The sequence below is a fragment of the Larus michahellis genome, chromosome Z (assembly GCF_964199755.1).
Source record: "Larus michahellis chromosome Z, bLarMic1.1, whole genome shotgun sequence".
Taxonomy (NCBI): domain Eukaryota; kingdom Metazoa; phylum Chordata; class Aves; order Charadriiformes; family Laridae; genus Larus; species Larus michahellis.
In genome coordinates, this window is record NC_133930.1 from 20,089,310 (window position 1) to 20,233,488 (window position 144,179).

At 42.3% G+C, this 144,179-nt stretch overlaps 1 protein-coding gene across 1 annotated transcript; it reads right to left on the reverse strand.

Annotated features, from left to right (window-relative positions):
• Positions 1-28,125: 28,125 nt before the first annotated feature.
• ANKRD55 (ankyrin repeat domain 55) lies at positions 28,126-80,093 on the reverse strand. The gene is made up of 11 exons (XM_074569478.1): positions 79,658-80,093; positions 73,320-73,442; positions 71,355-71,485; positions 69,196-69,305; positions 65,710-65,770; positions 61,953-62,081; positions 49,916-50,100; positions 47,479-47,646; positions 45,371-46,035; positions 40,092-40,193; positions 28,126-28,888 (listed from the first exon to the last, which is right to left on the reverse strand). The coding sequence occupies exons 1-11, from the start codon at positions 79,695-79,697 to the stop codon at positions 28,620-28,622; spliced, it is 1,983 nt and encodes a 660-aa protein (XP_074425579.1). The 5' UTR covers positions 79,698-80,093; the 3' UTR covers positions 28,126-28,619.
• Positions 80,094-144,179: the final 64,086 nt, after the last annotated feature.

A 144,179-nucleotide genomic window follows, 5' to 3' on the forward strand; every position in this document is an offset into this window, starting at 1 on the left:
ATCTTTTCTTACAGGGTTTTTGGTGTTCAGACCCATCTTAATGTGTCAGGATAAATGACATCTGGGGAAATAAGTTTCACTTTTTTTTTTCATTACAAAAAAAGTACTTCAGCATTACAATTGTTCACTTTTGCTTTCTCACGATTGTGGTTGGTGCGTTTCTGCTTATGTTGATGTAGGATTATAGTTTGAGAATCATGTATAATTGGTAGATTTTCAGTCTGTATGGATATCCCTGCTTTGGTACATTTGGCAACAGAAGGTTAAGTGGAAGTAGGCTCCAACTAGAGGGACTGAAAAAATGTGGTGTTTTTTTTCTCTCTCGTTTTAGCATATCTTCTGTGTCCTGTAAGATCGTTAGAGTTCTGCTGCTAAATAGACATTCCAGGAGTAGATGCTTAACTCTCGCCCCTTCCCCCAGCCAACAGAAAGCCTCTTGTGACATTCGCATTCCCAAATCCAATAGCCTGAAGCGATTCCTGGTTTACTGCCAGAACTTGTAGAACGACACCTCCCCCCCCCCCAATCAAAACCAATCCCATCTCAGGCCGCACTTACATATGACATGTATTGTAACTCTTCAAATAAGCAAGAGCTCTTGTAATTCACAGGCTATTTATATGTAAAACTATTTCCACATAGCTGAAGTTGCGCAGAAGAACAATGCAATTTGCAATTGTACTTAATTCCTCTGTATTGGCACAAAATATCATTAATATAGTAACAATTTAGTTGCTGTATTGAGTAGTGTGTGAGCTCTTTTAAGATGAGTTGCTTTCCCAAATATTTTTTGTATGTTTGGAAAGATGGTAGCATGCTTGCCTATATACCTTATCTCCCCTGGAGAACCTTTTGCAAACTCTAGATGCGTGGAAAGCTACCTCAAAAGTATAAAGAAACAGACTTAGGGACAGATTAAGTCCCATTTGTCTGGGGTATCAGTTAGAGGGCACAAGTCAGTCCTGTATTTTCCACCAGCCCTAACTGCAACATGAATGTTGGGGTAGCCACTGTCCTTGTAGGTGACCTGAAGACAGTTGTGATAGCCCCTGTTGATCACTTAGTTGTTGATTTTATTAGTCCAGTAATTCTGTCAGGGCTGCTGTTTGGCTTGTGCTACTTGTAGGAAATAATTTGACACCTGTGTTGTAAATGGAAGTAAGTGGAATTAAATGTGGTAAGATATACTTTTCGTAAATAATCAGTATCTACCCCAAATGTGGCCTTTATTAATTTCCTTCTTTCACAGGCAGGACTGAATGTTTTGGGCAATTATGCTACATCACTCACTGGGCTGAGTTTTGTTTTTATTCTTATGAAACCCAAGGTTTTAATCTAACAGGAGGATTGTTCGTGTTGCAGTGATTTCTAATTTTGTGTGTCAGCATGTTCTCTAGTAATAAATGCTTTGTTTTGAATCTTGATGGTGAAGGTGAAACTCAACCGTGGTCATAAACACTGGGCCAAACCCTCTGCTGGCATAAACAGCATGGTCCATGGGAGCTTTAAATACTTACTTTCTGGCATGGGGTCTTGCAGCCTGGAGTATAAAATACATTGGACTGTGGCCTTTTAAAAACAGACTGAACTTTCAATAACACACCAAAAATCTGACTGTTCTTATAACATCATTAGACATTCTCTGGTGCAAGCAGGTAAAAACAAGTTAATAGCATTATGACTCCCATTTGACAGAATCGGGACATTTGGGATCCCAGGTGAAGAAAACAATTAAGCCCTTCAAGCCTGTTGTGAAGTGCCTTTTCTGCACATAGACGATTTCCTGAAAGACTTTAGTTTGATTTACTGCATTATATTCTTCCCTACTGATACATATGATACTGCTGTATACTGTACTGTACATGCAATATAGTACTGATATGTAGGTATTGTAAGCACCAGTGATTTAATAATAAGTTTCAAATACCTAGAGAAATTCAAAATTCTGGCCATATTTTTAGAGTGTTCCTGCAAATGAGCATTTTAATCTGCATATTGAATTAAGCATTATATGAAATAAGTTAATGTATTGAATTCACTAAATATATGAGGCAAGAATAAAAGGAAGTTAATTGCCAGGAACTGGAAGGTCTTTGAGATGAATTGTCTATCTGCTCATTTACACTGCAGTTTTTGTTCCAGCACAGTCCTCAGATCAGGGCTGCTTAGGATATTTCCAAGCTTCCGTGATCCACAGTTAGGATATAAGTAGGTGGAGCATGCCTTCACTTCACACCCTCTGTTCTTTTCAACCCCAAGAAGAAGGGGATAGCCTGGGAATACGGAGATGGACAGTAACGCTTGAACAACATTCAGTGATTGGCAAATGTTTCAGGGTAGCTGCTTGACTGTGGGAGCAGAGATGTTTTTAGAGATGCTGTTAGAGGCTCCCTAGCATCAGACTTTATGGATCATTTCAGCAGTTTTGTAACAGGGTTTGTGACAAAGTCTGCAGTCAGTACAGAATCTACTGAATCCTACAATACATGTGCCACAGAGATGAAAAGATCTTTCTACAATGCATTGTTATCTTGGTATAAGGATATGAAACATCCCATAGATACATCAGGGGTGTGAAAAGATCCCTCAGTCCTGCATACATGTGATTTTGTTGGAGATGGGTCGCTGTCAGAACAGGGGTTTTGGGCAAGATTTTCAAAGTCATGGAGGAGCTGAACAAGACAACCCTTTAATGGAGATGTTCTGACTCATGACAAGTCAAAGACATTTTCTGTGGGATGGCTGAATCACTATGTGGAACTATTCATCTGGGAGGTTCAGTGACACATGCAGTCTTTTGCTAAAGTGATGATGTTATCTCAGCTTGTATCACTATCCTGAACTTGAACTTATGAGTATGGGCGTTCAGTGTCCTTACACTCAAGGTGGATCTCTGTCTTCTGACATTCTTTAACAGTACAAAGAGTCTTTTTTTTCCCCCATGAGTTGAGAGGACTAGTCCTTTGGCCTGGGTGGCCAGAACAGTATCAGATTTTGTGTTGAAGCCATAGTCTTGTAGGTCATGAAGTGTTGGTAAAGTCCTCTGAAGAAGAAGGGAGGAGGCAGGCTGGGAGACAGCAGTGAGATTAAAAATGAATGATTGTTGTGGTTTAACCCAGCAGGCAGCTAAACACCACACAGCTGTTTGCTCTCTCCCACCCGCAGTGTAATGGGGAAGAGAATTGCAAAAAAGATAAAACTCATGGGTTGAGATAAGACAGTTTAATAGGACAGAAAAGGAAGGGGAAAGAATAATAATAATGATAAAAGAATATACAAAACAAGTGATGCACAATGCAGTTGCTGACCACCTGCTGGCTGATGCCCAGCCAGTCCTCAAGCAGTGGCTGCTCCCCCTGCTGTCCCCACAACTCCCCCCAGTTTTATTGTTCAGCATGATGTCGCATGACATGGAATATCCCATGACCAGATACTGATCCTTTGGCCAGTTTGGATCAGCTATCCTGGCTGTGTCCCCTCCCAGCTTCTTGTGCACCCCCAGCCTCCTCACTGGCAGGGCAGTATGAGAAGCTGAAAAGTTCTTGACTTTGTGTAAGCTCTGCTCAGCAACAACTAAAACGTCAGTGTGTTTTCAACTTTATTCTCATCCTAAATCCAAAGCACGGCACTATACCAGCTACCAGGAAGAAAACTTCATCCCAGCTGAAACCAGATCAATGTAACTGTTGGAAAGGATTTAGTTAGGGTTACAGCATTTCCCAGCTTTATAACTTAGCAAACATGATCTGCTCAGTGGCAGCAAAAAACAGGCTTGTTAATTCATTGCTTCCTTTTGAGGGAGATTGGAGGGTAGTGCTTTTTCCCTAGAGGAAGTAGGTGTTTGCAGTCCTGGTGACAAAGGGTTAAAAGTTCACTGAGCCAAGCAGCCACTATTGCAACCAGCTAAATAGAATCATAGAATCATAGAACGGTTAGAGTTGAACTTCTTGTCAATCCCAAGCACAGATACAGGGTGGGTGGAGAATGGATTAAGAGCAGCTCTGAGGAGAAGAGCTTGGGAGTGTTGGTGGATGAGAAGCTCAACAGGAGCCAGCAATGTGTGCTCACAGCCCAAAAAGCCAACTGGGTCCTGGGCTGCATCAAAAGAAGCAGGTCAAGGGAGGTGATTCTGCCCCACTACTCCGTTCTGGTGAGACCTCACTGTCAGTACTGTGTCCAGCTTTGGAGTCCTCAGCACAAGAAGGACATGGACCGGGTCCAGAGCAGCGCCAGAGGAGGGCCACAAAAATGATCAGAGGGCTGGAGCACCTCTCCTGCAGAGACAGGCTGAGAGAGTTGGGGTTGTTCAGCCTGGAGAAGAGAAGGCTCTGGGGAGACCTTGTAGCAGCCTTCCAGTATCTGAAGGGGGCCTACAAGAAAACTGTAAAGGGACTTTTTACAAGGGCATGTAGTGATAGGACGAGGGGTAATGGCTTCAAACTGAAAGAGGGGAGATTTAGATTAGATATTAGGAAGAAAATTTTCACTCTGAGGGTGGTGAGGAAGTGGAACAGGTTGCCCAGGGAAGTTGTGGATGCCCCATCCCTGGAGGTGTTCAAGGCCAGGCTGGATGGGGCTTTGAGCACCTGGAGGTGTCCCTGCCCATGGCAGGAGGGTTGGAACTAGATGATCTTTTAGGTCCCTTCCAACCTAAACCATTCTATGATTCTCATTAACCAACACCTCCAACGCCTTGTCATCAGGGCTGCTCTGAATCCATTCTCTGCGCAGCCTTTATTTGTGCATGGGATTGCTCCAACTCACGTGCAGGACCTTGTACTTGGCCTTGTTGAACTTCATGATGTTTGCATGGGCCCTATATGTACAACCTAGGCAAAAGCAAGTCCGCTTGATACTCGATGGCACTTGTTGCACCAAGCAATGAATGATGCATATAGCAACAGGGCTATCCTCATTCTCTAGCATTGCTGTGCCCAGTAGGTTGCTAAAATCTGAGACTCAGGTCAAGGTCTTGCAAAATTCAGTCAGGGTCTGTACAGCTGTAACTAGGGTTCATCAGTTCAGGAAAATCGTGTGACCATTGGAAGAAGTTAGAAATGCAGACAGTTGACTCCTCCATGTGTGGTAAGCTTGACAGGAAGGCTTTGGGTTGTTGAAGAGGACTTGACCCAGTTCCTTTGTTGTGATTCTTGGGAATATGAGTGGTGACACCATGAAGCTGCAGCAGGGCATGCGGAATAGAAAGAAGATTGGTTGTAGCCGACAAAAATAATGGCACATCTGACACAATGGTGCAAAACCTAGCAATCTGCTTGTATTTCTGAAGTGGAAGTTATACAGCTAGTGTCATTTTAGACCTAGGCTGGAAGCTTTGACTGATGGAACATGTTGCTAGGTGTTTTTTTTTTTCCCAAAAGATAGTGGGTAGGGCAATTAGAAAAAAAGGGGGCTGACCTTTATTGGAGGGAGAAGGCCAAAAGTGAGACCAGAAAAATGAAAAGGCTTCTAAATCAAGAAAGCAAATACGAAATATCAGTGACGATAAAATAAAAATACTGAAAAGGATGAAATCAATCAAACATAGAATATGCTTAAGTTAGAATGAGTAATACAGTGAGATTGCAGTTCACTGCAAGGAAGTGCTGATTCAGACTGGTAGCTAAGATGAGCTCAAGGTGTTATGCTGCAGTCACTTATGCCACAACTGTGATCTGCCCATGAGTTTAGTACGCTTTTGGCAGCTCCTAGAGCTAAAAAGCCTTTGGAGTGATTCTGCATACGCAGCCCAAAGTGTAGACATGTCCTTGGACAAGTGCTTAGGGCAGGACTCTCGGACAGTGAACAAGACGACCCAACCAGAAGTAGCAGAAGACAATTAAAAAGGAAAGGAAGATGTCCTCAGAATGAGTGGAATTGTCTTTCCTACTTGGCCACAAAGACTTTCATGAGCAGTATGTTCAGTAATAAATATGCCAGAAAATGTAATTCATTCCTTCATTGCCAAGATAATGTAGTATTTGGACAAAATAAGGTCATGTGTGAAAAACAGGTGAGCTGAGCCTGAACATAGGCTGACAGAAGTGATACTAGCAATAGAAAAAGGCATTCTGAAAACTCAAGGGTCCTTTGTTACAGGGTGTATATTCACAGTCTGTGTTATATAGATATAATTGCGGATTCCTTTTAAAAAACACATGTAAGTGTCACTTTCTGTCCTTTACAGTGAGCAAGGGAACAGTCCTAGTCAGCCAAATTGTTACTAGCCATGGTTTTTCAGCCTTTCCCTGTGTTTTGGACAGGCTGTAACAATATTCCAGTTATTAACGAACAAAATCACACGACATGCTTCTCCAGGTTGTATGATAATTGGCTTACAAGGCACAGAATTTCAAATGGAGCTCATGTTCTTGGTCCTCAACTGCAAGAGCATAGCAGGGACAGCACAAGGGGTGCCTGGCACTAGGCCCCTCGCTGTGGTTGCTCCGTCACACAATGGAGCTCTCCATACTAAGGCTAAAACTTGTTCTTGTCGGGGCTGGTCTTAGGTAGTGGAATGACTCTGAACACGAAGAGCTATTGCTGACCTTATATTCCTTCCTCTAAGTGCAAAGTCTGCTTCTTAATTTATATGGGGAAAGCAGGATCACAGAACAACACAGCATTAAAAAATTTGCCATAACTTAAAAAGTGAGATACCAGCTAGCATATCCTGTGCACAAAGAGAAGCTGTAATAACAAACGACAACTTTGTGCTGTAAGTTGCTGTGTTCCATAACTGCTAGTCATGCTGTCTAATACTGGAAAGTGTTCAGCAGGGTGGTTGTGGTATAAGAACCTGTATGCAGTAGAAAATAGTTCAGCTTGACTTTAACAACCATAAATTTGCTTTCTGTGAATTCACACATCAGAGTGACACCTAACTTCTGAAGGTCTATTCTGTTGTAGCATGCTGTGTATGAATTAAGCTGTTGTTATGGCTGGAAGCACTGGCTTTCTGATACTACAGCTTGTGACTTCTCAGTATAGGATGGTAGACACAGAAGAAAGAGTGTATATGTAGCTTAGAGAGAAGAAATCTGCTGCAGGCAAACTACTGACAAATCCTTCTTGTATTTTTCCACGCTATACCTACTGTTAGACAGAAATCAATACAGTGAGATACCACTTGATTTCCAGGAAGAGAGCTATCAGCAATGATATATAGTTAATTGCCTTAAAGTGACACATGTTAAAAAAGGGATCTTGACAGCTTTGTGTTTGAAGTTTTCTACTTGAGCAAGAAACAAAACACAAAAGGCTGTAGCCTGTTGCTACAAGTAAAGGCTGGGGAATTACATTCACATCAGTAAAACTGAAGCCAAGTTCTGTATTACAGAACCCCTTATTCACTGCTGCCTTCTGGTTAAATTGACTGATGCTATTCAGAGAGTTAAGGCTACGTGTAGAAAAATATATTCAGTTCTGAGTATTTTGCTGATAGGGTAATGTCACCAAAAGTGAGTGCATTTATGAGAAAGAGTAACAACTTCATATGATGCAGGAATGAAGACTTGAGAATAGGAATAATTGAAAAACAGTAACAAAATTCAGCATGCCAGGTATATTTGTGTGTGGATGTGTGACTAAGAGATCCAAGAAGGAATATAGGAGTTTGTACATGAAAGCGTAGCACAAAAGGAATGTATATAGAATGAAGTAAGCAATAGAGTGAAAGAGAACAAAGGAAGATATAGGCTTTTGGTAATAATTTCCTGTTGCTAAAACATACTAGACTGTGGTATGGCTTCCATCAGCTACAGGTCTTAAATAATTTATATCTAGAGTGAACAATATACTTAGGTACCTAATAAACTTATGCATTCATTGGAAAATAAACAATAATGATTTGTATTAGCCAATTCATACTGCAACTTTATATATGGTACAAAGATAGAGATAAAGATCTTTGCCCCATATGCTTCATTACCTTTGAGGATTTACTTTGCATTTTACGTTTCTGGTCTTGCTGATCTGTATTCTCTTTTTCTTCCTTTACTTTTCCATTATTCTTTACCATTTTTTAAGAGTTTTTCCCCTTTCTTTTATCTCCTTGTGCTCTTTTCCTCCTCTTCCATTGCCAACCTTACTTTCCTATCTTTTCCTCTTTTTTCTGCTCCCTTTAGCATTACCTTAAATACAGCTGTTGTATTTACAACTTCTACAGAATCAGTCCGTCAAAATAATTCCTTCTCAGGGTCATCTTAGGGAGAAGGTTAATTGGATAAGAGTATTTGTGTCTCACATTTATACTACTACTCAGCTATATACCAAAGCAAATTCTCTGAAAAATCTGAATACACGGAGTTCCTTTTCCTGTTGTGACACCACCTGCAGTAACAGTGCTTTGCAGTCAGAATTTAGCAAACAAAAATGATGGTGGTCATGCATAAGGCATAGCAAAATAAAGCCCAGTTTCTCAGCACCAAAACTCCTCTGTAGTGCCAAGAGCAGTGAAAGCTTGCTTTAAGAGAGAAGCCAGAGAGATATGAATCATCCCGTGAAAACATATCCTATGCTCAGCTGTGAAGCATTCTTTCTAGAGCCCCAGTTTAGAAATTGTCATTGTTACTTGAAATTCTGGTATGAATATTTGTAATCAAGCTTTAACTTCCAAGAACCGGATTTTGTAGTTTTTGTGATTTCTTTTTGGTTTTGTTGCAGCAGTCACATTTCCCAGACGGGATTAGGAGCTTATTGTCTTGCTGGTGTATAAATATGTGGAAAAATACAGACCTTCTCCCAGAATCAGGGATCCTGAATGAGTAAAGAAAATGGCAGACAAACATTAGTGGTAAGAGATGTAACCTACAAAGCAAATTGTTAACAAAACCATAGACTTTCTTTGTCACTTCACTGCCTCTTTTCTTTTGCCCTTCCTTTCTTGGGGCCACTTGTCATTCAGCCCGTAAAGGTTGACTTAAACATATTCTGTCTATAGTTAATTAAGCAGTGGGAGAACCTTCTTGGAGATATGTGTATACCCAAGACTGGGTTCAAGTCATGTCAATATCAATATATATTGAAACACATGGGCTGCTCCTGTTTGTATTTTAGCGCCTTTTCTGAACAGATCCTTTGTGAAACTGCTTGCTAGTATTTGCTCCAAAGCAATAGTTCATAAAGTATTACTTGAATTTTATTATATGACTGTGATAATCAGTATCAACTAAAAGAAAAATTCATTCACCAGTGATACTTTGTTGAACAAGAGGCATTAACATTTTCACTAACCTGATCTTTCATATGCAGTCCTTATCAATGTGAATACATGTATTTCAGAAATGCTTATAAATTCTTACATCACTCATTAATTGCCTAATAAGCTTGAATCAAAAGGAGCCATTAACAAATTACTTTTAATACATTGGATTTGATGAAAATTTCTCAGGTTATATTGATATTTTCCTTGTAGTTTCCTGTTGGCAGCTTCATACTCTATATTACATGCATGTTAACATGTAACAGCAGTAGTATATGCAGGGTCTTTTAAATTAAATGTTTGAGAAACACTAGTGTGAAGTTGAGTAATCTCATCTTTGGGTGTGTTGAGTGCACTGTTCTCCCAGGAGTTGATGCTGGATAATATGAGCTTTGAGAGGACCACAGTGCCTTCAGAGCTTTCTTTCTAAATTCTTTCCTAAATTATTTTACCATTCTATGGTAATCATTAGCTTATCACTGAAGATTGGGCTATTAGTCCATGTACTGTCCAATGCACTCTATTTATAGGATTACAAGAATATATTCAACATGTCTTTGTAAAGGAATATGGAATATTAGTGGTTCAGTTTAAATAAAATTAATCACTTAATGATTTAATGCTAGGCCACATTGGCATACTACTTATATATAGCTCACTTAGCATAAATAGCTAAAGGTGATGAGGACTCAGGCAGCAAGCTGCAAACTTTCGCCTAGATAAGTTGAACTGGTTTTGGATTTCTACTTAGTTACATAAAAGAAGGCACTGAGACCAGTACAAACCAGGAGATAAGGAAACTACTACCGTCAGCAGAGATGTACCTCGTCTAGATACGAACAGTTAACAGGCTGGCCTGGAGACAAAGAAAGAATCCAATAATGAACAAGAAGACCCCAGACTACAAATTCCCATTGGACCAGGTGGCGCGTGCAGGGTGTGTGAAGAGCGTGTGAGGGGCAAATGCACAGAGTGTCAGGGTGTAATTGCCCAGGAATTTCTTGTTGCTGGGTCCCTCTCTGGAGGCTGCCAGCCGGGGCTGTACTTGCTGCTGTGCCACTAGAATAAATTATTTTTTTCCTTGAATTATTGCCAGAGACTCTGCTATGGGAAACCAAGGGCAAAGAAGCTTCTTTAACATCTTTTTAGTTTTTTTTTTTAATGTTACATTTATGCATATCGTATTACAAGTTCAGTTGTGTATCACTGAGAATATGCATTCTTTATAGAAACTCAGATGACCATTAATCATAGAATCACAGAATGCCTGGAAATACAGCAATACATTCACAATGAGCACCCATCTGCTTTGGAGTGATTACATGTTTAGTGTAAAGATGTATTCCATATCTCATTTTGAAAAAAGCTGGCCTATAGTCCCTCTGTGTACCATTCCCACCCCTGGGAAAGCTCCTCAAATGTTGTGTAAGTTACGGTCTAAAGTTGCTTTGCAAGTTGTTTGTAGCCCAAGGTTTCTTAGAACATTTGGTGTTCTCAGGAATGACCTGGTAGTTGCTGTCTCTCTACTCTCCTGCCATGTTTTAAGTGTCAGGCTCTCCTTTTCCTGCCTTGTTTTCCTTTAGAGCTTTTTTTTTAAAATTATTTTTTCCTTGCTTGCTTCACTACGTTTCCTTCTCCTGACTTTTGCATCTAGCTTTGTTTAGTGTTGTCCAGGGCATGTGTCAGTGTCAGGAGGCAAATTTGGTTTAAGGTGGGCTGGTATGACAGCCTGTGATCTATGGGAACCCTCGCCACAGGCCAAAGTACTAAGAGCAGATACAGACAGGGAAGAAAAGGAACATGTGATTAACAGGCCACTGCCTGAGTTAGGGCTTGGTGGCGGTCAGAAACTAGTACCTCACATTCAGATGAGCTATCGACTGTATGGTGATGGGATCATGCCCCTTGGGAAGCTGCAGTTCCTGGCTCCTGCTGAGCTCCTTCCAGCAAGTTCAACCACTGACTTAGAAAAGAAAAATGCAATCTGACATGTAATCCTTCACAAGTTGCTGACCCTTGTATCTGAGGGATGAGAGGAAACTATTCTCAGTGTTCACACAGTTCTTTTCTCTATAAGCAGTAATTCTTTGTCCACAGCCTTAAAAAAAAAAAAAAGGGAAAAAAAAAAAAGCCTGGGTTGAAGACAGAAAGTTCAGTCTCATTTCTGTGTGTAAGAAGTCCCTTTTACAGATGATTGAATTCAGCCACGTCTGGGGTGAATGTAACAATTGTTTAATAATGTGAAGCCTTAAATTGTATCCAGCTGATTCTGTAGGGGGATTTTGCAGCCAGGAAGAAGTTAATTATCCAAAACTGGATCCAGATCAAGATTAGGTTTATTGGCTTACACACTGTAAGCCTGATAGCTCTAAAGTGGTAACTGACATACTTTTTTAAATATCATTGTGAGTATGTACTATGCTGTAGGAAGGTACTTTTCCAGCCAGCTCAAGAAACAGCTTTTTGCCTGCTTATTAATTAATTACACTTTTCTTGAGAAAAGGAATGTAACCTAACATAATACTCCAACAGTCACTGTAAAAACAATAATAAAAAAATCTAAGTAGAAGCTTGTCAGGTCACGATGTAGGATTTTTAGATGCCTTTTTGTATCGTTGATGCTGTCTCTTACATTAAAAAGTTCTGTTGGTAATAGCCTTACCAATGATTTGTTTTTTTTTTTTTCTTTCCTTAAAACTTGGAATCGACATGGCCAGTATGTTTTCAGTGTTCTCATTGGTAGTAACGTGAAGTCATCTTGATGGTATAAGTATATTGCAGAATCATAGCTAGATTTTCATCATATTAAGGGCTAGCTGATTTGGTTCCTGAACTGTGAAGTAAACCTGGCTGATAAAATTCTAGATCAGCAAAGCTAACAAGTGTTTTATTATTGGCCCTGTAAAGGGTAAAGATGTGATCTGAGGAATTTAATATTCAGCCACTATTAGAAAGTTAAGCATGAGTGTATATTAATCGTAATTCTGATTTCATTTAAATCAGTAGGAATTTGCAGTTGAGTTCAGTAACAGTTGGACTGGACACCGATTGCCAAATTCTGCAGGGTTCTGCTGACCTCTGCTAACCACTCTTGCTTATATGGATCCAACAGTGTGAATTTGTAATGATTTACAGGAAAATACTCAAGAATGTGGATTGTCATAAGAAGTATCTTACTTCATCTTTAACCTACAGCTTGACTTTCACATCAGTTAAAAGATTTTAGAGGTTATAGCCAATGCTTAAAGTGAAGTTGGTATCCCTTTCTAAAGTAATGTTAGGGAGGATGGAACTCAGACTTAGGAATGAGTGGAAATAAACCCGTCACTGCGCTCTTAAGACAGGTTGCTGCTCAGAAATTAATAAGAAGAAAATACTTATTTGCAATTACAATAGGCAAGACATTTTGAATTACAGACATATGGGATCATTGTGAAAGTATCTTGAACTACCAGAAACTTTATAAAATACTGCTATACAAAAGTGAATACAAAAGTGAATTTATTCCAAGATCCAGTAGTATCTTTTTTTTTTTTTTTAACATGTTGTTAAAGTTACCTGAGGAGAAAAAGTGTTTTAAGTTATATAAAGCCTATGTCTGGTAAGAGAAATCTTCAGAGCAACCTTCTTACTCTAGATGAGACTTCATACTGTTAATGCAGTGTATCTGTGTTAAATTAGGTTGATCTATATGTGCTTTTGCAGATGAGTCCAAAATGCAGACAAAACCCGACATTCCTCTATCAGACAGAATTAATTTTCTGCAAGGGATTTTCATCTGTTGTGTGCACAAAAAATGTAATGCCCAAATAATGTTTTGTGTAAGTTGCGCATGGAGACTGAAATGGAGACTGTATGGAGACTGAAACGGAAACTGAAAAAGAACCTTGGAAAACTTAATGTATAAAAGAAGAAGTAGAGGGAAATTCTGATCTCACTGGAGCTAATTTTTTTCCATTGTCTTTTACAAGGTCAGTTTTCATCTTCAGTTTTCCAAAAATAGGTGAAAAAGTGAGATATAACTAAAAATGTAAAGAAAAGTCATGGTAACAGAGGTATTCTGCGTTTTGAGCCTTTAGCAGTACATTGTTCACAGTGTATATCTTTCAGTTGCTGTTGATTTTTCCAACATTGTTGACCGCACTAGTGTCAATTCCTTTATGAAATGAAGCTCCAGTATATTCATGAAGTGAAATGGAAAAACAAGAAAACAAGGACAGGATGCTTACTGCATGACTGACTGACATACACACAGCTTGAAAGGAAAGGAAACACGGCAAATCCACTTCCTAACCTTAGTGCTAAAAAAAGTACTAGGGATAATAACAGCAAAGTTAGTTGTCTGAAAAAAGGCAAAAATTGTTAAGGTAGAAAGGAGGAAAGGCAAGTAACAAGATTATTGAAGACATACAGAGCACATTCTGGCTCTGTCAACCATGTTTTGGGTAGTGTATATATTTTAGCTTCTGCAAGAAAATAACTTTTGTTACATATCTTACACAAAGAATGTTATAAATTGCTTAAAATAAGTTGCTTTAAGCAACAAATTCCTTTAAAACCCCACAAAATTTCCACATATCAGTCTTCTCTATTTCTTGCACTAAAACCTCTGGGGTTTCTGTCAGTTTTTGATCATGTTTTTAAAACTTGCTCTCCTGTGAAAAACAAACATATTTCTCCAATTATTATGAATATGTTATATTTCCTAGGTCACTTCTTTGAATTCTTGCCCATGATAGTACTAGCCTACTTTTGTGAAGTATCTAAAGACCTGAGGTGACTATAGTAGGTACAGGAAACATGTTGTCTGATGTTGGTATGGGAAATGCTTCCTTGCCCAGCAACTAATAACACAAGAATGAGATCTGATAGTTTTATCATCTTAGTCTAATGTATGTTGTGGTATACTAGTAGTGGAGTCAAACCCTGCACCGTTCCCCTCAGAAGTTTGTTAAGGCTTTTCCTAGCAGACTACATTTCCTAGCCAACAATCAACTTTTAGGTGGGGTCTGACATGCATTTAAATGAAGGGTTTGAATTTGTGAGCCAGACTGTATAAATTTACCAACTCCAGACCTTTCAGAATCTGTAACATTTTCAGGTTTTTGGGACCACTGTTTTTTTGCTAAGCCCGATTGTCAAGCAAAGCCCTGTGTGTTCTCCACTAACCATGATTAACCATCTGGCAGCTATCTGTAGATTTAGTTTCCCAAAACATAATTTCTTTCCAGTGCTAAGCCTAGGAGGATGACTAGGGGCCTCCATTGGCGTCTGCTTTTTTGTTATTTTAAAAAATTACTTCCAGTATTTCTGCCCAGTACTTAGCATCCTTATTTACTTTAGAGTATTTCCAGCAGATGGGGAGGAGTGTTCCATTTTCCTCACATTCAGCACATTTCCAAAGAATGCTGATTTCTTTTTTTTGGGCTATAATGGAACAAGATACCACTGAAACAATATGTTTCATAAAGGGTTTCTTTGATGGTTGCACTTCTTGATGATCCCAGAGATCTCTTAGGTGCCACTGTTTATCATCTTACCTCGTATTGCTTTGACTATGCCATAAAAGCAGAAGCATAGTCTGGAGAGGCAGTCTGCTCTGAAGAAGCACTCCGAGTGTCTACTGCCTCTTACAGCTCTGCATTCATGAAAACCATGATAACCATGTCCATAATTACAATTTAGAAAACAAACAAATGCTCCAGCTTACAGGAAAAGCAAAATAGTGCTCAATTCCAAGATAATAAGAATTGTTAAAAAAGCAAAACAAAACAATGCTATGTGCGGTTTTTCTCCTGGTTTGGAAGAGTGCCAAATTTGCGTGCTATGGGGGCTTGTAGAAGGTTTAAATTGGAAAGACAACTCTGCGTTTTTGGTAGTGCTCTGTGTCAGCGACCTGGCTTCCACACCTTCTGCTAAAACATGCAGGATTTATATTCTAAATATTTGAATCAATACAATTGCAAGGCTGGGAAGCACAAACTTTCCATGCACTCATCAGAGTTGTGAAACCAATGAAGGTTGAAGTTACATTGACATTGAAGTGGTTTTACTGTTAAGGGTGATGAAAATGGTGCTATACTTCACCTTTGTAATATAATGTCAGAAATAAGAAAAACTGCTGCTTTCGAGTGTACATTTTGTGGCCCACTCTCGAGTTGTACCTAGGTAAGATTGTTTTAAGGAGTGTTCTCAGCAGCCAGATTACTACATTTGCAGTGAAGCAATTCTGTTCCAAGCCTAGGAAGTACAGATAAGAACTAAAATAGAAACATTAAACTTTGTGGTTAAATAACGTTTAGGTGTTATTTACGTTTAGAACATTTGCCTTCCCAGTTTTTTTCATCAGCTGATTCATCCAGATCAGGTCTTATATCAGTTTAGAAAGATGCCATGGGAGTTTCTGAACATTTTAAATCTATGGTAAGAGAGGCTGTGGATATTGTAGCTACATGATAGGACTCTCTGTATGTGCATAGAGAATTATTATGCAGGACACAGGATAGGCTCAAATAACATTAGTGGGGAAAGTCCAGGGAAGGATCATGGGAATAGGTCACGGTTTCTAATCTTTCCAGGCTGCAACACAGGCAGAAGCTGTTTCAGAGTGTATTCTGGAAAAGAGGGTGTGGAAGGTCGTGCAGTCCTCCAGGAGTTCATGATTTGGCAGGTGAATTCCCCCTTCACAAACATACTCCTAGCCTGTAGCCCCTGGCATCTTGCCTGTTTTTCTGGTTTGAAAAGGGAGGGGTGGATTTCCATGTATAAAAGTACCTCTGTCTACAGTTCACCTCAAATATTTCTTGAGCAGCTGCCGCACTTTCTAGCTGGCCTTAAGCCTCAAACTCTGTGACAGAGAAACTTTTTTTCTAAAAGCACCAGTGAGCGTAAAATATATATTTTTTGTGATTTATTTGTATGAACATTTGAACTACATTGGAAGTATTGTTCAGATATAAATTGGAGTTTGTCCTAAAGAAGACAGACTTATTTTGGGAAAAAGATGTTTGTCTTTCCATTTTCACTTTCTACATTAAATCATTCAGAGCTTGTGGGTGTTGATTATAGTATTTCCTCTTTACTTCTTGTAATGCTTTTCTCTAATACAAACAGTCATGTAAGCATTTCTGCAAATGGGTCTATTGTATTTCTTTTTTCTTTTTACTTCAGGAGTGTAAATGAGCCTAAAAAAAGAGGTTTAAAATTCTGAAGTTTTAAAATATCGAGAAAAATGCTTAACATGCTTCATAATACTAACAAAACGTCAAGAATTTATACTAAATATATCTTGAGGCACTTGTGACATGAGACAAAAAGGGTTCTGAGAGCCCTGCTGCCCTTATCCGCTGGTATGTTTTGCAGTCCAGCAGCATCCCAGAGCTCTACAAATGTTATTTTAAAGTTGACTGGAACATTTGAAGCTACATCACTTACTTGATTCTGACTGGCCCAATGTGTCTCTACAATGATTTCACACTAGTGTATACTAGAATCCGAGCAGCTGTATTTTTCAACTGGCCTTGTTGTATCTGTCCTACACCAAATGCAGTCTTCCGTTTTAGAGAATACATTTGAATCTGGCTTCTAAAAGTAGTAACGGGAATGAGGTAAGGGGTAAGAGATGCTCTGCAGAAGGATTAAAGAGTACTCTCTGTAAAAGATCCATTGAAAGAGTGAAGCTATGCAACTGTTGAAAGAACATGGATTTCTTAGTTTATATACATTAGTTTATATAAATTATATACATTGCTTGGAGGAGCACAGGCTATTATCATTAATTTAAAAATAGCTAATACTTAGAGAAAACCTAAGGAATTTTGCATATGTGATGATTATATTTTATCCACTGCTAATGCAGCCTCCTCTTGGGGTGGAAAAGGGCTTATCGGCACTACAGGTGTAGTATGTATCTGTGTTAATAGATCCATCCTGTCATTTCACAGCAAGAGTGGTAAAGTTGTATGTATAGTACATGACTAGGAAAGACAGGCAGTGCATATCTAATGTCTGTTAGACGTTGATAAAATCCCACATTCAGATAAAACGAGAATATGACAATATAAGCTTATGAAAATCAAATAGCAAGGATGTTAGTCTTATTTGGAAGACTGTGTTGGGTTGCAAGGACAATATGAAGGGTTTCAGTCTATTTGAGAATTTAAAGGCCCCGAGAGAATAGTGCTACAGGGAAAACAACCACCAGAGGTGTAAGAAAGAGAAAGCAGACCTTTCACACTTGAATGATTTCATCAACATGTCATTTATAGCACCTTTTATTTAATTCATAAATGTTGTTTCACAGAGCTCACGTAAAGAAAAACACAATGGGGAATGAAGTTCATGACGTTCATGATTTTCTTACCATAGTTCTATGGAGAAATGGGTGAATTTTACAACATGCTATCAGCAAATGTTCTTTCTGATTCATGGATGTTAGAAATATATAGCTTAGCCTTCCTTTCTCCAAATAACATATCTTTCTCTTACAGCTGGAGGATCTGAAGCAAGGAGTTAAAAGGAAAAACCACTCCATGCCTCCATGCTACTCTGTAAGCTTCATTTCCTGCTGCGACATTTTGATAACCAAACAGAGTGACTAGTATTAATGGATAATGACATGAGAATACCACCATTTTCGGTCATTAACTGCAAATGGACATCATATTTTCAGTTTCAGAAACCTACTAACGATACGTATAGCTGAATCAAGAAACCAACCAAGACATCTGCTATATCACCTTGACCAAATTGTTTCATTTCACCGCTGCTATTATTCTTGCTGCGCTATGTGCAGCCTTCTTATTTCAGTTCTACATTTTGGGATTACAGGGTGGATTTCTTGTAATGTATTTGCATGGTAAGAAGCACAATAAGATTTAAATCTTCACTGGAATGTCCAGGTGCTACTTTGATATAAATAAATAAATTACAAACAGTTAAAAAAGTAGTCATGTCCTATGTATAACAGATGGGTGCAATTAGAGTCTAATGAAACAAGAATGAATAGCGAAAGATTGGCCTGCAGCTTGGGAGAGGATGGATACAGTCTGATGCAATGCAGGCTTCTGCCACAAGCTGTATTTCCACTTGTGCTGACTGCAAAGTGAAAGAATATTTTGCATAATGGAATTTGCATTTTTTTTTCCTCTTTAAGCCAACCACACAAATCACACCCTAAATGGTTTCTCTTTTATAGATCCCGGTACTACTGACTGTCACGTGCCCCGCTGCTCAGTGGCATTCCACTCTCTCATAAACGTATTTATTGGTTACTTTCTTAAACTCTTGCTAGAGGCTATTAAGAATACTTGCCAGTAAGATCTTAATTTAAATTGGATAAGTATTCCCAGAAAGTCAGAACCGTTAGCACAGTCTTGGCACTGTATGGCACAGTGGTACAGTTTGCATGTGTATAGAACACATTCCTGAGGTGGTGCCTGAGCCAGCTGTGTTGGTGCTGGTCAGTATGAACGTGTGGTGTGAAAAACAGTGTATATTCACAGCAGGGGGTGGCCAGGAATCCAGAAGAAAAGGGAGAGTCACTGTTAGGATGACTCCGGGAAGAGAAGGGATAAGGTCCTCTGGCTCTGCCTGGAAAGTGGGTTCCCATTTTTGAATGTGGAAACTGGAACTGTATTCTGGTGTTTGTTTCTTTGTATGTAGGAAGCATAACCCTGCAGATATTCTTGAAAAATAGTCAGGTCAAGTCAGAGACCATGCTGCTACCTCTTGCGACTATCTTATTTTATTTGCTAGTCACTCAGGACCCAGTGGCAAGAGTTGCTTTCACAACTACTGTGAATGCCTCCTTGAAGCTCTTGGTTTAGCTCGAATCGCATTGTGATCTTCACCTTGGAAACATGGCATCTTGTGGTTGTTCCTCAATTCCTTCCTTCCCCCTTGGCAACAGCTTTCCAGAGTGTCTCTGCATGGACACATGGGACTCGGAGCTCAACACATCATCATCTTTCCTTCCATTTTGTTGCTGTGCTGCTCTGTTGTGCCGAACTAGGCACTACCGTTTCCTCTTTGCAGAGGGTTGGGGTGGCAAGTGTAAGTCTCAGGAACGAAGTTTTGATTTAAAAATAATGTATCTTCCTAATTCATTGTGAAGGTAACACACTATTTTTATAAAGAAAACATACACAGCAGAAATGAACTGGTACTGAGATAGCTGGTTTTGTTTTCCTAGAATTTCAACATTCAGCTGACACTCCTTTACGATTAAAAACAAAACAAAAAAACACCCAACCACCCCACATCACCAAGTATTCTTATGTTTTCTTACTTGCTTTACAGACAAGACTACACACTCTGGGAGACCTGCCCAGGAAGATTGGGTAATCAGTTTAAAAATGACAGGCTGACAGTTTTAGTCCAAAAAAATAACGCCTGAACAAATACATGTCATTACACTGAGGTGGTACACCATACCCGGATGTACTTGAACTAATTACAGCTATTTGATGTTGTGACCTGGCTGTTTGAGGGTTCATATAATGTGGTGTGTTATCATTTGCAATAATGCATCACGTTACTGTGTGTTGATGGCATGGAGGAGCTAACACTGCTCATCCTGCCATGTGAATAGCATTTCAACAGCTGGAGGGTCAGTGCAGTGCTGGCTGCTTTCAGGGATCTCCTGTAAACAGAAGAAAGGAATACTACCCAGCAGAATTCAGACTCTTGAAGAAATCTAGATGGCTGCCAAATGAAAAATGTCACTAGGATGTTTTTCTCTCTAAAAATTCTCTCTTGAGCTGCGATATGATTTCTGCTAAGAAAATACATTTAAAAATAGCTTGAGAGTTGGTTTCTCAGACTAACTCTAGGATTGAGATTGTTGGTAGATGTGCTCGAAAGCAAGTAGTTCACACCTGTGGTGGCATTTCTGTAAGGGTCTCTGTTTAGAGAACATTTTGACACAGATCTCTGACATCTCTCAGCTTCAGGCAGCTGAGGAACTAAAATTTTTCTTGAAGAATGTTTGGAATAGAAAAATCAACTTGACTGTCAATGCAATACTCTTTCATAGTTAAATAGTACAATGTGGTTATGCATAGCAACCAACAGAAAAAAAACCCCAGACTTTTGTGTGGAATGCAAAATTTGTCACACTCTTGCAGATTGTAAGCTTGCAGAAATGCACATGAATGTGAGAATTAGCTTGATGTTCTGACAGAGGTGAGAAGATGGGCCAGGAGATAAGTAAAGCTTCTACTTATTTAATGGCATATTCAAAGAAAACCGCAAACAAGTGAAGTTTGGTGCAGAGAGTAAAGTCTACAGGCTTTATTCATGTTTTATATTAGGATAATTTAAATTATCACTTGAAACAATTCGTACCTGTTAGTTTGGACTGCCCCAACTATTGAACTTAGTCCAACGTTTGGGTTAGTAAACTCTGACTATGGACAACATAAATAAAGGGTTTATGGTAATGTGTATTTCATTTCCATGGCTGCATGTATCTGGGTGGCACAGTAATACAAGCAACTTTTCAGAGTACATTGCTGGCTTAAACAGAATGTGTCCATAAGAACTGAACTCATGCTATAGCTTTCCAGTGGTCTCCATAGTTTGAGTTGATAATTTTGGTTCAGCTCACAGAAGACAGTTACAAGCACTGTTAGCGATGCTGCCCAAGAAAGGTTGTGCTGACCTCACGTAACATATTTGGGGTCCCTCCATGGGCAGTACTTGAGGGCAGCAGCATTTTGATTTGGATCAGCCAGAGGATGTGAAGCGAAACTGTTCTCTGTGAGTACGGCTGCATCTCTCCTGTGTGGTAACAGTAATTTTTCAGTGACTCATGCAGAAAACCTGCTGTAAGTATTGTGTGATGACTTCAGTTAGAATTCAAAAAGCGTGTCAGGAGAGCAGCTGGAACATGCTCTTTACATAGTAGCTTGTCTAATCTTTCTGTTGTTTGGGATGGCAGAGTGGTAACTGTGACTCCAAAACCTCTGCCTGTTCTCTTCCATCCTCTGAGAAGATTAAGGAGACAAGAGGACAAGGAGGATCACGGAGACAAAGGAAGAGCTAATCTTAGCTGGCAGATAATTTATCCAATGCAGCTTTATGCCTTTCGTAGCCCAGACAGTAATTACACAAAATAACTGACATGAAGAAGGTTGTCACTTAATTTTCTTGAAGATAAAGGGTCTTTGTGAGTCCTTTACTACTGCTCTGGGCTGCAGTTCCTGGCCAAGATCCCCAGTGTCCTATGTGAATGTCCATAGCCGTGGGTAATGTTGCTTTTCAGGCTGTTAGTGATAGCACTGTGACGACTACACACTCCCCAGCAGGAGCTTTGCAGCTAAGCTAGCCAAGGTGGCTTTTGGCCAAGAATAAGCACAGACCAGTGTCCAGGACCTGCTCTCAGACTCTGACTCTCTGCACTGTGCCCTGAGAAGAACCATTTATAATCTTTACTTTTCAGCCCTTAGTTCACTTCCTGCGTTTCTCCACCTGACTGTCATAAATACTGAACACTCGCAAGCAAGTTCCCGTAAGGAGGGAAAACAGAAGCCACATTTTTGAGGGTTAACACCTGAGCACTGAAGATAGCCCTCCAACCCCAGTTCACAGAAGCCACTTTTGGAAATTTAGTGTCTAATCTTTTTGCCCTTGCTTCTTTATATGTGTCATTGGGATAATATTATTTACTAGCCTACTGGGAAGGTTTCAGTGATGGAATGATTACTTTTTTCCAAGTTCTAAATTTCATCAGAACATATAAAAATGTCCTCCAGTTTGCTACAAGATCTCTGTGGATTTAGTAACCAGGTGCTATCCTCACATAAAAGCTGAGAGGAGAATAAAACCTCTGTGAAAGTAGACTATCTTCCTGTTTACCACCTTACCAGAGAGCACCAGAAGCGTGCGAAAACTGGTACTTGCTTTTTGCCATTTAGATAAAGAGCTTACCCTGGTTCCTGCCACAACTTTACAGTCTATTTTTGGCACTTGTCTGACATGTGCTGATCTTGTGTTTACAAAAATAACCTTGAAAACCTTGATAGATCTGACAGTATTGATGTCAAATGAAGTTTTCTTTGTGAAAAGAGTTTGGAAAAGTATTTCTTGCTGTTGTGAACCTAGAGACTTAGGACCTCACAGTTACTGAGGTTAAGAATGTGATATCTGAATTCTCAATGACTACTCCAAGGAAAGGAGTAATATAGCTGAAAGTCCTGACACATTGATTTTTGCATTTCTGAAACTAACTAGTATGAACTCTGCATCAGGAACAGTGTAGGGGGGAGACTTGAGCTGTGCTTTTAAAATGCCTATAAATGCAGCATTTGATTAAGCGTACAGTAGGCGTGTATGTAAGAGTAAAAACAATAAAATCCTGATGTAAATTCATTGGGCATAAAAAAATCCCAACAGAACAGAAAGAACGAGAAGGACAGCAAGGGCACAAATTGCTTCTCATGCCACTGACAAGCCATGACATCTCTGAGGTGAAATTTCCATGCATATTTATTACCATGAGCCTTTTAGTGGGCATAATTTTGTGTCTCATGAATAAACCTAAGCAATGGCAAATTAGAAGCAGCTTTCCAAGATATGTCTTGGAACCCACAATGAAAATAAGATGGCAAATTTATTTACAGGAAAATCAACCTTTTAAATATATTTAGGTGAGAGAGAAAGACCACGGGGACAATGGTGAACTTCAAGTGGCTTCAGTCTGTAGTTTCTAGGACATACTGAAAAAAATGCCCAAATCAACAATGGGAGGAAAATCTCTGTAAGATCACAACATAGTGAACTGTGGAAAAACACTAGACACTCTAACTGGAGAGGCCACGGCACAGAAATATTTTTAGAGTTTCAAGTATTAGAATTTTCAGAAGCATCTAACCCCTTTCTGCTAAATTCCCTACACAGAATGTCTCTTTGGATCAACGGCTGGAGGGTGAACGAACCTTTAAGAAGTTCCAGTCCTCCATATCAGAAAAAAGAACATCTGTCTGGTGCTAGGAGCTGGACAGAATGGGAGGCGGAGCCTCCCTCCGGGTTAAGTCATCATTTAACAGTTTGGTTTAGCTGTTCTTAGTAATAAATCTCTGCCTTATTTCGAAGAGTCTACTACAAATAGTCACTTCAGAAACAGGACAGGACTGGCAAATTTAGAAACTGAAAATGCAGTCTTTACGATTGTGTATTTAGTATAGCCTTTCTGGTTAGACCTCATATTTTTTCCTTTCTCGGGTGATATTTACCCTCAACTTCAGTGTATGAAAGATACAGTCCCATTTATTTTCAATCATTTGAGTGCAGCCAGCTATTCATGCGCTGTGGGAAGTTCTCCCTTCACAGTTTTCACTGTGTGTGCAAAGCTACTTTTAGTTCAGTTGACAAGCTGAAATTACAGCTGAAGTTTGTGGCACTGAGTGTAAGCAGGGGATCTGCTTCTCCTGCTCTTTCCTCTCAGTTGCCCTCTTACCAAACTAATCTTCCTGATGTAATCTTGATAGGGAAGGCTATGACTATGGCGTTTTTTGTAGTGGTGCTGAATGGCTACAGGGACATATTGGGAGGGCTGGACTGAGCCTTTTCTTAGTGCATTGATGTGTTCAGAGAGTTTCAGTCTGCTGCTGTGTGATACAAAGAACTCCACCACATTCTTCTTCGAAAAGGTGGGATCTCACACGCTGAGCATGGCAACATGCACAAAGGTGGAGGAAGGTACACGTGCATAGAGTCAAGTACTCCTCTTGGATAGGTGTGAACACCCCTTTGACTCTGCACATTCTTCCTGGTGTTTGCAGAGCAGCAGAAGGTCACACTTGTGATGCCAAGTACCTTAGAGCACCACAAACATCGAGATGGGGAATGGAAAGTTACTGCAGGAGGCTGTACCATGTAGGTGTCTGCAGAAGGCAGGCCCTTGACAGTGTTGGCTGGCAGGGAGGGAAGACTTGGACTTCAGGATCCTGATGGGCCTGGAGTTTATTTCTTGGCTCTGTGTCAACTGCTTCACATCAAGTGCTACTCACTGCCCTTGGTTAAAGGTGGCTTTGATGCTGGACACCTGACAACCTCTGGTCTAAACTGTCTCTGTCATCATGCTGAGCTTTTCCACCAATTTTTCCCAATAGGGACAGCACAGGAAAATCTTTTCTCTGAAACTAAGGAACATAGGAAAACCCTGTGAAAATAATGAGAGAAAAATTCCACTTTTAAAATACAAAGGTAAATAATGTACACTTTCAATATTTTGGTCTTCTTCTAAATCGTTATTGTAATGCAGATGCAGAGTAACAGTTCTGATGGCTCACGGTGACAGTATGATCAGATGAGCTCTCATAGCCCCGTTAGAATTGTTTGAAAAGTTGCTATGCTTTTATGGCCTGAAGTGGTAACTAGGATGCTTCTCGTGTTTTGCAGTGGAAAAGCATATGGATTGTACAGGCTCCTCATTGGTGATGGTAGCAGAATGCACTGTATTTGGGGTGAAGGGACAGAGATCTCCACCTTTGGCAGTGTTTAAAATGCTTTATTATAAATGAATTTTAGATGACATTGCTTCCTCTTTAGGTATTTAAACAAGAAAATTAGCCTGCTCATCAGATGCTCTGCTCATCAATAGAGTAGCCTTTGAAAGATCTCCATAATACTGGATGATCCTTTGTTTTACGTATGAATGTTTTTCTGTTTTAAATAGTGGAGTAATGCTAACCTCCTGCGCAGCTTACTGGAAGAGTGGACCTCTCCACTCGATATCAATGTATAAGTAAATGGTCCACTGGAATAAAGGCTGCACCATTTTTAAAAGCATTTTCAAATTCTGTTCGTAAGAATGATATATGGAATGTAGAATGTGTTCCAGTGGGGAAGTATATTGTGTTTTGGTCTGAAAATGTATCCTGTATGTATATATATTTTCTTAGCTCTCTGTGCCAAGCCAAACTCCCCAGGCCCCTGAGTACTGCAACACTCTGCGAGTTAACACTCAACTAGTGCCACAGAAGAATGTGCCAGACATATTTAATCACCAGACAGAGGAAAAAAGAATAATCTCTGTCATGACCTACTGACCAGCCATTTCTTGGCAATTGCTAATCAACTGTGTTAGCCTTTTATTGTCTCTCCTGCCATTATCTTCCAGGAAAGGTCTGAGCAAGAGGTCAGTGTAGCTTAAGTAGGTATTGGTTCATTTGTTATCTTTCATGCAGTACACTGCAGTCAACAGTCTGCTCTCCTCTGAAGGTGAAAGACTTCAACTTAATTTGACTTGTTTATGTATTGTAGAATTTGGCTTATCAAACCCAGAAGATAAGAATAGTTCCTGGTGGGAACATTTCTGAGAATAATTATTAGTGCTGTCTATGAGCATTAATTTTTAAAAGTTCTTTATTTGACGAATTGTGAACTACTTCTTTATTGACAGTCTACAGAAGAAATACATTAGAAAAGTGACCTGGATCTTAGTTCAGATTACCATGCATTTAAGACTGCCTATGTTCAGGTAAGTGCTATATTCTAAGCTTACTTTTCAACAGGCAATTTGATTTGCATTCCCTTCCTGAAAAAGTCTATTTCCTGGGTTGGAGACCCACCGGAAAAAAAAACATTCCTTCCCAGAAAAAGTTGAGGAAAAAAGGGGGAAATGATAGGAAAAAATCAGGTAGCAGATGTCTGCTGTCACACAAAATGATTGTATTGAGGAGGCAGTGGTAATGTTTGTTTCTAGCTTTGAGTGACTGCATGTGAAATTCTGCATTTTTGAAGGATTTTCATTTGAAAGACAGTGTTATCTTTGATCTAAAATTGTTCATTATTCAGCTTTTTCCACCCACGCTGCATTAACAAAGCACTGCTGAAGAGGAAACCCAGAAAGCTGATTGCTTCCTTTCTGGGAATGGAAGTGCCTAGCCTAAGGCGTGGGGGACGTCTCTCCCTTTCTCTCTTGCTGTAATACTGGAAACATTTGAAATTTGTTCAAGCCTCTATGGGAAGCAACACAGACTACTCCTGTACCTTTGTCTCCAGCATGGAACTGCAGCTGGCAAACAAATGGGCACCACCACAGCTTTTATGTGATTGCCATCAGGCAGGCCAGGACTCTCCTGGTCCCTGGACCAGCTGGGTAACACAAGAGATGAGAGATTCACCCCCTCTCTCAGTCAGTAACAGCAACCAGGATCTCCTTCTACTAAGGAAAAAATGGAGTTGCAGGACATGACCTGCCTCTTTTTGATAGCAAAAATCTCAGTTTTCTTACCCAATCACAAGGTCTGGAGTGGCGGTGGGTCACAAATATTTGACCTCTGGGATTTCCTTGCTGTGCCATTTGGTCTTCTGTTCCTTCCACACACCGTACCAATTCCCAAGCAGTGTGTTAAACTAAAGATAATTAATCTCTGCCAGAGTGGTTACTTTGGCTTCTCACTCTGGGAAGACCAACCTCATTCTTGTGACGTCTACGCTGATGTCTATGCAGACACTTAAGGTTAACACAGAGGCTATTCGCTGCCAGCCAGAGCTGTATGAACTGGTTTTTCCTTCTCCTCTGTGCAGTCTGCACCAAAACTGTCTGCTCTATACTGGTCTGCATTGAAGCTTGAACATTTCTAAGACCTGCCTTATGAACCACTTGCCTCTTGTGTGAGGCCACAGGTAGAGGTACAAAAGGGCTGGAAGTCAGAGAATTTGGGGGTTGCAACTGGTGGAGTTCCAGGGCAGAGAAGCTTAGGGGCTCTGGCGAGCAGACCAGCTCAGGCGGTGACCCCGTGGAGCAGATGCCAGTCTGTTACGCTGCAGGAGGGACTCTGGACTTTTTAGTGGGGCTGGACTGGGCAGCACTGGTCAGGTGCAAAGACAGAGCACGCCAGCATTGATCTTGCCTTTAACAGAGCATGCCTCTGTCACGCAGTAGTTTTTCCATCTAGCCTTGGGGGATAGGTTGCCTGTCAGGCCCAGGCACATGAGCTTTTTACTCTCGTGGACTTCAGCAAGAAGCAAGAGGTTCACATCAGTTGTTGAATTTGAGCTTTATACCCAGACATTTGGATTAGATGTATAAAAATAAAATATCCTTTTATTTGTGTGCGAAAGTTCCCTCTTCCTTGTGTTGCGTCAGAGCAGCTGTTGTTGTGCTCTGCTCTTTTTCTTTCTGGGACTGTCTGTGACAGCCACCAGCCATCCTTCTATTTACAGTCATTACTGCAAGGAAATTGGAAACTGCAGCTACCGGGACATGTTTATCTTCTCTTTCGTGTCAGGTTTGTCTTTTACTGTGACACAGCAAAAGAAATGTTTGTCAGCTAATAAAACATTTATCTAGAGATAAACAGAAATGCCGTGTCCTGGCTGAATGAGCTGCTGAGGTAGATCTAATGTAGGACAGGTTTACTAGCAATGGTGGTATAGACGGGGTGACAAAAGGGGACGATGCCCCCCTCCCCCTGCCCACAGTAATGCCCACAGCCCCTCTGTAATCAGAAGTGGGGAAGTCTCCCGAGTAATAGCGGCAAGATTTAGATAAGAATCCTGAAGCAAGCACAGGCAGATGTCTTTGTTGTCCTTTAGGAAAGGACAGTCTTCTGAAATGTTTAGTCAAAGGCCTCTAGCACTCACCAAGGCTTTTGACTGAACAGCAGTCTAGTTAGATTTCCTTCTTCGGTTTGGTGATCGAAGTGATGAAATAATGCATAATAACTCAGGACCATGCAATCCTTGTTCTATGAACATAACAATGCACAATTGCATTTTTGTCACTGAGGAATATGAAGAATTAAATGGAAGAGACATAAATCTGTCAGTGCAATGAACAGTTTTGAACAATGTGTGCTGTAGTCCTGTCTGTCCCACAGGGATTAGTGTTTCATTGTACTTCTTTAGCTTTTTGAATTCACAAAACCCACAAACTTACAATGTGGGAAATACTTGAAAAACAAAGAGTCAAAATTCCTCATTTGCTAAAATTGACTTTTATTTTAAGCTTATCATTTTAATCTTAAAAAGATATTTTTGATGGCACACAGCCTCAGAATCAGCACCTTTGCATTTACAAACTGCAGGGAATCCCTGTCAATTTGTATTTCCCTAATTCTGACTTTTAAATCATGCAGATGATCTTACTCTTTGTTCCTGTTTTCTGTGAAAGGCTTAACAGCACATTGCTGCAACAAGATTGCACATTATGAGGATTCCATTCACAAAATAGTCTTACAACACATTAAATATTGATTTAATAATTTCATCATAAATGAAAACTGTAATGAAAATGCCTATATAAATACACAGTGCCGCTTTTGTGATGTGCTACTCTCTCTTGGTTTTTGTTTATTTACACTCCAGTTCACAAGAGCATCATTAGTGCAAATTAATGAGATTTTACTTTACATTTATCTTGTAACAAGCTCTTAGATATATTTCAGCTGATTGAGGCCAGTGTAATGAGTTAATTTTCAGCGTCTGGTTTGGTGAGAGATCTCTCAAGCTCTTCTGCAGGGTTAGATTTCTTCTGGCATGGGATAGCAGGTAGGACACAGCTTGGTTTCAGAGGCTCTCCTGATAGTCCAGGCAAGAGAGAATAGAGCAAATGACTCTGAGAATGTCCCCTTTTCTGGGATCTGGAGGTTGGGGCTGGTGGGAGAATAACTGCATCAGTCCTTAGGGAATTTAAAGGCAGGGACTTAAACATCTTGGCACCCTGAGATGGTAGCTGAACTAGAGGAAAAAGAAAAAGAGAGAAAGAGTACACAGAAAGTGAAAAGCATGACATTTTTGCAAACGAGTTTGCTACTTTCTTTGAACTGTTTGTTTGTTTTGTGTTGTGTGTACGCAAACCTGCATTTGAAAAATATCAGTAAAAAATCACTAAAGCCTGTCAGGGCTAAGCTTCAACTGAAGAAAACTCCAGTGTTAAGCAATTTACATTACGTTTGATGATCAATAAGACTTGGTAAGTTTAAAGGTTCACTTTTGATAAGCAGGAAATCCATAGTTTGACTGAAGGAGACTTGGTCTGTTTGGGGAGATTTCCACAAGACATTTTTTCATCAAAAACCGCAGACTGACTGAAACATAAATGTTCTATGGGAATATATTATATTTAACAAAACCTTTGTGGGAGGATGCTCTATTTCCTAGGGTAAATTCTGATCAAAATCTTCGGAAGATGAAATGGAAGAACCTGCGATACTGTGTCTGGGTTACTCTAGAGACGGTCAGTCATGAAGGTAGGTCCACACAAGCTCTGCAAGTCACAGGCCACAAAAGTAGCCCATTATCCTGTAGCACCCTAAGACCCACACTGAAACAGAAGAGCCACAGCTGCTGTATGTCTTGTGTGTGTCAGCAGTCTTGTAAGAAACTGTGGATTTAGATCATCCTTAATCTCCACCTCACACTCAGCAGGGTAACATTTTTTGTGCTTTAAGTTGATATAGTTCTATATCTTCTCTAAATTGAAATCATCAAGCTCCTTCATTCACAGAATCACAGAATGGTTTGGGTTGGAAGGGACCTAAAAGATCATCTAGTTCCAACCCTCCTGCCATGGGCAGGGACACCTCCCACTAGACCAGGCTGCTCAAAGCCCCATCCATCCTGGTCTTGAACATTTCCAGGGGTGGGGCATCCACAACTCCTCCGGGCAACCTGTTCCAGTGCCTCACCACCCTCACAGTAAAGAATTGCTTCCTGATATCCAATCTAAATCTACCCTCTTTCAGTTTGAGGCTGTTATGCCGTGTCCTTTTATAACACTCCCTGATAAAAGAGTCCCTCCCCGTCCTTCCTGTAGGCAGCCTTCAGGTACTGGAAGGCTGATAGAAGGTCTCCCCAGAGCCTTCTCTTCTCCAGGCTGAACAACCCCAACTCTCTCAGCCTGTCTCTGCAGGAGAGGTGCTCCAGCCCTCTGATCATTTTTGTGGCCCTCCTCTGGACCTGTTCCAACAGGTCCATGTCCTTCTTGTGCTGAGGACTCCAAAGCTGGACGCAGTACTGACAGTGGGGTCTCACCAGAACGGAGTAGTGGGGCAGAATCACCTCCCTCAACCTGCTGGTCACGCCTCTTTTGATGCAGCCCAGGATCCAGTTGGCTTTTTGGGCTGTGAGCACACATTGCTGGCTCCTGTTGAGCTTCTCATCAACCAACACTCTCAGCTGCTTCTCCTCAGGGCTGCTCTGTAGCCATTCTTTGCCCACCCTGCATTTGTGCTTGGGATTGCCATGACCCAGGTGCAGGACCTTGCACTTGGCCTGGTTGAACTTCATGAGGTTTGCATGGGCCCACCTCTCAAGCCTGTCAAGGTCCCTCTGGATGGCATCCCTTCCCTCCTGTGTGTCGACTGTGCCACACTGGTGTCGTCAGCAAACTTGCTGAGGGTGCACTCAATCCCACTGTCCATGTCACCGACAAAGGTGTTAAACAGCACTGGTCCCAATACTGACCCCTGAGGAACGCCACTCATCACCGGTTTCCATGTGGACATTGAGCCATTGACTGCAACCCTTTGAGTGTGGTCATCTAGCCAGTTCCTTATCCATTGAGTGGTCCATCCATCAAATCCACGCTTTTCCAATTTAGAGACCAGGATGTCATGCAGGACAGTGTCAAACACTTTGCATAAGTCCAGGTAGATGATGTCGGTTGCTCTCCCCTTATCTACCAATGCTGAGGCAACATCATAGAAGGCCACCAAATTTGTCAGGTGCGATTTGCCTTTGGTGAAGCCATGTTGGCTGTCACAAATCACCTCCTTATTTTCCATGTGCCTTAGCAGAGTTTCCAGGAGGATCTGCTCTATGATCTTGCCAGGCACAGAGGTGAGACTGACTGGTCTCTGGTTAGTCTCTGGTAGTTCCCTGGGTCATCCTTTTTTCCCTTTTTGAAAATGGGTGTTATTTTTCCTCTTTTCCAATCAGCGGGAACTTCACCAGACTGCCACAACTTTTCAAATATAATGGAAAGTGGCTTGGCGACTTCATCTGCCAGTTCCCTCAGGAACCGTGGGTGGATTTCATCCAGTCCCATGGACTTATGCACCTTCAGGTTCCTCAGATGGTCCTGAACCTGATCTTCTCCTGCATTGGGCAGTTCTTCATTCTCATTCAGGAGGGCTAACTTCGACCTCTTCAAGAAACTGCTTGGAGAGATCCCGTGGGCTAGGGCTCTGGAAGGCAAAGGGGCTCAAGAAAGCTGGTTGGTATTCAAAGACCACTTCCTCCAAGCTCAGGATCGGTGCATCCCTAAGAGAAAGAAATCGGCCAAGGGACGCAGGAGACCTGCATGGTTGAGCAGGGAGCTTCAGAAAAAGCTCAAGTGGAAGAAGGAAGTTTATAATAAGTGGAAGAAGGGACTGACCCCTTGGGAGGATTACAAGAATGCCACCAGAGCGTGCAGGGATGAAACAAGGAAAGCCAAGGCCGCCTTGGAATTAGACCTGGCTAGGGACATCAAGCACAACAAAAAGAGCTTCTACAAGTATATTGGAAGCAAAAGGAAGACCAGAGAAGTTGTAGGCCCACTGCTGAATGAGGCAGGAGTCATGGTGACGGAGGATGTGGAGAAGGCAGAGTTACTGAATGCCTTCTTTGCTTCGGTCTTTTCTGCTCGGCCTAGCCCTCAGGAGTCCCAGGCATTGAATAAAGTAACAGGGAAAGAAGACGACTTCCCTTGGGTTGAGGAGGATCGAGTGAGGGACCAATTAGATCATCTAGATATTCACAAGTCCATGGGCCCTGATGGGATGCACCCGAGAGTGCTGAGGGAGCTGGCAGAAGTCATTGCTGGGCCGCTCTCCATCATCTTTGAAAAGTCCTGGAGAACAGGCGAGGTGCCTGGGGACTGGAGGAAAGCCAATGTCACTCCAGTCTTCAAGAAAGGCAAGAAGGAGGAGCCGGGGAACTACAGGCCGGTCAGCCTCACCTCCATCCCTGGAAAGATGATGGAACAGCTCGTTCTGGGTGTCATCTCAAGGCATGTGGAGGAAAGGAAAGCTATCAGAAGTACTCAGCATGGATTCACCAAGGGGAAATCATGTCTGACTAATCTGATAGCCTTCTACGATGGCATGACTAGATGGATAGATGAGGGGAGGGCGGTAGATGTGGTCTACCTTGACTTAAGCAAGGCGTTTGACACGGTCTCCCACAGCATCCTCATAGGGAAGCTTAGGAAGTGTGGGTTAGATGAATGGACAGTGGGGTGGATAGAAAACTGGTTGAAAGATAGAGCTCAGAGGGTTGTGATTAGGGGCACAGAGTCTAGTTGGAGACCAGTGACGAGTGGTGTTCCCCAGGGGTCAGTACTGGGTCCAGTCCTCTTCAACATATTCATCAATGACCTGGATGAGGGGATAGAGTGCGCCCTCAGCAAGTTTGCTGATGACACCAAGCTGGGTGGGGTGGCTGACACACCGGAAGGCTGTGCCGCCATACAGAGAGACCTGGACAGGTTGGAGATCTGGGCAGAGAGAAACCTTATGAAGTTCAACAAGGGCAAGTGTAGGGTGCTGCACCTGGGAAGGAACAACCCCATGCACCAGTACAGGTTGGGTGCTGACCTGCTGGAGAGCAGCTCTGTGGAAAGAGACCTGGGAGTCCTGGTGGACAACAGGATGACCATGAGTCAGCAATGTGCCCTTGTGGCCAAGAAGGCCAATGGCATCCTGGGATGCATCAAGAAGAGCGTGGCCAGCAGGTCGAGGGAGGTCATCCTCCCCCTCTACTCTGCCTTGGTGAGGCCGCACCTTGAGTACTGTGTCCAGTTCTGGGCTCCCCGGTTCAAGAGGGACAGGGAACTGCTGGAAAGGGTGCAGCAGAGGGCTACAAAGATGATTGGGGGACTGGAACACCTCTCTTATGAAGAAAGGCTGAGGGATTTGGGTCTCTTCAGTCTGGAAAAAAGACGGCTGAGGGGTGACCTTATCAATGCTTATAAATACTTAAAGGGTGGGTGTCAGGAGGATGGGGCCAGGCTCTTTTCAGTGGTGCCCGGGGACAGGACAAGAGGCAATGGGCACAAACTTGAACATAGGAAGTTCCACCTAAACATGAGGAGGAACTTCTTTACCCTGAGGGTGACAGAGCACTGGAACAGGCTGCCCAGAGAGGTGGTGGAGTCTCCAACTCTGGAGACATTCAAAACCCGCCTGGACATGTTCCTGTGTAACCTGCTCTAGGTGACCCTGCTCTGGCAGGGGGGTTGGACTAGATGATCTCCAGAGGTCCCTTCCAACCCTATGGTTCTATGATTCTATGATTCTATAGCCCCTGGCTTTGCATTCTGCGACTTGGGTGGTGTGGTTGAAGCCCTTGCTGGTGAAGACCGAGGCAAAAAAGTCATTCAGTACCTCAGCCTTCTCCATATCCTGGGTAACCAGGTCTCCTGTCTCCTTCCTGAGAGGGCCCATATCTTCCCTAGTCTTGCCTTTACCCCTGATGTACTTATAGAAGTGTCTCTTGTTATCCTTGATGCCCCTAGCCAGAATTAATTCTATCTGGGCTTTAGCTTGCCTAATCTGGTTCATGGTCACTCAGTGACCAGGATTCAGGCAACTGACTAACTAATTTCCTAATTTTTTAAAAGGACAATTCAAAACCTTAATTGTAGACCTATTTTTCTCTGCCTTGGAATTTATTGTGAATTGCAGTAGCTTATTTTCATTTAATTCTCCATTTTTTCACAAGCTCTTTGTATACAAATAGTTTAACCATTTGAAGAGCTCCACACTGGAGTTAGCACCATCTCTGTTTTGGCTACAGAATCTTCCTTGCAATTTTTCACATTAATTTTTACTTCATTGCATTTCTCATTCCATCTGTCACTTCTTTCCATCTGCATCTATTGTGATGAATATATGAGAGACTATTAATGTTTTCCTCTGAGATGTTTTACCTTGAGTTTCATCTTACTAGTCATGACAGCCTCCAGAAGGTTATTCAGATTCTCTGTCTACTTTGCTGGCTTCCTCCTTTGAAACTAATCAGAAATGCTTCCTGGTGATCAGGTGTTAAAAACCATTCTCTGAGCCAAAACACTTGTCCTCAGATTGGTATTATGCTTGTGTCTTGTTCTTTACATGTGGGAAGAATTCTGCTATAAAGCATTCTGCGAGACAGGTGACCATCTCAGCCTGTCCTTGTCGTTCCATTTCCTCGTCAGGTTCAATGAAAACCTGGGTGTCCATGTTTGCATTATGCCTGGCAGCCCCTTTGATTGTTCCCTTTTCATAATCTCTGACAGGAATTTTCCTGGTGCAGGTTCAGGGAAATTCTACAGAAATGAGGAATGGAGAAGAGCATTCTCTCTTAACACAATGAAAATCTTGTGCAATTCCAGAGGAACATCTGCAGTTAATCTAGATTTGGACTGTTTTAATAGAGGATAAACTGATAAATGAACTAATTCTTATTAGAAATAACAGATGACATAATGAACTGGTATGAACTGAGTAACTACTGCAGTCAATGCACCTGTGATAAACTGGACCTTACAAGTCAATTTTGCTCTTTGAAAAAATCCCCAAACCAAGCTAAACTCATAGGTAGAATAGTGGATGGAGTTTCTTGACAGCTGTAGAATAAAAAGATAAGAAAAAGGGACTTAAGGAATTTAAAGTCAGTTAACCTAACCCAAAAAATCCTAAATCCTGACCTAACCTAAAATCCTGACCACAGTTGGTGTTTCTCAGAAGTGAATCTTTGAACCTATGAAGTCTGCCTTCTCACTGCTCATGAAGAAACATAAAAAAACCCAACAAACTGAATCACTGGAGGAGTAGATGCAGGAGAAGTGAGAAATTATGTGGTTTTAATAAGGATGGATTATTAACTTTGTCACAAATTTTTGTAAAAAATAAGGTAGATCCATTACTATAATGTTACTATAACTATATCCATTGGATTCAGTTCTATATCCATTGGGTAAAGGGATAAACTATATCCAATGGATTACTATATCCATTACTATAACACACCTAATGAAAAAAAGGCACTCAAGGTGTGATTTACCGGAGAACAGATTTACAATGCAAAATGACCTGATAAATTGGAGAAGCGGTAAGTAATTCAGCTAATGAAAGTCAGCAAAGGCAAATGCAAACCACTACGCTTAGGGAAAACAAACAAACAACGAAATCCCGAACCACCAAAAGTCCAAATGTAAGATGGAGAATAACTGGGTATGGCAGTAACGGTCCTGCAGGTAACTGGGGACACAGACTGTGCCCGAGTCAGAAATATAATGAAGAAGTTCAAGCAGGAACCCTGCAGATTCCGTGCTTCAGCAGGCAGAAACACACCAGTCTTGTCATGCAAGCCCTTCTGTGTCTGTAGATTTACGTAGTATATAATTAACAAGTCAGAAATTTGCCCTGTTGAAAGCAAATGTTGCCTCTCTAATGTCTGTGGTGGGCACTGAAAAAGCTTTGCATCTACATATTTTTTACTATATACATTGTGCAAAAGAGGCTGAAGTTATTCTTGCCATATTACCCTGTACCATATGCCATATACTTATTTCATCATTCATTATTTATTTATCTGGAGCAGTAATTGTCTAAGATTCACCAGGTTTCTATCTGGGGCAAAGCAGAACATTTATAGAGAGGGTTTAAAAAATTGGTAGATTTTTTTCTTATTTTAATGCTAACTTCAGTACAGTTCAAGTTGTGGTGGCCTGACCAGACAGTGTTTACTAGAGCTGTCTGGCCTTTGGCAATGTAGTGTAATTCATGGGTCATATTCAAGGTTCATTTGTGTTCAGAGGTTCAAGAAATCTCTTAGTTTTCCTTTCCATGAAAAAAATACCCCAGACCATTAATACTTTGCTTTAGTTGGTATTGAATTTGTGTGAATAAGGCAGAAGGGCTAAATACAATAAATGAGCCTGTTTGTTTTCTGCAACATGATAGAATGCTTTGAGTTCATTGAAATTTTGGTGTGTAAACCAAATGCATATTGAGAGGCTTACTTGTTTCCCTCTTTGGAGCACAGGCATATATACGTTCATGCATTCAAAGTTTGCACCTGTGTAAAATATCTCTGGAACACTTTACGTACTAGGTAAGTCCTTAATGATGGGTTTAAGTAATGCAAAAGAAGTGTAATTTAACTTCACCCTCATGACCGGCTAGCCATCACAAACCCATGCTCATTCAAAGAACTAAAAAGCAGCATCCAAACGTTGATGCTTTCCATCTAGTCCTACATACTGTACTCAATTTAGGATATTCAATAAGGATTTCAGGATGAGTATATGGATGGCTTTGAAATAATAGATATAATGGCTGGTATTAGGGTATGTGTTGAGACACGTGAGCCTGGACACAGCACTGGGGTCTGTGAAAGACAGAACCCTTAAGGCTGGTTGCCAGAAGCTATGTACAGTGAAAGCAGCAGTAATTATTCATGTTCAGAGGGCAGAGACAGTTACCCAGCACCTAGTGGTACAATAAGAGTGACTCATTCATGGAGCCTTTTCCACTCAGCAGTGACTCTCGAGTGGCTGCTATTGTCAACTGCAGAGGCAAGAATAAAGCTGCCCCGGAGGCATTACCCAAGGGGTATGTACTCCAGCAGAAGGAGGTACTCTTAGACTCTGTTCCTTTTGCAAGCAGCGGACCATGGTGGCCCTCTGCAGAGGAGGGTGCTTTGTGGAATCCTTTGCTGTTAACTTGGGAAAGAAGAAACTTCAGCTCATGATGAATAACAGCAAAAACAACTACTGATCCCCAGAAAATATTGTTAAAGGATCTGCAGAAATATATCTTTCTTTTTTTTTCTTTTTTTGTTGTTCAGCAAGTGGTAACGTCACTTTGGCTTCAGACCTTCTAAGCCACATGAAGAAGTGAGAGCAGCATTCTCTAGAAGTCCCATATTTTTTTGGAAGGTTATTCTGGCATTGTGTGAGCAGCGTGTGATGGTTGTAAGCCTGTTTTCCAGGGGTCCTTGGGAGAGTTGCATGATGAGATAGAAAGGGTGTGCTGGGGATGGAGCAGCAGCATGCAGAGTAAGAGATGCCAGGCTGTCCTGAGGCTACTCAAGAAGCCATGTGAGGGACCTCTTTGGCCCTAGGAACACCTGGAGGGTGTGAGTTCATGAACTATGGGTTAAAGTCACTCCAGTACTCTTCCTAGGCTATTGTTTCATTCCTATTATCCTCTTTCTAACTTGTATTTTTAAATGGTTTTGCTTAGAGATTAAAGCATCTCTTCCTTTTTTTCATTGCCCTTCCTTTTTTTGGGAGATGTTTCTTCTTTCTGTTAATCTCTGAGTAGTTTCAGTTCTCTTTCTAATTTATGCTTATTTTTTTGTTTAGCTCCCTGGTTGCTTTTTTTCCCCCACTGGCTTTGTTGCATGTTTTTAGCACACATCTTGTGTAACGAAAATACTAGAGAAACACAAATGTTTATCTTCAAACTTCATTGCTGGAGGCATTTGCCTGGATAAAGGCTGTGTCCAGAACAGTAATATTTTTAGGGCTAGATGGAGGATGAGTGAAATCTTGGCTCTGAAACAGTTATTCGGAAAGCTCCAGGATGAAATGTGTCATTTGTATTAACAAAGAAGAAATTTAACCTATTTTGCAAATAACTTTGTTTTTCTGTTATTGGCCTGAACTGATGTTCAAGCAGTAATGGCACCTGGATAAATGTGCTGTGTTCGTTAATTGAACCATGATTATTAACTGTGATAATTGTATCTTATTCATAAAACACAGGTTTTGGCATGAGACTAGAACTAAAATCCTGGCTGTTTGGATGAATTACTGCAAGAACACCAGTGATTATGAAATATTTTTTTTTTTAGGATTTTGTTTACAACTATGTTTTAACTAGAAGACCCAGAGAACGTTAGTAGAAAGCTTAAAAATAGAAGACTTGGAGCTGGGGTTTTGAAAGCAGTTAGATTCTTTTCTTTCCTCTGAGCAGACAGAGAATACCACCTCAGTATTCCACATGTCTCTGCTTTTCTTCTTCCTCTATTATTTACTGTGCAGCAGCGGTGCAGAATTCTGTATTTCCCCTACCCAATCTGATGTTCCCTATAAAGCTACCTCTGCTGTTTCGTTTTTAGTAATATTGTTATAGCTGCAGAATTGCTTCTGAAACTCAGATCATGAGAGAAAATGACTCTTAAATTTAGCTCTGAATTGTGAACGCTTTAGGACCTGGCTGATCTGCAGGATGACAAACAGTAAACTGCAAATCCTCATCCAAAATACATTGGAGGATTTGCGCTTAGTGGAGCACAAGGCTGTGCGAGCAGGATGCTGCTGGGAGTAGGGCTATGTTTGCATGTGAAGAGCACCCCAGACGCTGGCTGGGTCCATCCTGGGACACTCACTAAGTCTTGAGACTCTGCCGGGGCTGTGGGAGCAGGGTGAGGCTTTCCCTGCTTTTTGTGACCTTGCTTCTTACTGCCTTGGGAATGAAGAGCTGTCTGCAAGTGCAGAGGAAAAAAAGTCTGCTGCTCTCCCAATCCCTTTATTTTAGCTCCTGTGTTACAGAAGGTAACCCTAACCAGTTGCTGTTAGAATGAGAGAAATTAATTATTCCTGCCCTCAAGTAAAAGCTAGTCTATCTGCTGTGCTTAAGACAGAGAGACATCTTTTCACCTATGTAGCATTCAGAAAATGACAAAGTTTCTGGAAACCTGATGATCTTGTTCCAGTCCTCTTCCCTCTAATTTTTGCTAGCAAAAGGACACAAAAATCAGTGTCATGATAAAATATCATATTTTTCATGCTGTTTGCAGAAGAGTCATTCCTTATCCTGGCTTTCATCTCACATATCCAACCTTTCTCTGCCATGCAGTCATTAGGCTGTTGTCATCCATCTCTTTGCATTCCTGTAAGTCATCATGTCCTGCCCCCTGTGAAAAGCTACCTGAGTCATACAGGCATATGCAATCAAGAGTGAAACCGAGAGTGAAAAATCCTGTGTCTGTGAGAATTCCAGTCACCTCTGCTCTGGAAAATAAATGTAGAACCAAACGCTCCTCTATGTTGACATATATCGCTTCGACTGGGCCAAATCTATGAAACTCTTTGGAGAACAGGGTTGTGATCAGCACCACAAAGTCCAGCTGAAGGTGGGAAATGTAAAGTCCTGCACCTGGGGAGGAATAACTCCCTGCACCAATACATGCTGAAGATCAAACAGCTGGAATGGAGCTTGTCAGAGAGGAACCTGAGGGCCCTGATAGACAACATGCTGAACATGAGCCAGCAGTGTGCCTGTGCGGCAAAGACAGCCAACAGTATCTGGGGCTGCATTAGGAGGAGTGTTGCCAGCAGATCGTGGGAGGTGATCCCTCCCCTCTACTCAGCACTGGTGAGACACATCTGGAGTGCTGTGTCCCATTCTGTGGGCCCAGCATAAGAGAGACAAGGACATACTGGGGCAAGTCCAACAAAGGACGATGGAGATGATTAAGGGATTGGAGTGTCCAGCCTCAAAGGGGAGGCTGAAAGAGCCAGGACAGTTCAGCTTTGAGAAGAGAAGAGTCAGGGGATCTTGTCAATATGTATAAATGCCTGACTGAGGGGAGTAATGAACAGGGAGCCAGACTCTTCTCTGTGGTGTCCCATGATGGGGAAAGAGTCAATGGGCACAAATAGGTTACACGAGACTTTTTTACTCTGGGGGTGGTCAAACACTAGAACAGTTGCCCAGAGAAGTAGTGTAGTCCCCGTCCTTGGAGGTATTTAAAACCTAAGTGGATGTGATCCTGAGCAACCTGCTGGTGGTGACCTCTCCATGGGCAGGTGGGTTGGACTAGACAATCTCCAGTGGTGCCTTCCAACCTCAGCCATTCTACGATGCTGTGAAAAAGGAACGTGAAACCTCTCTCAGGCACTCAGATGCCAGTGATGGGGGCACACATAATGATATTGTAACTGAGACTTGCCTGTACTTACTTTTGTGAGCACAGTGGTTGGGTATGGGAGCTAGGCTGTTCCGTACAGGAGTAAGGTTTTTTATTTTGGGTTCATCTATGGGCATCTGTTGAAAATTTTTACCTGTGAAAGAAAAATATGTTACCATATGAAAATAATTGTAAATAATACAGTGCACTGTAGATGTCTGGCTTCTAGAAAAAAAGAAAACTTACTTAGTAATTCTCAGAAATATATAATAACAAGAAACCACGAACTGAAAAAAGCTGTTGCTTTGTTCTCTTTACATTTATGAAAAAGAGTGACTGATTTAATATAACCTTCATGTGTACCCTTATCATATATCCTCTCATATAATATAGTAATTGGTCTTAAAACAGGCACGGTCAAGTAACTAGGTCCATGTAAGAATATTTGGACACAAAATATCTAGAAATATTCAACTAGGTTGATTTGATTTCTTCATCGAAGTTTTAGTTCGCAAACTTTTCTAACAGGGTCTCAGCCTTTCTATGTACTAGAACACAAATGGAGTTCAACTGCTCAGTGGAAAATGAGACTATTGGGAGTATATCAGCAGTAAAGATGAGCTTTGAGAGGGTTTTGCTGCAGATGAAAACATAGCAAAACTGATAGAAACTGATTCTTAATAAACTACGTTTATGGCAATTTAATTTTTACCAAGAAGAATAGATACTGGAAAATGAAAGTGTAATTAGCTAACTGTGGCATTTCACTGGCTAAGATTAAAGTTAACTTTGGTCTTGTACTATTAAAAAAGACAATGTGTTAGATGGTGTAATGCATTTCACTACATAAATGACACATCAAATACTATTGAAAAAGTAGAAACTCAAGCACCAGATCAGCATTTTTCCCAGATCCTTTTCCTGAATTGATCTTATTCTGTGACGTTTGAGTCCCTCAAATTTTTCTTTTTTGTTATCACCAGACCTGAGATGAGCTTTGTAAGGAGTCTTGAGTTGTCTTGCAAACAGCTGCTCATTCAGCATGGCGTTGCAACATAGCTCATTACAGAGCAAGCATAAGCTCTGTTGGCACGCAGAGACGAGGGGAGACACGAGCTGGGTGTAGTAGGACATCTTAAGCAATAGGAAGAAATGGAACGATATAAAAAGCCTTTGTGGCTTTATAGTTGGTACTTGAAAATACCTGTGTATTGCTGAGCTGTGCAAGATAAAGCTACAGGAAAATAGTGTAGAACAGATTCCTAGAGGTGCACTGAAGTAGTTGTCACGACTTCTGTAACTATGTTACTGACTAAATGGATTCTGTGTGAAAGGAGCTAAAGTGTTTTGTCAGACAAACCCCCATGTTATAGTGCAGCCTTCAGCTCAGCACGGAGCAAGATTCTGGTCCAAAGGCAATGGCAGTCAATAGAGCTTGTCTCAATCTACCGGGTCCCATGGGTAAAGCTGACATGTATTGGGCTAAAGCGTGAACAATCTCTTATGGATGAGATGTATCTAATAGAAACAGACTTTGGTTTCCTTTTCCCATGATTTATGCTTTATTTAGTCTTTAACACTTCTACAGGGTGATCAAAAAGTGGGTGTTAAATTGGTAAGTTTATTCTATAGACATCACATCCACTGTGCACAAAGAAATAAATATATCTATTCCAAAATAGCAGAGAATCAAGCCTGCTGCTCCCATTAGTGCAATTCAAGTTATATTGGTTTCAGCGATGCTTATGCTGAGAACTAATGGGTTATTATGTATGTACCATTATGGCTTTGATGATGGGAGGCTGTTTTTTCTATCAAGAGATATGTTTATTTCCTAAGTGGGGGTATCTGGCAGCAAAACAACAGTACACAGCACAATCATGTTTGCAAGGCGGATATGAATGCTTGGAAAAGAATCCTTGTTGTCTAAAAGTTCTGGCATCCAGGGGAAGTATTCTTCTGCTCTTCTTTTCTATCTGCTTCACATAACATCGGAGAGAAAGGTTTTTCTTTCTTTAAGACATCATCTTTGTCATCCCCGAGAGTATATTTACAATGGCATTTTTGAATGTAATGGAAAGGAGGCAATTTCATTAGTATAAAACGCAGGACGCTTGTGCATATCATTTTATTTACTGACTTTTTTTACAGGTTGTTCTTTGATTTTCTTTTGCATTTAGGTAGGAGAACCATGTTGTCGTGTGTTTTGTGGAAAAGTTGTAAATGTTATGACGAATGTCCGCCTGTAAATCAGTCCTTCAGTTTGAGAAACAAACAGCCACACTGATCAGCTTTGCTCTACTCTTTCCTGGCCAAGAAGTGCTTCCTTCCTGTTGGACTATAACACATTGCTTATGCCAACATAAGCTTAATAGTGGCCTATTTTTTACATTATCTGTTTAAGCAAATAAAAGGTACTGGGCTGCTGTAATAAAATCTGTAATAAACTGTCACCTTAGACCTGGAAAGTTGGTAATCTAAAAGATGAGTGTGTGATAGAAGGAGGCTAAATCTGGTAAGAGGGTGCTAAGAGCTGCCTTACGTTTGACACAGGCTTCCTTTTACCTATGTGACTTGGAGTTTCTCTGCTTACACCATTTTTCCCTTGGAAAGTAGATGGCAGTACGTTTTGCAAAATGGGATGATTGCAAAGCTCATAAATACAAAATGCTTCATATTGTGGACGCGAGCTCAGCACTGTGGCTGGCAAGCACTCCTGCAATCTTGACAATAGTTTTTGGTACAGTCTATCTTTGCTTTCCCCAGCGGAGGGCAAGACAAAGTAGTTATTCTGAGAGAAATCAGTGCATGATAGTAAGGAAAGTCTCATTGCTACTCACAGCAGCCTCTCCCCTTTATGTAAGCGCTAAGGCTCAGCTAGTAAATTGACTCATCTTTCATTTCCAGGAGCACAGAAAACAGAACAAAAAACCTCCCAAAATCCCCATCTATGTGCCAGCTGCCTTAGTAGCAGTAAGCACAAAAATTAGCTCTGACTTTAATAAAGGCATGGCCATGCAAGGCAATCAACACTGTGTGTCAGCTGAGAAAATAATTTTCAGATTGAGTTTCCCTAGATTATTGATACTCATAGTCCTGCCCTGGATACTCAGTGGTTAGGAAATTACATGTAGCCCCTCCGAGTCATGACTTGAGAAATGGAGTATTAACAGTTCAGTGTCCTTCAAAGACCAGCTGGTTGGGTTTTTTCCCCTTAGCCTTCTGCAGAAAAAAAAAACAATGAGGAAATATCTTTCCTCCAAGAGAGCTGCCTGCACGGTGCTGCCGTCGGGGCTGGGGCCAGCCTTACTTTGCTTCTCATCCCTCCACGTCCTGCCGGCGCAGCACACTGGAGACCTGGAAGCCCTGGAGCTTGTACAGTAAATGCAGTTCTAGTTCAAAGCAAGTCAGGTGGCTTTAATTACAGGGGCAGACAGATTTAAACCACACACATAGGCCTGAAGAGGGATAAGCAGATATTTTTTATCATGAAAAAATGTTAGACAGTATCTGGGTTGTGCAATGTATTCCTGTTAGACGCTCTCTGCCTCCTTACAACTTTTAATTCACATGCCTCAGTGGAAGTCCTTTTTGTGATCTACAGGACTCTGTTTATTGTTGGAAAGTTTTATTAAAGGGAGCTGGTCACAGCAAACTGGGCTTAAAGCAGACTCGGGCTTTTTTTTTTCTCCAAGGAAGATAATAAGCTGTCTTAAAATGCCTTACTCTTCCTTTGGACATGCAAAGACAGCTCACATTGTAACAATTAGAAGATTTCCCATAATTGATGTGATTTTGCCCTCATTCATGCATTTAGACTGCTGGTCCTATATCGAGTCCCTGTGCAGATCGTGATGAGTGGATGCACGAGGTTCATCCTGATTCAGCTGGTTGCAGCTTTTTGTCATAGGATGTTCATAGAAAACCACCTGTCCTTCTGTCCAGAGCAAACAAGGATTTAACCATACAGTATACTACAGTCTTAAGAAAAATCTATAATCACATTTTAAATAACATGGTAGTTACTTCCACATCAAATGTATTCATAGTCTAGATAATTCCACCAAGAAATGTTTCCCCATAGTTGTCCTCAGGTTTCATTTATCCAGTTTGAGTTCATTCATCCTTCTACTGTCAATATGAATGATCTCAAATATCTCAGTCTCACTGTACCCTCTTATATTTAGGTTGTAAAGAAGCCCTGCAGGTTTTCTTGTCTTCCACATGGGAGCTGAACCTTTCAGAGTTCAGTGTAGAAAGAGCATGCTGGAGCAATCCTTGCTAGCCACGTGGAGTTTGGGGTTTGTATGGTTGAGTGAATAGCTGAAGAGTGCACAGTAAAAAAGTAGTGACACCTATAGAACAGGTCTGTCAAGCTTTCAGGAACGCGTCCTGATGTTCAGGAAGTGGAACTTTTTGAATAGTTCCTTTTTCCCCTGAAAAACTATTTCCAGACTTTATTTGCACAATGTAGAATGACCTGTCATTCTGAAGTTTCTGTCTCTACTCTCGTTATTAGAGATGTGAACAAAGATTTTCTGTTTTATAGAACCTTTTGCTTAGGAGTCAGTACAGTTTGCACTATCATGCAAGCTCAGATAGTGACCTGACCTAACTGAGGGGTCTTCTCAGGCAGGGCTTCTGTCCACTGCTCATTTGACTGGAGGATAACGGCGCATGTCTGTTGGGGTGAGGGCAAATTAACCTATTGTGTAACATTTATTCCTTGTAATGGTGTACTGGTAAGTTTGGGGATTGTTTTTTCTTGCCTCATTTTTAGTTGGATATTACAGTGGTCAGAAGGCATGCTAGTTGTGTTTAATTTTGGCGTGGGAGTAATCCCAAGGGAGATGAAGTTGGAGACACTGATATGTTGAAGTAAACTCCAGCACACAGGCCGGCCAGCCAGATTCGTTTAAACATGGATATAAGTCAAACAAAGTACTAGATCCCAAATCCTGCCAAACCCTCGTTTTGAGTTTACTTCAGAATTCTGATGCTCTGCTTCATTACCGTTGCATTACACTTTCCAAACCACAACATAAAAGCATTTACTCTGTCTCTGTAAATTTAGCAACCTGAATTCAGCTTTGGAGAGGCCATAAGAACAGCACATCAGACCAAAAGCACATCTAGGCACCTTGTTTCAGCTGTCAGCTGATGTCCTGTCCACATGCTTTCTGCAACTGCTACTACATACAGGGAGAAGAAACTGAAAAAGTTATTAAAGAAATAGAAATATCATGGGTCAGACTTACTGTTTTTTTCTGACTCAGCTTGCCACATCAGTGGAGACTGTAGGGTTTGGGAGATAGAGAAGAAAGAAATTACCTGATGGAGAACTGGGAAGTGAGGGAAGGCGGGGAGGGCACAAAAGCACATGGTGAGATCTATCAGAGTTTAAGCCATTTATCAGTTTGTCTGAAGGAGTCCTAGTACAGACTTTGTAGGAGAGTAGATGGTTAGAGTCTGTGTTCCAGGGAGCATCCAACAAACTCTGGCAGTTGCTTCTGTGGTCCAGCAAGTTGTGTTCACTCCTACTCTTTTGAGACTTGTGTGTAAAATAGTGGGTGCTGGTGCTGGAGGAGAAGCTTGACGTTGTGCTCTGGGAAGCAGTTAGGAAGGAATTGCCTGCAGTGATTGGGGGAAGGCTCTGGGTTCTGATGGGCAGAAGTCCCTGACACTCTGGTTGCTTCTTTTCTGGCATGAGGTACTTTCTGTCTGTGCTCCTTCTTTTCAAGTCAGCAGTGGTCACACACTCATCTGGAATGTCTTTGCAGTTTGTGTCCATAATGCAATCGAAAGTGGTGATGATGTCGTCTACTTCTGAGGTCTCTTCTCGAGGATATCGGTCTCTGCTTCTCTCCTTCTGACTGGTTTTCTGATCATCTTTCTTCTTTTTGCAAGAGAAGATGTGATTCAGCATGCTGAATCGTCCTTCTTTCTTTAGGAGTCTGTTGTTCTGGGATGGAAACTCATGAACTGGCTCAGGTCTACTGGAAGTGCAAATCACAATGTGATGTCATTATTGCCAAATGATGAAAGAAGTCCTGTCTGTGTTAGCCCATGAAATGGGGTATATATGATTCCGATGATACATTTGGAGGGGTGGTTCAAGGAGACAGAAAATTAGAGCTGAAAATAATACCATGTTATTTCCCTCTTTCTTGTGGGGTTCATTGCCTTACACTCATCTTAATGTAGGTAAAAAAACAAAGAAACTTTCTGGCTTCAGCATCTACCAGCTGCAGAATCATTATTCTGAATGGTGAGGCAAGATCCAATAATAACAAGAAGAACATGCTGGGATCTTAAAAACCAAGTGGTCTTTGTATTATGTCATATTTGGAAAACCGTATTTCCAATAGCACAGTCATTGCTAAGAGCGTAACAAAGGCACTAGTTCATCATTCCTTCCCTCCCTTTCCCTTTCCTTTTCCCTTTCCCTTTCTCCTTCCCTTTCCCTTGCCCTTGCCCATGCCCTTGCCCTCCCGTTTCCCCTTCCCTTTCCCCTTCCCTTTCCCTTGTCTTGCCTGTACTAAGGAGGCCTGGCACAGTTTCAGAAGATCTATCAAGATAATTACCTACAGTGGTGTTGCTGTAGTAGTTTTTAGATGAGATTTTGACTAATCAACATTTCAGAGCTACTGAAGTGGAGGAAGAGGAGAAAGAGAAGGAGGAGGAGGAGAGGTACTGTTACCCTGTCTTACAATTTGCAACACAGGAAATACTGCTAACTGCTGACTGGAAAGGAGGGGAAAGTGCAAAGAAATGTGATGACAAATGTCTTTGTAAGTGCATGCTCATTTACCAAAGTTGAAGAATTGAAATGAATTAAATGACATCTGCTGAAACATGAGAAATACAAAGAGAGAGGAAGATCATAAGCAATGGTAAAAAAAAATACTTTTTAACAGAAAAAATCTAAACTCAGAATAAGAAGAGACAACCAAGGTAGAGAACTAAAGAATGCTAAGAAAACATGGCCAAACCCTTACCCTGCAGATGAAAACTTTAAAATTATTTTATTATCTATGTGGAAAAGCTGCTTTTGTGTTCCGTCTGTCCCTCTGTCTGATTACATGAACACACAGATAGTACTCAGAGATTTAAAAAAAGTGGAAGCCATACATCTGAGGGCTGAAATTATTCTGTAAGATAAATTTTCTGCATGAAGGTGACCGAGCAAGAGCTATACTCACATCTTCTTGGTTCAGAACCGTCTGCTGATTGGCAGACTAGCACTGTAACCGCAGTGATGAGTCTTCAGTAGATGACTAATCCTAATGTTGCTATTTTGGTGGAAAACTTGAACTGAATATTGCATATGAATCAAGGAGACATCACCCTGGGCTCAAACCCCACAGTAGCATAAAAAAAGCAATGAATTTGTTTTCTAGTCAGTGGCAACGTGAGTAAGATGTGCACTTTTACTTTACCTGCTCTCCTGAGACAGCAGCTTGATGCATGCTGTGTGCCCACAGTACATTGCGTATGTCAGAGGGGTGTTTTCATTGATGTCTCGAGGGCTGCTGTCTATCCCCAGCTCCAGCAGTGTCTGCACACAGTCAGCTTTCCCTGCTGCTGCAGCCCAGTGCAAGGGCGTCCTACAGAAAAGCGGGAGTATCGTTAGAATAGATGAATGAATTTACTATCAAAACTATTAGTGACATAATGAGGTGTGTTTCTATGCTACTCGTCCAGATTCACTCATCCATTTTAAGGAATTCTCCAGCAACTTAACCTACACTGATGTGGTAGCCAGTGGTGGTAATTGGACCATAGACTGGCATCTATCTATGTGCACCTATTTAGCTGTAGATAAAGCAGATATGGGGCTGTGGAATGCCTATACCTGCTATATAATATCATCTTTTCCGCTGCTGGAACTGCAGAGTGGGAGAAGTGCCTGAAGTTTTCAGAGCAGATTTTGAAAAAAATCTTTGTAGTGTCCACTGCATAGAATCATAGAATGGTTTGGGTTGCAAGGGACCTTAAAGATCATCTAGTTCCTTCCACTAGATAAGGTTGCTCCAAGCCTCATCCAACCTGGCCCTGAATACTTCCAGGGATGGGGCATCCACAACTTCCCTGGGCAACCTGTTCCAGGTTTTGGAACTGTTCTCACCACCCTCAGAAGAAAGAATTTATTCCTAATATCTAATATAAACCCACCCCCTTTCAGTTTAAAACTGTTACCCCTTGTCCTATCACTACTACACTCCCTCATAAAGAGTCTCTGCCCTCTTTCCCTGTTAGGCCCCTGTTAGGCACTGGAAGGCTGCTATAAGGTCTCCCTGGAGCCTTGTCTTCTCCAGGCTGAACAACCCCAACTCTCTCAACCCTCTCATCATCTTTGTGGCCTCCACTGGAGTTGCTCCAACAGGTCCGAGTCCTTCTTGTGTCGGGGCCACCAGAGCTGGATGCAGTACTCCAGGTGAGGTCTCACCAAAGTGGTTTAGAGGGGGAGAAAAAGGGACAAGGGAGAAAAAAGGGAGAAAAAGGAAAAACAGGGACAAGCTCTTCTCGTCTTTGCATCAAACACAATTAGCAATGGTTGGCTCAGGGCTCTCCATGAAGGTAGGAGAAGGAGTTTCCCTCAGATAAATGAGAAGGACTGGACACATCTACCAGACTGTTATTGCCCCTTTGCCTGTTTCTGTTTTTTGATGGGCCCAGACTAGAGCTGATGTAATTGTCTTGAATCTGTGTAGGAGAATCAAACTGATTTTCTGCTTCCTGAGATTTGTGTCTTGCCTTTGGAAACTTTTGTCCAGTTTTCAAATTGTAATATTTTGTTCTTGTGAAAAATCTGAAAGCACAGAAAACACCGTAAGAAAACTGCAAGAATAAAAAATAAAATTTATTTTTCTCTGCCTCTATCTTTCCAGTGCCAGTGATTTCAGATGGCAGATTCAGAAACACAATAGAATGGAAATCTACTGTGTATTTATAGTGAGTGAACAGCTTATCTTTTCCCCTCTTCAAGTCTAATACCTTCTATGGAAATATCTGAGAACGTGTAATAGGAGGTTGTGCCTTACAGAGCTCTTAAGTGTAGTTAAACTCCTCCCTTCACCCTTCTCTCCATAGAAACACAGCCTTCTCAACTACATTTTACTGATGTTTAGAAACTTCTCCAGAACCCTGTTGGTTTTATTTCTGTTCCATTTTATTGCACTTTTCCATGAAGAATGCTATTATTTTAAGTACCTGAAGGACTAAGCCAAGAAAACCTCGGCTTTTGCTCCACTGAACAGAATAATCAATGCAAACAGCCAGTTGGTTCTGTTTGCATTAAATAAATTTGTGAGCAAAGTTCCAAGGGAGGTAGGTGTGGTGTGAAAAAAGAGGGAAGAGGATGACTCTTCTGCACTTTATTATATGGGGATTTCATCCTGGAAGGAACCAAATACCTTGTCAGAATGGAAGGTGAAGGTCCCCTAGTCCCATAGGAATACTGTGTTAGCACCTTAAATGCAACAAGGAAGCATTGCCATTTCTTAAATACAAAGCAGCAGGATCCCAGCTTCAAGTTGTAGGATCCTGTTCTATTGTTTTGACAAGAATGTTCACTTGTGATAGAAAGAAGTTAAGTCAAGTGGTGACAAAGTCCTTTCACACATAATCTTATCATTTCCTACCAGAAACACAAAGTTAAACAACTTTCCTACGAGTCAGTTATTATAGTAGGTATTATACATGTGAGCTGGACTGCTTTGCATTGTTTCTGAGCAAGCATGGTTCTCTGTAAGTGCAGTTCATTAACTAGGCCATGGCCTGTGAAACAGGAAACACGATTATAGAATAAACAGAGCTCGTCTCAGGTTAATAGAAAGGAAGCAGCAATTTCAGTTTCAGAGTTTCCATGGTTACCTGTCATCCACATCAAGGGCTTGCAGGTTGCACTCCGGGACTTTAGCCAGCTCACTGATAATATCACTGTAGCCTGCAGCAGCAGCAATGTGCATACATGTTTTGCCATTCTCGTCATCGTAGTTTATTATTGATGGTCCCTGGTAGTGGTCCAGAATGATGGAACACAGAATCCTGTTGCCACTCTGAGAGGAAGTTCAGAGAAGAAAAGCATTTTACAATGGAGCTCACACCAAACTGCATTTTCTCTGCTAGAGAAGGCTAAATACAATAATGGTATTTTGTTTTGTGTATACCAGACTCCACAAGTACGAAAGCCAAAAGCTTCCCATCTCCTGCTGGGAATTGGGTTTGCTTTATGAATTTTCTAGAACACTTTGAACACTGGAAAAATAATAAATAATGTACCCCTGCAAATATCTCCAAAAGTTACAGAGCATAAATTACTCAACAGCTTTCTCAGAAATAACTTGGGGTCTTTGCTGTTTTGCTAAGCCAGAGCCCAGAAAGATACGAGCCTATATTTTCTCATAGAAATTTAAGGTTGGAAAGGACCTCAAAAGACCAACCCACTTCTGTAAACCTGTCCAAGTACACCTAGAAAAGCCATGTCAAAATATTTGCTTAAGTGGTTCTCGAAAAGTTTCTTAGCTAGTTTGCTTCAGTGCGTTAGTGTCTTAATAGAAAGTTGACATCCTTCTCTAACCTGCAAATGAAACTGAACTTCTTATATCCTAACTTGGTAGGAACAGAGAAAAAGAATTAATGATTTTTTATATAACAACATACAAACACAAGGCTGGAAAGGTCTTTCTAGATCATCAAATTCAATCCCTGCAATCACTTGTTACATATTCCTTTTCATAAACTTACTGTGTCCATTAAAAGCAATTCGGTTTTTTTGTCCCCACTGCTCCCAAAGGAAGGCAGTTCAAGAACTTGTTTGCTTTAATGATTAGTATCTCTGATTTCTATTCATACTCATTGCTGATTTATGTCCCTTTGTTTCTGTGACAGCATTATTATTTAGAATAAATACTTCTTTAACTGGCATTTGTTCTTCAGATGTATTTATAGACAATCATCGTACCCCTTCTGTGTTGTTCTCTTGCTGCTGTAATCAATCAAAGTCTTTTCAGTTTTCCTTGTAAAATACACTTTCTATTTCTCTCATCAACCCACTAACCCTTCTCCTTTTGTGTTTCAGTTATGTATCCTTGGAGAGGGGTGATTACAATTGTACCACGTCATACACTGACATTTTTACCAGGTCTTTGCACAGTGACACTAGCTCTTTCCTATTTGTGTTAGAAATACCTCTTTTGGTATGTCACAGAACAGCATTTGCCTTATTCACAGCTGTGTCCCATTAGAAGCTCCTAGTAATTTTGGAATAACCCTTTAGAACTCGGTACTTCTCTTCCATAGTCGTTTCCAAACACAGAGTTTCTAGTTTCTCGGAGGAGGTTCTGTTATTAGTACCCAAGTGTATGGCTTAAATAATTTTTGTCCCATTAATGTCACTGTAGACTTAAAGGAAATCCAGCTTCCCCCATATGATATCCCCTTTCTTCTCTGTTAATGTCTTCCAGTTTTTTATTGGCAGATTTCATCAGAAAGTTCTCATATTTTGTGCCAAGTTATCATGAAAATATTAAGCAAGATTGATTTCAAGCCTTATCCCTGAAAGTAATTTCCTTCCAACCTCTATTCAACATTTACTCTTCACTTCTTGATTTTAAGATAAAACTTCTTTTGCTTCTCCGTAGTTTTGCTTTTTCTTTTTTAAGATGTCTACATATTCTAAATATACCCTTTAAAGATCATAGAATCATAAAATTGTTAGAGTTGTAAGGGACCTAGAAGACCATCTAGTTCCACCCCTCCTGCTATGGATAGTCATCCGTTGTATCTCAAGCCTCTTCTACACATTTTTCTTCTCTGCTCTTGCAATGAAGATTCCTGCTACATTTTGCACCATTGACATGATACATTCCAGGTCTCTGGAACCTGATGTTCGCAAAGCTTCTCAGTCCAACTGAGAATTCCCTTAATTTACCAAAATGTGTCCCTCTGAAATCAGGAATTTTGTTTTATATGTGCTTTGTTTACTCACCTGTTGAATTTAGGGCGCACTCTATGGTCATGCCATCCAAGCTTATTTTCTATGACCAGGCATTTTGTAACATCCTCATCAACCATGTTAAAATTGTTATTAATTTATAGTTGTCTGAATATCTAATGAAAAAAAAAAGTGTTGATCTTCATATTCAGGAATACCGAGGTCCTATGAATAATTGTTGTTTTTATTCTTCAGTCCCTATGCCAAATGTCAACGTCCTCCATACCAGCATAATTCTGTTACATTTTTTTGGTTACTAGCACCAGAGAAATCTCTAGTCACATTCAGGGCTAACTGAACCTGGAAGTCTATTATATACGTCTAGCACTACCACAATAAACATTAACATCTATCTATTAACATCCTTCTCCATGTCAGTTTTGATTCAAAAACAAATTAACATGCAGTATCTTACTATTTCTGTATTCATGTTCTAGTGACACCACTTTCCTTTAATTTTATATTGTCTTGCTAAGTCCAAATTTCACATCCTGCACCTACAGTTTCAGTCCCTCAGCATTCTTACACAACTCTTAGCATTTGCAAAAGAAATGTCCCACTGTTCTTACTGGCATTTTATACATTTACAGACTGTTCTGTCTCCCACCAATCTTCCGTTTTCTAGACTAAACAAAACATTTCAACCTCTCTTCATGGGTCAAGTTTTTCAACCCATGTATCATACTTGGTGCTTACTTTTGACCTCTTTCCAGTTTGTCTACAGCTTTCTTCAACCATGGCATGACAATCTACATAATTATGCAGCTGAGGCTTTTCTCCTGACATCGAAAATGACACTGCTGCTTCCTGTAGCCCACATGTATCACACTTCTGTTAATATGTCCCAGAATGATGTTTGTTTGTTTTGTATCAACACCATAATTTAAAATCCTACTCACTTTGTAATCCACTACTCTAGTAGTCTACTACTTTTCATTTTGTGCAGACAGCCTTAATTTTTCAGAGTTCTGTACACAGTGGTACTGTATTAATTTCAGTTCATTCCTACAATTTATCAAAATATCGTCCTCCCCCATGAAGTGCTTGGTGTCCCTCTAATTTTGTTCTACCTGTGGGCTCTATACACATTCTGTATTTCGTCACCTCATTGTGGAACAACCAAAAACACTCTTTTGATAAATCCCTGGCTGGACCGTCTGTGAGATGTTCACCTCCAAATATTATTTGAACTGTCCTGAATGCAGCTGATAGAGAATATATGATATAGAAGTCCCTGGGTTGATTTTGATTGCATTACTCCTTATTCTTCCCCACTGGGACATCCTGTCTTTGGGCTGAATTCTGGGTCCATTACAGCAGGTTGTGCTTATACAAATTGTGCTGTTAATGTCATTCACTGTGATTAAAATTGCATGTACTGCTCAAATCAGAAAGGGATAAAGAATTGGACTTTTTATGATCATTCTATTCACTGCCTACTTAACCAGCTTTCTGTGCCATGTGATAAACTTTATCTTGTTGGCACTCTTCCAGTATTTCTGTGTTTTACTATCTGGTACTAAACTGATTTATTGACATTCAAACATACTATATCTAATAGCTTCTTATCTGAGGAAGCACTAATTGCTTTGAAGATAGCTATGAAATTTTTGTCCTGTTTTAACAATTCAATCAAATTGTTAATTACGTTTTCTACATAATCAAAGTATATTTCCTAATATTTTGTACCTTCTGCTGAAAGAGGTCTCTGGCCAACTGCTTTGTGGTTTTCCAGCTCTCTTCTTAGGAATGCCTTCTTATCTTTACATTCATCTTGGCTTTTGTAAGTTGCACACAAAATTCTCTCAAAACGCTTACACTGCTTAGATTGATAGCTTTGAGCTGAGGTCACCAAAAATGTAGTCTTCCTGTGGTAAATTTACCATGAACCACAGTACTATTGTTAGACCAGGATGTTCAGTGGTAAATTTACCATAGGAAAATTACATGTTTTTGTAACCTTACTGCATGTATCCCTACATTTCGTCTTCTCTTTTTGTATTCAAATTCTTTTCAGAAGCACTTTCAGAGATTATTAGTTATTTTTGCTCTGTGTTTCTATATAATTCTGCAGGGCTCCCCCCCACCCAGTTTTCTTTACATTTTTGTCCCATCTCACACCTTTATCTGCTTCCACCCATTATTCATCCTCCTCAGTGAACTTTTATTTCTTAGATCACTCATCTAAATTAAAATTACTTCATGAAGAATAAATGTCCTAAAGCCTTGATCCAGGAGCCCTTACAAGACAAACTCTCACTGTCATTTATACAACATTTTTGCTGAGATTTGTGTCATCTCCAGACAGTGGCAAACAACAAATTCACTAACAGATTCATTAGCTCTCACTTTCACTTGATTACAACTCCATTTTCTTTAGGTTGGTTAATGAAAAGCCTGACTTCTGATAGTTGCACCTCTCAGTGCTTTCAAAATAAGAAAATAATCCTTCAGGAAGTATCCACCGAATCAAGCACCATGAGGAGAATCCTGCAAGTTTGGGACACTTTCTGGGTTTGACACTTTTTTCACCTGTGTCTACTCAGTTTATCTTCATTGTTACTACAGCCATTGATCTTACATTTCAGCCCTTTGTATGTCCAACTGATATCTAGAACAATAATTTTACTTGGGAAGTTTATTGTTGCTTACCTAATGCTCTACCGTAAGATCGCATGTTATTCTGCCAGATGTTCAGTTGTACATGGTACAAAGTTTTCCTTGTGCACTGCACTGTATAGAGGGTTAATTTTTTTCCCTTGTCAGAAAACGCTAGTCAACTAGATATTTCGATGCCAAAGAGAAGAATCATGTGGAGGCAGTCTGCTAAGCTGGCTTGTGGCTACCAGTAATGTAGAGGTGGGAGGGGGAGAGGGACAAGCTATCGACCTTTAACTGTTTTCAGGAAACCCTGACAAAGTATTTTTCTTCCAAGTGAATGCCTCTGGAGATTATGTGGTTAGGTTGTATTAGTTCTCCTATATTTTCTGTCTCTTTGCATTAGCATACACTTTAAAGTCTTCCTGTATGTGTAGCCAGCTTTGCTGGATGGAAATTCCCTACTACCAGCTCTTGATGTTGCTTCTTATAATCGGCATTGCACTTCAGGGCTGTCTGTGTTTCCTTTTTTTCTGCATTCCCTCCTCTTTCAATTTCACACCTGTGAATCCAAAGCTTTGACTTTCTCTTTGATGTTCTTCTGCTCTGACACTGAATGGTTTGACATTTTAATCGTTATTTCACTCCTTCTGCAGCAACAAGCAAATACTATTCCCATTGCATTACTCTGGGAGGTTACTTACTGATATAAAGAAGCACCATAAATTACTATATTTTAAATAAAATTTGCATCAGTACTTCTGGCTTCCTCCTGGAAACCATCTTTGTGCAGCATTGGGTGCTGTTTTGAGTTTTATTTTACAAAATGCTGGCTGGTCTCCTAACCCTTTTATCTTTCCTCTTATCCTTCGCAAACGGATGCAGAGAGCATATTTTAATATGAAATTGACTGTAACACCAACGGGGCCATGTAACAAACAAGCAAACAAACAAACAAAAAGTAAAGGTCTTTTTCTCCTTTACTGAAATAAAGAAACATGAGCTATTTAAAGTATTTGTTGAGCAACCCATAGCGAAATTTGAACAAGTAACTTGTCTGTGGACTTTTTTCCTTTATAACTCCAGTTGAAGTTATTACATTGGTAAATACATCTGTCCTTTTAAAGTCACATTTTTCTCTTTTTTTGGTTATGAAATTCTGTATTTACTGAAAGCAAAAGCCATTTCACAGACTCTTCCCACATGGCTTTGTTGGTTGGGGCTTGAAAAGTCTTGATCTGTGACCCAAGGCTTTGACGGCAGAAGCCGTGTGCTCAGTTATACTGGCAAAACCGAACTGTTCCTCCAGTACAATTTTTTCCCTTGTGGGATTTTCATTTCACTGAAATGCAGTTTTCCTCATGTTCATGTTCATGTACAGAGTACCATGGCAATGTATTATGTCATTACCTTTACTGTAACATTAGTTCAGAGTTTCATCCTAAAATCAGAACAAGACAAATACGGTGTTGCATTCACAGTGAGGACGTCTTTGGTTAGAATCAGATATTAAGGCTGTATCAGAACAACACATCCCCATCTTGTTGTAGATGCAGTGTCTGCCGTTTTAAACGTGGAGAATGCCAAACTCCAGAGAGGAGACATAATGCCTGTCCTTCTAATCTGCAGCAAACATACTGCAGTGAGAAACGTCCATAAGGCTGGCCACTTGGGTTGCTGAAGAGTTTTGCACACGTGGGAGCTTTCTTCCATTGTTAAGGACTTTCAGTGTCCCTCCTCTGTACCCCAGACTAGGAAAAGCTGAGGAATGGAAGCATGTTCACTACCTGTGCTGCTGCCGTGCCCTGGCCGCCAGATGTCTGCGTTGGCAGTGTAGAACCAGTGCAAAAATTCAGAGCACCCCGTGGTTTCTCTACCCTCAGGGGACAGAGGCAACTGGTCCCTGTGCTAAGGAAAGGAACAATCTGTAATACCATCTTCAGCTTTCCTCCTGCCAGGGAAACTTTGCCAGAAGTTGCCTGGATGCAGACCAGGCACTTCACAGGGTGTGTTTCTGATGGCAAACCAATGTAAATTAACAGCAACTCAACTGACGCCGCTGTAGTTACATTGGTGAGACTCAGCCAGTTCAGGGGGAAGCTCATTTGTCTCCTCCTAACCCCAGTGCTTCAGCCTCAGACACCCACTGAGACAGTGTCTCTTGCAGACACAGGGCGACCCAGCTTGGCTTGACTTTGTGGTACTCTTGGAAAGAGAACGTGTTGTTGTACAGGATACTTTGTACTGTGGTCCTCAGAGCACTGCTGCCTCTGATACAACTAGGGGACACGGTATTTTTAAAATATTTATCCTCTCAGCAGCCTTAGCGGGTGTTGGAAAAGGCTACCAAATGACAAAGGCAGTCATGGAGGCATACCTCTGTGGCTGTCATAAGTCGCTGCTTCTCCTACCCTCTCTTTGCTCAAACGGAAGAACTGCATGAAATATTGGCCAAGTCTCTCTGAGAATTTATTTTCATTTGGAGCCTTCTATAATAAGTGTGTATGATTTACTGTGTAAATGACTATGGCTATGACTAAAATTACTTGGCAACTTTCCCCTGCTCGTACATTGTTGTGAGGAATGATTTCTCTGGATGAGCTCTATACATGCTTTGAAAAAGAGGTCATCTTTTATTCCATAGTAGAATAAGGATTTAGTCCTTACCACTATCAGAGAAATGGAAACATTTGTCTTCCAGTGTCTTTTTGTCAGGCATAGGAGATCAGAACATTTATAGATATGCAAAAAGTGTGGTGCATGTACATTATGTTCTGGCATCCGCTTGTGGAGTTACACATAGACTCTGTGCTGGGAAGAGGTCTCGCAATTACCCTGTACTTACCTACAGCTTTTGCCTGAGACAAATTCCTGTGAAGTTCAGTGGGAGTTCATTTCCTTGGAAATTTGATTGGCGTGATTAATTACATTGTCAACGACATGTTCATACTTGAACGACTTGCTGTATATCAGTCAATTATTTCAGGTAAAGGTAGTTTTTCTTGTGATCTGGTTGTACTGATGGGTTTGTGTATCAATACTGCTATACCATGTACAAGTCAGAAAAGCAGCTTTGGCTTATGAGCTGACAGAAACAAAAGTGGAGAAACAGGTTACAGCTGTATAAAAAACTAAGTAGCACTAGGGAACATCCCTGAGCACCAGAACTCTGTTGTCTGTACTGTAAAATTTTTTAAATCCTCCCTGACATGTTTTTGGCTTGGGTCAGAAACACTTTCCCCAACAGTTCCTGGTCATAGTTCAGGAGCTAACATGGGCCACAGACCATCAGTGGTCTGCATATGACCATCCTGTTTTAGACAACAAGAGAGTTTAGCAGTGGGGACACAGGCTCTCCTGTGATAGCTGGCCTCGGTGACAGAGCCAAGACTCAAGCACATTTAATTTGCTATTGCAGATATTGTCACAAATGTTTAGGGCACTTTTTGGAAAAAGGTTCCAATGACATTGGAGCAAGTTTATTCCTTACTCAGAACTATTTGCAAACTCTCTTCCTCCTCGTTTTGCAACTTGACAGCTCACTCTGTAGAGCCCTGCTGCTATGCAACACCTTCTTGAGCAACAGCTGTACCTTTGCTGGAATGACAATATTTACACAAGAAAGGGATTTCTTAAGGGTATGCTTAAAAAATGCAAATTGGATCTGTTCTTCATTTGTTTGCTAACAGTCAAAATTGCCTTTAAAGCTTAGTGACATAAAAAAAAAATCACTACTCTCCCTTTCTTGCTATCTCTAGAAAACTGCGTGAAACAAAAAGAAAAGAAGTACAATTTTGCAGTGAAAGAAATCTGTCTGAAACCGCCCAGATTGTGAATTATGCCTAGCAAATGCACCTTTTCTGGCCTAATCCAACAAGAAACACGTCTGCCATGGAGAAACATGCACTAAGTTTTAAGAAGTCTTCAGAAATCCCTGTGAATCCTTCCACCGTAGGCAGCCCTCAGGAAAATCCCGGTATGCTGGGCGGAGAGGAGAAGCACAGTGATCCCGTGGGAGAGAACCTGTCCCTGAGCTGCCCTCCCTGGCCCCGTCCTCTTCCACCCCTGGCTGGGTGGCCAGCTGCGTCTCCAAGGTGCCCTGCAGCAGCGGGGAGATTCGTTCCTAGACATCCTGAAGTCTAAGTGTGCTCTCCCCTTCCAAGTAATTACGGAGAGGAGGCTGCGCTTGCTCGGCCAAACACGAAGGAGTAATTGCCTATGCTTTGCTTTTACAATGTGTCTAAGCTATGCTCTCAGGAAACGGGGGAATGAAATAATTGCGTTGTTGCTGTGGAGCAAATATGCGGGCTCGTAATTTTTTAAAACTTTGCACTCCTAATCAACCTATAAAAAAATCATAAGCGCAGCTCCACATGGCAGAGTTTTATTTTTAATGGCTTCTTATTAGTTGCCTTCTTTTTATCCCTAGAGGTTTGCATTTCTTCACTTCAGAAAAAGAATCTTTGATTGATTGTTTGTTTATTCTTTAAATGAAAGCTGATATTTTTACATAATCGTGACTTTGGGAGCCAAAGTTTTGAGAAAGAGGCAAGGAAACTTCTGGTAAAAATCATGACAACTGGCAAGGCAATGTAGAAAGACTCCAGATCTTCCCAGACTATTTCCAAGGTACTACGAATGCTATTATGATACAGTATTATGTAGTGTGATAGTGTATACTGTATAGTATATACTATATTTTACTAGGTTTCAAATGACACCATTATCTAGAACTGTTAAAATGGCTTTACACTTTGTTCAAGTCTCAGTTACCAGTTTGTTTTTGTTACAAAGGTGTGTTTTCTTTTCACCCCAGCAATTATTGCTGTCTGCAAAGAAAGGAGAAAAATACCTCCTGAGATGCTTCTCACATGGCCCAGTCTGCACCAGCTCTTAAAAATGTTGCATGTTTAAAAAACGTGACATGAGATATTCTTACTTCAGACCAGAATGATCTGTGTTTTTGACACCGATGTAACACATTTGCAGTGAAGGCGTGAACTCGAGCGGCAGGAGGTTTGAGATTTTCAATAGAGCAGCCCTTGGTGGGGGCAAGGTCTGTCGGGTTACACAGCTGGCACTCTACAGCCACCGCTTGTCTGATGGGGGACCAAGCGCCAAACATGTGGTCTTTAAAACAGCCAGCGTGGAACAATTATTTCATATAAAACATGCCTGAGAATTTGGTTTCAAATGGCGGGCAATGCTTTTTATGTGGTCCCATGCTGTGTTTCAGCCCAGTGTGCACAAGCTGCCTCTTTCCTGCAACTTCTGAAACAAGTTTCTGTGCAGTTCCCTTGCTGCATTTTTTAAAAATTAAATTAAACACTGGGCCCTATTCAGTCAAAAACAACCCTTGCAGCTGGTACTGCCTGAGCTCTGTGAGTCTCTTGTGCTCTGAAGATATTAATACAATTCTTAAAGGAAAAATAATCCCCTTTCCAGCAGCCACAGAGGAGGCTATTAGACATGATGATAATCCCACCCAGCAGAGCTGTTGTTCTGCTCTCTGTCATAGCAGAGAAAGTCATGCCTGTCCACAGTATCTATTTCTCCTGTGCTTAATAGGGCAGCAGAGAGCACTGGCTGAAGTATTTTTTCTTGGCCAAGCTTGAGTAAGAGAAATATTAACAGATCTATTCCGTGCTCTGGTATTTCAGCTATCCCTTCTGGACCTAGAATATGGAGAAGTATGTGGATGGAAGAAGCAATTTATAAGGCTTCATAGCAGGAATCTCTCAAGAGGAAAAAAAGGGATGTTTTCCTGTACATGTTCCCGGTGATTTCTGGGAGCAGCTTGAAGGGAGAAAGAAGAGGAATTTGTGATTGATTTGCCTCCACCTGAGAGCAAGTGGGGTTCCTGCAGTTTTAATTCCCCCCTTTCTCAAGAGTTGTTCTGCATGTTTGTGAGAGGAAGGTGGAGGTGGGAGTTAATGGTGGAATTAAATAATAAAATTTATGAAACACAGAAACAGGGAAAGATTAAGGTATGAGGGGAACTCTGAGGGTCCTGATATGAAGGGGGCTCCCCTTTGTTTTTCTGTTTGAGACACAGCTTGTTCCCAGAGCTATGACCCAGACCACTGCCCAGCCTACAGGAACTTGCATGAGTTTCAGAGATTTCCCACTGGAAGCAGCCGGCGTTGGAGTAAGCCTAGGAAAAATGCTCAACGGCCTGCTTTTAGAGCAGATACCTTTAGTCTCCTAAGGCAAAATAGCAAGGAATGTAGCCCAGTTTCAGACTGGTTAGGATTAAAGAAGAACAAAACTAATGTTGAGATAATACCAGTTGCAAAGACCAAAATATACCTCTACTTCAGAAAAACAAAAGTTGAGCCTACTGTACGTGAACCACCTGTGGGAGGCTGTGGTTGAAGGAAACATTATTTGTTCTAGGTGTCCTTACTCATTTGCAAATATAGTATGTGGCAGCTCAGAGCTTTTAAAGTTCTTTGTTGACACATTTTTCAAGAGAAGTGAACTTAGACCAAAAGGCGAGGATGCAAATATTTAGTCATTGTAGGAAAATGTTACTGGATTTTCGTGCAAGTTCTATTTCTGTTTATCTGGCTTGCAGGTGTTTTGAACATTGATACCGGAACTCGCTATGGCAAGAGAGCAAGTAAAAACATATTTATATAATTTCATCTGGGAAGTTTTCTGCAGTAAAGTTTAGGCATAACTTCATCAATTGCGCTGGATTTTAGACCACTTTCTACCAAATGCATAATACAGAGTTTAATGCCACATTAAACCTCTGCGTTTTTCTTCTCTAATGATGGCCTGAGTAATTTTTAGCAATTTGATGTTTTTCTTGTATAGGAGAGAGGAACATACATCTCAACAGGAAATGTGTTTTTCTTGTCTTCCTTAATCTCCACAGAAGCAGGGCCTCAACGGTTCAGCTAATTATTCCACAACTATAGCTGTTTAAATGTTTTACCTGGTATTTACGTTATTTTATTCCCAAAGGACTTTGTCAAGACTATTTAAGCTGCTGATTTCTGCAACCCTGATTTAGTGAAAAAGATAAAGCATGAGTTCAACATGAAGCATACACATGGTCCCAGTGAGATAAGTCATAACTTTTGTTTAGGGCAACAGTGCTGAGCCTGTATGGACCATGCTTTGCTTTCCAAAGAAGACATTGGATCCTTGATCCCTGCCCACTGGCAAAATGCTGGGGCCGTTCGTGGGCATTCCTACCATCCATTTTCCTCATTTCACAGGAAAATCATTGCTTTTGGAGTATTGAGTACTCTGCAATACCCAGCTCGGCTCAAGCAGCTGCCTGGTGGAACGGCGGCGGTGGCTCACCTGTACTGCCCAGTGCAGAGCTGTTTTGAAGTCTTTGTCCACCAGGGTCAGGTCTGCTCCCTTGTGCAGCAGAGTCTGGGTGTGCTGGGGCCTGTTGTGGAAAGCAGCCCAGTGGAGCGAAGTCATTCCCTGAAAGCCACAAACCCGGAGAGCAAATGATCGTCACTCACAGGAGCACCCTTCAAGTCTCTGTAGATAAGCTAGACAGTCCTGAAACCAGTCGGGACCCACAGACTCTTCCCTCTCCCTCTTGATTTGGAATAATTAGGAACAGTTTCTGAATTAGTGGAGTCATAAGGGGGAGCCAAGCAATTAGCTTTTTGGAGTTATCACAGAAAATGCATATAAATGTGAATGCTTCTTTTGTACACGACTGTAGCCTGTTATAAATAATGCGTCGTCAGGACCACAGCAGCTGGGGGATGGTTCCTCACTGCTCAATTTGGATGCTGTGAGAAAAGTCTGTTTTAGACTGGTGCTTTGACATGACACAGTGTAATGTTTATTTTAGGTTGTATCTTTCATCCAAAATAAATATTATAAGCTAGTATTCTCGCTGGCACTAATCGGCAAGCTAAGGAACTGGCCCAGTGATGTCAACAACAAAGTCACAATATAAACATCTCATATTTACTCTTTAGGGAGAAAACAAAGCAAATGGTAAACTATTGACCTGCGTTTTTATTCCATCTTAGCTGTGTTCAGTCAGTCTTGGCAGATCAGAGGATTCATGGCCTGTATTTTCACGTTCATCAGCTTTGTTCTACACATCTATATTTTACTCTACATCCATAATATTTTACTCATTCAATGTGTTTCTTAAAAATGACAAGTGTTGTTCAGGTGTAGCAACATTTTACTTTGGGCAGGTGTCATTTACTGTCTCTTATCATGGCAAATGTGTTTCAAGGGTCTTGCCTAGTTTCCAAAATGATAAAAAGCAAAACATGTAGAGGGGAAAATAAAGCTTGAAATAGAACGCCATAAAGCCAATCAGCAACAAGTCGGGTAAAGTACAAGGTATAAAACGCTGATGCAGACAGCTTATCAGTGCATTAATAGCGGAAGTTGTTAGCAGTGATTTTCTAACTAAAAGCTTCAATGCCCTAACATTAATTTCTCTCACTCATCAGGTATCTTATAAGGCTTTTCAAGTCCCCAGATGGCTTAAGTACAGGTGATGACAAAATAGAGCAGTTGAACAAGAGCAGTTTTGTTTTTAGTTAGGGTTTGAAAAGCTTAATCATGGTGGTTTTGGTTTTGTAAAACCAAAAATCAGGGTAAAATCCTGCCCTAACTGAAATAAATGGGAGCTCTGCCATTGACGTCAGCAGACCAACGTTTTGACACAAGGGACTTAGTACTGCTGATGGATACTCAGTGTCTGCGAGTGCTGTGAAGTGAGGCTTCAGTGAAATGATTTTCAGCTGGGAATTGAGTCCTCGCCCCTAGTCCTGGAAAGCAGAAAAAAATCCCTGAAAAAGGGAAAGCTACAGTGTACCACGATGGCTTTCTGTCGTCCACTCTCAGTCTGTTGATATAGACAAAAAGTCCTTGAAAAATCAACTTTTTCTCGTTTTTTACTGTGGTAACCTGCAGAGTTAGCTGTAACATAAGAGTGTGAGAACTGTGGGTAGGGATCAAATAACCCTCTGGTGCGTGGACACAGCTCAGAGAGATCAGCAGCAGATGCTTAGGGAGAAAATATAAGAAACAAGGCTTGATGATATACAGTCACCTAACATTTGTTAATCAGGCTAAAGAATTCCTATGACATCCAGACCTCCACAGGGTAATGATGCATTTTCTGAAAAAGTAACTATTTTAATTTTCTTTAAAACTGCTGCCTGATAATTTCTGTAGGTGTCCTCATCATTGTAAATGTAAAAACCAGTTGATAGTAATTCTCTTTTCATCTTGTCCATGCAATTTATGATGCCATGGACTTGTATTATCTCATCCCTCCAACATAGTTGCTGAGCTGAAAGTCCTATTATAGTTAGTTAGTTCTAGTCATTAGCCTGCCCATGAAAGGAAGCCGCCCTATAACCACTACCATCTTTGTAGTCCTTTTCTGTTCCTTTTCTTGTATGTCCTTTTTCAGATTACTCTTGCAGCCAACATTCAAGATGCGGGTGTACCAAGGATTCAGAAAGAGCGTAATGCTGCTTCCTGTTTTGCTCTCTATTTCTTTTCTAATAATCTCTACATTCCACGTGTCCTTTCGGAGCACCCAGCTGAGCAAAGAACGTTGAGCTGGTGGTAGCGGCAGCTCACACATGTGGGCCTGCAGCAGCGGGCAGGGGTCGTCTAGCCCCCACCTCTCTGATTTGTGTGTGGTGATGCCACCCTTGAGCGGCATCTGTGGGTAGACCACTGCTTGTGAGAGGAAGCATGACAGCGGTATCAGAACTCTCAAAGCTGAAGATCCAGCAGAATATAATATTAAAGGTGGGAGAGACAAACAATTGCACATTTATAAAAAAATGAGGAGCAATAGGGGACAAAAAAGGAGAAAAAACCAAGAAATGGCAGCGGGAAATATAGTGTGACACTTGTTTTGCCTGGATTCGAGGCTTTTTCAGGGAATGTTTCTTCACATTGTTGTCTCACAGGCTTCTTAAGTAAACCCACAGAAAGCCACAGTTGTGGAAACTACGAAACCTCCAGGTGTATTTCTTACTGTTTTGGCATTTTTGCATTCATCAGGGTGTTTTTCTCAAGTGTAAGATGGGAAAACTGAAGCATTTTACTTATGCCAAGACAACAGCTCTATTAGCTGCAGTGATTTGTGAGGATACACATTCTTCAGAAAACATGAATATTCAGGGCTTAGTACTGACACTTGACCAAATATCTTCTGAATGCCAAATGACAGTGAGCTGGACTAAAAGTTCCAAATTGCATATAGTGGTACATTACAGCAAAACATTATAGCTTGAAATTATGATCCATGGTTCTATGCAATTCGTTAGCAACATAATTCTACACCAAGACAAAGCATAAGTCTGGTTTAGGTTGTTGCGAGCAGGGTCTGCAAACCATCCAGCAGATAAGGAAAGTTCATGGCAAAAGAGAAAATTAAGAACCCTGTGGCAGTTCTGGCACCATGGAGAAGTGTCCTTCAGCAATTTTTAGAGTAGAAGAGAAACATGTGAAAAGGCATCCAGGCTCTCTTTTGTGTCTTGTCTTCTCTATTTGGAGAATACGACATTTGGGAAGTTAACAGTCTCCTGTGTACACTATTTATATATATATATATATATATATATACACACACATTTGTATATATATATCTATGTGCAAGGCACAATTCTTTGAGGACCAGAGGATAGCATAAAATTTTGTAGCTGTTTTGTGTAATACCAGCTTTACCATATTTTTCCCGAGCAGAGTACTTTAACGATAGGACGATTGGTAAAGGTGAAGATTTAGTCCAATGTCTAACTTCAGAGGAATCAAAAGCACTTAATGTCTTGGCAGGGGCCAAGCAATTAATGAAAAGAAATTAATATTTGATTCAAGGTACCTACCTCATAGTTGGCAGTATATGGAGACAGTTTAGTAGCCTAAAGGTGCATCACATATAGTAGGAAAAATAAGATAATGCTTTCAAAGTTCAGCACAAGTTCTATAGAAATTTTTGACTAGTGCATAGTCTCATCACAAAATTGATAGTACAGTGGACCTTTCTGAACAGCATGACTCGTATGCCCCCAGAGCCTGGGTCTGTGACTTGTAGCACAAACTCACTCACCTCATTGTCCTGATGATTAATTTCACTCAGATTTGACTGCTGCAGAAGCACGTTCAGAAGCCTGCGGAAGCAAAGACATAATCAGTGTTCTGTATTCCTGACTAAATCTGAAAAATTGACATATTTTGAGAAATAAAACATGCAATTTCAAGAAAAATCAGAATGGGTGATGGGCACAGGTCAGAATCTTAGGTCTGAGCTTTGTCATACTAGAGAAGCAAATAGGACTTTCTGGCTTCCTGTGAAAAAAGAAGTTTAGTGCTGGGAATTAAAAGCAGATGCACTAGGAAGAATTCTTGTGCTGATTGCCAGGCTAGAAACAGAGTGTCTAATATTATACATGTGTGCAGCTTTTGGTAGCTTAGCAATTCATTGTCACCCGATTTCATAAAGTTTTAAAGAAACAGAAATGCTAATCACCAGTTTCTAAAAGGATTTTTCACTCTCCTCAACTCTCGGAGTAATGTGTTTTTGTGTATGTGTTCGTATGCATGTGTGTATGCATGCATACTACATATTTACACACACACAAACCAATAGCGTTTTACAAGGCCTTACAGTGTGTCGGCTGGGATAGGGCCATTGTTTCGGTATAAAATATAGCAGTGCATTCGTTCACATTTTATAGAATATCAGACTACAAACACTCCCCTCTGGTGGAGGGAACAGTTACAATAAAATAAGTTACGTGAAATATTATTCAAGTGCAATAATATTTTTAACACTGCATGGATTTTGCTTTTCTTTTCCTTTTGTTATCCTATGAAGATGTTCTGAAATCACTATAGATTTGGCAAAGATGGTTGTGTTTTATAGTAGGATACTAAGTGTTTGGATCGTGTACACGGGTGAACCATGGAAATGAAAAGGACCATCCTGTCACAGGCTGTAACAAAGCCCAGTAGCATGGATCCTAACGTGGATGGTTCCTGCGATTCTAGCAAAAGGAAAAATATACCTTTAGTGCATCCCTAGATAAGATTGTGATGCAAATATGTGGCTCATCTGAAGGTGTGAATTTGCTAGAAACCTTCAAAACATGAACATTTAAAAGACATGCTATTTTGCAAGATAAAGTGTCGAGGAAGGAACTCTGATAAATGTACAGATATTGTGCAGATAAATGTATACAAGCATGCATTTATTCGCATGCATAGGAGAATGAATGAAAATCTTTCGCTGCTTTTCATGAGGACAATCTTCAACAAGTTCCAGCATGCTTTCCAGTTCAAACTGTGCTCAGGTGTGTGGATCAAGGATCAGATCAAGTTGAGAATGTTGCATGACAAATTTTGGGCTTTTTTTTTGTTTTTTTTTGTCCCCCACCCCCAGTAATATACAACTAAATAATGTAAATTATTCAAAAGAAAGACATTTACAGTTGCTTAGGGATGATTTGGGCAATTCTGCAGGTGAAAAGCTTATCCATTCATAATGCCATCTTCAGGTGCCAGAAGTCCAAATTTTTTTTTTTTCTAACTAGATCATCCCTTAAGGGTGAAGACTGTGCAGACCCCAGTGAGTTGCCAGGACTTCAAATCCATTGGTATATGGATAGAAATACTTGTAGAAAAGGGTTTTTACGTCTCCTTTTCTGAATCATACAACCAATGGCATAATGAAGGCATACTACAGGAACTCTGTAGAGAATGACATTTTAGTATTGCTTTGATTAGTTTGGTAAAAGTTTGTAAAGAGGAAGAGATATTTTGTGGTCATTTGGCATAATGACTCAGAACCTCAGAAATTCAGTATCTGAAAACAGATCTGGGTAAAAATGGATTAGTGAGCAGAAAGAAAGTGAGATAACCATAATATATTTGTAAAACCCATTTATCAGAGTTTTACAGTCTGATGCATGGTTTTGCAATCTGATACACAGTTTAACCCCAGACAGAATCAATGAAACCAGTGTATGTGAAGGAAATCTCATTCTTTGAGTGCAACACCTCTATCAACAAACTTTGGCTCACTTACATCCTTAGGCAATTATGGCAACATAAGTCAGGTCAAATGTCAGATGGCAACAACATACGTCAAATAAGCACATATTCAGCCATGCAGCTGAGATTTCTCTGATATCTACTCTTAACGGCATAGGTCAGGAAGTTCATGGATTCTCTTTCCACCTTTCCTCTTAGGCTCTTCGGAAGGCACTGAAGCACATAAATCAATTATCAAATCAATACATAAACTGGATGATCACTGTCTCTGTCTTTCCATGAGTCCATGTGCTGCCTCGAGCACATGGGGTTGTAGCAGCAGGCTGCCAGCTTTCAAACTTGGCTGAAAAAGTATTTTGTAGATGACCACTGAGTATACACTTTCGGCAATGACATGGGATTCAAGACAGTGACAATGACCGTGATGGAAAAGCCTCCCCCATCTGTGCTTGGGGCAAACCCAGTAAGAAGACAGAGGAAAAGGAATTGAGCAACTGGTAAAATCCTGTGCAGAGCAAAGGTCTGCCCGTATCCATAGAGAATGTGAAAAATGTTTGGGGAACCCTGTGTGCTGCCAGTAAAGTAGATTAGTGTTCCCTTTCAAGTAGCAGCATGTGCAGTGTTGTACAAACATTGTCTTCTTTCTTTGGAGGCTTTGTTTAATGATAGTGATCCGTACTTTTGCACAAACCTCAAACTATTCTCTCCAAGTGATGCATGAAAAGCAATGATAACGTGGAAAATGAATAAAGCTGTTAAAAAAGGCTGGAAAGCAAGATCAGCAGAAATGCACAGAGGTCTGGGCTGGTCTGATACGGCAACGGCAGCAGAGCCATAGACCCAGTGATTAAGTCACATGAACATTTTACATGTACTGAATGTTATACCTGACTTTAACGTGTTCCTGTCCCTCCAGACATGATTTACTTATTGGAGTTTTTTGAGTGAATGTATTCAAATGCACAAATCAAAATTTGTTAAACCTTCCTATTATCACAGGCTGGAATGAGACAAAGAGGTTCTTTCCTAAGACTTCTTGTGAAGACACTCTGTAGTTTTTACTCCACCTTCAGTAAAAGTAGTTAAAAATGAGCCAGTCCACCAAACCTCAGCTTCCCCTTTACAGTAGGGGCTCTCAGAGAGCTTGTCGTGTGGAAGACTTTTCTCACATTTGCCATGCTACTTGAAGGAGAAGTCCAGAGACGGAACTTCTTGTAATATTTCTTGTGGGGAGGTGGCAGAAAGGTAATTGGTCAGGGGAAACCCAGGGTTTCAACCTCTGTTTTTTTTTTTTTTTTCCTCCTGCTGTTGTGATCTTAAGCCAGGCTCCTCACCTCACTTGGGCATATATCTCTGTCACACAAGTGTTGTACAATGCTTTTCCTCTTGTCTGCCTCCTTCATGATAACCACTAAAAGGAGGAGAAAGTCACAGGTGCATCTGTCACAGCTAACATTCCTGACTTGGAAGGGGCTGGGTAGCTTGTGTGGGGGACCACCTGTTGAGAATCACCCAGCAAACGCTGTTGGAGCCTGGGACATACCTCACATCAGGCTCTGCGGTGGCAGCGTGTAGTGGCAGCCTCCCGTTTTTGTCGGGTATGTTCTGCTTCGCACCGTTTCTGAGCAGGCTGACACAGCCTTCCAGCCAGCCCTGAAAAAAAAATCAGAGCATGTCAAAGAGCAAAGTGAAGTGCATCAGGCCAGATCTTTGCCTGGTGATTCTGGCACGCGTGTGTGAGTGTAGCTGTTTCTGCCAGCAGGGGAACTGGTCTTTTGTTTCCCCCGAATATGCTCTCTTAGCGTTCTCAGACTCGCTCGGTCATTCCTTTCTGTGATAAGGTGTTTTCTTTACACTGCATTTTGGTTTTTCTGCAGCTGTGGCAAATACTGACTGACTAAACAGTAATTAAAGACCTGCTAATTCCTGTATCACTAGCAAATGCTACGCATATTCCTGCATGTGGATTTAATTATGCTAGGTTAAACCAAGAACATGAGCACTTAATCTCATTTCCTTTATGACATTTTAGCAGGCATGGCAAATCAATAGTAAAAAGCCTTAGAGTGTGGTCTTATAAACATTGTTGCAGAAGTTTGGATCAGTAACAGCGTTAGACTGAAAACAGCACCAAACCAGAAATGATGAATCGGTTCTTGGACTAAAACCTTCTATTGATCACCTCAAGAAAAAAGCAAGCAAACAATTGGGTTATGAGCGCATAAATCTTTCAGCATATACTTAAGTCCCAGGGAAATCAAGCAAGTGTTTAAGTGTCATGCAAACCTCTGCAAGCAACCGATAAAGACTGTTCCCTCCTGTATGAGCTACATCGGATGGGCATTACCAGCATTTGTAGGGAAAAGGGCGGCAACGATGGAATCAAAACATCCCTGTTGCAGCTCCTGGTGGAGGCATAAGATCATCAAATTCTGCATGTGATTGTGACTGCGGAGCTCTGCTGGATTCAGTTCTCTGGACAGGCATCACAGCCAAATGCTCTCTAGACCTCCAATTATATCCATTCCAGAAAGAGAAATGGAAACTTCGAAGCCTGGGTGGTTTAAATCTTTTCCAGTCACTTCTTTTTTTCCAAATAATATTTTTTCCCCTCTGGGAAAAGAGGAAGGAAAAAAGGAGCATGACACTAATTACGGGATTTTCGAAAATTATCTGGCAGAGGAAATGTTTATTTTCAAGTAAGTGGGGCATGCTCCTTGCATTGAATGAGACTGCCTGTTTTGCCATTTTCTACACTTATTTTCTGGCTGAATATTGCATAGCTGAGCAGAAGCATTGTTTTTGTCCCGGAAGAAACTAGATGCAAGGGATGCGATTTAATTAGGCTGCCACGGTATCTGTTTAAATGAACTGGCGGTCATCCAGCCATAACTCATACTATGCAGCAAGGGTGAACATTCCTTCCTCCTTTCTGTCCAACTAAGAATGGAAGCCCACAATAAACCCGTCTGCCCAACTAGCTTGGTTCCCATCCTCTCTCTGAATCCTGAATTCCCTCCGGCGAGGATTAGAAGACTAAGGAGAAGAGGACCATCCTTGTGTGCTTCAAACAGAGCACAGCATCTCTCTTCCCAAATTTCTCCATGGGATGTCTGCCCCTACTATCACTTGCACGCATGTTGAATGGAGGATTGAGTTGCCTGTGATCTGAGTATCTGCACCGACACCTGAAGCAACTTGAACTTATGGTAACCTGGCCATCCAAGGTCCACCACTATAATAAAAAAAAGCAATGCCCTGGCTCATGTGGTGTACAGGAAAACATGCCTGCTGGCCACCAGAACTTGAGATAGAGTGTCCTCTCTGGAGCATAAAAATCTGATGTTGATGGTAGGAGGGGAGAATTTAATCTGCATATTAAGAAAAAGAGGGGACTTTCCAGTGCACAGAAACAAGTGGCTTTCCACATGGAGGACCCTGGATCTAGTGAGATCCCCGTACCTTGTACTGATTTAGCAACCCAGAAGAGAAAGGACACTCTAACAGGAGTGCTGGTCCTTTTCTAATTATCATTGCTTCCAGCTTTGCATTATAGTAAAGTTTACAATTTTACTGTTGTCTAGAAACAAAAGTTTTGTACTTTTTTTCTTTCTGTAGTATAAACAGAAATCTTATTTGGTCTGCACATTTAGTCCCTTCACTCCATCTATCTTTCCATCCTTCTCCCCTAAGTCTTTGTACCAGATAAGTTGCCAGAGATAAGCTGGTACGTCCACAAGCATCTTGAGTATTAATATTGGCTCCCATCTTCAACAGAAGCTTCACTGTATCAACCTGGCGTCCTGACACAGCATGCATCAAAGGTGTGCAACCTGGGGAAGAAAGTCAAACATTCTTTTACAATTTTTATTTTGTCAAAGCCATAAGATAGAGATATTTTCTTATTTGCTAATGTTAGCATGGGTAACTTAACAAATCCTTTCTCTGACAATGGTCCAACAGTTGTACTCAGCTTTTTGCAGGCAGGAAGTAACTGTTATGCCAGTTACTGACCACTGATTTTAAAAAGAGCCTGACTTCATTAGCAAACGCCTTGCCTCATTAACTCTGCTTCTGGAGGGAAAAGTATTTTTCTGTTGATGAGCTCCCAATACGAACTGCTGGCTTTGTACACCATTTTGGACACTGATATTCTTCAGAGTGACTAGCAGCCAGATGGTGCTTGACTAATTTTCTCAAAGCCCAGCTCCATTCTGTCTCTGTGTCTTCCAAAGATTTGTGAAATCAAGCCCTGTCCCATGCAAAGGTGTATGTGTGTGATTTGATGCTTTATGTAGCCAACAACTTATTTTAAAGACTGGATTTGCTCTAGAGTATTTTCTTTTCTGTTGTCATGAGAATTTATTTTATATTCCGCAAACATTTTCTGTGCTGGAAAAAAAATGAAATCTACATTCAAACTTAATCATGAAATATTATATCTTTTAATTGCTTCCTCTTCCTTCCATTCTGTTAACTGCTGAATAACAGCAAGAGATTTTTCTGTGGAATATGACAAAGCAATTTAAAATGACTAAGCCAGGAATAAACATGTATATTAGAAGCGGCAAGACCACTAGAAACTTCAGACATAACTGAAGAATAATTATTCTTACTGGATTCAATGCAACTGCTGAGATACATGACCTGAGGTTATGCAGACTCTGCCATATGTGCAGGATATGAGCCATATGTTTTGTCTTGCAAGTCTGGTCTTTAGTTACATTTGCGTGTACAACCTAGTAAACAATCTTATTCTGGAGCCGAAATACTTCCTTTTGCTGACCATGCTGTCTCCACCCACTGCCCTTCATAGGTCGTCCCCCTCCCACTAAAGATCTGGACTAACAGCATTTTAGCTCGATCAGACATTTTCTCTACTGACCAACAGATGTTTTAAAGATAACAGTTAGGATGTCTGGTTTTAAGTGTGGGAAAAATTGGTAACTTGGTAAAAGCTGGTAAGGACTAGGATAGACAGTGTTCATAAGGACCCTTTAAAAGAAGCTGCAATGAAAAAATAGTTTTGAATAAACGAAGTCTTCCTTGAGAGAAGCTTCCAGAGATCTGTGGCTCTAGGTGGGGAACAGATGCATACAAAACCCAGCCAATGGGCTGGATTACAATCCCTGTGTAATAACATTAAATAGTAACCTCCGCATAGAATGAGAAGGAGCAGAAGCCTCACAAATGAAACAGACTATTTAAATCATTGCACATTTTACAACCAAGCCTTTGGCAAAAAATTACGTGACAAAATCTTTCAAACTGTGTCTGTACACATACTTTTAAAGCACAAAAGACTGGAACCCCCTACTCTAGACATGTGCAGAATGTATAGCATTTCACTATGATAAAAAAAAATTCTTTTTCCTTCCCTGAAATGACAACAATTTCTGAGCATCTCCCTAAAGAAGATAAAATAGATTCAAGATAAGGTCTGATTATAGCAAAACAACTTATTTGTATCCATATAAAAAAATCTTACAGTTACAGGGGGAAGGAAGTATCCAAACACGAGCATTTCCAGTGGATGTTCCAAAGAATAAGTCAGATGTCCCATATTCTGCTACTAAATGTAATTTGCTGAACACAGAAATCAGGATAAAAATTTAATTGCAAGCTAAAGTGACTAATCCCCTAAGAACAAACTCAGCCTTCATTTACCCTCGCTGTCACAGCACTCCAGGATGGAAGGATCTTCTCGAATCACTGCAGTTAGTGTGTTCACATCGCCGTTAGCTGCTGCTTGGTAAACCACAGTCAAGTCAATCTCTTCTGCTGCATCACCTGCAGGGGAGGAGTGTGTCCGTGAGTAAGCAGAGAGCAAGTACAAATGATTAACAGTGAAAATAATGACACTTATTTCACTGAGTTTTTATGACTACATAACTTGAGGTGGAATAAAGTGTATCTAAGAAGCACTGTGGTTTTTGTTAGTCATCTGAAACTTGGTTTTCTTCATAATTTCTTTCGAAAACTATCAGACATAGAGACTGAGAAGACGTAAGAAAACTTGTAGAAAGTTTCCAACTCCTACAAGGAATCATGCTAATGTTAATGTAACATGACTTGAGAAACAACGAAGTAATAACTGAAGTAGCTCATAAAATTGCCAGCTATACTTTTATGAGATAGGATGAAATCAGGACACAGGTGTTTGCAGTTTCAGTGTTACCCGTACACCAGTCAGAAGACTGAGGCTTTTCACTTCCCTTCCCTGTGGTGTCCAGGCCAATTCTCTTTTCAGAAGAGTGAACTTCTGGCAACAATGTTTTTTGTTAATAATTCCTGCAAAAAGGAAAGGCAGACTATTGCTTGGAGCCCAGGAGAGGTTTATTTCGTTTGGCAGTTACAGTATGAGGTATTATTTAGAGCACGTGCCTTGCAGGACCTGTTCCTGAACACTCCCTGAATTTTTGTTTCTAGAGAAATTAATGCAATGGTTGTCTCTTTGCTTCTTTGCTTGTAGCTTCCTTCCAGAGTATTTATCCCATGCTCCACGTGCCTAAACATGCTTTGGCCTCAAGTGAACTATTAACCTGTCAACTCAAGGAGTCAAAAGAGTCGATCTTTTGGTGCAGGGTCAAATCTGATGTAATGGTAAAATCCTCTATATATGTATTTTTGGTCAGCCACGGTCTCATGTTTAATTTTGAAAACAGATTCTTATCTCTATTAACTCAAAAAGAAGTACAGCCGCAGTGCGGTCTGCTGTTCACTGTGGCTGAGGGTCAGAGCTACAGAGCAGAACTTTTGTCCAGCCACTGCACTACCTTGTTAGCGGGAGAAAGTAAAACTGACGCCTAAATCACACTAGAGAGTTGATCAAAGGAAAGACAGATTAGGTGACTGGTGACTTAGCCTCACTGTCGTGTCTTCTGGAGATAGCATAACTATGTAAGCTGTGCAGAAAAAAGGGACGTGCTTTAAAGAGAATTTGAAAAGTTAGTAAAAAGTCTTTTTCATAATCAAATAATACATTATTATTAACACATTCATAGAAACTACATTTTAAACATTGTCATATGTACTTTTGAGTCATAAAAGATCTTTAAAGATAATTTAAAAGTAATAGCCACACTATTCTCATTGTGTTCAGGTGTTGTCGCAGCCGAACCCACGTGAGCTCCATGCTGGGGTTTACAGCCCAGTGTAATTCCCCACATGTGACCTTCTCTCCCTGGGATGCAATCATCACTCTCAACTTCAAAACTTGGCTGCCATGGAAACGCAATCAGCTCTTACCCTGGGAAAGGTTAGTCTGTCAAAGCTGGAGCTCTGGTTGTGGGCTTGGGAAAACTAGAAAGCTGATGTTAAATCTGCATTCACCAGTGCATATCTTCCCTCTCCATCACTGGAAGGAGTGATGGAGAGGGAAGAGAATTTAATTTCTTTCCTTTCTTCCAGCTGGTCTTTTAAATCAGTGGATAAAATTGTAAACTAAAAATGTTGATTTTTATTCTACTGGGGAGTCTAATGCTGAGGGAACTGTTCATTTGGCTCAGAATCTTTGACCTCCATGCTTGGGAGATCAGGAGAGACTAGGAATCGTTGCCTCTGGAGAGTCATTATCAGTGACTAGCAATGAGAAAAGAAGTGGCTTTACCACGGGACCCATTAATCAGATTTCCTTATCATGCCAGATCTGCAGACCGCTCTCACAGTAGGTAAACTCAGCAAGGACGTGTTAATAACAAGCTCAGGTCTGGGCCAGTTCCTTTACTCAAAGAGGGGGGTAGCATGGGGTGGTTGAAGGCAAGGCGGCAAGGCAGAGCTTCATCGCTTGTGTTGCTCCTCTTGCCAGTCCTGGAGGCACACAGGAGGTGCCAGCCATGAACCTGCTTTTCCCACAGCAATTACCCTCCTGTATGAGGAGAGGAAGCAAAACTCTGAATGAATGGATGAATGAACGAAGAAGTTTTCCCAATGCCTGCTCTTGCAGAACGTGGGCTCCACTCTTGTTAAGGGATGGCGGCATGAAGCCACATCCAGGATTCACACTTCCCTACCCATGAGTCCTAGCTGTCAGCGCAAGGAGAGGCAGGTGGACCAGGCTGTCACCCTGCTGGCGAGGTAGACTGGTCCAGGGAGAACTGATAAGCGCCCATATTGTGCATCTGACATAAAGCAGAATGGTACTAATTCAGCTTCTGTAGGGTGACACAATTTCAAGTGGGGTGTCTTTAACATGACCTGTGTGGCTTTGGGTGGGGGGAGAGGAGGGAGATGGATACATGGTCTTCTGATGCCTCACATGACATGGAGCAGGAAACGCCGGGAGGACTTGGATGTCATCTATGTTGGATGCACTTGGCTCCAGGTGACACTTCATCTTCCTCCAGCTTACCCTGTCAAGGAATGATGGGGCATGGGTGCAAAGCTTGTCGGCCAGCTCTTTTTGCAGACACCTTCCTGGGCAAAAGAGGAATGGTTCGGAGAGTGCACATTTTGCAGAAGGTGACAGTGAGGTACTGAGTGCTTGTGTCCCTGTCTGTGAGCTTCCCCTGCTGGGGAGCTCGGCTGCGGCTGGGGCACCACCACCATGGGGGATAAAGGGACTGTGAACAGCCAAATCCTGACCCTCCATCTTTGAATGCGTTGGTGTTGCTTTATTTATTATCTAGCAGGTCTGTAAATGCCAGTGAGTACTGGTGCCATTTCAGATACATTTCACATTTTATTTTGGAAAATTGCTGTGCTACTGGCAAAAGAAAGCTGTCAGTCAGCTTCAGAAAGGCAGAAGGTCCAACTAAATGCCTGTGTATGGAGCAAGGGTAGGGACAAATTGCAGGCTGGCACAATGGTGGCATCGAAAGGCCTGGAAGAATCTTACTGAGCAAAGACCAAATGACATACTAGGTTGTGACATCTTCTTTTGTAGCTAAAATCCTCAGAAAGAATCAAAGGTAAGAGTCAATCTGCCTGAAATAGGCTGCAGTGTTTTAAAAGCATGTCATTTCTTTAAGAAAAAGTAAGTGTCCTCTGGTTGGAAAAGGTGGTATATAAAGAAACATGCAGAATGATCACAGGATTCAGAACAATGAAATTACACTGCTTGTGAGATGAATTCTCCTCTGACTCTCCTATAAAGAATGCATGTCTCACGCGATTTGTGGCGTCAGCTGATGTGTTGTTTTACAAAGTGCATGCTAGATGTACATAAATGCGTGCTTTCTCCTGCACTGGATTTTTAAGGTCTAAATAAATTTGCTGCATCTTAGTTACGTGGTCTTGGCAATGAATGATTTAGACCTTGCTGAAACACTAAGTTTCAAAAACTGAAGGCTGGATAATAGGATAATTTATGTTCATTGTGAAGAAGAAATATTTATGTATACAATTTACTCCCCTCTTTCCTATAAACCCTCTTGTCTCCACCAGTAGCCAAATGCCTTACGTGATTTCCCACAGTTTGTCAGCAGGACACAATTCTGGGCAGTTTATTTGATTTCAGCATGTCAGTGTCAAGGGTCAGCAGGAGGTAGATGAGGGCAGTTTTTGGAAATTGTAACTCGCTCTCTGTTATTATGGGTTCATTGATTGCTGAACAAAGTAGTAATCGCTCTGTGTGCCTGTCTGTGAACGTACCAGTCCAGGTTCTGTCTAGCTTCTCTGTTTAAATGGTAAATGTTTGAGGCCAGGTACAGCACACATTTAAATGGCACCAAGCAATATTAGGAGGGGAGGGTTTTCAGATCTTGCTAGGTGTCTTTAAGTCCCACATGGCTACTGCTGTTACTGTTGATAAGTATTATAAGATAATAATGAGCAGTACCATAGGAAGTGTTGCAAAGAGGCAGTAAGATTTTTAAGCCTGGAATGCTGTTTTTTTGAGCTGTAGCTGGGATAGTTTTCTGATGTGTGGGATGGGTAAAGGGTTTGTAGGGAGGGTTGGATTATTTTGTTGGACCAACAGATATTCATCTGGTATGTTTGAAAGCTAGTCTGTATTCTTCCATCGATATAAATTGCTTCAATGAAAGATATTCCCCTTCTCCTTGAAAAAAAAAAAAAAGCCTGCTTAAATCAGTGATATACCAAAACATTAACATGCTATTTAGATAAAATCCACCATGCACTGTAAATTTTGAATAGAGCTTTCTTTGCCTGATAACCAATGGGTTCAGAGTCCCATTTCTGTGTGTTGACTGCTCCAGCTTCCCATCTGCCTCCCACGCAGCCGGCGGGCAAGGCAAACAGTAAGTCACAAATCACCTGATGAGCCAGCATCCCTGCAGTGGTGGTGGAGGGGAGATGAGGGGTTTATCTGGAGGGCATCCTTTTGCTGGGGAGGTGCTGTGAGTGGGGTGTGACATGGGGCTGGAGATGATGCTGGGCCGGAATCAGGACGGGTCAGTGTGTGGAGAGTGGCCTGGCAGGAGGAGGGGCTGCAGATTAGGAGCAAGGGGAGGTACAGGCTTCAGGGACAGATGTTGCTTCCCAACTCTCTCTCTTCTATCCAGATAAGGTGGTTTGAGTCAGTGGTCTCCTGCATTGCTGTCTGCCCCCTTATCTGTCTGGAGACTTGACTTCTCCTTCCCCAGCCCTGGTCATATTCCAGCCTCATTCCTAGCACCACTTCCTTCGGCCCCCAGGCAGCCATCCCCACGGCACTGAGTGAGCAGGGTTTCCCCTCTCCCTCTCCAGCCTGAGCACTGCTGGGTTGGCATGTGGCACAAAGCATACCTGTAGTGCCTGCAGAAGCAGAGCCTGAGAACCACTATTTGGAGCTGCAGAAGCTCAGTCAGCCCCACACCTCCGCTCTGTTGGGGAAAACACTCCTTATGTCATTTGGACATGACCTAGGAGCACCCTTCTTCCATTGCAAGTCCCTTCCTCTTTTATCCTTGCTGGTAGTATTTTTTATCTCTTGTCACTCAGTTTTGCTTGATGGCTTCCCACTCTTCCCCATCTACTCAGAGTGGGGTCCCGACTGGGCTGGTGCAGACCGGGAGTCTCAAGACTTCCTTCGAGCTTTGAGCACTACTGTGGCTGAAAGGCAGCCCTAGGTCCACTCCTTTACATGGACTGTATTTACTTCGGGTTCACCAAAGAAGTGCAGGCAAGCACAAAAGTACAACCTATGGGACCCAGATGCCCAAAAGGCACCACGTCTGTCTTCCTCCTGCCCTTCATCTTTTTTCTGCAGTCAGCACCTTCATGGTGGGACCAGCATGGCCATGTCAGCGTGGACACTTTGCAGGTATGCACTGGAAACTGTGGCCACTGCACACAAATTATTTGGCAAGCTGACTTAAAGAGAAATTTGTCGCAACACAGGTAATCAAACAATGACAGCTTCCTACTTTGGGAACATAAAAGGAATGCCACTACATCCCTTATAGTGGATTAAGTAGTAAGGCATAAAAGCTTATATTGGCAAGTAAAGACATGAAATTCAGCCATTCAACTTAAAAACAGACAACAGAGAGACATTAGTATTTCCATAGCAACCTTACCATGTAGATCACGTTGTAGCTTTAAAAGATATCTCAAATTCACAATTATGACAATACTTACATTTACAGCTAAGATTTGCTGAAGTAAAGGCGATCAGTTGTCAGCATCTAGTCCTTTTTATGTATACAAATTAGTAGACTTATGAAAATCAGCTTTTCTTGAATTTTTACTCCATTTTACACTGCTTTGTTTGCTAATATTGCAATTGTTTTTGTATATATAAATATCCCTAAGAGGACCAATATATAATATAAGCAATAAACATATACATACATCTCTCAATCCAAGCATAAGAGCAATCAGATGCTGTGGCTATTCTGCTAAAAACATCTTATTTTTAAAAATCAGTGTAGCAATAGGCTGAAATAACCACGTCTAAAGCTGATGGAAGAAATTCCTTCATGTGTAACCAAAATAAATCTCTATGAGATCTGATCTTTTCCAAAAATTATTGTTATGCATTCTGTCAAGTAATCTTAGCACATTTGCATGGGAGACATGGGAGGACCAGAGGATTTTGAAATTAGTAGCAGGTGACTTACCTTTGTGTTGATCAAACACTGATGAGGAACTGAAATCCATTGTGGTCTATCTCATTATTTACAAACAGACCACACAAATGCCACCTCCAGGGTTTCCAGGGAAGAAGCCCATATATTACAGTAAACAATAGCCGTCGCCAATCTTCTTGTCAGAGAATTAAACTCGCTTTACGGCTGCAGATTGTTGTCAAGGCAAGGACATTATCACTAGCCTCATGGGAACGGTATATTCTGTTTGTTATGGACCCTCTTAAAATGACATCCCTGGAAGCTTGATCGAGCTCCTGACAAACGTCTCAGCTTCCAGCGAGTGCAACTGCCTGTGAGCAGCTCCGAGAGATGCTGCAGCTCACCCAGCCTCAGCAGCTGAGCGCTGCCCGTGGACAAACAAGCCTCGGAGGGCGAGTGGGACCCGGCTGGCAGACGGAGCATGTGCGGAGCCGCCAGCGCAGGTCGGGTGTGGACATCCTCACCGTGGCGGCCCAGTGGCATGTGCTGCACCCACCGGCATCCCCGCGGGACGGCTGCCTCTACCACCATCTCTGAGGATGGCTTGTGAAATGCTGTTTTCAGAGATTACCTGTTTCCTGATGTAACTCCTGCGTGGAGAAACACAAGTTAGCAACCCCTTTCTACCTTAGTTTATTGCTACCCAATTACAGTTAGTTAAAGCGCCGTGTTTAATGAAGGGATAATAACTGAGAGCACACTACCATAGCTGAAGTGGATAGTGATAGCTCCAACTGCATAGTGCAACAGGTATAATAGTTCATAGTGGATGCTCCAAACCCAGTGTCTGCCAAACCAACAGCAGACCCATGTCTTCATGCTGTTTTTTTGACTGGGCCCCTGCCTCCGTAAGTTTGGAACTCAGACGCTGTACCATAAAGGGGAGGGGACCCTGCTGAGCTTTGCTTTTCGCTGGGTTGTTTCCATGGAAGAAATAAGAATAAATGGACTGACTTGGAATTTACCTGGAGCAGAAGATCACCAGCCGTGCGTAGGGGCTGGTGGATGGGAGGGATATAACAAGTTTACTTAGCACTGTTGCACTGTAAGAGACACATCACTGCTGCTGAATAAGGCAAACTAATACATGAAAATTAGGAAAGGCAAGATGTTTTTGACCCAGAAGTGCAGACAGGACCTGCACTAAAGCTATGCCTAAGTTTGGTCAGCCTAAGAAGCCCCTAGACTTTATCCACTGTATTTATTCTGTTCTGGTGTTTTGTCCAATTCCTGTGACTTGAACGGATTCTGGAGACATAGCGTACATGTGCACACTGTAGGAATCGTATCTGGAGCTGATTCACATCCCAAGCATCTGCTTCTGAACCTAAATCCAACCTATGTGTTTGGAAAAAGATAGTGTGATCCAGGAAGCAATACAGCCTCAACAGCTTGAAACAAAAAAAACAGAGCTGAAATTCTCCACAATGTGGCAGTGTGATCTGCTCAAGGATCCTTAACTGTTGAGAAGTGTGTGGTGGGACCGTGGAGACAGAAATTGTTTCTTTTCTCTGTTGCTGACTGGTTTGTGCTTTGGCTCATCTCAGGCCTTTTTTACATTGAGGAGGGATCCACCGTGTGGCAAGTGCTGTCTATGCAAGCTGGGAGCAGAGAATTGGTAATGCAAATGGCCGGCTCCTTACTGGCATCTCCTTGCCAGGAGGGTGGCTCAGGAGATGGCACCGGCAGGTGACAGTCCAGTTTGTCCAGTCTAACACCACGCCTCTGCTCAAAATGCTGCCATGGCTGCTGACTTGACAGAGGGGCTGGAGACTTGTCTGTGGTCAGGCATTTTGAACTGCAAATTATCACCCCTGGTGATCTTAAAAAGACCCCCTCCCCCCCCAGAGTGGCTTTTGCTCCCCGCGTATGACAAGAGGCCCTTTGTCCCCTCTGTACACAGGATCTCTGACTCTGGGCACTGCTGCAGTGAAGGTGACACAGTTAGCTGGGCGCACCGCTGTCCTCTACCTGATCGGATCAGTTAAATACTCACAGTTTTACCTGCCCATTTACCATTACTGGGTCTCTGTCCTTCCATTCTGCTCCTCAGATGGAGGCAATGGGTTTTGGAGATTACTGGTCCAGTCTCACCCTTGCAGTGCGTTGGCCTGGGAATGAGGTGCATTGCGGGTATGCAGACAGGGAATGAGGGGGAGAAACACCTGGCAGCTGATTCCTTGTGCCATGTGGGGCACAGTATTCCCTATGGCATTGTGTACATTTGCCAGGGGCTCCGCCTGCCTTCAGTTATGGGAAAGGCAGGCACCTCCTCTGAGATAGGTGTCCACAGCCTACAGGGACATAGGGTTCTTCAGAGCGGGCAGCTCCTGCCCTCTAAATCCACCAGAAGCAAGGCCAATGCTTTAGCAAAACACCTCTTCCCATGTAGACACGAGTACCAGATGAACACAGTTCTGTGTCTCAGCTATGGTAGACATATCACAGCTCAGAGGCTGCCAGAAAAGCTGACATTTAGGAGTTGGGCTTCAGTCGCTGAGTTCTCTGTAAGTATCTTTTTACTGCTTCTTTAGAAGACTTGAAGGAAATGTCTCCAAATTTCTCGGTACCTCCTGTACTCAGTGGCTATGAAAGCAACTCTGTCTAAGGACAGCAAAGCCACAAAGGAGGTAGAGCCTGGTCAGCAGATAAAGACAATTGCTTTAATATAGATAATTTACATTATTCTCTAATTTAAGCAAAGTGTTCCTGACTTTTTATGCTGTCAGTAGTACTTGGGTTTTGTGTTTGTTTTGTTTTGTGTGGAAGAAAATCCTGGTACGGTAGCAGAAACACAGAGCTTTTTTTGTGTGTTTGTTTGCCTGCATTTGCCTGTGTGTCAGCGTTTGGCTATATGTAGGGTAGTTAACTCTCCTTCTCCTTCTAACTGTTGTTCATTAGGTGAATGCAAAAGCTGTAGTGAGACCACAGAGAACGGTCGAAACATGCATTCAAATGCTATGTAAATGTTATTTGCTGGGGTGCAGAGCAGGGCTGGAGACTGGAGACTGAGAGACCATGGGTGCTTACAGCTGGCAGCACCCGTGCCGTGCCACATTGCCACCAGCAGCACGGACTCAGCTCACGTATCTGCTCTTCTGCTGCCCCTGCAGAGGGCACTGGCAAGTGGGCAAGGGTTCTGCGTCCATTTTCACCCCGACAGAGTCAGTGCTTTGGGGGAAGGATGATCCTTTGCAAAGTGCCTGGAGCGGCAGTGCCCCCATGTCAGGAGCGCTGCCAGCGGCCAGCACGGCAGACACAGCGGCTCCGGGGGTGAAGAGTTTCCCTCCTTTCTTCATGGGTGTATCGCAAGCCTGAATGTTTACGCCCTCAGTAGGGATCAGTAAGCATGTAATCTAGTGAATGGAAGTCAAAATGGATGAAGCGATACCATCAACCTTCACTTTCCGTTTGCAATGAAACCCAGTAATAATAATTTGATTATAAAGTATTTCAGGCACCATGCTATATATTGGACTTGGAGTTCCATCCTCAGCGTTGGGAGTGTCAGCACCAAGCTCAGACGTGTGTGGAGAAGCCAGATCTCCAGCCAGGCAGAAGGATCCAGCTATGCTCTCTGGGGTCCACCCAAATGAGCAAAATCTCTGTTAAAATGTCAACAGGTAAACAGTGACTAGAGAAAGAATAAAGTCACAGCTACATCTTAGAGGTTCCCACATGAAATGAAAGACAGAGGGAGGATCTGTTCTGCTCTGCTCCCTGTTTTGTAATGCCAAATACATTCTCTGCTCAGTCAGTAGACTTTTTGAACTTCACTTCAATGGGATCTCCCTGGTATGATCTGTTGGGATATCACTAGCATCCTATGAGACAAAGGTAGTAACAAGAAAATCATACCTGAGAGTCCACTTTGTAATTAGAGTAGGGCTGTTAAACAGTAACCAGATTTAGGGGTATTGTTTTCCCAAATGATGATCTGTTTGTAATTAACTAAACCAAATTTAAAAATTTTCTCAGACTGATTGTTGTGCGCACTTCAGAAGGAGTGTGGAGCCTTCCACCAAGTTTATCACCCTTACCTTGCTGTAGCTTTTTCTTGTTACCCTCCAAAGATTTCCTCATGATATTTTTAGATCTAAAACTGCATTCAGTACCTCCGGCATGGTGTAAGGCTGTTTTGAAGAACCTGGCAGAGTGAGCAAGCCAGATGTGGATGTGGAGGAGCAGATGGCGTGGGTGCGGAGACCTGCTGAGTCGGGAGTGTTATGGTGCAGGTGTGTCTGTCCTGGGTACATACCCCTGTCTGTGGCACCAGGGACCTGGAGCCAGAGCATGTCACATTCATTGTATTACACTGGTAAAGGGAAAGTCATGTGCAAACCCTGTCTTTTTTTTTTTTTTTAAATTCTGTTATTGTTCATTCTACAGGATAACGTAAGGAAAAAAAAAAGTGCCTGTTCCAGGTCAGATCAAAAATTTACCTAGCCTGGTAACCACAGCACTCACCAGCAGCTCTCTGGCAAACTGCAGGACAAGTGTGTAGTGATCTTTCCTCTGAGCACATCCCTAGTCTCCAGCCTTTTTCAGATCGTGGCCTGCAGAGTGAAGAGTCTCTAAGGCCCTCCTGTGATTCTGTAGAGTTCCAGTAGATGGTGGGGTGGGATCAGCACTTGACTCTTTGAACCGGCAGAAGTAGCTTCTAAGTAGAGATACTTGCATTGTTTTTCTGTTAAATCCTTTTAAGCGGAGGAAGAAAAGTTCATTTGTGGGAAACCGGTAATCTCTGACATTATGCAGTGCATTAAGAATGCCTGCAAATTAGTGAAGTCCCATTTCAGATATCAAATAACAGCAGAGAGTATGACTAATCATCTATGAATGGTAAGCTTTGAGAGCCTTGCTGTAAACCTTTGTGATAGTAAATTTGCATTGGTAAAATACAGGAAAAGCTTAACATGTTTTTATCTCTTTGACTACAAAATGCTCTATCTTAAACAAGAAAAGTTAGTCATTTAGAAGTAGATAGCAAATGACAGGTGGGCTGAAAACAGTATCAAGACGAGTGGATGAAGAAGACAAAAGAGACTGACTGGTGTATTTCTGAATAGCTAAAAAGCAAAGGGTGAAATTCACCCCTTGGGACACTGAATCAGGAGAAGGCAAGTGCCTCTTCCCCAGCGGATGGGGATGTAGATGTTGGGAATCCCAGTCTCGCTCTGCCACTGACTTGCTGGGACAGCTAGGTCAACTCATCTTTGTACTGGATTTGGAGTCATAATACCCAATGGTTATGTGAGTGTCTTTGCAAGGCTGTTTACACCATTCTGCTTTTGTGTGTTTGCTGTACCACTTTTCCTAAGCGACACACAAAACCGGGCTAGTGAGAGTGTCAGCTGCTTCGGGAGCGCTACTGCCATAGCAGTGGTTGTGTCCAGACCCTGCAATGGGACATGTGGGTGACACTGGCAGTGTAACAGATCCGAACAGGCACAACTAAACAGAAAACAGGAAATTTGAGTGAGAAGTCAATTCTTAGAGGAACTGCTTCAAAAAGAAACTAGTTCATCCTCTACTTCTGAGTAATTTTATATTTTTTATATAGATAGATATTATATTGTATATAAGGCAAATATAAAGCCTCATGTCCAATTAACTTTGGTTGCAGAAACAACAGGAATCTATTTATTGCGTCATAAGATTATTGTATCACACAGATCTCCCCTGTTTTAATTAGTGTTTACAATATACTGATACCAGCCAGCCATGCTTCATATTTTTTCTGTGGCAAGCCATGGAAGCACACACCTTCTTTCTAGTCCTGTTTCTGTGAAATCTCTTTCTCTGCCTCTAAATCGGAGGAGAATAACAAGATTAAATCCCACACCCATATCTTTATGTTGTGTTCTTTCTAATGATTTGAGTTTCATTTAATAGTGGGTATTTCTGTGCCAGGGTAAGTGCACGTCTTTGGGATGCTGGCCCCTTCTGTCTGGCCTGTGAAAACACAGAAATTGCTTGCAGCCCTTACCCTGCCATCTCACCACCTGGCTGGGGAGGTAGCACGCTTCAGGGAAGCTGGCTGGCACAGGGAGGAAGTTGTCAAGGCACGGCTACAGTCAGTGACAAATCAGATTTATACATAAGAGAAGTAAAGTGATTGCTGGAAAAAACAGTAACATGAACAAAAGCTTTTTGATGGGGCCACGTTGCAATGGCAGGTGTCATTACAAAGGTGAGCATCACAATTTACACAGTGTCCGGAGGATAACTTTTTGCTTCCTCCCTTCATGTCTTGTTATTGTCTTATGGAATTTTTCTATTTACAACCACAACCTGGAACAGTTTACCTTTTCCGCTGCTGATCATTTTCCTACTGTGCATTAACTCCACCATGTGCAAGCAAAAGTTAAGTACAATGCAATGACAGATGCCAGATTGTTACTTGTGCAGCTTTAGCAATGACCGGGGTAGTCCAGATGTAAGCAGGTATATAATGCAGCTGTGTGATATTGCATCAAAAGCTGCTCCTCTGACTCTCTTTGGTGTGATTACAGTGAGGTGTGTAATATGGAGTGAAGGAGCTGGTGACTTCTGTCTTTTTTATGTTTGGGGTAATTGAAGGTATGTGTCCATCAAAGTCCTTGATTAGCAATATTTTACATGTCATTGCCAAGGTATGTCGAAGCCCCAGATATGAGAATAAAAAAAAAGGTGTCTGTAACATGCAAACCACAAATCGTGGCACAAAGAGTTTCATCCTGCATTCCATGCATACCTGGGACTCCTGTTGATATCTCATCCCAGATCATGAGCTTTACTTCAGGTTTGCTAGTGCATTAGTAGTAATGGAGCACACAGGTCTGTGGTTTGGTATTAGTATACTTACATAAAAGTGCCAATTTAACTGTGTGCCAATGAAACTCAAACAAAAAACTGAACGTTTAGCTGGTATCTCAATATGCGTGGTGCACTCTCTGTCAGAATTTGAAGTTAAGCATCTGAGTAGGCCACAGCACCAGAGGTAGGTTCAGAAGAAAGCCAAGCACACTGAGCTAAATGTTATCCTTCTGAAGACTTACAGCTGCTGAAGGTGCATCAAATCTGCAACCCAGCACAATCCCAGACTGAAGCAGCATCTATTATTGCTTTGATGTAGCCAGGATAGTTTCCAGACTTAGAAGACCTATTTATGGACCCCCGTTCCACCTGTACAATAACTACTGCCATTATTGTGAAATTATAGTGCTACAGGAAGGGCCAAGCAAGCAGTGTGAGGGACAGGGGACAGGACAAGAGGTAACGGGCACAAACTTGAGCATAGGAAGCTCCACCTAAACATGAGGAGGAACTTTACCCTGAGGGTGGCAGAGCACTGGAACAGGCTGCCCAGGGAGGTGGTGGAGTCTCCATCTCTGGAGACATTCAAAACCCGCCTGGATGCGTTCCTGTGCAACCCTGTTCTGGACTTCCAAGGGACCTCTACAACGTAATTCACCTTAGTGACTTTTTCTAACCTTTTTATGCCTTGTCTAGGCAGACTGGAAAATCTTGGGACCACAGAACAGGCTCAGGTTGGGTTTCAGCCCTGCGTGACACCACGGGAGCACAGTGTCATAGAGTCATAGAGTCATAGGGTTGGAAGGGACCTCTGGAGATCATCTAGTCCAACCCCCCTGCCAGAGCAGGGTCACACACCCGGCTAGTAGTCTTGTAACTAGCAAAGGGCTTCCAAATGGCTGTGGCAGGCTAGTGCTGGGTCACTGAATACCCTGGCTGTGGTAGCAAGTAGGGCCTTACTGTTTAAGTACCAAATTGGGAGACTGCTGTGTTCTGCTGCAGTCTGCTCTCATAGGCCCTGCTGTTCCAGTTTACTGGAAATAATAATATTGTAATAATATTCATCAGTTATTCATAGAAAACAGAAGATTTGTACACAGAACTGATGTGGTTTAAAATGCTTCAGTGGATGTTTGCAGGAGGACTGTTGTAAAGTTTGCTCATTTCTTACTGTGATGTCTAGAATCAGTGTGCAACAGAAATGTAGAGAACATATTTTGCTGACGACAAGTGGCTTTTATATGAAGTAATTTTTGAACTTCAGAGGACCTTTCCCGAGATTACAAAACCATCCAAGTGGGTCAAAGTGTGGCCTTAAACTATGTGGATATTTTAGCTGGCAAGAGAAACTGGAAGCTCTTTGGGACTACTTGAAAACTCTGTGTGTGTTTATTCTGCACGTGATAGACAGGCATGAACTTGCTCGATTTGTGCTCTGAAACAAAGACAAGCCTGGTTTGTTAGCGCAAGCCCAGCATTGTACTAATATAGTCACACATTTTTGAGTTTGGAGTGTCTGTCATGAAAAGAAGTGTGGCAGGTGGTCAAGGGAGGTGATTCTCCCCCTCTACTCCGCTCTTGTGAAAACCCACCTGGAGTACTGCATCCAACTCTGGAGTGCCCGACACAAGAAGGACATGGACCTGCTAGAGTGAGTCCAGAGGAGGGCCACAAAGATGATCAGGGGGCTGGAGCACCTCTGCTATGAGGGCGGGCTGAGAGAGTTGGGGTTGTTCAGCCTGAAGAAGAGAAGGCTCCAGGGAGACCTTCTTGCAGCCTTCCAGTACCTGAAGAGGGCTTATAGGAAAGATGGGGAGGGACTCTTTATCAGGGAGTGTAGTGACAGGATGAAGGGTAATGGCTTCAAACTGAAAGAGGGGAGATTTACATTAGATATTAGGAAGATATTTTTTACTGTGAGGGTGGTGAGACACTGGAAGGGGGTTCCCAGGGAAACTGTGGATGCCCCATCCCTGGAAGTGTTCAAGGCCAGGTTGGATGGGGCTTTGAGCAGCCTGGTCTAGTGGGAGGTGTCCCTGCCCATGGCTGGGGGGTTGGAACTAGATGGTCTTTAAGGTCCCTTCCAACCTAAATGGTTCTATCACTATATGTGCAGGAATAGGAACACGAGAGCAGATGAGAGGAGGTGCTGAGGGTTCCTCAAGAAACTGCAGCTGAACGGGGGTGCTGCCTGGCCCAGGGTGCAGCACAGCACTGTGTATGGTGTTGGGTTTTCCACGGCATAATAGGCAACAGAGGAAACCCCATGGCTTCCTCCCCGCCCTGTGGAGCTTGCGTTAGGTGTGCCTCCATGTGAAACAAACACAGAATTTCCTGGCAAAGTTTTTTACAGAGAGAGGGAAATGTTTTTCAGCCTTAACCAATGTTAAGCCTGGTTAGTCAGACTTAAAGTAAAAAAAAAAAAAAATCCTGTAAAAGACTGAAAACAGGTATTAGCTAATCAAAAGGTGAACATGCACAGCTTCTTCAGAGATGTATCTGGTATGGAAAAGTCTTTGCTTTGTCTCAGCGGGCTGAGAAGACAGCTTTAATGGCAGAAACTGTCAGTGATGGCAATGCCATGTTTTCAGTCCCAGCCTGGCCTGGCAAGCTGGTGGCTGCAGGCTCACCAGCAGCCGGCTGGTGTCAGAGACAGTCCATGCCATGTGGCTGTGAAACTGCCCTGTGGTGAGCACGGCCCCGCAGCTGGCCCAGGCTCCCAGCAAGCTCCCAGTGACCTCCCAGCGAGCTCCCAGCAAGGTCCTGCGCCTCTGGGGTCGCCCCCATCCTGAGCAGCAGCCTGGGACTGTGCTGAAGAGTGATTTTTGCATGAAGGGGCTGTTGAATCCCCCGTGTTTGTATGCCTGCACAAACTCTTTACCTATCTGAGCTGCCTACAGCACGTTCAGGACAGCAGGGGAGTGTATAGAGGAAGGCGAGTGTTGCCCATGCCCCCATTAATTCTGTTTTTCCTGACTATCAGATGGTATCCCTCTTGTTTCAGATGCCCGCTCACTCCTCTGATCACCTGCGGTGCTCGCCGCTGGCTGGTGGCTGGGATATGGGGACGAGGGTGAGCCCAGAGCCTGCCCATGGGCTCTGGACCACGTGCTGCCCTTGCACCCTCTGTGTCCAGCCTGGTCTCACCCAGCCAGCCTTGGGCAGCGCTGGGGCACCCAGCAGCAGAACAGCAACGGCTGGAGGGAAGTGCACAAAGGCACTGATGGCTATTTTCTCACTACCTTAGGCACTAAAGATAAAAAACGTACAGACACATCCCTTCATCTCTCACGGACACTTCACAAAGCAACTTGAACAACCTTGGAAAAAACATATGAAGCTTTAAAAATGGTTTTGTGATTTGCGGTGTGACTGGCTAAAGGCAGAAGTGTTTTAAAGTTCTTTGAGCATGTTTCTGTTCTTGAATTATTTTGAAATTACAGCACTTCCACATGTTGCATAGCTTTTTCTTTCTTACCTGGAGTCACTTTGGCAGTCTGCAGGTCCTAAGCTATTCGTTATAACATTATCAGGAGTGGATAGCGCTGCACAGAAGTAAATATAACAAGTACCTTCATTTTTAGAAAAAGTGAGTCTTACGAAATAGGCCAAGGTATTTTTAAGTATGTGAAAAGGCATGCCTGATTTATTTGTGTTAAAATCCGAGTTGGCTTAATAGTAAAGAAAGTCCTTTGCAAATATATTTTTTTTTTAATTTCAGAATTGGTTTGCTGTAACTTGTAAGGTTGGTTATAATCCACAACTGTCTTGACAGCTGCATGAATATGAAATTGTCATGTCTGCAAATCATGAAAATGTCATGAGTCTCTATGGATGAATGAGAAATTTTTGCTGGTCTTCATTATTCTGCTATTCCACAGACAGATTATAGAAGTTCACCAAATCACAGTGGGCCCAGACGCAGAAAAAAAAAAAAGAAAAAAAGAGATCTGTATGAAATAAAGCCAGATGACAGACAACCTTTTACTGAACTTGCTTAATCCAGGAGGAGATTTGCTGGCGGATGGTGGGGAGGGAGCACAGGACTGTTCCTGCTCCTCCTTTGTGGCACATGCTTCAAGTCACATGCAAGGGGAGCAGCTGTGCGGCCTCTCCAATCCACCCCATGGCTGTAGCAATCCCTGCCTAATCCATGGACAATTTATAACTCACCCCAGGTGGGGCCGTGTGAAACCGCTCCATCAAAACTCTACAGCAAGGAACAATTTTCTGAAATAAAGACCAAGAACATAGACATGCATCCTTGGGTCAATTAATAAAACCACCGAGAGACTGTGTATCTGCCTGGAGGGACGCCTTGTCAGAGCAGGGTCTTCATGATGTCTGATCCATACTACATGATGGCAAAGGCACTGGGGGTCTTTAACTTCAAAGATACTACAGGATCTACAGTATTTATGAGACCAGTAGGCATCTGCTGTACTGTCTTCTCCAGCAACAGTGAGGAGCAGGTGCTTACAAGTGTAGGAACTGAGCAGATACAGAGAAACCTTTCTCTGGTATGCCCTTCTAGTTTCCAGCAATCAGTGCTTTAAAGACAGCCTGTGCTGGAATTTGTGTCCAGATCATCACAGAGAACCGCAGTCAGTAGACCTGTTGCTCAAAAATCTGTGTTATTGGACTTGCATATGCTACTGGCTTCTACATCATCCTAAATTGCATGGCTAAATTTCTTGTGCACAGTAATCCTGTACTTTCAGAAACAGTGACTGTTGTTCTCTTCAGTATTCCTTAATTTATAGATCTCTATCAGCAGTGCTGACGTACCTACATTCTTCTGAGGTTCTGAATCTGGCTTTTTTAACATAGATGTTGCTTAAGCCAGCAGCTAGTGCAGATCTGTTGAGTTTGGTGGATGTCTGCAATAGTGAAGAACAGCAAAATGGTGGTTTCTTACAGTAGAAATAAATGCATTTTCTCTGTCAGATTTTTACAACTGAGAACCATGAAATGAGATAAACAGAAGGAAATTATGAAAAGACCCTCCGGAAATACATATCTGTGTAGCAGAGGGAATAGGATACAGATATTTCTATGAGCATTTTCTCAGGACCACATTGTCAATGTAGAGCTGAGCCGGAGCAGGTACCGCAGCTGCTTAAACTTAGGGGATAGATTTATCTAGGAGGGTCTGCTGCTGAATCAATGGAGTTCTGGCAGTGATTAATTTAGGCCAATAATTACTAAAACAAATGAAAAATAGCAGCCAGAGGTTATAGTACAAAATACCTGCCATTAGTATCTGTCATGATACAAGAAAGGCTTCTGAAGTATCTTAGAGCACGTTTGCTTTTCTTCCAGTAGGAGGGTACTCAAGAGAGGAGAGAAGATAAAGTTCTTTCTTAGACTGTAAAGAGGCTAGAAAGCTTAGCATACTTAAAATTGCTTAGCAAACACCAGCAAACTCTAGCTTACAGTAAGGCCATTTCTGTACAACCTGCTGCCACATTTGGCTTTGAGCAGGGAAGATGGTATTTCACAGAGCTGTTATTGGAGGTGGAGCAAATATGCCCCCAGGAGTCACTGGGCCACACACCGTGTAGTAGAAAATGTACGTTTGCAATGCCAAAACAAGGAGAGTCAAAGTATTATTTCATGGGATACAGCACTCCTCAGGCTTTGATTCTTCTAGTTGCACAAAAGATGCAACTCATTTGGTGTTCCAGTCAATATTTCTCGCTCCTGGGTGCTAACCATCTCATAAACACAACAGCCATCCTACATATATGTGTGTATGAATATACACATACATCCCTCCCCATTTATGCACACATATATAGTCGCCAGCCTGATATATATATATATACAATTGATATCTGTCTAATACATAATATGCTTATTTGAAATGCTACAGAGGGTGTCCCAGATGGTGCAGTTGCCTAAAAACTATTGTGAAGTCTCCTGTTCCTTTTTAGGTAATGCTATTCGTGAAAAGCCTTTGGAAGTAAAAGTGGAAGTGCTTGGAAGTAAAAGCAATATTTTATTAGTTGCGTGCAATTAAAAATGAAGATTTTCTTTGGATCCATGTTTTTACTCATCCCATTAAATGTTGGTTGCCTGGACACTTTAATCAGGATTATGGTGTCTAAAGAGATTAGTTAGATAACACGTCTTGTTAATTAAGGTGGCCTGTCCGCCAGACTTTTTCTGAAGGGCATGTGGGTGCATGAAGCAGAATGCTTTGGGGGACAAGTGACTGTGTGAGACCAAGGTCAGAGGTAGGATGCCGTGGGGTATATGAGAGTGCGAACATGAGTGTTAACATGGAAGTGCTTTTTAAACCAGTTGATTACAAAGGCACTAATACAAAAAATCGCAAACCCACAACACAACAGACATACTTGTATAGGAGTAATCACGTCTATTCATCTGCTATTCAACTGCTATTCAAATTATCTATGGAATCTGAAGAGATGATGGGCACAGAGTGCAGTAAAAAAAACCCAAGACAAACCAACCAACAAACAGAAAATTACAATGAGAAAGGTAATTTTAAAGAAACTATTAGAAAATAGCTAACTCATTTCTTGCTCTGAATAGTTTTGACTTGGAGATGTTTGCATTCTGCCAGGTACCATAATTGAGAGAGTTTCAATTGGATGCATTCAGACCCATTTACATTTTCTGTCTACTTAAGTCCAGAATTTTTTGACTTCCCAAGAACAGAGAACACAAAGAGATCCTGATCCTTTACTTAGAAGGAAGGACAGCAATTCAAGATTGTGGGATGAAACACAGCATAGTAGAATGTAGGCTGAATATCTAGATAGATGTCACGGTAGTAAGATAAATTAGACTGTAAAAGAGTCTGATGAAAGCCTGAGAGTCATTTAAACTAGAAAGAACAAAGCTGCCTGAACAATACTGTAGAGAACAACCCTATGTTCATGGGGAGAGACAGGGTGATATCATAAGTCTTTTCCATCATTTATTTTCTAATGTCTATAATCTCTAATAAAGTGTACTTCTGTGGAGAGAGGCCAATATTTTTAAGCCTAGGCACTGACATTTGGATCTAGTTTAAAGAAGTATATGTAATCAGTCATGGGGAACCTTTCCAAAACTCTAAGACATGATGCAAGAGGAGGTGAGAAGTTACTGTGTTGAATCGACAGACCGTGCTTGAAGAAGCAGGGGCTGCCTAGCGGCCTGTATCTGTATATAGGTTAGTCTTGCAGTGCTCCCTTTGCAGCTGGATCTATGTATTACCATACTAAAAATCATAAAAATTAGAAATAATGGGGTATTGGCTTCATGACGCTGACTCCGTACTGAATCCAAAGCTTCCAAACAAATGTACACGTGGATCTTGCAAAGCATAGTATGGTTTCAGAATATATGGAAGAAAGATTTTGTAACGCTGGAGTTTCATCCTTTCCACAGTTACAAGACAGCACATCCACATGGATACTGCATGACCAGTGTCATCGTGCTGTTAGCTGCTGCCTGAATATAGAACAGACATGAGAATGAGAATATCTAATAGCCTTGTAGCTTCTGCGCTTATAATATTACAGCAATATTTCCCCCTCAGATTACAAACATAGCAATTACAAGTACCAAAGGTAATATGTATTGCAGGAAATTGCATACAAAATTTACCTACGGTCTTTACATTGATTCTTTTCTGTTTTTAAAATAAAACCTAGCATAGAATCATAGAATCATAGAATTGTTTTGATTGGAAGAGACCTTTAAGATCATCAAGTCCAACTGTTGACCTAACTCTGCCAAGTCCACCACTAAACCATGTCCCTCAGTGCTACACCTACCCATCTTTTAAATACCCCCAGGGATGGTGACTCCACCACTTCCCTGGGCAACCAGTTCCCATGCATGATAACCCTGTCAGTGAAGAACATTTTCCTAATATCCAATCTAAACTTCCCATGGCATTGAGGGCCATTTCCTCTTGTCCTATCACCTGTTACCCACGAGAAGAGACCGACCCTCCACCTCGCTACAACCTCCTTTCAGGTAGTTGTAGAGAGCGATAAGGTCTCCCCTCAGCTTCCTTTTCTTCAGACTCAGCAACGCCACTTCCCTCAGGTGCTCCCCATGAGATTTGTTCTCCAGACCCCTCACCAACTTTGTTGCCCTTCTCTGGACATGCTCCAGCATCTCAATGTCTTTCTTGTAGTGAGGGTCCCAAAACTGGACACAGTACTTAAGGTGTGGCCTCACCAGTACAGAGGTACAATCACTTCCATAGTCCTGCGGGCCACACTATTTCTGACACAAGCCAGGATGCTGTTGGCCTTCTTGGCCACCTGGGCTCACTGCTGGCTTGTATTCATCCGGCTGTTGACCAACACCCCCAGGTCCTTTTCTGCTGGGCAGCTCTCCAGACGCTCTTCTCCAGGCCTGTAGCATTCATGGGGTTGTTGAGACCCAAGTGCAAGGCCTGGTACTTGGGCATGTTGAACCTCATACCATTGGCCTCAGTCCATAGATCCAGCTTGTCCAAATCCCTCTGTAGTGCCTTCCTACCCTCAAGCAGATCAACAGTCCTGCCCAAGTTGGTGTCATCTGCACACTTACTGAGGGTGCAGTCAATCCCCTTGTCAAGATCGTTGGTAAAGATATTAAACAGAACTGGTCCCAGTAATGAGCCCTGGGCAACGCCACTTGTGACTGGCCGCCAACATGATTTAACTCCATTCACCACAACTCTCTGGGCCCGGCCACCCAGACAGTTTTTCACTGAGAGAAGTGTACGCCCACCCGAGCCATGAGCAGCCCATTACTCCGGGAGGATGCTGTGGGAAAGGGTGTCAAAGGCTTTACTGAAGTCCAGGTAGGCAACATCCACAGCCTTTCCCTTGTCCACTGAGTGGATCATCGTGTCATGGAAGGAGATCAGGTTTGTCAAGCAGAACCTGCCTTTCATAAACCCATGCTGACTGGGCCTGATCATGTGATTGTCCTGTGTGTGCTGTGTGATGGCGGTCAGGATGATCTGCTCCAGAACCTTCCTTGCCACCGTGGTCAGGCTGACAGGCCTGTAGTTCCTTGGATCCTCCTTGTGTCCCTTCTTGTATGTGGGCATCACATTTGCTAACTTCCAGTCAGTGGGGACCTCCCTGGTTAGCCAGGACTGCAGATGAATGATGGAAAGTGGGTTGGTGAGCATTTCTGCCAGCTCCCTCAGTACCCTTGGCTGGATCCCATCCAACCCCATAGACCTGTGTGTGTCCAAGTGCTGTAGCAGGTCACTAACCATTTCCCCTTGGATTATGAGGGGTTCATTCTGCTCACCATCCCTGTCTTCCAGCTTGGGGGGCTGGTACCCCAAGAATAACTGTTCTTACTATTAAAGTCCAAGGCCAAAAAGGCATTAAGTACCTCAGCCTTTCCTCAGCCTTGGTCACTCTGTTTCCCCCCACATCCAATAAAGGATGGAGATTCTCCTTAGCCCTCTTTTTACTGTTAATGTGTTTATAGAAAGAATTTTTATGTTCTTTTACATCAGTAGCCAGATTAAGTTCTTGTTGGGCTTTGGCCCTTCTAATTTTCTCCCTGCATAACTTCACAAAACTTCTGTAGTCTTCCTGACCCTTCTTCCATAGGCCACAAACTTTCCTTTTCTTCATGAGTTCCAGCCAAAAATCTTTGTTTAGCCAGGCTGGTCTTCTTGCTCATCGTCTTGTCTTACGGCACATGGGGATGGCCAGCTCCTGTGTCTTAAAGATTTCCTTCTCAAAGAACGTCCAGCCTTCCTGGACTCCTTTGCCCTTCAGGGCTGCCTCCCAAGACACTCTGACAACCAGTGTCCTAAACAGGCCAAAGTCTGCCCTCTAAAAGTCCAAGACGGCAGTTCTACTAACCCTCCTCCTTACTTCTCCAAGAACTGAAAACTATCATTTCATGATTGCTATGCCCAAGACAGCCTCCAACCTTCACATCACCCAAAATTCTTTCTGTGTTCGCTAGCAACAGGTCTACCAGGTCACCCTCCCTAGTTGGCTTGCTCACCAGCTGTGTCTGAAAGTTATCTTCCACACACTGCAGGAATCTCCTAGACTGTTTCTTCTCTGCTGTATTGTATTCCCAGCAGATGTCTGGGAAGTTGAAGTCCCCCACGAGAACAAGTGGTAGTGATTGTGAGACTTCTCCCAGTTGCTTATAGAATATTTTGTCTGCCTCTTTATCCTGGTTAGGAGGTCTGTAACAGACTCCTTGTTGGCCTTCCCCTTGATTCTTACCCATAAACACTCGACCATGTTGTCACCATCATTAAGCTCAAGACAGTCAAAACACTCCCTAAGAAAGAAGGCCACTCCGCTGCCGCTCCTTCCTGGCCCATCCCTTCTGAGGAGTTTATAGCCCTCCATTGCAGCACTTCAGCACTCCAGCTGTGCATATCATCCCACCATGTTTCTATGATAGTGATTATATCATAGTTATCCTGATGTGCAATGGCTTCCAGCTCCTCCTGTTTGCTGCCCATGTTGTGTGCATGGGTGTAGATGAACGTCAGTTGCGCTATTGATCCCGTCACCTTGCGGGGAGAAGCCCTAATTCCTACCTGACTATTTCCAGGCACTTCTATTATTTCTAGACCATCAATATCCCTTGTGTCTTTCCCTACCTCCACTGGGATGGCAGACCAACATTGATGTACCGCCCCTGGGTGAGCCTAGTTTTAACCCTTTCCCCTTTCAAATATAGTTTAAAGACCTTTTGATGAGCCCTGAAATTTCCTGTGCAAAAATCTTTTCCCTCTTTTGAGCCAGGTGTACCCCATCTGTCGCCCACAGGCCCGGTGTTGTGTAAACCGACCCATAATCAAAAAAGCTGAAGTATGAGAAGAACATAATTAAAGAGAAGTACATTTGTCTTACCTAAAACTAATTGATTCTGTAAAATCTATTCAAGGGACAACAAACATACCCTCAGCCAGTCAAAGAAATGAAGACTTCCAGGCTATATATTTACAGTGGAATGAGATTATACAGTGGCATGGTGGAGTCTTGCAAAGCATTCAGCCCACACTCAGACAGCCAGGTAAGGAAAAGTTCCTGCCCATTACTTCCTATTTGTTGGCTTCAGCTCTTCAGAAACATGTACCCAACATGCAATAGAAAGCTGGGAAACTTTGATGCAGTTTTGGCCATTTGAATTTGGAGCTCTCTCTTCTCCCACTCATATCGGTATGAGCTGTACATTTATTTGAGGCAGTTATACAATATGTTTTTTCAAGTCTCACTCGTCGCACATGGATAATGCATATCTTACTTTATTTCTGAAATATCAGCTCTGAACCCCTGAGGAGACAGTATGAATGACCAGCACTGTTGCCAGACATGGCATTCACTGGGGGTCATGGCACCCATCATCTGTTCTGGATAAATCCTCTGCTGTATGACTCAATGGCATGACTCACACGTTACTTTCTGAAACAGGCTAACCATTCTCATCTTTATCTGGGTATTTCATTTGGGGTCATAATACTTTATTTTCAACTTAGTGAGCTACAAGTGCGAAGTTAGCATTTCACTGTCTACACACATTTATTTACCTAATAAAAATGACACAACTACATTGCTAAAAGTAACTCAGACAGAAAAGTGGGCCTCATCACCTCCCAGTTATTTAGTCTGAATTTATATCTTCATTATGAACATGCCAGATACCTTAAAAATTATTTGTTGTTTTGTTCTCACTTTTCCAGTAAAAGAGTAGCTCCAGAATCAAATACATTCATATATTAATGGGATTTACGGGTGTTTTTCCTAGTCAATCTGTCACAGCATAGCCAGCCACAAAATGCGTGCTTTTCAGTTGATCATTGCTCGAGAAACATTTAGCAGTTGACATATTTTAGAATGGAGAACCCCTAAATTCCCTCAGAAGTTCCAGCTGATAGAGAATACAGGTAAGTTGCTGATGCCAGACTCAGGGGACACTTGACAAACAAAATTGCAGATGTGAAGCCTGGACTGAGTTGCATGTGTTTCTTGTAAGCCTTTCAAAGGGTTGATTAAACCTGCTGTGCCTTGTGCTGTAGGCTTTGAGAGGTGCTTGAGTTTCAGTATGTGCTGGTGGCCTCAGCTTTTGTCTGAGGAAGGTGAGGAATATTTTAGCTTAATTTAACCTCAGATAGGGAGGTTTTCCTGTGTTTGGTGATGTGGTTTGGGCCACGTTTCTGGAATCTGGCTCACACAGAGTCAAGGGTGATTTCAAGATGTCACGATACATCAGCAAAAGTAATTAGAGAAAGAATGTGAGCTGGCACTTGCATTGATGCTGCCGAGTAATTAATGGCATAGCTACAATCTTTCTGGCTCCTGTAACAATCTGCAGGCTTGAGCCAGAGCTTCTGCTTTCCTTTCTGCCTGCCTGACCTTGAGTAACTATGCCATCCCACCCTTCTGAGCAGTTGCGGAGGAGACTGTTTTGGCTGGAATTAGACAGCCCCAGATGGTACTCTAATGCTCAACACCTGCTATGACTCCTTCAGCTCTTGTTATCTCCTCCGCAGCTTTTATGCATGCCTTTTCGCAGTGTGCTCAGTGGAGCAGGGAGGGGGAGGAAGGGAGGGAGACGGACTGTCGGGCTCCAGGCGGATGCAGGGATGTGGTGTTGGCTCCGTGCTTCACCCACACACCAGTTGCAGCACAGCCCTGCAAGCCACGGGGTGGTAGCTCCGTTCACTGAGTCATTTCTCCTGTGTGCTGGTCTAGGAGAGACGTAACACTCGCATCTCAGCACAAGCACATCGTCTGGCCACTGTGGCTCTTCCAGAACTGAAAGAGTTTTCGTGGAGGTTTTACCATCCTCCCTCCACGACTGCAGACTTTGAAGCCATTGCAACTGTGAAGCCCACTGTTCCTGGAAGACTGTTTATGAAACATGTTTATATTAGTTTTAATAAAAAGACCTCATCTATACAGCCCTTTCTTTGAACATCTGATACCTACCTGAAGGGTAGGTACATGGCTGAGTGTATCTTTTCCAATAGCTGCTGAGGACATGCCTGGCGTTACTGGCTCACAGAAGGAGACTGGAGTTGTAGCCCAGCTGCTTTCTGAGGTAGTCACAGGAAAAAAAGATTAGCTTAGTGGACTGGACTTGTGTTGTAATTAAAATGTACTATTAAATCAGGCTCCCCAACTGCTACTTCCTGTAGGGCAAATACAGATCCATGGCTGGAACTAGTAATTAGCAAGATGTCAATCTGGTCCTCCTGATAGACCTGATTTAGTGACTTGTGAAGGTCACCAGATTGATTTTATTTTTAAGGGGATATACATTTATCGTTTGTCCTGACCAAACAGTGGCAGCAGAGCTGGGCAGATCCTCAGATACTGCAAACCAGCATAGCAACAATGACACCATTTTACCCAAAATGAAAAGCTGGGCTAACCCTAAGCACCCCGGGTTTGGCATACAGCAGTTTGTGGGTGAAATGTGCCCTTGACCTCTGGACCTAACAGCAGTCTGAAAAGGAACAGGCTGTCCGCAGGCAGTCGTGACTGCCTCCCGTGCACATCAGCGAAAGAGTACCAATCCACACAAAAAAATCCACATTATTAAATAGCAATGAGAAAAAAAAGGGGGGGGGGCACAGGGTCAGGAGAGTGTGACACGCTTGCAGGACATCTGCTAAATTTTCAGCACATGTTGTCTGATCCCTTGCCAGCTGATCCAAGTTTCTGATTGCTCGAGACAGCTCAAACAAGTTTTAATCAATAAATTAAGAAATGCGTTCAGAAGAAATTTGGCACGAGAACTTCAGTTCCATCAGAAAGCAGTCATTGTCTGGTTTTACCATTCCCAGTACATAAGATGAGATGGTGTGTGAAATGGTAGAATATCTTACATAGACAGACCAATACTTTAGTATCAAGAAACACTAAAGTAACATGCTTCAAGATCTGCTGAGGGTAAGTCTCTTTAGACCACGGGGTTTGTTATTTTTGATCATTTTACAAATCCTTTATGGGAAAAAATATATTTCCTCCATACATTACAGCTCCAAATAAAATATTCTGCACAGACTAGACTGTTAAACAATATCCAGAGTATGCTTATATAAAATAGGAAAGCCATGAAAGGATTGTCAGGTGTTATTATTCCAAAGTCTCTATTTCATTTACCTCAAAAATTACTGTAGCATGCCATTTTAAGACAGCCATGTTGGATTTAATGAAGATTACTTGTTGATGAGCGTTGATACTGTATGTCACTGTGCAGACATACAAATGCAGAGCTCAGCTAGATTACGCTCTCTCTCTGAGATTCTTGCCAGGGTAAATTGCTGCCTCCCATCACTAACTACGATGCAAAAACGAATCCAGCCACTGCTGCAATAGAAGGTGTTTTGCTTTCCTGGAGAAGGCAGCTGGGCAAGCTACTTTTTCTTATCTTTCCTGACCAGGGTAAATTCCTGAGGCAGAGTTTCTCTCCTGGAGACAGGCATTGGTGTTGGACTGTGGTCCTAGAAGGAAGAGATTGTGTTGTAATCCTCTTTATTTCAGGATAAGTATGCGCTTGGAAATAGAGCATGTTGTACTCAGAATTCCATAGATGGGATCCATCTGGCTAAACTATGCTATGGATATTTATTTGCACTGTAGATACCAGTTTCTGAGCTAGTGACTCTAGAGTCCTTTAGGGTCAAGAGAAAAATAGGTGGTGCTAACACATAACTAATCTCATCCTAAAGCAAGTGTGAAAAGCAGGTCATGGCATCCTTAACATGTAGGAATGGCATCTTTAACATGTAGGACACATGAGAAATACATGAAATACGATTACACTTGGAGAAATAAGAATGAGTTCATGTACTTGTTTTACATGACTTCAAAGTGAAATGAAATCAGGTCCTCCTGAACGGTCAACACTAAAGCACTCATGGTCCTCCAGGGCCCCATGGTCTCCAGTCCCAATTGTGATGTCTCCACACACTCTTGTACTAAGACATGGATCCCATGAACTTCTATGGGAATTCCCATTGTTAAGAACTGACATCCGTGTGATGCCATTAACACATTTTAAAAAATTATTTCAAAGATGCTGTCAAATTACAGCCACTTTACCCAGGTCCAATGAAATAAAAAATGGTCTCCCATTTATACAGGCTTCTGCTTAAACATATTTCAATCACGTCACAAAAAAACCCACTATGATGACAGGTGATACAGGTTTGCCTTTCAATCAAGTTAAGTCATTTGAGCAAGATTAAGATTATCGGGAAGACTAATATACTTGAAGGCATGTTATCTGTTATCACTGAAGTCACATGTGAAATACAAGCAGCTCCTGGAAAGTCTTTGTGAATTTCCAGAACAGCTTGATAAAAGTTACCTTACATTTAGCTTACAGCCCAAGCCAAGAGAACCCTGTCTCTCTGGAGGTATTTCTTTCCACAGTTCCATACAAACTTCAACTTTTCACTTTGTCATGAATTCATTACGTTCAAGGACCTCAATATCTGAAGATAACTTCCACAGTGTCAATAGGCTATTTGTTGTCATGTGAAACTCATCTTCTTAGGGGTAACTTGGGCTTATGCCGGTAGATATCTGGGAGTTTCTTCTTATGCTTGTTCAGTTGCATAATTTTATCACATTTTTGGCATATGTTTTTAGTATTTATAATAAATATTGTGTTTATAAGTACATTATTATGCTTTTCACCTAACAATGATTTCCAATTTCTCAAATTTTTTTTATCAGCTGAGGGCATGCCAAAACCAGATTGCTTTCTTCTGCATTACTGATAGGTCTGCTAGCAAGCTCATTGTGGTGTACTGTCATTAGCATGAAGAAATATTTCTTAATTCTTCTGTGTATTATGCTAGCAATTTACTTTATCCAAACCTTTATCCAAGATTTACTTTATCGGACTGTATTTTGCTGATACCACTTAATGTGTCCATATAGCATGTTTGTATTGCTGTTTTCCCTCCAAGTTCTGTACATTTTAATTGGTGCTTTCTGTCCTTCCCTGTTTTTGGGGGTGATGAAAGTAGCCATACCTGTAAGTTCATTGAATAACTTGTTCAGTGCTCACTGGCTTGATAATTTAATTGGCTTTCAATATATTTGGAACACTTACAAAACAAAGCATACCATCTGGATCTAAAGCAATTTCATTTGTGGTTTAGCTTTTCAGAACATGAAGATGTAGAAACTTGCTAAAATGAAGGTGAAGTTGTCAGCTCTGAAGGCCAATAAGGCTAATTTGAAAGCATGCCTTTAGTTCATTAGATACCCTTGGTGAAGATGACTTCAGTTTTTTGGGTGCTTTTTTTTTTGCCAAGGTTTTTATAAATTGGAATGCCTCATGATTACATCCCTTGAAATGTGCTTCTGCTTGGTTTTAAAGTGCCTACTGTGGCTTGTTCTTACAACTGAGGCACGATGCATGCTACTTGCAAAATGTCGAGACGCTCATTTTTCTAGATGTTATATTTCATTTCATGATTGCCCTTGGTGACTGACACAACTAATACCTTGTACTAACATACCACCAAGTTACCAAACATTTTGATTCTCCTTCAGCATAAGACTTCTTGTTCTTTTTTTTTATTATTATTTCTTTATTTCATGGGTTGTCATGTTCTAATCTTTTTTATCTTATTGTAATGGTTTTAGTAGCAAAGCATTGGAATTACATGTATGTAATTCTGCATCTTTTAACCAAATGTTTGTTGTATTTTGATGGCATGTCTTTCTCTAAGTATCCTCTTTTGATTATCATAAGCTGCTGCTTATTTACTGTCTTGAAAGAATTCCATGAAAGTCATCATGAAAGAGAATACTTAGTTTATCTAATAATGGTTGGGCAAATCCTGAAATGCCTACCAAGTCCATAAAACTGCTATTTTTAATCTTCGCCTCAAGATATTCTCCTCAATCAGAGTAACTTCTGGATTTACGCAGGCATTAACAGCTTGCACGTTTGCATTCATAAATACAGGCTGGTGGTACGCATGCTGCAATGTGTATTCTAAAATAGTGATTTCAGTACTGAAAGATAGCTTATGTGCTCTTAATCAATAGCCTGAAGTTCCTGAAAGGGCAATGAAATAACTGAGTTAAAAGGAAAAAGTGTTAGTCTTTCAAAAGGGAAGAACATATAGCAAGTGCACCGACTGATCACAAATAGCTGTCTCTGTCAAGTACTTCCAACACCATGAACGTCTTCTTGGAGATCACAAAATAGCTATGTCATGATGAATTATGATATACACACTGTTCACTCTTCACTGAACTTGGCTGGCACTTAGGTCCTTCATTCCAGCTCAGAATCTATCCTCTTCAGATTAAAGAGCTGCTATAACTCACGGTTTGTTTAGAAACAGATTAATGATATCCCCCCTGTTTTCTCAGAGGCAGACTTTTTTCTGCCTAGTGTGAGTTATTAAAAATGCCTTGATGCTCTGGCTGAAAGATCAAAGCCACAAAATCAGCCAACTTTGACATAAACCAGATGCCGTTTTTTAGGTTCAGTTCCATTTGATATATGTTCTTTATCTACATGGTTCTACTGATAAAGTCACAGCATATGAGAGAGAAGAAAATTAAAAAGGCTGTGACTTTTGCATAGACTGTGCTATATTTGATATAACTGGAAAACAGCATAGTTAACAGACAAACAAAAAATTGGTTTTTTTCTTTCCAATCAGGCACTTACCTCTTTTTCACCTTTTGTAAACAACAATAGATTAACTGCAAAGAGATTACTTGAGATAATGGCATATAATTTCTTTGTCTGGCACTGCCGCACTGCATCATCACTGTCGCCATCACCATCATTGTAACTCTTCCCAGTTTGTGCCTGATATCCTTCTTCATTTGTGAATACTTTCATGTCACCTTTTCCCAGCGCTTGCCTGGAGTTGGTGTCAGTGACCCTAGCACCTCTGCTTTGGCTCGGCCTCTTGTCAGGCTACGTCAGTATTGCGAATAAAGCAGAGCTAGAGAATTGTCTAAACCAGGTCCCCAACTAGCTGCGCTCGCACTACACAGCATTTGGCCCTGGTGTCCTCTGGGTCCCACACAGTTCTTTTGGCCCATAGGATTATTCATTGTGTGCTTTTTCGGTTCTCAGTTCAAGGTATCTGAAATAACATGACCGCCGTTTTGCAAAGCACCAGTAGCATCACCAGTATGGAACTGAGGTGAGGATATAACAGCGACCAGGATAGGGTTGGAGGAGGAGGTAGGGTGGAGAAAGCCAAACCTTACACAGTGTTGACCATGCTGCCTAATAGATTCCTAGTGCAGTGCTGTAGATGTTGCCTTCTTCTGTGCTCCTTTTGTCCTGGAGCTTTGTGAATACATGCATAGTGCTGGCCTTAAAAGTAATAATTTATCTCTTTATTGCATCATAAATATTGATTTAACTCAGAAAAGAACCTCATCATATTACTTTTCCTTCTGTCCTGGCAGGTTTAGCTCCTAAATAGAGCTTTAAGCTGAAGTAATGCGTTGTTATTAGTTGGTTCCGGTTGCCAAACAGGAAACCATTGTCATTACTGTTTCATCCAAGTTTGCCCATGCTGCTCCAAAACAGGGTCTTCTGGCAGTGTCATTTGAGAAGACTTGTGTCTTGACATCCGAACCTCCTGAAGGACTCTACCACGAGTCACAGCTCCTGTCCTGTCCAGCCAGGCCAGCCTGCTAACATGGGTCTCTCCTGAATTCAGGACTGTACCTGCACCTTTACAACCGTCTTTCCTAAACCACATGGACATATCTGTTGAAATCTGCATTCCTCTTTCTTTTCATGCTGTGTTCGTTGCTCTGTAAAACCAAAGTTTTCCCAGGTAAGAATTTTTCTTGCTCATCGCTCTGTCTTGGTGTGCAGGAGGTGGGACGCCCACAGCTGCACAACCCTCCAGTCTTCTTTGTTTCTCAGGCTCTTCCTGTGCTTTCCGCTCATGCATGTGCACATTTCTAAAGTTGTACTGCATTTATTCACAGCATATGGTCAACCATGGGAATCCTCGCAGCCACTTGAAGCCTCTTCAAGGTGGAGGTTGACCAGAAGTGAATGGCGATGGGGGCTGTAGCTTTTCCCCCACCACTGGCACTGGTGGTGTGGTACAACCCCCTGCTTCACATGGTGTGGTGGGGTGGCAGCTACGTTGCTCTCCCATTTTGTTCACAAGAGCATCAGCCAGAGGGAGTGTGTGTTATTGAAAGTGGATTGGGCTAAGAGCATTACTTTTATGCTCCCACAAGGGAGGACGGAGGGTAAAGAAGAAAGTGTGCAGCCTGCAAAGCACACCTCTTCCCCTGCGAGCAGAAATTTTTCCTATAATGGAGCCATTACCGAAGCTCAATAAAATATAGTTAAGTGACAAATCTGCCTGTCTGTGTATGTTCGTAAAGAAAGAAAGAAAGCAAAAATACCCTTTTGAGAGAAATTATTCAGTGCCCACAGCAAAGCCACTAAAAGCAAGAAAACCCTTCCTGTGATTTCAGAAAATGCAGGTCTCTCCACTCTTCTGTACTGTCAGGTTATTTTGTGACAGCCCACTCTGCTGACATCTTGCCCATTGCTACAGACAATTTTTCTGGTCTGAGCGGTCAGTAATGAGAATTGCAAACTCTACTGGACAGGAGGCAGCTCCGTCCTCTGGCTGGGAGCATCTCTGCTCCAGGGCTATTCAGCTTCAGCGAAATCTGGGACAGATCACCCCATGGCTGCCTCTCTGACCTAGTAGTATGTGTCAACAAACAAATGTTTAAGAAAACTATGAGCAACACATTCCTCAATCTATTGCAGGGCTAGCATCAGTGCCAGTAAATTACACGCATGCAGAGTGAAGACAGTCAGACTTTAAGGGTCACATCTTCAAGGCGCTTTCAACTGACTGCTAAATCCAGATGCTGAAGTATTTGGTGCCAGTACTTTTATCTTTGCTTTCTTACACACTGAACTATTTGTGCTTACAAGACAGGATAACATTGCTATCATATTGACTGAAAAAATATATGTGTTTATAATCAGAGTAGATTTTTTTTCTGACTGAAAGCAGAATAATAGAACAGAACTTGAAACTTTAATTTTAAATTACTTTAAATTATTTTAGTGTCGGTTCTCTGCTAAGTCAAGAAATATATCCTGACGTCCCACATATCAACTGCACATACTTTGAAAATATTTTCACTGTACTAAAACTGATACATTGGTAATTCTTTGAATTGTTCATAGGGTCAAATCACATAAAAATAATCAAAACTGTTTGTGAGACACCAAAAACCTAAAGCATCTCTTAATTTGCAGGATGGATGTAGAAAATCTATAAAAGCCTTATGTGTGAGAAGTTTTTTAAAACTGCCTGAAATAGGCCAGCATCCAAGCTGAAGCTGAGGCGATGAAAGAGATTGGGCAGATAAATAGAGATGACAGGTGGAAAGAAAGAAAGGGAAAAGCAATTGACCAGTTATAAGTGAAATGTAATTGGCAAGCCTCCATGACATCTCTGTTGAATACCCTTCAACTGTGGTTTGTCTTGCTCATCTGTTAAGCCTCACGGGCTCATCTGCGTACTCTGTAGAAACGGGCCTGCCAGGAAGATTTGCACCAAGAATAAATACATATTTCTCCCTCTTTATGCATACTATATGTGTATATGTACATATGTATGCACACACACGTGTGCAATTATATACCATTTTACACCAGAAAGCAAGGAATCCAAATAAACTCAATGACAGTACACTTATTTGCTTATTCCAGCTTTTCTCAATTTTTTCCACTTCCTATATAGTTCTAAGCTGGATGTCTAGCTTCTGTAGGATTTGTGTGGATGTGGAAATTTGTTAAGGATATATGAAGGTGCTACTTTAAAGTGGTAAGAACTCCATTACAAACAAATATGCAAAATACAAACATTGCATATTTTTTTCAAAATGGAGACACTATTGCAGACTGGTTTACTTGTCACTTGTTTACAATAGGAAAGGAATGTCCTTTTTCTCAGGGAAAATGCACATATGTGCAGAAGAAGGCAAAAGAAAAAAAGGTCAAAGTTTCCCATAAGGGTTCCTCACAGCACTTTGCATCCATCTTTCATGGGTTGATGCTCCTCTTTCTGTATCGTGTCCCCAACTCCGCTTATACTGTTTATCATAAAAAATAGCTGCTAGAAAATACGATGAAAGATAAAGATTGATTTTAAAGTAGTTCTGCAAAGACCTGTTTATGTTTCCTGTCACATCATTTTTCAGAAGGAAAAAAATAAAATACTTGCAGTAAACTATAAAATGTGGTCCTTTCACTAGTGTTTGAAGCGGGGCTGTAAGTTCAAGAAACACTGCACACATTTTAACCTCTTCATTCCTGAATTCAGATTTTTTCTGATCATGATATCTGTGATGCTTTACATCCACTCCACCATGCTGTGCTGTATCAAGCATTACCACCCCTAGAGAAAAGCGGTCGAAAACCATTATGGCAATATTTTCTGTATTTAAAATATTTCTGTCTTAGTCTGTCATGTGCAGTTAATAAAAAAGGAATATCGTAACTCAAGTGAACTTTATGTTTGCTCCTGTAAATCTGCCATTTTCATGCCAGCTAAAGCAGCACCACCCAGGAAAGGGCTGTAGGCTCACCTCAGTCCCTGGGGATGGAAACATTCATCTTCTCCCTGTTTCCCAGGGGTTGCTTTAACCATTATCTGGAGAATAATTGGTGAAAGGAAGGGAAAAGATTAACTTCCATCATTCCCACAGAGGTTACTGACCCTTGTGAAAATGATGTTAAGAAGCCACAGAGGACTTAGGCTTAGCTAATATAACGTTGTTTGGGCTCCTGCACTAGCCTTGCTTGGCATGTTGCGTGCTCCGGGACCGTGGGATGTCACCCTGTCATCTGTCTGGGTGGCCCTCCACTTAGAAGGAGGCTTTGGCCGCAGCTGAAACACTCTCTTCTCAGTCATTTTAAGCTTGTAGCATTTTCCTCAGCAAAAACATGTACAGTGTTTGAAGCAATGTACAGTGGCCCTGATATTTGGACTGATTTTTTAGCCTGTCCACAGTACTGTTAGGGCAGATTTAAAGTCATAGAATCATAGAATAGTTTGGATTGGAAAACTGCTAGATTGGAGAGTCCTGTGACTTCTTCAAAATTTAGACCTTAATTAATTGGTCAAGAATGCTAGCAGACACCTAATCCATCCTCTTAATAGATTGAGGCTGGAGCCTGGTCAAGGTCTTGCATCTGCACCCGCTTTTAGTTTCATATAGGTTGGATCTAAAGCTTGATGCGGTGCTGTAAGTGAAAAAAAAGTCACCCAAACTATCAACTGGATCTTCACATCAGACAAGAATTGACGAGCTGATATCAGAACTGTGCTTTAAATACAAAAGCAAATACAGTGCTTACAATGAAGAATTTAACATGCCTAATTTCAGTCCAGAGTAAGTTTGCATATTAATGTTCAAGTTGATTGTGAACACAAGGATATGCGTGTCCCCATCTGATGAATGAGGATCAATTGACCCAGAAAGGTGCAACTGGTACCTCTATAAAGTTTGTTGGATGTTTGTCAGAAAAAGGCAAGTTGTTTTCTGGCTTTAATATTAACCATAAATATGACAAATCACCTGGCATGGTGTAAATCCTCAGGAAAGATCTGTGGAATGCAGACATCCAGTTAATGTAATCAGTCATCAGGGGTTAGTTTTTCTCTGTGCAAACAGGATAGAGAGAACATTTGTCTGGCAACAAACCCCACAGTTTTATAGAGGCACTCTTACGTGCCAGTTATCGTTTTCTCTTTTATCCCCACCCCCCGACCCAAGTGATCTTCCCAAGAAAACCTCCCTGAACATATGTTGCTTGTTCGTACTTATTTGCCACTGACTGTTGCTCACAAAGGCCATCAGAGTTTCTCAAGAACAAGGGTTGTTTATCAAATCCAGCAAATGTCTGGGCACATGCATAGTGTTTATTAATGACCACGCAGTTGTTCTGTAACAGAGAATTCCAACAATATCACGTGAGAAGGGAATCCTTAATTATTTCAGCCACTCATAATTAGTTTAATGATCTGAGATTACTTGGTTGATTAGGCTGTGGTAAATGGGTCTAACATGCTCTGGCTTCTTCATTGATTTTTAAAGTATTCCATATAATGTTAACATTTGACAAGTGATTACTCAGAGCCTTCACAATGTGTGAAGAGATATTCACATCCCTTGGCTACCCTTCTCTGCATGCAGATTTTAAATAAACATTCCATAGCAGCACCACAGCTTGGAAAGGTTCTGTTTCAAGTCTTATGCTTTTTATTTTTATTACATGGGAAGTACAATATATAGTGTTACACTGAAAAAAGTGACACATAAAGCTTCCTCATTATGTAGTTCTTCTATTTATGAGATTTTTAAGGTTTTTGTACTGTTAGCTGCATTGCATTCATAGTCATGCATTCAATAACATGCTACAAACTAAATCGGTGGTCTCTTTTACTTTCTTTTTCAACGTCTGAAGAAACGTTAAAGAACATACCTTTGGCTCAGCTGGGAGAGGGAAGGGTAGCAAAGGAAACCGAGTACATTAGCATTATGCACAGCTGCGGCCATCCTCACACTAGTCAATTCTCCGAGTCATGAAACAGCAGTGGGGCACGGGGCAGGTCTGTGCATCTGGCCCTGCGTCCACACAGAGGTACTGATGGCCAGTACACAAGCCAGCACAGAGCTCCTGCTGGCCCATCTTGACTTCCCCTGATCCTGCTCACCTAATTTCCTGTACCCTCTTTAGGGAAAAAAAAGTCAGCCTGCTCTGTACTCTGGGTCCACATTTATTTGATCCAAAGACATTGCTGACAAATGACTGAGATATTATTAGAGGTTTAGGCTGTGTATTTTTTTCCACTTGGCTAATTGCGGAGCTCTAGATTTCTTCTAGCCTGCTTGCAAAAAGCTTTGTGTTCAGTTCTTGTGTGTAGTGTCATAAGCCATAATTATGTAGACTGCAACAGACTTAGTTCCAGATGCTTCCTATAGTGGGGAAACTTCCTGTTCAAAAGCAGTCTTTCATGTGCAATTTATACAGAAGCCTGCTGTGTGTGCTATATCCGTAACATATCCGAGTACTGCAAAACAGCAGGTTCACTTGTAAGGACACTGGTCCACCTCCAGGAAGCCACCCTTCAGCCTTTACTGCAGCCCCTGGCTCTGGGTGCTTCATGGTAGGCTTTTAGGAGAGTTTCATTAATTTCTGATGCTAAATTTCTGGCTGCTACAGCGGTCGTAGCAGCTTCCTTTATGCCAGTTGTTGCAATACTTTCAGTTCTTCTTAGAAAGCAGAAACAAGAAGACAAAGGGATTTGCTTTGATTTCAAAACTTCTGTTTTCTCTTTTACCGTATTTTCATATGAAGATTTTTTCAGTCTCCTTTATCATGCCGATTCTTTTCCAAGTCCTGCTGTTTACACCTAATGTCATGGATCTTCTAATTTACAGGGGTGCGAGGCAGGCAATTGGTAAGGCCATATTCACAAAACTGTATGTACCGCTGGACATTATGCACCTGATATTTGCAAGCTTCGAAAGCCTTGCCTCAGTACCTGCCTAAATTTGTGGGGGCCTTAAGCTCAAGGTGGGAAATCCTATGTTTCCAGGGATCCTCAATTTCCCTTTCCGCAGCAGTCTCAAAGCATCTCAGACTCAGGGAGTCCAAACAGCTTAATCCCTGTATTCCACTAACATGCCTTTGGGTTGCACAAACAAGGAGTTCATCTGCTGTTGCTGGGAAGTAGCTTCAGAGCACATGTAGTGCATATCCACAAGACTAGGCTCTACATAAAACAGTGGCAGAAAGTGCTTTGATTTAAAACAAAAAGGCAGGAGGAACTATGAAAGAGCATGTTCTTCAGATACAGCTGAACAGTGGCTAGAATCGCTACGGGACATGTGGAATATTTTAATGGCCTCTGCCCTAAGCCACTAAAGGACATACTGCCCGCCTCTGAGGAGGATGCCACAAAACCCAGGCTGAAGACTGCTCTCCTGTTAACCTCTGAGGGACATCTTTAAAGATTAACTGGGTGAAAGAAGGAATAGCCCTTTAGCTTGATGACTGGAACACTGAGGAAGAAGAGACCTGGGCCTTGGAGCCTGGTGCATGGCTTGTTTCTGTGTTTTTACAGAAGGACAGAGCAGAGAGCAGAGCCCAGGACTGCCCATCCAGCCCCCTGCCTGCCTGCCCACTGCTGCTCAGCCTTCTTTCACTTGCTCATTCCATACAAAGATCTACGTGTCCGTCTGAGCATTCCTGCTTCTTCCCCTCCAACAGACACAGTATATGCATACAGCACGTATGTGTGTGTGTGCACATACACTTACTGTGCACACACATACTCAGGCGTGAGCACTGGCAGCTTCATTCTCTTGGCAGCCAGGAAATGTTTAGCTCAGCTCAAGTCAGCAAAAGCAGGAACCATGACTGCAGACTTATTAATAAATGAAGTAAAATGGCAAAAGCAAAACTTTAGTCTGGTGACCCAACTGAGAGAGAAACAATACAGTCACTAATCTAGCCATTGCACTTTTGAAATGGAGCCAGGTGCACTGGAGACTGATTTGTAACCTGTAAGTGTTGAATATATAAAATTTAGGTTTATATTTATTTATGCGATTTAATCATCAATTGAAAGACTGTATTAACCTTAGAATTTGTTGCTATTTATACTGGAGGAGTCTAGATAACTTCTTCATATCAGATAGTTAGCTGCTTGCGAGTCATTTTTCTACTAGTAAGTTAAATCGTTTGCATTCAGTTTACATACTGTCTTCCAAAACATACATGCTCATTGGAGGGACAAGCAGTACGCTTGGCATGAGGCTGCACGTGTGGAGCTGCCAGGGCGTTCACCAACATCCAAAAGGTTTTTGGGCCAGAGGAACTCAAAATAAACTCAGTCTAGATGCCAGCAGGCCCTGTGCTCGGTGGTTGTGGTAAACAGTCAAGGCAAGGGGATGGATTTCCTCTGAAAAGTGGGTTCAAATGGCTTTTCATCTGTGAAAAACATCCAGCAAAAACTAAACTGCATAGGCAGCGCCTTTCTGTTTTCTGATTATCAGGTGCTGAGTTATTTCAAAAAACATTAGTATCCCTTTCTTCTTGTGCCATAATATCTATGGCCCTTGTTAAAGTCCCTGTAATAGGGTCAGCTTGGTAGGACCACTAGCTACTTTAATTAGAGAAAACAGAACATGTCAGAAAAAAAACAGGGGAAAATGGGCTGAAACCCCTGCCCCAGGCCTCGTTTAGTCTAGTGGTGTTTTTCTGGATGGCAGCAGACTGCTCTGTCCCCTCTGGATGCCGAGGAAGTCCCTTTGCTCCTGCCACTGCTGAAGTTTGGCATGGTGCCTCTTGGCTGCAGCCTCTGCCCTGCTGCCCACGCCGTCCTCTCCCTGTCTCACCCTGTCTGCCCACACTGCCCCGGGGATGCTGGCTGGCAGCGGTCCCCCCCATCCCCCGGCACAGTCCCCCAATGCCACAGGCAGGGCAGGGAGCCCTCTGTCTCTGCTGCTGCCCTGGCAAAGGAGCCGAACAAATGAAGCCAAGGAAGGAAAGGGCAGGCCACAAAGCAAGGCAGTGGCAGCATGGTCGAGAGCCAGGCTTTAGGTCTTTGGCCAATAAAAGCATTACTAATAGGAGACTGGGGATGGTTAAGGGAGCAGGAGGCCCTGGAATGTGGCTGGAAGACAACTAGGAGCTGGGACGAGGACTGGGACAGAACACGAGACAGGGAGCAGGCTTGGGAGGCAGTGGCAGGACAGACGGGCCACCTGCTTCTTGTCCTAACATCCATCCCCCAGGTATTGCAGGCTTTTTGCTTTCTTGATCGTCTCTGACCACATTTTCATCTTGCCCATGCGCCGACAAGACAAGCTGACTGTGTCCTGCTGGCTGAGCAGCAGGCTCCTCAGATCACTCCCCTCCTCAGCATCCTAACCACCCGGACAAAACATCCATATTCGGGACAAGATTTCCTGGTAAACCAGGTGTCCTGAAGCAACTAGTGGGCTACACTTATATAGCAGATGGACTCATATTTGTGTGGCCTGCTGCAAGTTTAATATCCTGGGTGGTGGCTGGTAAAGGGTTGCACTGGCCAGATGTGGTCTGTGATTCAACTTTTGGGCTAAACTTGACCAGGGCTGGTGGATGTTCCAATGGGTTTCAGTAGGTATTTGTTGGTTAAGGGCTGGAGAAGGTTTGGTAGCTTTGAACACACTGAAGAGAAGCAATGTGAATCTCTTTTACTGGGTCTAGCATCTGTCCCAACCTATAGAAATTACAGAAAGGGCCACAGAAGAATTCCCCAGACCTTCAGGGTCTGACTGTCATTGCGTTGCCTTTGTGGTGAGCATCATAAAAAAGTAAGACTAACCAAACCGGATCAATCCAAAGTGCCTTCTAGCCAAGTGTCCTTTCTCCAGCAGTGGCCCACAGTAAATGTGTTAGGAAGAGAATAAGAACAAAACCAGGTAATAATTCCTCAGAATGTTCCTCCAGATTCCAGTGTGCTGTGTGGCAGCTGGGGGAGTGCATTAAGGAGGAGGGAGAAGTTTAGAGGTCCTTTGTGCTACCTTACATCCACATGAGACATGGTTTAATCCCACATTGCAAAAATATCACATAAGGGATGGGAAAGTGGCAGCTGTTTTGATTGTGACCTGTGGGATTCCTGAAACTAGGGACGGATGGTGACAATGATGAATAAAGGCCAAAAAAAGTCCCAAGACTTTCCAAAGAGAAGAATAAGGAGAAGAAATCAGGAGGTATTGTCCCATGTATGGTCTTTTCATGTCAGTGTCTTTTGCTGCTGCTTTTGAAAATACGAGTTGACTTCATATATTTCTTCAAAGCAAGATTCGGATGTTATATGTATTCATAGGTGATGATTTCCAGCACCCGCAAACAGTGATTATCCATTAATGAGATGGTATTAGTCAGTGTTTTGCAAACCAGCACATCTCAGTTACTGCAGTTCCTCCCTGCACTTATGATGGAAAATAACTATTGTAACTGTGGCCTCTGCTGTCAAACACTGACTTTTGGAGCAGTGCCTATTGTACACTGTCTCCTGCGCTGAATGTATCTATACATGCTCGCTATAATAAATAAGCAGGGAAACAACATATAAAAAACATTCCAGTCATGACTGCAGGGGGACTGCAAAGCTCATGGCCGTTAATTCTTCCTCCTCAAACATTTCTTGTATTAAAAATTGAATGAAGTGATGAGCCAAGGAGGAGGGCTTGTGAAAAGCTTATCAGGAATAAATATTTAGAAAACTTTGCTATTATAGCATCATTCCTGACAAGTTTATCTTAAAAACTCTTGCTTTATACTATCTTTCAGCCCAGAACTTGCACAAAAATGGACATTCAAAGTGGTTTCATCTGAAGTGTATTCAGGCTTTCCATATGTGTTTCTAATGTTTCCCTAGACACCACTTTGAACTATTTAGGAAATCTCAAGGGGGGTGTTTGTTTAAGATTGCTGAACAGAATGGCACTGCAGCCTGGGAACTACACAAGCAAAAGAGAAATACTGTCCTCACGAAATACACTGTGGATGCCTTGAATTGCTTTGTATTACAGTTGATGCTAAAATTAGCAGCAGAGTGTTATTGTTGTGGGAGCACGGGGAGTGTGTTGTAGCACAAGCAGAGCTCTGGCGACAGCACCCAGGACTGGCCGGGATGAGAGCTCCCACTGTCCTCCCTGCCTGGAAATGCCGTGTTTCTCTTACATTTTATAATTTTAAAGAAGCATTGCTTTCAACCTGCATCAAAAGTATAAAGCACCTCAATTTTCTTTCTTCGAGCACAGTAAAAAAGCATCATTATTATTGTGCGCTTCACGCTTTAGTCCTTGCAAACCCTGTTATGAGTAAACACCTCTCACCTGAACAAAGGCGGCAAGGACTGGTCCTCATGTGAGCAGGCACCCTTCACATGGATGAAAAGAGACTTTGCATTTTAGTTGAACCTTCCAGCAATGGCTTGTTATTAGCTATTCATGGTATCATCCAGATTAGATAAAGACAAACAAAGAGTGTTTTCTCCCAGGTTGTCATAACTATTTATTTGTTGTGTTTTTCTTTCTAAAATAAAGAAAACTGTGGCTAGATCTTTCAGCCCAAGGGCATGTTCCTACTTCTAGCTGTGCTCCAGCCCTCTGCTTGTATGTCCTCAAACTCCTTGGGAACATGGAAACAGAGATTTTTTTATTTAAGGAAACAGGAAAATGAGCAGGAGAAGATTGGCAGAGCTCCCTGTGTTTTTCTACAAGAGAAAGAACAGGACAAAAAAGTGCAACTGCAGCTTTGCCCATCATCTGGAAGCAAATAATGAATGCCTAGCTTTATAGTTCAGACATCCCAGTCATATTTTCAGTTCCTTCTTTCTCCAGCTTTACTCACAGGCACAGAGAGGAGCAGGGCTGGGGCCACCCCATTATACCTGTCACCTGCTTTGACACCCCTGCACCAGCTGTTATGCCAAATGCTCCCCGTTCAGTTCTGTGATCTCTTCCATGTGGGCAGACACTGTCACATCTACATTTTCACTATGACTGGTCAGGACTGGTCTTGCTACAAAGTCAGTTTCAGATCAGCCCTACTTTCGGGTCTGTCTGCTCCAGTTTTATGGATTCTTCCTACACAGAGAGGGGAAGCTGGTCAGAACGGGGCTTTCTCTTCACAGGGAGCAGTGCCCGTACAGCCCACCACAGTGCCACCTAACTCAGAGCATGACAGGGAAAACAGAAGCATTTACTAAGGGGAATGTTTGTGAGCCAATTCCAGACGTGACATGTAGAGTAAAGCAAATCTTTTTCATTGCAGAGTATTAGCCTCTTTTACCAGCATGTTGTCCTGTCCTCACAGGTAGCAGCAGACGTAGGTGGGCTTGCAAGTCAGTCTGCAAATGAATGGAAAATCAGGTAAGATGAACCTGGGTGTTTTGCAATGTCGATCATTGTATTTAAACATCTCCAACAGTGCAGCAGAAGTGAAACAGGCAAGCAGAAAACCCTTTCTTTCAGGAACCTCCCCTCAGCACTATACCCTTGTTGCAGGTAAACATCTTTCCCTTAAAAAACACTTTGAGTCAGAGACGTTTTGAGTCAGGTGCATGCAGAGAAGCTCTGGTCAATTTTCCACTACACTTTAAAATGGTGTCCTTCCCATTGGCCCCCCAAAACCACCTGCTCCACTTCTCTGCCAGAGGGTGCCACTAGGGTGGGAGAGACGCGTAGCAGGTCCAACCTGCTTATGCCTACCACAAATACAGAGATGCTGGCTGGAGGCAGTGACACACAATAGGTCAGCTTTAAACTTGGTGCTCCTAGGTCTCCAGGGGTTGTGCAAATATTTGCTTTGCTCTGCAGTATCACGGCACTCCCTAAGTTTCTGCTCTGAATGGGCCCAAAATGCTCAAAACAAGCTCAAGTGAAACTGCCATTCTTCAGGTGGTTTTGCACTGAAACCATATCAAAATACGTGGTCATTGTTTCGCAGAGGCTTGTGGAAAGGTATATTTAGAAAAGCTAAAAAAGGCAGTGACATTTTGGCAAACTGTGGTATTAAGGGCCACTTTATACTGAATGATGGATTCAGAGCTCACATGCATTATGATGAGGAAAAATACATGCTGTCCATAATCATACAGCAGTATTTTCAAGACATGCTCTTTCATCCCACACCATTCAGCTTAAAGATGTGAAACCATCAGGAGGGGTCCTGACCCACCCTCACTCCTGTCAGTCCAAACACCTGTTGCAGTGTCAGCCATCCTCCCTTCCTAGGGCAGCACTGGGGCCACAACCGAAACTCAGGCTTGACATTAATGTTATCAGAGTATTACATGGGAGGAAGCGTTGCAGATGACAAGCCGCGATTATGTTTGCTGAAACACCAGGGCTGGAAACAATGATTGCAGAAAAGAACGAGATTAGCAGCACAGAGTGACCAGATTAGCACTTGCTGAGCTGCTGTAGCTCAAAGCTGCTAAATGCCCTCGCTACCCACAAAACAAACTCAACCGTCAGAGATTTGATTTAAAACTATCTGGTCTTGTCACCTCAGGTGAGCTCAGAGCCTATGTTCTTTGCTTGCACTGGGGCAAACTTACATTTAAATTACAGTGGTTATATTTTTCCTAAACCCTTACATTTTTGCTAACACACCTCAATCCCTCTTTTCAGTAGGACACTTTGAGTAGAGTTCAGAAAGGATTTAAAACCCTTTTGAAAACAGGACGTACACGTCAAAAGTACTGGCAGAGCCCTGAGCATGGGGAGCATTGTCTCCCAGAAGGAAAGAGGTGGCTGTGCGTGTCTAGGCTGAAGCTACTTTGCTGCAGGGTGCAAACAGAGCTGATGGGCAGCTGTCCATCCCCAAACATGTAGTCACAGTCTACAACGTAAAGAGCTTAACACCACATGGAGCAGTGGCTAAATGCCTTTCATGTCTAAATCACCTTTAAAAATGTAGTATAGGCTATGAAGTTGCTTCAGCGTATCTGACCATGTTATCCTAACGGCTGAATGATGACGCTTAAGAAGCACTGGATGACACATCTGTAAAATTATTTTTCTTTAGATAGGGCTGTCATGATTAGGAAAAAAAGAAATCTGTTAACAGTAAATAGAGTGAGAACAGTGAAGACTACTAAAACAAAGACACAGCTAAAGGTGGGACAGTTACCACAGAAAGAGGCATCGTTTTTATCAAAAGGACAGGCAAAAAGGAGAGAAAACAAGCCTACACAAAGCCCATATCAAAAGACGTCCTGAAGTGCTAATACCTCAAGAGACAGGTTGGTGATTAAGACTTGTGTTGACATTTAAACCAGGAAAGGAGTAAGGGCCACATCTCAGTTCTGTCTTTGTCCCTTTGGGATCTGATTGAAATGGAACTGAAGGCTGATGCTATGCTTCAGCACTATTCGGTTGAGCTTTCGAAAGGATAATGTTGGTATAGAGGACATGCATGCAGTGTCTCAAACTGGGTAGTGCAGGGAGACAACAGTTAGGCAGTGCTGGCTAATGCACACTGTATTTTCAGGTAATTATAACTTTTTTTTTTCCAGATAAATTATAATGTCCCATTAGTATTTATTAAGTAGGCCCCGCAACCTGCTGTTGAAGAGAGGATCAGAAGAGGATAGCTACCAGTTTCTTCCCTCCTCCCACACTACACACTGATCCAGGTTACGCTCACTCACATACTCTGGGACAGACCTGTGCTTCGATGTGACTTTTGGTTTCTGATACTGCAGTCTGTGGGGACTGGCTGGTATATTTAATCCGTCTGCTGCTAGTATCAGTGAGGATTTCTTGTCCGGAACCACTTGCCTGTTTGTATTCCACACAAGGATTTACAAGAGACTATGAGAAATAAAGGAAGAGATAAATGGGGGGAAAAAAGGCAGAAAAAAAAGTGAAAAGTGATTCAGAAATGTGTCTGTTCTTTCCGTTCGAGCCACTGTACAGAAACTATGCTTCTATTGTGGGACAAAGACCTTTGAGCACAGTGAGATGTGTTTATGCTGCTCCTATCAAAGAGCCTTTCATCTCCACAAAGCAAATTATTAACACATTCCACTGAAGATGTGGGGGTGGAGGCCTGGCCTTGGAAAAAAAGCTGGCCAAAAATGAACATTTTTTTTTATAAACACTTTTAATGATAGTGAATGGCGCCTTGCCAAGACACTTATGCCCAGTGAAGCACTGCAGGCTGATTGTTTGTCTGGAAAAGTCCCGTGGGCTGAGCCTTTTGTGCCGAGGAATTTCTCCTTTCAGAGGCAGTGGTGTGGGAGGTGTGGGCCTTTCCAGGTTCATCGAGTTAAGGTCTGCACTGCCGGTCGCCTTAAACCTGCACCAGAGACTAATTTTTGTTGGATGAATGAACACTCGCCTCTGTTCCAGGCGGTAAATCTTGGCCTTTCAGGAGAAGCTCAAAACATGAGGAGTAACCTACACAAAATATGCACAACAGCTCTGTTAATAGACGACTCCCCATGCACACCCGGCATCCTGTGCAGATGTCTGGCTACCTAGCAAAAATTTTGCTTACTGTTATTCTATGAATAAGTAAATATTTTATGTTTTCTCCCTTGCCCCATGGATCAATATTGGCTTGCTTAGGAAAAAGGCTCATTGTTAGTAAATGGAGGCGTGGAGTCAGTTTATCAATAAATTGTTAAAAATCTGGCTTTTTTTCCATTGACTTTTTTTCCCATTTCATATGAAAGTCTTGCTATTATTTGCATGAGCATCATATTTCTTCGTTGCTATTATTATCCCAGGACAGGATGTGTGTGTGTGTGCATATGTACGTATATATATAAATGGATAGTGATGAGTTTGACAGGTTCCTGCGATTCAAAGGATAGCTGCTGCCCTTGGAAGACAATATATTTCTTCTAGGGCAGTGCCTAAGTAGAGCTCAATGGACTCCAGGAAAGGGGAGTACCCACGGCTTCCTGTCCATGCCCCAGTGCCTCTTTCACACTTAATATTTAGCCTTTTGGCAGTCATGGACCCCAGGGGAGAATGGGATTTTCTGCGAGCTCTAGTTTCTATGTGCATCTCTCAGATGTTTATGTCCTTGTGTAAGCTGATACCCAGTTAGCTTAAGATACTTAAGGAGACCATTGTTCGAGGGTTTTTTCCAAGATACAAATGTCCATACTGACCACTGTGAAGTAGGTCTGGAGTTTGAACTAACCCAGTTGCCAGTTGTGGTTTGCAATGCACGACTGGCCCGTGGGTGATGTTGAGGAATAGTGCCAGCTGAGATGATTAAAATTTTCAGCTTCCTGCTGTAAAAACAGACATTCCGTGCTTGAGAAAGTGATCGGATCTGAGTGGAAAAAGCACTTACAATTTGTGGAAGACATAAATCTTAAAAAATTAATCTTGTTCAGATCTCTGACAAAACCAAGAGTTAAAATGTACCCTCTGAAAAGAGGAAAGATCCTCATTTATAGCATATTTATGCCTGGTTTATGGCATATATAGTTTCTGAGCTTTAGGACACAGGGGCCCCATAGTCTTAAATTGAAGGCATCTGATCTGAGACCTGAGGACTTAGCAGAGCCTCGGAACTGCCAAGAGCTCATCAGCTGGGAAGCCAGAACTGCTGGGTCCTTGGTCACCCTTTGGCCCAGGTGAACAGGTGAGGAGAAATCAGGAAAAACATCTGCAAAAATCACGCCATGTAGTTGGAACTTTTGCATTTGTACAAGTTGGCAATTTCAAACAAAAAAACCATCCTTGTCAGAAATTTTCCAGCTATCTTGATTTGAGTGAGAGCTGAGTTAGGTACAAGCTAGCAATACAATGTTTACGATCCAAGAACTGGTAAATCAGCATAATGGTTCAACCACAGGTATTCTGGTCCCTAGACAAAAATAACCTCACTGAATGAGTTTTGGTCTATGTGTATCCATGCATATGGATGTATAACACATGTACACACTCTATATGTTACAATGATATTGAGAAATACAAGACTTCATTATTTTCAAGGCCCACATGGGCAGGTTTTGTCAGAAGTGAAGTGCACCTTACAGACAATTTGGCAGCTGTATCTGAACTTTAGCAGTAACAATCTTAATGTATCTCTCAGTAACGCCTGTTATAGTTTACTTCAGATGAAAATAAAGTTTCTTGATTTCTTTGTAATACTTTCTTTATACTTATACTTCTTTATAATTCATCCAAATGATGAATTTTCAGAATGTTGTAATGATAAATTTTCAAACTCCCAGAATGAACGCCATTTATAAGGTGTTTGTCCTCACTGAACTCCATGGTTAAAGCCTGGCTCCCCCGCAGCCAAAAACAAAGGTCCTGTTTGATTGTGGCAATGCTAGGATTTCACCCGGCCAGCTTCACTGACAAACGCATTTTCCCTTTGACTCCTAGCCTCATTTTAGCTTTTCTCCTTCAGAAGTCCAGTTACTTGGCATTATTTTTCCTCAGTCAGCTCTTCTCTGTTCTGCTGGGGGACGGCTGAGTCCAAGGGATCAAAAGATTCCCAGACTCTTAATCTACCCTTACTTAGAGGGGTTTGTTTTGTTTTGTTGTTTTGCTTGCTTTTCCACTGAAAGCTGTTTCCCTGCTCTACTTACTCTGCGTGAGAAAGTCTGAGTAGAAATAGTCCTGAAAGAGCAACTGCGCAATATCTGCGGTCGGAGGCATCCTGTCACCAGGCCGATGGAAAGCTACTGTTCAGAGAGAACAGGTTTTGGTCTTCACACTGCTGGACCCATCACTTTCTTTGCCCTGGATGCAGTGCAGACAGGCACATGGGAACAGTCTTTTCTTCAGAAACCTTATCCATCTAGTCTACCATTTTAGGCATTATGCAGTAATATTATTTTATTGTGTATCTTACATACAATGTTTTAAGACGCTTCTAAGGGTTAAGACAAGTAAGGCTCAGCTCTTCCTCAGATGTGTCAATCTGTGTAACTACAATGCAGCTCATACGTTACTGAGGCTATAAACACAAGTCAGCAGCAGTTAAACTGTGAAATGCTCAAGAGCCACAACATTTGAGCGTGTGTGCTTAAATTTAAAGTTAGAATCCATCCTCATGTTCCTAAATAAAATCAGAATAAATTTAAGAGCCTCCTAGGACTCCATATTGCTTCAAGAGACTCATCTTCTAATTTTAATCCCTATTTCCTACACATTAGAAGCAATGAAGTTCCAATGGCTATGGGGCAGTGCATGACTCTTTGGAGTTTGCTGTCCCTTTAGCTGCCCTTCAATGTGCATAGTGTAAAAATGCTCTAGGCTATACAGTTCAGCTTGTTGCATCAGCTTGTCTCAACTCTGCTTGCAAAGCCAAGCCCTTGCTCAGCCTGTAACGGTCCCACGTTTTGTTTGACTGTAATACTAAATACCAGATCTCTACTTATTTCAGGCTCTTGATTTCCTTTTGGCCAGCACTTCACCTTCACTTGTGAATATGAAGGTATGTATACATCAGCTCTCTTCAGTGGTGTAGTTTCAGAAATATAAGCAAAGTGTCTGTTTTCTGAAATACTAAAATCAAACCACATCATCAGAAATGTCTTTCTTGATGTATTCTGACTTGTGTAACAGGTCAGTGCTCGGATGAATCTTAGGGACCTGAAACATCGATGTCTTGCATGTCACGACTACACATTATGGGGTCCTTCGTGAAAGGTTTCAAGACCTTCTCAGACCACTGGGATTCCACATGATTTAGCTCAGTTCAGGGTGCATTTGCCATTTCTAAAGCACTAGATTAAGATTTCAGATTCCTTGTTATAAACATCAGTGCTTTGCCTTCGTTCATGTTCCTAAGGGACCATTTGCTTCTGGGACATTTGTTTCCTGTCCACTCTTCTGCACATTTGCTCTCTCCAGCCCTCAGGTGTAGGTGCTAGAGTCCTATGCAGTTTGTGAACCATAATCTAAGTGCTTAACCTAGCCAGACCTGGCTTTTAAGGATGTATTTTTTTCCTTTGGCAATGAAATTTGGTTTACAATGTGACAGACTCTGGTATCACCTAAGCAGATATAAATTAGTGGTTTCCCTTAATATTTAGAAAGGAACAGGACTGAGGTGGCCTGAAGTGAGTCTAGGTTTAAACACATTCACACACGGATGAGTGAAACAAGCATTATCATCTGTGAAAGGACTGGTGCTCACTCTGCTTTCACTCCTTTTGGTATGACTCTGGAAGAGGGAAGCCCAGTGCTTGGAAACAGATGCCGCTTAATCACCTGCAAAGGTGGAACTCCGGGACTAAACTGTGTGGCTGGCTCTTGCAGTAGGATATCTGAGAGATGATGGATAAGGATCCAATCTCATTAATGAGTACTGTCTATGCAAGTTTACTTCAAATACTTTCCTCCTTACAGTGCCCCAAGGACAGACAGACTTCACATATAGACAGTGACGAACACCAACTCTTTGTATTGTTCACCCAGTCTTTGTCTTTCCAACTTATTTTTAATTTCTCTTTGATTTTTTTCTGTTACAAATTTGTCACTGCTGCTAGCAGCTGACTTCCCTGATGGGAGGCAGGAAGCTGCTAATGGGGAAACACCTTTCTCTGTGTTGGTTAATTTTTCACCAAGGGGATATTTCCCAGGCTAGGAAACTGTCAAAGGAAGTGAGTATGTTGGGAGGCTGGGAGGAAATGGAGAAAGAGGGAGTCCTAGATGGTCTGCCAAGAGCACTGCAGCTGCTCCAGCCCTTGCACAGTTAAGATCTTAGAGTGAGAGTGAAGCCAAAATTTTAAGCAATCAAGCAAGCAGGAAAAAATTCCACCGGAGGAGAGCAATTGTCTTGGTGACATTAGTGAAAGGAATTTGAGATGTGAAGAGGTGGAGGGGAGCAGGGACTGGTAAATGCTGGGGGAGAGGCTCATTCCTCAAGGAGAGGGGGGAATGCCCCAGAAAATCTTCCCTACTGATGGGGTTGCGCCTGTTAAAAACAGTCCTCGCACTCACATAAAAGCCATGTATATATTTACAAACACGGAATCACGGAATCATAGAATCTTCAGAGTTGGAAGGGACCTCTAGAGATCATCTAGTCCAACTCCCCTGCTAGAGCAGGATTGCCTAAAGCACATCCCTCAGGGCTGCATCCAGGCGGGTCTTGAAAATCTCCAGAGAAGGGGACTCCACAACCTCCCTGGGCAGCCTGTTCCAGTGCTCTGTCACCCTCACTGTAAAGAAGTTTTTCTGTGTATTTGAACGGAACTTCCTATGTTCCAGCTTGTGCCCATTGCCCCTTGTCCTGTCGCTGGGAACCATTGAAAAGAGCCTAGCTCCGTCCTCCTTAAACCCACCCTTTAGATACTTGTAAACATTAATCAGGTCCCCCCTCAACCTTCTCTTCTCCAGGCTAAAGAGTCCCAGCTCTTTCAGCCTTTCCTCATAAGGGAGGTGCTCCAGTCCCATAATCATCTTGGTTGCCCTACGCTGGACTCGCTCCAGTAGTTCCCTGTCCCTCTTGAACTGGGGAGCCCAAAAGTGGACACAGTACTCCAGTTGTGGCCTCACCAGTGCAGAGTAGAGGGGGAGAATGACCTCCCTCGACCTACTGGCCACAGTCTTCCCTATGCAGCCCAGGATGCCATTGGCCTTCTTGGCGACAAAGGCACACTGCTGGCTCATGGATAATTTGCTGTCTACCAGGACCCCCAGGTCCTTCTCCTCAGAGCTGCTTCCCAGCATGTCCGCCCCTAACATATACTGGTGTTTGGCATTCTTCCTTCCCAGGTGCAGGACCCTACACTTGCTTTTGTTGAACCTCATTAGGTTCTTCTCTGCCCAGCTCTCCAGCCTGTCCAGGTCACGCTGGATGGCAGCACGGCCCTCTGGAGTGTCGGCCACCCCTCCCAGCTTGGTATCATCAGCAAACTTGCTGAGGATACACTCTGTCCCCTCATCTAGGTCATTAATGAATATATTGAACAAAATTGGTCCAAGTATTGACCCCTGAGGGACACCACTCGTTACAGGCCTCCAACTGGACTCTGTGCCGCTGATCACAACCCTCTGAGTTCTGTCACTCAGCCAGCTCTCGATCCACCTCACTGTCACCTCGTCTAGCCCATACTTCCTCAGCTTCCTAATGAGAATGTTATGGGAGACAGTGTCAAAAGCCTTGCTAAGGTCCAGGTAGATGACATCTACGGCTCTCCCCTCATCCAGCCAACCCGTTATAACATCATCGAAAGCTATCAGATTGGTCAGGCATGATTTGCCCTTGGTAAATCCATGCTGACCACTTCCAATAACTTCCTGTTCCTCTATGTGTTTGGAGACGACATCCAGAATGAGTCGCTCCATTACCTTCCCAGGGACAGAGGTGAGACTAACCGGCCTGTAGTTCCCTGGGTCCTCCTTCTTGCCTTTTTTGAAGATTGGAGTGATGTCAGCCTTCCTCCAGTCCTCAGGCACCTCTCCTGTTCCCCATGACCTTGCAAAGACAATGGAGAGTGGTCTAGCGATAACATCTGCCAGCTCTCTCAGCACTCGCGGGTGCATCCTGTCAGGGCCCATGGATTTATGAATGTCCAGCTTGGCCAAGTGGTCTCTGACCCAGTCCTCCTCAACTAAGGGAAAATCTTCCTCTCTCCAGACCTTCCCCCTTGCCTCCAGGGTATGGGATGCGTGAGGGACGGCTTTATCAGTGAAGACCGAAGAAAAGAAGGCATTCAGTAACTCTGCCTTCTCTGTGTCTTCCACCACTAGGGCACCCGTCTCATTCATCAGTGGACCTATATTTTCCCTAGTTTTCCTTTTTCTGTTGATATACTGAAAAAATCTCTTCTTGTTGTCTTTAACTGCAGTGGCCAAGCTGAGTTCTGATTGAGCTTTGGCCCTTCTAATCTTCCCCCTGCATAGCTTTGTTATATCTTGATAATCCTCATAAGTTGCCAACCCCGTTTTCCAGAGAATGTAAGCTTTCCTTTTTTTCCTGAGGTCCAGCCAAAGCTCTCTATTTAGCCAGGCTGGCCTTCTTCCCCGTCGGCTCGTCTTTCGGGACATGGGGATGGCCTTCACCTGTGCTTCTAAGAGCACCTGCTTGAAGTATGACCAGCTTTCCTGGGCACCTTTGCTCTTCAAAACTGCCTCCCAAGGGACACTCTCAACCATGCTCCTAAACAGGCTAAAGTCTGCCCTTCGGAAATCCAAGGTGGCAGTTCTGCTGGCTCCCCGCCTCCCTTCACCAAGAATTGAAAACTCTATCATTTCATGGTCACTCTGCCCAAGACGACCTCCAACCTTTACATCCCCCACAAGACCTTCTCTGTTAACAAACAGTAGGTCCAGTAGGGCACTTCCCCTAGTAGGTTCCTTCACCAGCTGTGTTAGGAAGTTGTCTTCCACACACTCCAGGAACCTCCGGGACAGTTCCCTCTCTGCTGTGTAGTATTCCCAGCGGACATCTGGGAAGTTGAAATCCCCCACAAGAACAAGGGCAGATGATCGCGAGACCTCTGCCAGCCACTTATAGAATACTTCATCGGTTTCTACATCCTGATTAGGGGGTCTATAACAAACTCCCATCATGATATCTGCCTTGTTGGCCTTCCCCTTGATTTTTATCCATACACACTCAACACTGTCATTCACACTGTTGAGTTCTAGACATTCAAAACCGCCCCTATATAACATATAACACATATGTGTTATGCTACTACTGACCTTGATCTTTTTGATGGCTTTATATTGGCCCTTCTCTTCAGGGATAAAGAGGAGGCTCTTTGGAAGCAGTCAGGTATGGTGCAGAGACAGAGTGAACCCATGCTTAACTCCGACTTTATGACATTACGCCTTCACTGCATACCAAGAGTACATGGAGAAGTCTGCCTTTCCACTTGCTAGTGCTGTATGATTTAAACATATCAAAGCAATTGATGCTGGCAAAAAAAGAGAGCAGGTTGTGTCTGAAAGCAAACTAGCTATCCCAGGACGTTGCCAATCATGAAAGGAAAAATCCAGAAAGTTGATTGGCAAAAGGCATTTCCCTCCTAGCTGAGCTAAAAGAGACCTTTCCTGGGCAGAAGCTACCAAAGGTGACACAGGATGACCAAACACAGCAGCCAGTAGAGAAAAACAGGACACGCAGGGTCAGTCAGCCTTGGCTGTTGTGTGTTCCCTGAGTTAGTCTTTTGGTATAAGTCATTAATGCTGATCTGTGAGATAGGATTTCAACTATCCCTTTTGAAAAAGGAGAAATTATGCAAACCATATGTTTTGCTATTTATGGACTTTTCGGGAACAACTAAACTGTATGCAAAATGTGAGGCAAAAGTTTATAGCTCTTTTTGCTGTTTCGAAACTCTTTTAGAAACTAAGACTTGAAGAACTCACAGAAGTCAAGCAACTGAAAAAAAATCAAGCATTTAAGAATCTATTTTTTAAATGCTTTTAAAATATATTTTGATTTATAGGTAACTGCCTAGCTGGGTTAATTTTAGATCAGCCGTGTTATCCATAAGGGTTTGCCAGGATGTGTAGTATGCTGTATTATTTTTAATCCAGGGTAGGCCAGCAAGTTAATAAGAATCACTCTGGGCTTCCCAGTCTAGCATGCAGCAGAGGGACTGCAGAGAGGGCTGGGGAGAGGCACAGATGCAAACTGTTTGTCACAGTTTTCTCCAGCCATTGTCTCCCTCCCTGACCTTGTGATAGTGCAGCAGCAAGGGCATCCACCAGGTATGCGGTAGCGACCCATTCCTAACAATGCACAGCAGCCATGGCTTGCAGGAGGATGCTTCCTTTGGGGATGGCCAGAAAGTGGTCAGGGTGCTAAGTCAGTACAGGCACAGATACCCAGGAGTGCTTAGGATGGCATCTCTGCGTGGTCTCACCTTGTGCCTTCTAATCATACCCCGAAAAACAAAGCTCTCGGTGCTGCTCCGTGCTGACTGCGATCGTTTCTGGGCAGTACTGAAGCAATGCTCCCCTCCGCTTTGGCCCTCTTCCTGTTTGATAACACAGGCTGCTGCTTTGCTGGCATTTATCCATCATGTTGTGTCTGGAAACTGGGTCAGAGAAGACTAGCTTTTTGACATACACTTTATAATCGTCACTCTTCATTGTGAACTGCAAGGTCACACGACTCAGTGGCCTGAGGAGAGGCATGGATGCACTGAACCACTGCCAGAGCAGCTGAAAAAGAGCTCCTATTCATGGCAGATTACATGTTTTGAGCTAACTCTGACAGACAAGCGTACCTGTCAGCTCCATGGCAGGCTGATTAGGTTAATTAAGTCCTTGCCTATGAGTACAATAATTAGAACTGTCAGTTTTTTAAATGATGACAGAAGAAAGGCAAGATTCAAGGAGAAGCACTGGAGTTTGGAAGTACTAACTGTATAGGAGGGAAGCCATAACAGACAGTGATTTAATACTTCCCTTCAGGCAACCTCATTTATGAATAATGCTGAGGGAAGGAGAAAATTGTGTCCAGTGAGGTTTGTTTTCTTTTGCACTTACAGTAATGAGAATTGAGATGGTCAATGAGTTTATAAATAAGATTTATAGGCTGCAAGCATAATTGTAGCCTTTGGGTAACCTTGGAAAACTTCACTCTTTTCGCAGGAAAGGTTTGCAGAACAAGGAGAATAGTGTATATTTTCTCATTCTCTCAAAAAAGGTATAAGAAGCCACCTCATGTATCCTTGTAGCTTTGGATTTATCAGTAAATGCCGTGTGCCAGAGCGGTAAGTTAGAGTAGCAGCACGGTTAGTAGTGCAAAATGTGAAGAGGGAGAAGCTAAGGGAAACAAACCCAGGAGAGCCATATGTAAAGTTAGGTAACATGACTCTACTCAGTCCTGAGAAGCCTCTTAGGAAGTTTGATTTTTTTGCCTCATGTTTTTAGATGTAAATACATTTGCAGGAGACCAGAGAAAAGAGAACAAAATGATAGCAGGTCTGGAAAACACAACTTGCGTGGAGCAGAGTTGGAATTGCTTAGTTCAAAGCAAAGAGAAGACTGGGGAGGAAGAAAGGACACTCATGATAACACCCTTCCAGTGTGGTAGGTAGAAGTGTGATGATCACTTGAATCTCATGGCAGCTGGGGGAGGGACAGAAACAAGTCACCTTACATTGTGGCAGGAAAGGGTATGGTGGAGTTGGAAAACTTTTTAAGTGTTACCATGGTCAGATACTACAGGAGGCTGTCTAAAGGTGTTGGGAAAGTACTGGGAAGTGTTAAGAAGATGAAAGGTAAACATTTATTTGTATTAGCGTAGGAAGATACCTTGCTACCTCTTACAGCTCTACCCGTTGGTGACTCTGTACGGGATTATGATTTAGCCATGCTCAGGTTAAGATGCCAGTAAAGCATCTCCTAGAGGAAGTCAGGAAAAAAATAAAGATGGAACAGGATGGAGGAAAAAGATCAGGAGCAGCAAGACAATTTTTGGAATTGGGAGTAAGAGGAGGTTTGGAAATATGGGTAGATCAAGTTATCCACGGAAAAGTGCAGATAACGAGTCCAAAAGCAATGCAGGCACCCCAACAAAGGCTGTTGTAATGACAGATGGAGAGCAGAAATGAAAAAGTGGAGGGAAAAGTAATGGAGACTAGTCACTTTTGTAGAAGGGAGTATGACTAACAGCAGAGCCGAGGAAGAAGGGACTGAACGTTGGCCTGAAGACCTGGCCATGGAGAGGTCATTGAAAACCTCAGTCATGCAAGGACTACGGTACTGTGTCCCAAGGTACAAGAAAGTCTTCATTTTAACCCTGCAGCATTAAAATCAGATATAAAGAATGCAATTCCATGTCTTTTTATAAAGACCACATCTGCCTCTAATCTTCTAGCATGCACACATACACCACAAAGAAATAATGTAAGCCAAGCGTTAATTAGAAAAACCTTCCAGACAACATTAACGACTTGTCTTTGTGGAGCTGAACTAGTTCTCATCAGACTAGCTTAATCAGAGAAATGTAAATGTACTGTTAAAATGTCTGTGTAACTGTAACTGATGTTCAGTTTGATTTGGACATGGTTTGGAGAAGAAGTAACACATAGATATGAGGTTCTCAGCCATTTCCTGATATTGCTTAAGAAAATACAGTCACTGTAAAGCACAGAACATTTCCTAAGCATGGCAGTGATAACAACCTCACTTTTTACTGACACTGGATAGGTTTTCTGGGTGGCTGGCACCACATGTTAGAAGAAGCTCATGAGTTATATTCATCTTGAGGAAAAGTGCCAAAGCCAATCCCCCTCTCACCAGCAGGGACTGTTGACGTGTATGAGCAGCTTTACCAGTTTAATGAATTGGGTCATTAACAGCAGTGACTCCTCAGGGTAAGGATTGCCTGTGCTGTTTTGTGTTAAGCAGAGGCATCGCCAGCCACCACTGTAAGTCACGCTGCCTGCCCGCTGCCAGCTGTTAAACGCCAGTTGTTGAGGAAACTTCACTGCAGCTTTTTTTCTACAGGAGAGAGATAAACAGTATTTAAATGGCACAATGTCACGCTCTGCTCTGTGACTGTGGTGAAACTCAAGTGGCTTTGGCTGGGATATAAAGATGAAATTCAGGGGTTTCTGATAAGCATGGCATTTTGTTATTCGAGCCCGTCCCATCCCACTCAGTGCTCATCCCTGGGCTGTGTGCAGGCACCCATCTTGTCTGCTCCTGTTGACGAATACACAGACAACTGTGGAGCCTCTGCTTTAGAATTAAAAGAAGAAAATAAGAAATTAACAGAGACTGACTCTCCAAATCATGGTAATGCCCTGAAATCAAGTTAGAAAGAGAGCGATGCTGTTTACCTTCTTTCCAATGCTATCTAGCTTAAGGGAGCCAGGGATGTCCATGCTACTGCACCAGGAATAGGAAGCACTACAATTTTATTTTTGCACTTTTTTTTTTCTGACAGATTTACATCCTGTCACACTCCATATACTAAAATCAGGCTAGTGACTGCCTCACACAGTATTTTATGAGAAGAAAGTACTTTTTAAAGAAAAATTCTTTCAGGCTTCGACATACAAAGAAATTACCACAGGATCATGAGTCTCTGCTTCTCAGCAGGGAGGGTGCATGCGTGTGCTGTCATCCTCCTGCAAGTGTGTGGGGAGCTGAAGTGGCTGCATTACACAGGGAAACAAGGAGAAGCCCCCTTGAATTTACCATGGGGAAAGGACTCACAGTCACTGAACAAGGGCTCAGTTTTTACAAATGACTCAGCAAGTGGGGAAAAAAAAAGTTTCACCTGCAACTATAGGAAATCTTGACTGAACTGGGCTACATTCCTTTTAATTTTATAGTTTCTGAAAACCTGTAAAAACTCTTACTTTTGGCCTTACACTGGGCCCTTAAGTCCCTGTTTTGACACACCTGCCTTTTGAGACATGGCATGGCTTCCTTGGGTGGTGGGGTCCTGGAGCGGCAGCATGAGTGGAGCTGGTGCGGTGGGTGCAGGCGGGGACCAGGTACCCAAGGGCAGCCATCCATCCCCCATGCTGTTCACTGCCAACAGGCAAGCACTGAGCAGAACCCTGTAGGCTTTGTTGAGGTTTTGGTATGCGTTTATGTGGACTTCTTCTGTGTAGGGCTGCTGCTTTTGGACTTACCAGAGGGAAAAGACCTGCCATCAGAGCATCCACCCAATCCACCCGACCTAGGTGCAGGGTTCACCCAGAGGGATTTTGTCTCCCAAATGGTGATTACAAGGAGGACCTTGTGGTATTGTGCAGGTATTGGGCACCCAAGCAGGAGACAGCATAGGGTCATTTGATGCCTTCTTGCTCTGGATTTACAAGGCAATTGCTGAAGCCAATAAAGTATAATGACCAGTATATTGTATTTTATAAGCAAAAAACAATGGAGGGCCAAGTGCTGGGGAGGTAAAGGCTAATGGTGTAGCCTTAGGGGTCTTTGAGCATATGTATTTCATAGGCTGATGATGATGTCTACGATTATCTGGTACAACACATGCAAGATGCTGATGACATGAAAGAAAGAGTCAGGGTTAACTGGAGGCTGTCTTGTAAAAAAAAAAAACCACCCAACAACAAGAACCAGTGGAAGCAAGCAGTAAAACCCCTGATAATAATGACAGCTTTAGCTGCAAAATGGATATCAAGACCCAGGATTTTAACCCTTCCTAAATTAGGGGCTGTTTGGATGTGCAGTTATATTTTGGGCATGACTCTATTTATAAATAACAAAAAAGTCTTCATGCAACCTGCCAATTTACACAGATGGACGAAGACAGCTTTTGAGGCTTAATAAATGCTTTTTTTGTTTTACAATACTACATCTGTTTTAGATAATGCAGGAACGCTGTTTAATAAGATCTTTCATATATGCTTCCAGTTTAATATCTCTCCATAATCGCTTCAGATACTCATATTACAGAAATTAAACTAGACAAATGGTACAGTGACAAGAGTCAGATCTGAGCAACGACATAAACCAGAGAAGCAGACTCAATCTGTATAAATGCCCTGGTCAACAAACTAATAAAATTTTCTTTTCTTCTCCTTTGACAACGGCTACATTTTATTAAGCAAGCCCCTTCTGACAGCTGCATTAATACAGTTAGATGTTGTTGCTGAGAAATTAATCAGAAAAATGTCTGGAAATCGGTTAGGTTGCCTTTTGATTTAAAAGCAGAGTAAATTTTGAAATACAACCATTTAAAAATAGATTGAGCTTCTGAGTTGCCGTTGTGTATAACTCAAAACTCATTGTTTGACTAAAGTCTGACGACTCAGCCAGAGTTTTGACAAGACTGCAAAACCAGTGGTGTCCTTTCTTGTCTGGTCTCACAGTCATTCTTATCAGCATTCAAGACTTCATCCAATTTTATTGTACAAAAAAGTCCAGAAGAGTAACATTTAGAACTGTGGCTCAAGTGATATAATTTTGGGTAACTTATACACCAGTTTATGCCAGAAAAGTGCATGCCCGTTTAAAATTTTACTACATCCTAAATCCAGTGAGGCTAACTCTTTATTTTCAGGACTATTTCAAGTGCTGGAGTATAAAGATCATTAGCAAATATTTTTACTTATACCTATATTGACTGCACCCCCTCCCTGCCTCCCATGACCAAGTTTTGCATGGAAGAAAGGAGGAGGCAGAGATTGCCTGTGAATATCAGAAGAGCTTTGCACAGGTAGAAGTGGATGTCTGTCTTGCTGTCCCAGACATTGCCACAGTTTGGTGCCGAAAAAATTTTCTCATTGTGCTAAATCCATGGTAGTAACATACAAGCATGCTGCAATGCCAGTTCTCTGCTTTAGATGGCTTTACAGAGGCCTTTTGTTAGCAGAGATTGCTGGAGGAAGTTGCTGAGGTCCACTGAGATCCGCCCAGGTCAACTGTCAGACCTGTGCAGCTGATGCTTACAGCAGGGGAAAAAGAGAATTGTAAATGGCTCCTCTATGGGCTCCTGGAAACCAGCAGCAGCCCCTTGGTTGCGTGGGGCATCTCCTCTCTGCAACCCATTGGCTGCAGGAGTCTGCCGGCAACCACTGCAGCCCTTGGTGGGTGGCCAGGCAGTGGCCCACGTGGAGTGGCCATGGGTGGGGGTGACAGGAGCCCGGTGCAAGTGCTGGGAGCTGAGAGGAAGGGCTGCCATTCATACAGCCCAGCTTGGCACCGAGCCTCGCTGGCACATTTGGCACACGGTGACAACGTAGCCTCTGTTTGTACCAGTGGCTCTTTTAGTCAGCGTGCATTTGGAAAGTCATTTTGGTCCAGAGAGAGACACTTTGGTTGGGGAAGCTTGGGTGTCCTGGTGGAGGAAATTCCCTCCTTCTCCACAGCCGTTTGCAGGCTCCTTGGTCCTTGTGCTGGGTAGGTGGTATCATCTGAGCATTTCCCATGAACGACCCATGCAGAAGAAGCGAGGCAGGTCATACATGTGCTTGTGTGTGCCTATGCATGTATTTGAAACCTAAATTGCATGTAAATGACCATGAGGTTGGTGAAATCGAGGATTTAAAAGGTAAAAAAAAATAGTAAAAAAATTGAAACCGAGCAGGAACAGCGTGGAAGACCTGAGAGCATTGCAACGACAGCCCGACAGGGAGCTTGTTGTGTGATCTCACAGCCTTTTTCTGATAGTGTCAGCCCTACTTTGCCCTTTCTCCCTCCCCTCTCCCCCCTGCCCTCTCTCCATCCCAGGCAGTGGGAGCGGCAGCCACAGCATCTCTGTTCCTCAAGGGCTGTTTCACGTTGTTCTGCAAGTCTGCCAGCTCACTGCTCTTATGCATATGGCATAAAATCGAAACATCCCTATCTAAAGTCTTTTCCTATAGGTATTACTGATCACAAAATAGATATATTTCTGAAGTGTTGTTCCACAAACCACTTTAGTCTCTATTTTAGACTAGCTACCTTACCTGCTATTAAAATTTATTTAGATTCTATGAGAAAGTAATGAGTGAGAGGGTTTTTTGATGAAGTTTGGTTCCCACCATTTTGGTTAAAAAGAAAATATTTAATGTCCCCTGTTACTGCATTTTAATATGTATTTAATAAAACTCATTAAAAGCCAATGCCCAAACCCTTACCTGCAGATGGATTGTGATGCACCGAGGGCCCTTGTATCACGGTTTGCTTCCCTCACCGCAATGGTGCTGATGATCTACAGTGTGTGGTCTGATGAAGCTGTTCTCCACCCTGATCTGAAAGGGAGAAGCAGCAACTCCCCGATCTGACACTGGGGCTGGTAAAGTGAAGTGAAAGGTCCTGACTTTGCTCTGTCTCTTGTTGTCTGACATCACTTACCAGGAGCCACTGCTCCAGCTGGATGTCACAAGAGACAGCTACATTTTGTTCTCCTTCTTCTGAAATGTGGCCATGACCCAAGAGGTGGTGATGGAGACATCTCTGAAGAGTACGAAGGGAGCACAGAGAAGCCTCTGATCCCTCTGCATGCCAGGAGGTGAACTGTTTACTAGACAGTTGAACTGGCTTAAAGTCTCCATGGGGCTTCAAACTCGTCCCTCCGCTGTAACAAATGGCTGTATATACCATGGGGAGGAAATCAAGGGACCCAAACCTGAGGATGACTGTTTGGATAGGAAAGGAGCAGAGGCTGATGCCTTGGGAAGCAAAGTCTTGATCACCTCTGATCTTTAAGCTCTTTTGAACATTATGAAATAGAAGAACTATTTCTTACCTGGGTAAATCTCTCTTTCTACCACTAAGTCCCTGGCTGGGTTGAGTTGGCAGTCATGGTGCTAAGCAGGTGCTGTGGTCCTGGCTGCCCATGGTGGTGGGGTTCCTGCGTGTCATTTCAAATCCTTTGGGAAAATAATTGCTATTGTGAGCACCACACACACGCACATACAGAGGCATATCACGAGTATCATGATGTCATGTTCAGTTCCTGCAAGCTGTTACTGTTACAGTGGATTCTCATCATATGGCGGACTACAATACATTCATTTTTTCTTACCAAAAAGTCAAGGGAATAAAACACGCTCTCTCTGATTAACAAAGAAGCCAGATGTTCAGAATAATTTTTGAAGCACGAGCAAATTCAAAGCCAAATTAAGCAAGTGTGTCTGGACACAGTCTTTTCAAGCTCTGTTTTTTCTCTCTTTAGTCTCTCAGCATGAAAAAATAAAAATCTTGCTGGGTGGTAACACAAAAGTTGATGATTAATTGTAACCTTCTCTCAGGGGTATTTAATTGATGGGAATCATGTCACACATAGCCCTCAACTGACTCTAAGCATTATCCATATGCAGTAAGACATTACAAAGTTTTCTCCTTACATTCAACCCCTCTTATGAGCCAGATAATGTCAAGGGCTCAATTCTGCTTCCTTATTTAGAATTTAAGCACCATATCTGAAGGACACTATTGGCTACATTTTCAACATGAAAGGCAGAGATTCATGAAGGACAGGTCAAACTTACTCATGACAACATGGAATGGGTTATGACTTTGCATGAACAATTGCTGATTAAATTTTTGAGAAGTGCAGGTGTTTGGTCAACAGTGTGCGTATTTGTATAAGCAAACATGGTAACTGGGCTTCTGCAAGCAGAGAAGTTTCTGAATATATACTTTTGTATTGGCCCTATGGAACAATTAGCTCTTCTGTTCCGTGATCAACACAAGGCAAGCACAAATTCCTCAGGAAGCTGGTTTATGTCTTTTACACAATAAAATATATCCACCTAAGTCTAGGGGCCTTTCCATAAAGAAAATTCAGCCAGATTGTTAGTTTGGGGGTATACAGTCAATCACTTCTTTAAAATATTTTAGTGTCCGTCTTTCTTCATGTACCACCCGAGCATGCATCTCACACTGCAATGCGTACAGATGCATGCACACTGTGCACCACTACTGTACAGGAAGGTGCTTATTTTAATCTAGAAATAATTTCTTCTTGTGAGCCTGGTTGTGGTCTGGTTTTGATTTGTTGGCTTTGTTTAGGTCCCTAAAGGATAATTTAGGAACACAAGTAACTTCCAGAAGGCTTGTAGGATGTAGACTTTGGAAAGTAGCACGATTAGTTGTACCAGTATCTACTGATGTTGAGCATTAACTTCTTAATAATGAAGTCTTTCAGACCAAGCACTACTGACACAATAGCACACTTGAATCTAGTGGCTTGGCTGAACACAAGATAGGAATCATTTCCTTTATCCTTTTGTCCAATATATTAACTTTGATCTCTATGTATGGGCAATTCTCATTACACTACTCTTTTCTTAAATCTGAACTTAGTACTTATATCTCATGTATATTTTGGGCTATTCACGCCATCTACCACAAAAAAAGTGGTGTTCAGCTAGATATGGATTCTTTCATGATGAAGGAGGTCAGAACAAACTGTGCGTTCCTTTGTTTATCTCAACAGAAATTTTATCACAGATTATTTTCCATTGATCTCAAATCCATAACATATTGCAGCAGAACTAAAAGCCAAGCCGATATCTTTGCTGGATCTCCATTCTTAAATAAAGTACAAAGACATTGTCATTTTACAGCTCCATAACATACAATTCCTTCTTGACTTGCAGAAATGAAGTGTCTTTTCCAAGTGTCGAAAGAGGAAGAAGGTTGCAGGTGTAATACTCACAAGTCGGAATGAATATTGACCACTACTGTGGAGTCCCAGTTTTGAGGCACTGAGGATGTGCCTTCTCCTTGTGTTCAGCTTTACACAGTGCTAAAAGCAGCAGTGATGTCAATGTAGCTGTGAACACTCAGCATTTATTTCAGTTGGGCCTGAAACTCTCAAGCCAGGCACTGAAAATCAGACCATCTGGAAGGTGTTACACTAAAGCTATTTGACTCTACAGCGGAGAGAAGGAAAATCTGTTTTTCCAGAGTGATTGCAGAGCTGACCTCAACTGGGCAGGTGTCCTGTGGGGAAACTGTGTGTGATCAGTAAGTGAGAGCCCTATCCTGTGTTGAGGTGACGTTTGGGAAGGAGTTAAGGTTTCATAGACTGTCCGGGCTTCTCAGTTTCTAGGTATTTAACCCACTCTTCTAATGTAACTCTGTGTGTAAAAGTTCACAGGGTTCTGGGAAAACAAACTGGAAGAAAAAAATATATACAGCAATACTATCATACAGTGTGGCATTATGGCCAGGGTAGGTAATAGAAGTCTCATAGCCCTGGCCTCTGACATATGAGGTGCTGCAGTACTGGCCAGCAGTACTGGTTATCACTCCCTGCCTCGATGCTGGGATCTATTTTCGGTGTGTAGAGCATTTTCACTGGAGCTAGGCCAGTTCAAATTTACACAGACAATTTTTCATCCTTGGCTGCTTGGTATAGAACAGGTTCTGGAGGAGAGTCTCTGACCAGCAATGCCTCGCCCAGGGCTGACCCTAAGCTGTGGGAGTGTGGGGAGTTCCGATTCTGGCTCTGGCCCTCGAGGAGAAGGGACATGAGCTCACACTGTTTCTTCCCAGTGTGACTCTTCTCTGTTGTCACTCTTCACTTGTCTTCAACCTTCTTCCCTCATCTAGCCAATTTCTGTATCCAGCCTTTAATTTTGTCACCCAGCTCCCACGGTGGGCCTTAGAGACCTGATCTTACCCAGGGAAGTCAGGGCTAAGACCACAAGGAAAAGCCTGCAGAGCTTCAAGCTAGACCGTGCATGGTAGTGGGCAAAATCTTCAGTAGAAAAGGTGCTGAGACACATAAGGAGCTACAAAGCCTGTGCAAACTGTGTATTTGAAATGTCTATAGCTTTGCCAAAAAGTAAGACTTTATGCAAAGCATTGTTGCGTTACCTCAGCAAAAATTCAAGTGATGTGCTTCCTATTTCAATCATAGCACAATGATTTTTGAATACACTCAAAACAGTTTTCCTCAGGGAGACACTTACAAATGTAAAAATGGTCCAGGATGAGGTAAAGTCCATAGCATGGAAAATTTCAGCCCAACATTGGAAGTTTGACAAAACTCTCTGCAACAGAAAAGGGATGCCTCTTGTAGGACGAGTGCTGCCAAATCATGCATCTGAAATAGTTAATCCATGGAAAAGCAACAACAGAAGCGGCTGGATGCCCATGGAAGCACCACACATCTGTTTCAGTGCCCAACACGACATTCCCCTGGGAAAGTAGGAAGGGATTAGGCAAGCAGCCAGAATTCAGCCAGAACTGCACCAGGGTTAACACACCCTTTCCTTTTTCCTCCATATTTTTTTTTTTTTTTCCTTCCCGTCCCGGAGGAGCGATAGGGACTCTTTCTTGACCACAAGAGGTCAGGGCCTCCCAGCGCAGCCTCTCGCCGCGCACCCGGCGCCCCGTCGCGGGGAGGCTCTGCGGGCAGCGGCCGGAGACCCTGCGAGAAGGCGATTTGGGGGCCAAAGCTACTTCATCCGCCAAAGCACGGCACCAGGGGATGCGGCTACCGCCTGTTCTGGGACTTCTCTGTCCTTCCTGGGGGCTGAGAAGGGGTTACTGCTGTATTTCGTGCCGAAGGGTCCCTGGGGACCTCAGCTGAACTCATGAGAATGGTGGCACGCTCTGCCATGGGGAGCCTCCAACATCTTGCTTGATAAGGGAGAGAGGAAGATGGAGTGACTTTTTCAGTGTCATCCAGTAGGTTGTTAGCAGGATGTCACCTCCTCTGACAACATGTTGGGGAAACCACCCTATTCTTTTGTGTATCTGAGGGAATCAGAAAGCTTCGGGGGTTAATCCTCTGATAATGCTAGATTTAGCTGACAGTACTGAGAATCCTCACTAATTTTAGGTAGACAAGCCTCTACTTCAAACTTAATTTCATCAAAAATCCAACACTATTGCACTTTTCCTCCTTCCTACAACCCGCTTGCTGTTCAGGAATATTCCCTTGTTGCTGCCTTCCTTACACTGGACAGCTGTTTTCTGCAAAATCTCTCACTTCATTTAGTTACGCAGTGCACAGAACAGAGGGGAACAATCATTCCTGAGTCAAGGAATGTTATACTCATTTAAATTAAATCCAACAATATACTGGGAAGCTGTTTTCAACATGGAAAGAATACCCTTGCCCTGAATCATCTCATGTTTTAAGATACTCCTTGCAATACTGAAACATCTTAAACTTCAAGTTATTGCTAAGCTATATCTGTTCTGACTTTAGCTCAGTTTCCTGCTTTAAAGTTTAGGTTAGCCAGTCTAATGTAAGTAGCTTTTCCAGTGTTTGAAGTTTGTTTGTTCCTAATTTTTTTTGTTTTGATTCTTAGGCAAATAATAAATAATTTATAGAACTTTCTTTCCTGTTGCAATTTTACTGAGTACTCATTTACATGTACTTATAAAATAGATCATAAAATAAATAGATATCCACTTATATAGATTGCACCCTGTAATAGCTGTGCCCTCTTCCTAGGTATCTGTAGAATACAGTCACATGAGTTGCAAATGAGAGTCTTAAAGAGAAGTAGTGTCTTCATTTTTCTGCATTTTTCATATTTTAAATCCTTAATGTACCCCAGAATAAAATTATTTAAATGCATGTTTTTCACACTCAGGCTGAGATAGAGCCATATAACCTTCGAAAGTCCTATATAGCTTTTGTACTTTGCAGAGAAAGCAGAGAGGGAACTTGATCCTGGTCTATAATTGACTGCAGTGAGAGAAAATATTTGAATGCAGTGGGATCTGCAATCAAGTAAAGAGGGAAACAGCCTAATGATTCAAAGGTGAATCCAGAGAAACTGGAAACTAGTGGATGTTTGTAAAATCAGAAGTATCTGCCTATTGGAACAGCACATCAAGGGATGCAGGAGGAAAGCAAGCAGTTTGCAAAATGCCTCCGCAAGTCCTCGAGGGGCAGCCAGGTGCTGTGACACCCATTGTGGCGGACCAATGTTGGCCTTTGGATGCCACATGAGCCCAGGCTGCATCTCTGTTCCCAGCCGAAGTCTGAGTGGGAACCCCCGGAGGTGAACATGATGAGCAGGAAACAAGAAAACATGTGGAATTAATCAGTTCCAGTGAACTGGCATTTTCTCATTAAAATGTGTTCAGTCAGGCCCATGGAGCGGAGGATGGCTGCCATCCCTAAAATTATATCCTGGTTCTCACACAGCCTGTTTATTCAGGAAATGAAACTGGATGATGGGACCTTCCAGATTCTACATGAATTCCTGGTGCTTGTTTACATTTGTGGCAAGTCTGGATGGTTTCTCAACTTCATTAGAAAGCAAAAGGCAGCTCTACAATTTTCAGTGACCCATGCTCAAAAATGCTTTGCAAAGGTTTAGCTGTGAAAATATCGGTAAGATTTTGTTTTGAAAATAACAAGTACAATTACACTTCGTCATTAGTTGTATGATTTAAATAAGCTTTTAGCACACTTTCTGCATTCATAGTTAAATGTTAAGGTCAGAGATTTGCTGTTTTGCCCCTTACTTTGGTGAAAGGAGAACATATTCATGTATTATTAATCTATGCACATTTTACTATCAAAATTTTAAGAAAAACAAGATAAACTGGTTAGGTTTTTTTTCTGTGTGTGTGTAACAGCTGTATTAATTGTGGTGAGATGCAGACTGGAGTTAATGGGACTGAACAGGTTGTTTTAACATGGAAGTGCAGCAGTTTGGAAGGAGGCTATTTCCACAGGAAAAGACCAGAACTTGTTTTCCAGCAAACTCAACACAAGAAGTATGTTGTATTCTAAATAAGGGATCCACAAACTGCTAAGGAAGAAAACATGACTCTGAGGGACCTGCATGATACTGAGACATTCATATCAAACAGATTTGCCTCTTGGTTTTTGGACTTATTTTTCTTCAATCTCCTTTACTCCTAAATTGGTGTTAGCTAGTATGAAATTAATCAGTGTTATATCTCTATCCCAAACAGCAGCATAAACGCAAAACGTCACAGTCAAGGTGTCTCATCCATCCACAGAATTGTTGCAGGGCATGGCTGAGGGGAATTAGAGTCACCTCCAACCCCGGGGCTGCAGGACAAAGCAGGATGCATTCCCGCAGTTTTCCCATCCTGGAAGCAGGGCCAAATGTGGAGGTCCTCAGATTAAATTTCCTGGGACAGCATCTCTGTGGGCACCTCTGACTTTGGTTTAGGAGGGTATGTTGGGGTTCTCCTGCACGTAACTGCAGCAATTTCTTCTCTCTCATTTGCACAGGAAGGGCAATCTCAGATTTCATGACAGCAGCTCTCTGGCCTTCACTTGCACAAGCCCAGCGTTGTGTACCTGACACTCCATGCTCAGGAATAGCTTCGTTTCCAGGGCAGCCTGGCCTGGGGCTTGGGAGCTGCAGAAGTCCAAATTACACCCCTAAGGCCACCTGGGCTTCAGTCTGCCTGGAATGCTCTGGATGCTCTTCTTCAGCTTTGCTCACCTGGCCAGGTAGCTGCGTCCTCCACGTGCCAGGATAGGGGCAAGGTGCACAGCTGCATTCATGGGCAAAGGAACACCTGATGCTCTCTCTGCCCTCTGCCCTGCTCCACAGCAATATGTTTTATGCCAGTCACCAGCTCTTGTGCTTTCAGCATGTATCACCATCGTGCCTTTATCCTGTCTCTCTGCTGTCACCTGTTCCGAACACTTTTCCTATTTTTATTTTAGCCAATACTGACGAGTGTCTGTCCCGTGTGAGTATATTTATGCCTCAATCATGTCAGTGCCACCAAAACATCATTAGCGTTGTGCTGAGCATTTTGTAAATCCTGGTCTCAGCTAAGTCCTCACTGACACTCATGGAAATTAAATGTTACTTTGGATTATTAATCAGAGTTGCAGTGGTGTAAAACCCATGCAAAACATGCCAAAGTGCAGCCTGTGACTTTACACAGAGCTGGAATAAAGCAATTTCTAAGATTTTTCTGCTGTGAGCTCAACTGGTGTGGTAAAATCTCTCCTGGCTAAAAAAATCCTCAAGAAATGCTTTACGTTTCCAGACGGGCACCTTCATCGCTGGTAGCTGCCTCAGCGCCTGTTGAGTTCAGCAGAAGCAGCAGTGGTGCCCCCGAGCGCTGAGCTGCGCGCTGCCATCGAAACTGCGTTTGTTTTCGAATGCCCCTGCTTAGCTGTTGCTGGGCAGTTTGCTTGGAGAAAACAAAACCCAGGAGCTGGGATGTGAGACGTGATCATCTGAGGCGCCGTTTCTGACAGGACAGACCGCTTCTGCAGTATCAGTCGTGAATATCTACGAGCTGCGTTGTTGTCTGGAAAGGCAATCTATTCTTCTAGCTAGGGATCTTCTCGCTTTAGTGGTGAGCCGATGTGGCTTCTCTTTAAGGTAAAGGGCAATATGGCTCCTTTTTATTTTGACCAGAATTCAAACATCTGTTCCTGACAACTATAGTGAAAGTAAAAACATAATCATACTCATAGCCACAAGCTGTGCATGATGAAAAAAGCACATGGAGTTTTCTCTGCAAGGCATTTAGCCCTGATGTGCTGCTTGAACTGCTAAGCTGCACTTACATATACAGCTAAGAGCAAGCCCTCTTGTCATGCATTTGTGCACAAACATCCCACATTGCCTCTTGTAACAACAGCCACATTATGCTTCCTTGCACAAAACCAGCTGTCAGTTTAGATTTCCTTAATCCTGTCAGATTCCAACTCAGCCAACTAACAACCATTATCTATGGGAAACCCTTCTGCGAAATAAAGCAATGTCCTTGCTGAAATGACATGTCATAAAAATTAGTTTGGTCACCAATCTAAGGAAATACTTTGTTTAAGTTTGAAAATTACAGACTTGTGGTATCATATTCTCTGGTGCTATGGATCTCAGAAACGATGAGCACAACAACACAGAAACAGCACGCAGGACCAGATCCCCACTTGCCCTAATCACACAACACACTTAAATGGTGCAATTTTTTTTGCAAATTGTTGCTATGTAGACAGTGCACATGTATGGGCAATGGCACAATACTCTTGGGCATAACCTTTCCAAACTCCATCAATGAGAACAAGGAATGCGAACCATGAGGATTTTGACCTGGCAGAGTTAGAACAGCTCGTTCAAAAGCAACCTGCAACCACCAGTGACAGAGTTAAAGGTGATAATCGTTCCCCAAAAGGACACGGTAATGGTTTTTATGGATCCTCTGTGAAAGACTAAGGAGAAGCTAAATGAAAGGTGCATACTGCGGAGCTTATTTCTGCCTGTGTTAAATGGGAGGCAGCAGCAAACCAGGACACGTTTCCTGACGCTGGACACAGAACACAATATGGATCGGATCAATGAATGACCATGAGCATCTTCAGTGCAGTGGTCCTCAGCATTCTTAGCCCACTGTGAAGCCTGCAAATAATTTATGCTTCCTCATGTACCTGACTCACTGGGCAAGGAGGAGGGAGGAAGGCTGGATGCGAGCTCAGCCCACAAGGACCGTACCTTGCTAGCTGAGAAAGGGAAGCCATCCCAAAGTCAAGTCAAAAGGTTCAAACACTTTACCACTGCCAGGCCTACAAGCACATGACACTTTGACAAGAATAGAAGCTTCTCAGGGCACCAACTGGGGAAAGCTGCACATTTTCTCCAAGTTTTTCTGTTTTGTCATTGTTTTTGTGCATTTGTAGCATAAATGTATTGCAGAGTTGCTAACCACAGTCAGTTTAAAGCTGGGAGTCGGTTTTCAGTACATTAGTAGATTGTCTTAAAAACAAAATTCAAAGCTATGGGATTTTTTTATTTACATTGTAGATACCACTAAAACCAAGTAAGGAAATGTCTTCTGCCTTT

Excerpts from the sequence above, each read along its gene's own strand:
- ANKRD55 (XM_074569478.1), bottom strand. The coding sequence starts at position 79,697 with ATGGATTTCAGTTCCTCATCAGTGTTTGATCAACACAAAG. Across the intron at positions 71,486-73,319 it reads GGAGTGCTGTGACAGCGAGG|GTTGCACACCTTTGATGCAT; the intron begins GTAAATGAAGGC and ends TTTCTTCCCCAG. Across the intron at positions 50,101-61,952 it reads CTCTGCACTGGGCAGTACAG|AGTGGCAACAGGATTCTGTG; the intron begins GTGAGCCACCGC and ends ACTTCCTCTCAG.